At 49.7% G+C, this 121,079-nt stretch overlaps 4 protein-coding genes and 2 long non-coding RNA genes across 9 annotated transcripts; 2 read left to right on the top strand and 4 right to left on the bottom strand.

The window, feature by feature from the left end:
• Positions 1-3,075: 3,075 nt before the first annotated feature.
• NPC1L1 (NPC1 like intracellular cholesterol transporter 1) lies at positions 3,076-47,576 on the bottom strand. 2 transcript variants are annotated; one of them, XM_054997765.1, is made up of 19 exons: positions 47,442-47,576; positions 42,664-44,198; positions 41,085-41,185; positions 38,817-38,989; positions 38,182-38,310; positions 36,943-37,125; positions 36,529-36,643; positions 34,781-34,908; positions 34,483-34,620; positions 34,245-34,334; positions 31,376-31,566; positions 25,039-25,166; positions 24,767-24,896; positions 23,908-23,963; positions 23,486-23,636; positions 22,641-22,872; positions 21,040-21,153; positions 4,861-5,023; positions 3,076-4,126 (listed from the first exon to the last, which is right to left on the bottom strand). In XM_054997765.1, the coding sequence occupies exons 1-19, from the start codon at positions 47,493-47,495 to the stop codon at positions 3,813-3,815; spliced, it is 4,125 nt and encodes a 1,374-aa protein (XP_054853740.1). In that variant the 5' UTR covers positions 47,496-47,576; the 3' UTR covers positions 3,076-3,812. The 2 variants fall into 2 exon arrangements, with proteins under 2 accessions (XP_054853740.1, XP_054853741.1); XM_054997766.1 differs by lacking the exon at positions 21,040-21,153.
• A 6,019-nt stretch (positions 47,577-53,595) lies between these two features.
• On the bottom strand, positions 53,596-62,879 carry DDX56 (DEAD-box helicase 56). The gene is made up of 14 exons (XM_054998618.1): positions 62,816-62,879; positions 62,544-62,705; positions 62,112-62,272; positions 61,804-61,974; positions 59,906-59,996; positions 59,423-59,667; positions 58,989-59,114; positions 58,562-58,675; positions 57,581-57,675; positions 57,340-57,413; positions 56,576-56,665; positions 56,293-56,398; positions 55,215-55,291; positions 53,596-53,957 (listed from the first exon to the last, which is right to left on the bottom strand). The coding sequence occupies exons 1-14, from the start codon at positions 62,870-62,872 to the stop codon at positions 53,880-53,882; spliced, it is 1,647 nt and encodes a 548-aa protein (XP_054854593.1). The 5' UTR covers positions 62,873-62,879; the 3' UTR covers positions 53,596-53,879.
• Positions 62,880-73,621: 10,742 nt separating this feature from the next.
• Positions 73,622-76,827, bottom strand: TMED4 (transmembrane p24 trafficking protein 4). The gene is made up of 5 exons (XM_054998617.1): positions 76,644-76,827; positions 76,454-76,554; positions 75,732-75,857; positions 75,229-75,375; positions 73,622-74,737 (listed from the first exon to the last, which is right to left on the bottom strand). The coding sequence occupies exons 1-5, from the start codon at positions 76,807-76,809 to the stop codon at positions 74,588-74,590; spliced, it is 690 nt and encodes a 229-aa protein (XP_054854592.1). The 5' UTR covers positions 76,810-76,827; the 3' UTR covers positions 73,622-74,587.
• A 472-nt stretch (positions 76,828-77,299) lies between these two features.
• LOC129342229 (interleukin-1 receptor antagonist protein-like) lies at positions 77,300-94,754 on the top strand. Of its 2 annotated transcripts, none has more exons than XM_054997888.1 (5): positions 77,300-77,369; positions 86,542-86,596; positions 87,472-87,560; positions 88,492-88,616; positions 90,130-94,754. In XM_054997888.1, exons 2-5 carry the CDS (start codon positions 86,580-86,582, stop codon positions 90,340-90,342), a joined length of 444 nt encoding a protein of 147 aa, XP_054853863.1. In that variant the 5' UTR covers positions 77,300-77,369; positions 86,542-86,579; the 3' UTR covers positions 90,343-94,754. The 2 variants fall into 2 exon arrangements, with proteins under 2 accessions (XP_054853863.1, XP_054853862.1); XM_054997887.1 differs by lacking the exon at positions 77,300-77,369 and adding an exon at positions 85,837-85,882.
• Positions 94,755-99,950: 5,196 nt separating this feature from the next.
• On the top strand, positions 99,951-100,937 carry LOC129342712 (uncharacterized). 2 transcript variants are annotated; one of them, XR_008598235.1, is made up of 3 exons: positions 99,951-99,987; positions 100,310-100,361; positions 100,721-100,937. It is a non-coding gene; the product is annotated as an uncharacterized LOC129342712 (long non-coding RNA). The 2 variants fall into 2 exon arrangements; XR_008598234.1 differs by lacking the exon at positions 99,951-99,987 and having other exon boundaries at positions 100,125-100,361.
• Positions 100,938-114,241: 13,304 nt separating this feature from the next.
• On the bottom strand, positions 114,242-115,428 carry LOC129341827 (uncharacterized). Its single transcript, XR_008598174.1, has 3 exons — positions 115,168-115,428; positions 114,796-114,847; positions 114,242-114,438 (listed from the first exon to the last, which is right to left on the bottom strand). It is a non-coding gene; the product is annotated as an uncharacterized LOC129341827 (long non-coding RNA).
• Positions 115,429-121,079: the final 5,651 nt, after the last annotated feature.

Genomic DNA, 121,079 nt, shown 5'->3' with positions numbered 1-121,079 from the left:
TTCCACACATCAGATCTCTGTGGAGCATCATTCTCCCCTTCCAGGCTTTTTGGTGGGTGCCAAACTGCACCCTTCATTACCCTCCAGGACCCCTTCTAGGTGGCAAGTTTGGCCCCTCCAAGAGGCCTGCTGAAGCATGAACAGTAGTGTTACCAGTCTCCAGGTGGGGTCTGGAAATCTCTCGGAATTACAACTGATCAAATGATAGACATCAGTTCCCCTGGAGAAAATGGCTGCTTTGCAGTAGTGAACAACACTGTTGGTGGTATACTCTGCTGAGGTCCATCCTGTCCCCAACCATACCCACTCCAGGCTCCACACTGAATCTCCAGTAATTTCCCATCCTAGAATTGGCAACCCTACTTGAGCAATGATTGGATCAGAGCTACTTTGTGGGGTTGATGCCACAACAGGTGAATCCTGAGGCAAGATCCATGCTGCCTGGGTAGAGTTGCCAACTTCAGTTCTGGAACTACAGCTGATGTCCAGTCTACAAAGATCTGTTTCCGTAGAGGAAATGGAAGCTTCAAAGGCTGGTATCACATCTGCACAGAGCTTCTTCTCCTTTCCAGATTCTGTCCTCAGGCACCACCTCCAAAATTTTTTTAAAAATTCCCAAACTGAAGTTAACAACCGTATGTCCATGTCACTAATGATGGTGATACACCCCTCCCCAACGAAGACCTTATTATGGGGTGGGGGTGGAATTGTCTACATTCAGGGCTCTCCTCCCCATTTTTAGGCATTCCATGAACACGATCATTACTCAGCAATGCTTGAGACCCATGAATATCCAGTTTTGAAGCAGCATGAAGGCTAACTGCAGACAGACCTTTAATTCACCAAATATAAAATTATGATGACATGCTATTGAGGAAAACAATCCTTGGGGTCAGAGTGGGCTTACAATCCGAAGATCTCCTGATGAACATCTTGCTTCCTCAGCTTCCCCCAAGGGTGGGGGTTTGTTCCTTTCTTCACAAACCCAGTGCAGAAGGGGATGCTGCTGCTCTTGTGTTTCAGCTTTCTGCTCTTTTATAGGCAACTGAAACTTGTCTAGGCTACAACCGCTTTTAGAATTTTGAGAAAAGGTAGGGTGCCATAATTCTCCCCTATATAATATAAAAATTCTCCCCTATATAATAATTTGAATTGATCAGGGGAAATTGTATGCTCTGTTTTTTGTAGGGGGCCAAGCAAACTTTCAGGTAACAATGCGACAGCTTAGTCTCATTAATATTTTTCCACCTGAAATATCTTAAGGGGCGTGGTCTTACCATTTATAAGTCTTTTTGGGATCAGGAACTCTAGGCTACTAGATTCTTCACTAGATTCTCCTATCAGTAAAGAGCTGGAAAGCCTGCATATAATGGATTTTGTTTGATGGGAATGTGTAAAAGTATTCCGGATGGGGCAAATGCCCTCTCCTGTCCTTCCTTTCTTTTGTGGTTCAGATGGCAAGCAAATACATGTCCTCAAGAAAGCCAAACTGCGAGTTCAGAGGGTGTTTGTCCTTTAAATTGCAGCTGTTTGCTGGAGGGAGCTGGAACTTGGTTCCACATACATAACCCAATATTGTTGCCAGTGCAACCTCTCCCTCCTTCCACTGCACAACTCAGAGCTAGTCTTAGAAGTGGCATGAGGTAGTGATCAAGGACACAGAGATTCAGAAGAGAAGGAAAAGCATGAAAATGTAAAGGAAGGTGACAAAAAAAAGAATATTGAAAAGGGATAAAGGAAACAGTACCGCAAAGTTCAATGCAGTGCAGGGATCAGTGGAAATACAATAGGAAAAGCTTTGGGCTAAGTCCACGAGAATCAGATGAATGGTGAGCAAGAGTATTGTCATGGGACTGGCATATGACCCTGCTACATTATGTGTTATGTTGAAATCCAAGCCCAGGAGAATTTAATGCAAAAGAACTTGCTTAAGACTGGGATTCTTCCTAGAAAAACGTTCCAGCTCAGCAAAGGTGGCAGTAGCAAAGTACAGCTCAGGTTTTGCTTCATAATAGGACCACATCTCCTGTACTCTCCAGTGGTTTTGTATTACAATACTTGTGGTTGTAATTTATTATAGTACTCACTGTTTGTACCCTGTTGTAACGAGAATATGGATTAAATCACATTACACCCTAGTTGTACACGTGTATTCTAGCAAACGGTGTATGAACTTTAATGCAGTTTATAAACAGGTATAACCACTCAGATGTTCTTCTTTGACAACCAATTAAAAATAGTAGACAAATGGTTCTTTCAGTGCTAGAATGGTCTAATCATGATCTGCTCACATAACTTTTCCTGTCACCTGCTAATGATTTATGCAGTTTATCTTGCTCCTAGACATGGCATCGTTTTTTGGCTAAGTAGAATATCACACGATTGAAAAATTAATAATCAGCTAAATCTAAAACCAATCATATTTTTATATTTCTCAGTAAATAGCACATGCAAATTAGTATAAATGATGCCACTTAGATAAGGAGTTACATTTTTGCCGAAAGAAATCTCATGAAGATCTAGGTGAAAAAAATATTTGTATGTGTCCTTATTGAAAATTCAATGCATTTCATTAGTAAATCTGATTTTAAAGCAATGTTAGATTTATTTGAGAGATGTTAGGAGAGGTAATACTTTTTGCATGTACTTGTTCAATATTCAAAGGATTTATTTTAATAATCTTTTATATTTTGTTAATTTGCCTTATTTAAAAAGTTAGTTTATTTCAATAATGAATAAACACTAAACTTGGGAATGAAGTCTCTGTGTGCCTTGATGGGAAGAGTTAAAACCAGGAGAACCCATATAAATTATTTGCACTAAGTAAAGAGATCCCTGTTTTTAGGTTTCATTATTTAAGGTCTTAGAGCTGTTCAGAGTTGAGATATAAATCTTAGCACTGTACAGTTTTGAAACTTTAATGAGGCACTGATAAGCAATTTGTTGCATTGTGAGTCTCCCAGACCTGGTCCGTGGACAGGCAATATATACGTTTTCTAAATAAATATGAGAACTGAAAACACGCTAAACTATACCAAGCATGTTAGCCCACAAGAGAGAAGGACACAGCATACGTTTTATATGGAATAAGTGATTTAATTAAGGTGATAGCCTCCACTAGGTATCAAATTGTCTGCTAGAGATTTAAAACCTGCAGAAAGTTTGGTACCTTGGAGTAAATTAAAATATATGCAATAGTTATTTTCTTATCGAACTTAAACTTATTTTACTGCCTTAATAGCAAATTGTGCATATTAAGAAATATAAATGTTTCTACTCTGAATGTTAATTATGTAGACAGCATCTTGGGAAGGAAGAGAAATGCAAATACCCCTAAAGTGCACGATTCATGGATGATGGAACTGATGTGCCACAGGCAGGCGGGAGCAGCTCCTTCCAATATATTTATCTGGTGGTCCATGCAATTCCAGCTCTTCTACAAAATTTCAGCATTCTAGAAACTTTAGCACCTGTGGTTGAGATGAATTCACCACTGAAAGTATACATGTGTGTGGCATTTACACATTTCCTAAGTGTGACAGAAGTGTTTCTTTTGAAATTAAAGTTTCTAGAGTTCTGGAGTGGGCTGAGAAACCATCTGAACCCATATTTGCTGCTTGTTCTGTTTTTCCACCAGGAGGAGCTGCTCTTCTGTCTGGTAGAAATAAAGCCCTCATATACCGCTTGAAAAACATTGGATAGGTACTGTCAGGGAGATCTCCACTCACTATCAGGGGGATGGGCTAGCAGCAAGAGTTCTGTTGTGCATACTGGCCACATACATACATCGCAAGTAGCATTTGTGTCCTCCTCTAGGCCGGCCCCGTCCTGCTGATGTGGCTGTCTTCCAGTGTGGAGGACTGACGTATATCCTTCCCAGTGTCTACTGATAAGGCTGTTCTGGGAGCTGACTCCTCCTGTGTGGGGGCTGTCCAAACCCGTCTGTTTTTGATGTTTGGGCCCTTTCCCTCTTCATGGATTTCCTTGGGATCTGAGCCTGTTTCCAAGGGCTGGCAGTGGCTTTCGTTAGCCTGGTTCTCTTTTCCTTCAAACGTGGGGTTGCTCAAGGCCAGATTGCCCTCTGTCTGTTGTTGTGCTGGTACCCAAGCCTGGCTGGCGTTGGGCCCTGGTGATGGAGGAGGGAGAAGATTAAGGCAGGCCAGAGAGAGAGGTGACATCATGTACCCTGGCCTTAATGAAAGCATCAGTGCAATGTGATGTCTCTCTATGGGACAGCTACTGTCCAGCATTGAGTGTCCCCCTACAGTTAGTAGTGAATCTGTTGTGGAAATGCACTCACCTCTCCAAGACTGAGCCCAGGGGAAACTGATTCTATGTAGTTGAGGCAGAAGCTGGCTGTACATGATGCCAGTTGGCTGGGAACTCCTTACCCCATACCACCCACAGACTAATTTTATCTCTAAAAAATTGTTTTTAAATAGACAAAAAAATCAATTAGGAAGAACTTGCAAGTGATGCTTTTTAAAAAGTTTTAAAGGCCTGAAGTATGGGCAGAACAAATGACTTAGGCAGCACAGGACTTGCTGATAAGTGCATCTGTAAAAAAAAAATTGCAAAGGCAGTGGGAAGCCAGGTAATGGTATAGGAATGATGAGAGAGAGGAGCCTTCTGTGGCAGTGGGGAAAGCGAGGACACCCCCACCTCAAGCTCTGTAAGAGACGGGCACCAGAAGTGATGCCTCCTCCCTGCTTTGCCACAGGCTCTCATGCTCTGCTTCTCTCAAAATATTATTTTCCCCAGAATTTCAGTCTTCCTTGCCCAGAGAGCTCATTGCCCACTGCCTTATGGAGCATGGCCCAGGATGGGAACAAGGCTGTCTAGGAGAGCTTGTGGGCTTACCAAAATAGCTGAGGATGACAGGCAGGAAAACAAGGCCGTGCAGCATACCCAACAGGGTGATGATGAGGTTGAGGCGGAAGAAGAAGATTTGGATCAACTGGGCCTTGGCAAAGGCCAGGACCACGATGCCTGGCAAGTTGGTCATTGCCACGCCAGCAAAAACCTGAAGGAAGGAAGGGGACAGGTCACATCAAAAGAAAGGGCAGCTCTGGACTACAGGGGATCTAAGGCATAGATGGGGCTCCATTGTGCCCAGGGCAAGCCTTAGTTACGTAGTTCACAAGCATGGCAAACAACATCATATAGATATGAGCCATTCCAAGGAGGGAAAGTGTTGCCAAGTAGGCCCCCTCCCCTGCTTTGAAGCCTGCTATGAACGGTGTTAAAGTTTCCTGCATTACTGTTTCACTGCTGCACCAAAGACTGCTCTGCACGTGTGTGCTCTGATACACGTGTCAGTTTCCTGCCTGCGTGTCAATTACCTTGCTGCCGCTATAGACTGTGTAGTTCACTGACTCCATGTTTGGTTAACTGCACAAAAGGACTCTCTTTCTGGGCAGCCCTGCCCTGACCTGTGTCTGGACTTCCCAGTGTGCGTTTGGACTGTGTTCCCCGTGCCTGCTTTGCCATCCGCCACGGACCATGCCTGTTCCCTGCTTTGGACTGTGTTTTAAAGTGTTGTTCCCGCTGCCTCCATAGAAGCCTGCCTCATATGGGCCCAAGCCGCTGCTAGCAGCCGGGCGCCAGCCGGGGAAACCTCCAGCGAGCCTGGCTAGGCGCTCCCTAGTCAGTCCCCGCCTGGAGCCTCCCGCGGGCCGGTCGCCGAGCTTGCCCTCGCTACCGGGCAGCCTGCTATCCAGCCCCAGCTATGCCCAGCCGGCATCCATGTTCTCAGGCAGCCAGAAGACCCTGGGAAGAAGACTGCTTTGAGAAGCCATTTCGGCGAAGCGGGCACACCACGTCCGCAGCGAGAGCCCCTCGCCCCGCTCTGCATATCTTAGGAGCCGCCCCGGAGAAGAACTAAGTGCCGACCATCCCAAGCACTTAGAGAATGCATCTCAAAGAAACCTCCGCATTCCAAAGCTGATGACATCAGGACAAGCCCTGTCCGCTGGAACATCCTTTCAGCCCACTTGGATTTCCCCCTCCCTCTTTTGTCCCCTCTTCCTGAGGTGTCACTTATCACAATCTGATCACCAAAGTGGCCCATCCAAGCCATTCAGTAGCCCATTAGACCCTTTGTTTTAATCTGTGAGAACCACCAAGTACAGCACCAGCCCCAGGGTACGTTTTGGGGTATTTAAGCTGGTCTCTCAGACCACTCGGTGCCTAGGCCATCCCTATCCAGACTTCCTTGCTGTCCGTCTGTGGTCCCAGTGCCGGCATTGGGCCACCTCGCTGTTGTGTCTCTGCTTCGCTTCAGGATAAGTGAGTATTCCCCCGATCATCGTTGGGAACCAGCTAATGCGAATGTCTCTGTATTTCCTACGCTATATTTCTTAGACCTTGTATGTTCTTTGTATGATTGTGCAAGTTAGGCTTACGCTACACTCAATACACGTGTTTGGACCTTACTCCTTGTCTGCCTCTTTTTTTCACTAGAGTGTCTGGGATCGGGACCTCCGTAAACATAGGTTATGATCCTCGCTTAATATTAATAGTTACAGACTGCTGCAGCTAATTCCCCATTATAATAAAAGAGCAGTTCTGGTAACAGTTTACTGGTGGAGAATGCGGGCATAACCCAGTTCGTGTGAATACACGTGAGTCGACACGCGTGTCTTCAGCGAACTGACTTAGAGGAAAATTTTCCAGACCTCAGTGTAAAGAGCGCAATTTAGCTTAGGGAATTAAAAGTGTGAGTGTGCGTGGCTCTAGCGAGCATTTCTATCTTGTGGGTTGGCTTTTCCCCCATTTCCTCCTTCAGCCAGCTTTGGACTACTTGCCTTTTGTGGTGCACCGCGAGGCCCTCCAGCCGTTATAACCGGTGTACTGTGGGTGAGGACCTCTGAACTGGTGAAGTTCCTGGCCACTTTCCGGGCCGCCTAAACGCGTCTATGTGGGTGGGATCCCAGAAGTAGGCTCTATAGATATATATATCCTGAAGCAGCACATATAAAACTCTTTTCCGCCCTCCCCCGTCTCTCCTAAGTCCGTCCAAACCCCGTTCCTGCCAGCACTTAGGCTTCAATCCCCGCTCCGGAGGAAACGTGAAGGGATCGTTAGTCCGTTTGGTTGTTCAGTCAGTTTAGCTTTGGGAATCTGAAGCCAGGTTCCTGAAGCCCCGCGGCAGCCGGCCGCACCGTGCTTAAGAGTTTTAAGTTAGACTCTTGGGCGCCTTTCCGCTTGCGAGTTTTAAGTCAGACTCGTGGGCACACCTTGCTTGGGAGTCAGTGGGACTCTTGGGCACACTTTTGCTTGGGAATTGTTAGAACTCTTGAGCGCTTTTCCGCTTGGGAGTACCGTGGTTTTACTCCTGGGCACTTTTGCTTGGGGACTTGCAGAGGCAGTCCTTGAGCACATTTAGTCTTTTGGTCGAGGCTTGGAGACAGTTTAATCGTTTGTCTCTGAGCACGAGGCCTGGGGACACTTTGAGTTTTGGTTCTTGGGCAGAGAGCTTGAGAGCATTTGTGGCTTCTGAGCAGAGGCTTAGGAGACCCCTTAGTTGTAGCTTCCGAGCAGGAGCTTGGAAGCACCTTTCTGGTTGCCTGAGCAGAGGCTTAGGAGACCCCTTAATTGCAGTTTCTGAGCAGAGGCTTGGGGACACTTTTTGGTTTTCCGAGTAGAGGCTTGGGAGACCCCTGAGCTTTGGCTTCTGAGCAGAGGCTTGGAAGCACTGAGAAGTTTTTGTTCTTGGGCTTAGAGAGCTTGAGAGCACCCTCTGAGCCAGTAAACTTTTCCTGGTCCCGTGGCTTGTAGGCAAGCTTGAAACGGGAATAGGAATTTTCCTTCTCCCCCGGTGGAGGAGAACCGAGTGTAGAACCCTTAAAAATCCCCTTGTGAACCTAAAAGTAGAACCTTAAAACCCCCTGGTAAAAACCCTTGAGGACCTGAGGGAAGGATAAACCTCCCAAAAGGGACATAGAGAGGAAGAAGTTGTTAAAACCCTTGAGCAGCTTTAATCGCCCCACCCCTGGTGTCGCTGATCTACTCTTTAACCTCCCCCGGGATCAGCCTTAAACTAAAAGGAAAAATGTACCGGGCAGCCCCCACCGTGCCCCGCCTGGAGAAGTGGCTAGTTAAGAAGGGAGATTGCCCCTGGGAAGCCGGTTCCTTCAAGGGACCCGACCCGCTCCAGATAGTCAGAAGCGCCTTCCAAGATTTTTGCGAAAAGGAGAAACCTAGGTCTAGCAAGAAAGATAGGTATGGAGCCTGGGCACTTTTCACCGCCCTACAGGACAGCGTGTCCCTAATTAATAAACTACAGATAGCTCAGGAAGAACAGGAACAGGAGATAGAAAAGCTAAGGAGAGAAAAAAAGGAACATGAGGAAAGAGCAGCCGAGTGGCGTTCAGAACGCGTTAACTTCATGCTGGAGAAGCAGGGACTAGCCGCTGCCCTCCAGGACGCCCAGCACAAGGCTGAAGTAGCCACCGCTCGTGCCGATATGGCTGAGCATGCAGTAATTGAAGGTCAGGAGAAAATTGCCAAATTAACCCATGCTGCCCAGTTCATGGCAGAGCAGAAGGTCGCAAAGATAGCCGCAGCAGACCACTCCGCTTGTAAGAGGGAGCTAGAGGCCCTAAAACAGCACCTGGGAATGCAGCAGGCCGTAATTTCCGCCGTGCATCCCGCAGCCCTCTTGGCCCTCCCCGAAGGTAGTACCGACAGTTGGTCACCTCCTTCGCCCCAGCCCGAGGAAGCCCCACAGCCCCTCCACCCAATAGCCACCAAGGAAATTGTATCCATGGACGAGGATGGCAGGAAAACAGACCGGGTCGTTAAGGAAACTCGCAATTGGAGGCCCGATGAGCTCCAAGCCATAGCAGACCGTATGGGACCCCTAAACCGAGACACAGCCATCCAGTGGTTCACCCATGTGACCACCTCTCAGCCTTCCGCTAGTGGTTCCGATGTAGCCCAACTGGCTCGCCAATGCGCTGCCCCTGAAATAGTCTCGGCCCTGAATGCCTATATCTCTAACCGAAGGTTAGCCACCCGCAGTCAGTACGGAGCAATTAAAGAAATTTGTGCATTCCTGTGGCCCACCAAGAGTTTGAAAGCCCTGTATATTGCGGAGTCCCAGAAACCTGGGGAGGACCCAGAGGCATATTTAGCTAGGAAACAGCTTCTTGCAGAGCTAGCAGACGAAGTGGACCTGGATGCCAGCGATGTACCCGACTTTGACGAATTAGAATTCAGGAGAGCAGTCTTAGATGGACTCAATAGTACCACCCGCCTAGCACTAGCAGGAGTGGAGCCCGGGAGCATCTCATGGGGAGACCTGGAGGCTCGCATCAGAAGCATTGCTGGCCTGTTGCGAGAAACCGGCGCCATCCGCCATGTGAAGCCCCCGGCCTCTCGTAGGAAGGAGAGCGAGCCGATAAGTGCAGTCACCTATGCCAATCATGGCCCCCACTCTCAATACCGACCACAGGGACGCAGCCCGTATCCGGAGGCAAGGGGAGGAATCCTGAGGGGACGGAGCAATAGCTTTAACCGGGGAAGAGGACCAAGGGACTACCGCCCGGGAGTCTCCTTTGCACCCGCCCCGAGTTACAGTTCCTCCTCCCAGCAAGGACCCCACGAGCCCCGACTGCAGGATGTACCCATAGCCCCTTCTCACTCGCGAGCATCGCACCCGTACCACCATCAGGTCTACCCGCCTCCAGATCAGTCTAATGCTTGGGGAGCACCGCAGGGCGACCACGAGGGCTACCGGGACCGAGGCAGCACGCCCCAGTCCAGGGACTCCCTCCGTTGGGAACTTTGGATGCGCCTCAAAAACATTGGAGCGAACATGGAGCTCTTCGACGGAAAGCCCACGTCCGTTCTAATGAAGGCGATCATGGAGTGGGAAGACCAGCAGCAGCCCCCAGTACCCCCGTCAGCGCCCCCTTTACCGCCAGACCCTCCCTTCTCGAGTCCCCCGATAGCTGCAGTCCGGGAGCGCCCGAGCCCCAACAACCCCTTTAGAGGAAGCGCCGCTTCCACCGACCAGAGTGCAGGATCAGCATAGGGTTGCCCCGAGTCCCAGTCTCCTTCCGTGGGCATAGTTGCCAAACTAAAGCCGGACACATGGGGGAGACCGACAGTGAAGGCAGGGATCGGGACTCCCGGGGAAAAGAAGAAGCCTGCCACTCTCCTCATAGATACCGGAGCTTCACTTAATATACTCCGGCCCACCTTTGTCACAAAGGGAACTCAGACCCCCACAACCATGCAGCTCGCCGGTTTTGGAGGCGGCACGCAGGAATTCCCGGTCTGGCAGGATATCCCCCTCTCCGTTGGGAGCCTGGCCACCCGGATTTCGGCATGCGCAAACCGGGGAGAAGATGATGGACTTTTGGGCATGCCATTTTTCCGTGCCGAGGGACTGACCATTGACTTAGCGAACGGGCTCCTGTGGCGCATCCCGGGAGTCCCAGACTTTGTTAATGCAGTCCATCGATGCGCAGCCCTCAAGGCCCCCCTTCCTCTCGCCCCCATCACAGGAGACCCCTGGGTTCAGGACTTTCCCGAAGTGTGGGTGACAGATAAAGCCGAGTGTGGGATAGTGAAGGGCGCCTGCGTCCTGATTGAAGGAAAGGACCCCCCTCCCCAAAGACAGTACAAGTACCCAGCGGAAGCTGAGGCAGGGATAGCCAAGACTATAGAAGGACTCCTTGAGTGGGACGTCATACTCCCGATGCAGTCCATCTGCAACGCCCCACTGTGGCCAGTTCTGAAAGCAGATGGAGTGACCTGGAGAATGACGGTCGACTTCCGTGCCCTGAATGCCACCACCCCTCCAGTTGCCCCGGTTGTGGCCAAGTACAATGAGATCCTGACGGCCATTGCCGCTGGGTCCCGGTTCTACTCGGTCATAGACCTGGCCAACGCTTTCCATTCTATCCGGTTGCATGAGTCTTGCTGGTACAAGTTCGCGTTCACTTTCCGCGGCCAGCAATACGCATTCAAGCGGACACCCCAGGGATTCCACTCCAGCCCCAGCATTTGTCATGCCCATGTAGTTCAGATGTGGGAACGCCTCCAACCCTCCTCGAGGCCCCACGTACTGAGCTACGTGGATGACATTTTAGTCCACGCCCCCACGGAAGAATTAGCCCGCCAAATCACCAGGGAAGTCCTGGAACTCCTCCGCGAGACTGGGTTCAAGGCAAGCAGGGAAAAGGCCCAATTGGTTCAGACCAGCGTCAAGTACCTGGGTCTGACCCTGGGACCCGAGGGTCGCACCCCGGACGCCCAGCGAATGGAGGTCATTTCCAAGCTGCCTGCACCCACCGATGTCCCCTCCCTCAGAGCTCTTTTAGGAACTTTTAACTTTTCCCGAGACTTCATTGAGTCCTTTGCAGACAAAGCTCGCCCCCTTTATGCTCTCCTCAAGAAGAACACCCCCTGGGAGTGGGGACCGGAGCAACAGACAGCCTTAGCCGAGCTAAAGCGCAGCCTGGCCGCAGCCCCGGCCCTAGCCCATCCAGATGTAACTCAGCCATTCTTTATCCAGTTAGCAGTATCAGACAAGAGCATAGGAGCCACGCTCACCCAGCAGCAAGCGGGAACCGCTAGAGTAGTAGCCTATGCCTCTCGCAACCTAACCGCAGTAGAAGCTAAGTTTAGCCCATGCGAGAAGACATGCCTTGCTCTAGTTTGGAGTCTGACCCATTGGGAATTTATCATAGGAGGTTCACGTACAATAGTTCAAACCACTCACACGCCCCTCAAATATATCCTGTCGGGAAAAATACAAGATGGACAAGTTTCAAACGCCCGCATAGCACAGTGGACCCTGGCCCTGGTCAACCGCGGAGTAGAATTCAAAAAGGAAACCACTGAGCCACCAGCCCCCTATGGCCTATTGGTAACCGGGACCGAGCACGAGTGCCCCCTGGACCCGCCACCACAGGTTGTCTGGCCAGTTACTTGGGGAGTCCCGCTAGAGGAAGCCCGACAGGACGGCTTCACATGCTGGTTCTGTGACGGCTCCTCCTTTCACGTTGGGGGCTCCCCTCGGACAGGCTACGGCGCCGTGCGAGTGAGCGACGCCCATACTCTCAAAGGTCCAGCCCGCCCCCATTCCAGCCAAGCGGCTGAGGTGCAAGCGCTTCTGGCAGTGCTTGAGTTTGAGCCCCCAGAAAGCCCACTTGCCATTTACACAGACTCGGATTGGACGGCCAAAGCCGCCACGGTCTGGCTCCCGGTGTGGCAGAATCAGGGGTGGAGAGCCAGCGATGGGAAACCCGTAGCCCACCTACAGCTATGGCAGCAGGTAGCAGCACTCCTCCAGTCCCGCTCAGGCCCAACGCAGGTGACCCATGTCAAGGGACACCAGAAGACGAACTCAGAGACCGCTTACTGGAATGACCAGGCAGACCTTGCAGCCAAGGCAGCCGCCACTGAAAATGCTCCCCTACCGGAATCGGCCACCGATTGTCCCCTCCGCCCTGTCACCACTCGAGCACAAGCCCGCAGCCAAGCTCAGGGAACCGCAGGAACACTAGACCTAGCACAACTGCAACTATCTGACCCAGAAATAACTGACCTCCTAGCCGCAGGAAGGGATCAGACAGGGAAACTCATGATCAGAGAAGAGGAAGGCATAGTCTGGGCAGTAGATGCAGCCGGCGAACGCCATTGGGTAGTGCCATTGGAAGTTAGGGCTGACTTAATTCAGTTTGTCCACGAGCAGGGACACCGAGGCAAGGATCTGACTCTGGAAAGGGTAAAAGAGGTTGGTTGGTGGCCTGGCATGCGCACCGAAGTAGCGCAATGGGTGGACAACTGTCTGTCCTGCGCGATGGTCAATGCAGACCCCACCGGACCTAGAGCTCCCCTCCAGCATCAGAGAATTGATGGACCCTGGGCTCGCATACAGATTGACTTTATTGGCCCCCTTCCCCCCACTGCTCGCGGCAATCGCTACTGCCTCACTGTCATAGACCCCTTTAGCAAATGGATCGAAGCGTTTCCGTGCAAGCGCAACAATGCAGCCACCACAGCCAAACTACTGTTTAATAATGTTTTTTCAAGATGGGGCATTGTGAGAGTCATGGACTCTGATTTAGGCTCACACTTCATCGGAGAAGTAACACAGGAGCTTTGTAAAGCACTGGGCATCCAGCAACGCTTCCACATAGCAGGCCACCCTCAAGCTTCAGGCGCAATAGAAAGAACCAACCGGACCCTCAAGGAGGCTCTCCGCAAGATGGTTCGCTCCTCCGGGAGAGACTGGGATGAAAAACTCCCCATAATCCTAATGGCCATTAGAGGCACTACCGCAGTTCACGGGCTAACACCCCATATGGTTATGACAGGGCGAAGAATGCAGCTCCCGGAAGCCTTCTGGCTAGATACGCAGCTCCCTTCCGATATGCAGCCCGTAGTGATTAATGACGCTTGGGTCCAGGATCTGTTCTCATCCATACACGCCGTCCACATGCAAGTGGCCCAGAGGTTGGGCACAGCTCAGAAAGATATGGACCGCAAACTAGGATGGGTCAGGAATCCCAGGCAGTGGGAAGAAGGACAGCTCGTTCTGTACAGGAAGTTTTCGCAAAAGGCGCATTCGCTAGCAGCCAAATGGCAAGGCCCAGTCCCTATCACAAAAAGAGTCTCCCCAGCCGTCTATCAGGTAGCCATCCAGAGAAAAACAGGAGGAACCTGGCTAAAATACTTTCACGCCTCTCAATTAAAAGAATGGAAAGGGAAGCCGCTCCAAACCGCCCCTCCTGTGTACGACCCTGGGGGAGCCACCACCAGCCCAGCCCCCCTCTGCCCAGTGATTCGCCAGATATCCCTCCACCCTGGGCCAGAGATACCGTGTGTCCCCTTAGACCAGACCTTTGTAGCTTTAGTATAAAAGAAACAGTAGAATATGTAGATGTAAGTGTGAGGGTCAAGAGTTTTTCCAGTTCTATTCTTTAACTTCATTAGGCGGGCCCCACAGTTGGGACCCTTAGGAGAAGACACGGCAATCAAAGCCAAATAGGACCACCACAGAAAGTGATTCTTGATTGGATTGTAAGCCGCATGTTCGGAAAAAATTGCACAGGCAAAAGAGATTTGCTGTGTGTGAAGGTGGTTGGAGAGGCTTTAGCCCAGAGGTGCATACATTCTTTTGAACATAGTGGAACCACCAAATAAGGTGATCCCTGTATTCGAAAATATATCACCCGCCGTGCTGATGAAGATCCCGCATCTACGTAGATTCGGGGTCTCACCTGCCAGACCCACGCTTTCGCATGATGGTCGGCTTTGGCTTTGAGGGCCGTGCCTCCCCTGGAAAAGGATCCCCAGATAGCCCAATATCCCTCTTTTACTAATGTTCATATTCGTCATGGTGAGTTGCTGTACGGCGCCACCAGCCAGTACGCTTTAGTGCAAAAGTAAAAGACCCGCCAGTATTTTGTAAATATGTTACCTCTGGAATGTGTTATTGGGGTGCGTTCGCCACGCACAAGGGGCAGCGTACCTCATTTACATAGCCAGGATCCCCTGCGCCAAGATGACCCCCGATTCACCCAGACTCAGTGGCGCCGGCAGATCTCGGCCGCCTCCGCCGCTTCTCGATAAACGCCGCCGAGCGCCCTCGGCCCCATTTCGGCCCTTTCCGCCAGCAGCCGCCCGCCCCACGTAATCTTTTCCCTTGCCCGTACCGTACAAGGGAAAAGAAGGGGGGGAGACATGTTGAAGTTATAATGAAGCCATGCCAGGCCTTCCAAGTGAGAGCAACCCGAAAGTACCCCACACCCGTATGCCTCTAGCTCCGTGTATTTTTTCTTTTTGCTCAGTGCATTTTTCTTTTGCTCAGTGTATTTTTCCTTTTTGCCCGATGTATCTTTTTTTCTTTTAACTAGAAGATGGGGCCTCCCGAGGGAGTCCCCTCCAAAAATTGCTAGTCCTGCAAACATATGACGAAGGCCTATTTTTGAAAAATTAAACCGAGGGCCCCCGTCTGCAGCAACCCTTATAGTTGCTGGAAGCCGCTCTTTAGTTTTTTTCCATTTTAAAACGGCAAGGCCAGGCCGAGCCGGACCGATAGCTCTCAGCCCGCAAAATAAAAATAGCCCGCCACCGAGCAAGGGGCACATGAAGGCCACATAGTCCAGGCACCCAGGGACCCCTGGGGCGAGTTTGCATAATCCCGCCTAACGCACAGCCGACCCTTGCTCGACGTAAAGACGTTTCCCCTCTGAAATATACACGCCTTAGAAAGAAACCTTCGCACAGGAGTTCCCCAGAGCAACAAGCTGGAAGGCTCGCTTAGTGCTCTGGGACTTCTCGTTCGAGCCCCACCTAATAGACAGTGCTGGCAGAAATACACCCTCCCTTTTCCCCCATTCCGCTTTATTCATTTTTTTGCTGCAATAAACTCAGGGAACCTGTACTTATATCCGCAGGTCTCCCCAGGATATTTTCACTACAGAAAGGAAAGGAAGGCCAGGAGATGAGGCACCTGGCTACTCTGTGTTTGCTCGTGTTGGCGGGCACCCTAATAGAGGGACGCCCGTCCGAATTAATGCCCTACCCCCACTGGAGATGTATTAATACCCTGGCAGGAAATGAAATGATGGTCTGCAAAGTTGTGCAGCAGAGCAATATGACCACCCCCACGGCTCGCACAAACTTCCGCGGTTGCGAAGAGCAGTGGATCCGACCCCCAGAGCTTGTTATTTTATGTGTAGGAGTAAAAACTCTGTCCCAAGAGCTAGTGTGTTACTCGCCTACTGACACAGTGTCACCACTTGCTCCGATTCCTTGTATGTTTCTTCCCCGTATCAGGCCAGCCCCCACCGCAGTCCCGGTGGTAGACAAATATACCACCCCTGCCAACTTCGAAACCTCGCCATTTGTCACTGAGGCTTTCGGACCATACTGTGAAGTTGTTTTAGTGTCGGCCGCAGTATGGAAGGCAGGAGACCCCTTTAGAATGACCATCCTACTAGGCACCACTACCATTGAACCTGCATCAGTCACTATCACGCCCCCTTCAGGCACAGCTCTCTCCTTTGCTATAGAACGCTGGGAGAACCTGACCTGGATTGTAAAAGAGGAAGACCTAGCCAAACATGGCCCACCCGATTGGATTCTGGTTCAACAGACGCCCGAATGCCAAACCAAGCCCCTAGTAGAGAAATTTCACCGGCTTGGGCTGCTCTTTGTAAATTTGACTCACGAACCAGGCAATTATTCCTTGCTGATCCGGACCCAGGAGACCCACACCATCCAAATTGACCCTTTGATTGTTAGCAATAAGCAGTTAAGCCAAGGCGGCACGCATATAGTGGGCTCCCATGTTTTGAAAACTGACATTCGAGAGAGAGTTCTAGTCCGCCCGCAAATGTCTTTAAAAGAGATCCGCATAGACTTAGCTGAGCTAAATGCAACCCAGAGGCTGCCGCAGTGCGCTCCCTATCTGGAGGCCGGTAGCAAGGGTTGGAATGCATGGCTACAACTGTGGATCGATCCCTCCCCCTCTCTCTCGCGTGCCAGACGAAGCATTGCCGACTGGACTGCTCCTGCAGCCGGAGGCTTAGCAATCATGGATTCGGTCAACATTGAGACTCTTGCTAATAAGTTTGCCCATGTCACGACTAGCATCTCCGACTTAGGTAAACCGGTGGTGCAGTCCCTAAATTCCATTTCGAATGGGCAACACGAGATCAGCTCCATTTTAGTTAACTGGGAGAGTCAAATTGAAAGAGATTTTTCTCTGCTGCTCAAAGGGACACAGTCTTTGGAACGCAACATGTCAATAGCCATGGCATGTATGCAAGCCCAACAATTAAATCAGGCTGTGGCCATGGGGCTAATTCGGCAAGCCACGGACGGGCATTTGCCCCTGGAAATTAAAAGATTGATTATGCCCAAATTGTCACCCATAGAACTGGAGCTTGAATCCTGGTGGTCTCTCGTAAATTCCTCATTCTCACCGACCACCCAGGAGCTTAAATTATTTTTATTAACGGCCAGTGCGCACGAGTCATTCCACGTGTATCCAGTCGTGCCTCTGGGACTCCAAGTCAGCAACACCGAAGTCCTCTACGCCCGCCACCCCGACCATTGGGCCCGCTTCACCCCGACCGGATGGCAGCTCGTCAGCCTACAAGGGTGCCAGCATCGAGACCAGACCGGCTTCATTTGCCAGGACCAAGCCTTTGCACCTCATCACCCCTGTGTAGCCCCGCAAGTCGACGCCCTCAACGAATGCCCTTTCGAGGTCGTCCGGGAGAACAGCTCCGCTGTGGTCTATCTTGGGAAAGGATGTGCCTGCGTGCGAACGGCCTGCGATTTTGTGATCCTGAACTCGTTCCAGCTGAAGCCCGTGATCCCGGGAGTCAACCGCTGCTTCTGTAACCTGTCTTCGGTAGCAGCCTGCGACTTCACTTACACGGTACCGGTCTGGACCCAAGAAGAGATCCTGGTGGCACCCTCCATCTATCGTTATGTGAAGCCTGTCGCCCTTGGCATCGGTCTGGAATTAATCCACGAGCTCCTGGCCCACCCGCAGCTCCACCGCACCCTCCAGAGCATCCAGAGGGACGGGGACACTACTGCTTTGGTTGTGTCCCACAACGGAAAGGAGATTTTGGATCTGGCCCAGCGGATTAAGACCACCGGTGAGCACTCGTGGTGGGAAACCCTCTTTGGCTGGAGCCCCACTGCCACTGGGATTTACAATTTGGCTTTGCACCCAATCATCGTTATTTTGGCCTTTCAAGTTTTGTTATGTGCCTCACTGCTTTATCTGGGCTGTTGGAGCCGCCGACAGCTCCAGCAACTCCAGCTGTCCTACCGTCTGGATCATTACAATCCAGACCCACTCTTGCCCTAATGGTGATTCTTGGCGCCCTCCTTTAACCCTTGTTTGTTTTATTGCTTGTGCCGGTATGAACTATGATTATGTTTATTATGTGTATGAATCCTGCACCGGCCCCATGGACGCTTTGCTGCTGGACACCGCTCCGAGGCCCTCTTGTGGACTAGGGGGGGACCTATTACTCTGCCTCCCAGCCCGCGGCCCGTCTCCAAACGACCGCCAGCGGCACTACCTCCATGAGGACTAGAACTGTGTGCCTGAAGCCCTTCTCGCCGCCTGCCGACCCTGCTCTGCGGATTGACACAGACAGCAAGGGGGGGTGGAAGTGTGTTTTGGGACACATGGACTAAGTTTGCTTGTTCCTGTATATATGCAACCCAGTCCAGCAGCTGTACTGTGGACTGAGCCGCCTGTGATCTTTGTTACTCTATGGTTTTATGAATTTCCTTCCATTGCTTTTATGAATTTTAACTCCCATGAATTTAGCCCCGAACTAGTCCCTCTCTCTATCTATGGCAAGTGCGCCCATGAGCTTTATCCCTAGGAATTTGATTTTAACTTTATGGATTGCCTTTTTAACCTGACTCCCTCCGCCGAGGTAATTCTAGCCTATCTTATCATCTTATGAATTGGGTTTTATCCGGGACTTCTCCTGAGCAGTCTCTTTTAAAGGTTATTTTATTTCGGATTTTTAAGCTCTATGAATTTGGTTTTAATCTGGCCGCATGAGTTGGTCTTTTAATTGCAGAGTTTATTTTTCTGTCCCCCATGAGCCCTTCCGTCGCTCCCCCCCCCTCATGAATTATTTCTCCGCACTTGCTTTTACTATTGCTGCTATCATCTATGAAATCGGTTTTAACTTCCTGAATTATCATTTTAAACCCTATGTATCTATGTATCTATGATTTTAACCATTTATGAATTAGCCTACCCCCAATGAATTATGCCTTGCTTGCACATTTCACTTTACCTTGTATGAATTGCTTTTAATCCTACATTCATGAATTGTATCCATGAATTGCCTTTGCTTTTAATCTGATGTCTATGAATTAATCCATGTATATGAATTGCTCCTGGTTTTTAGTGCTTTTAACCCATCATGAATTCCGTATGAATTACCTCCATCCATGAATTAATCAATGTACACAATTATGAATTATTGCTATTTATATGCATGAATTGGTCATTGCTGCCTATTACTATGAACTATTACTATTTATTCTGACGGTTGCACTTAGCACACCCCCTGGTGTGAACCCAGAGACCTGCAGCCCATTGGCTGATCTAAATTGCACTTATTCGGTTAGGTGGTTCTCCAAACTAAATTTTTGAGTGACGCCTCCCCCTCCTTCCCTTCCCACTCCTTCTTCGCTCGAAGCTCGACCACCGGACATTGCCGACCACCTCGCCTTTGAAGTCAAGTTCGGAGACCCGCGCGCCTGACGTCCCGGGGTCTCCGAGGGGGGGAATTGTTGCCAAGTAGGCCCCCTCCCCTGCTTTGAAGCCTGCTATGAACGGTGTTAAAGTTTCCTGCATTACTGTTTCACTGCTGCACCAAAGACTGCTCTGCACGTGTGTGCTCTGATACACGTGTCAGTTTCCTGCCTGCGTGTCAATTACCTTGCTGCCGCTATAGACTGTGTAGTTCACTGACTCCATGTTTGGTTAACTGCACAAAAGGACTCTCTTTCTGGGCAGCCCTGCCCTGACCTGTGTCTGGACTTCCCAGTGTGCGTTTGGACTGTGTTCCCCGTGCCTGCTTTGCCATCCGCCACGGACCATGCCTGTTCCCTGCTTTGGACTGTGTTTTAAAGTGTTGTTCCCGCTGCCTCCATAGAAGCCTGCCTCATATGGGCCCAAGCCGCTGCTAGCAGCCGGGCGCCAGCCGGGGAAACCTCCAGCGAGCCTGGCTAGGCGCTCCCTAGTCAGTCCCCGCCTGGAGCCTCCCGCGGGCCGGTCGCCGAGCTTGCCCTCGCTACCGGGCAGCCTGCTATCCAGCCCCAGCTATGCCCAGCCGGCATCCATGTTCTCAGGCAGCCAGAAGACCCTGGGAAGAAGACTGCTTTGAGAAGCCATTTCGGCGAAGCGGGCACACCACGTCCGCAGCGAGAGCCCCTCGCCCCGCTCTGCATATCTTAGGAGCCGCCCCGGAGAAGAACTAAGTGCCGACCATCCCAAGCACTTAGAGAATGCATCTCAAAGAAACCTCCGCATTCCAAAGCTGATGACATCAGGACAAGCCCTGTCCGCTGGAACATCCTTTCAGCCCACTTGGATTTCCCCCTCCCTCTTTTGTCCCCTCTTCCTGAGGTGTCACTTATCACAATCTGATCACCAAAGTGGCCCATCCAAGCCATTCAGTAGCCCATTAGACCCTTTGTTTTAATCTGTGAGAACCACCAAGTACAGCACCAGCCCCAGGGTACGTTTTGGGGTATTTAAGCTGGTCTCTCAGACCACTCGGTGCCTAGGCCATCCCTATCCAGACTTCCTTGCTGTCCGTCTGTGGTCCCAGTGCCGGCATTGGGCCACCTCGCTGTTGTGTCTCTGCTTCGCTTCAGGATAAGTGAGTATTCCCCCGATCATCGTTGGGAACCAGCTAATGCGAATGTCTCTGTATTTCCTACGCTATATTTCTTAGACCTTGTATGTTCTTTGTATGATTGTGCAAGTTAGGCTTACGCTACACTCAATACACGTGTTTGGACCTTACTCCTTGTCTGCCTCTTTTTTTCACTAGAGTGTCTGGGATCGGGACCTCCGTAAACATAGGTTATGATCCTCGCTTAATATTAATAGTTACAGACTGCTGCAGCTAATTCCCCATTATAATAAAAGAGCAGTTCTGGTAACAAAAGCTAAATAGCTTTCCCATCAGATGACCCATCTACTAGAAAAGGAAAGGAGCTCTATTAGACAGGGCCCTTGGAGGGCTTTCCCAGCCATAAGTTAAGAGAAAATGTGGCCAGATCAGGGCCAGGACTTTAGCTCCACTGCGGTGGAGAAGGGTGGCAGTGAGTGTGCTGAGAGGCCATGACAACTGATCAGATGAAGAAACTACCACGGTCAGCAGTTATGAGGGTTTGGTCTCTCTCCCTTCCTACACATATCCTCTAGTAGCACCCCAATACCCAGTATACTCTAGGAATGACAGTACTGCCCAACTGACCTCCCACATTGGCTTCCTCTACTGTACTCACCGCACTGCCCATATTAATGGTAGCCTCTCTGGCCCTTTCTAGCTTGGTGTGCCCAGTGCTGATGGCAAAGGAGCGGGTGATGTGGGATACAAACTCCACTGAAATGCCCACAGCCTGGGAAGAAAATGGAACGGTTAGCAAGAAGTCTCTACTGAGTTGTTTTATTTAAAATGTGTGTGATTCAGCATGCCAAGAGACTGTAACAAGTTCTGCACAATATCTGCAGCAAACCCACTTTGACAGGGCTTGACGGTCATTGCCCGCTGATGTACCTGCTCCTTCCTTTTGCCCTGAACAGATGGGGAGTCCTGCCATGAGCTACATTTCAACAATATATTTATAAAGGAAATAGTCACGACTGGACAAAACTGAAGAAAAGGGAGGAAGAGAGCCTGCCTGCCCGTTGCCTGCTGCTGGCAGCTCTGGCACAGCAGCAGAAACCTTCAGGCTGCTATGCCAATGAAAGCAGCTCAGTTGCCCAAGTACCAGCGTTGACAGTGAAGAAGAGCCCCAGGCTGGATGCCTAGAAATCTTGCAACAACAATGACTACTTTTTAGCAATTTCTCTAGAATTCTAAAAAATAAACTTACATCCTGGTTGTTTCTAGTTCATTTTTTTAAAAAAAATGCCCTGTCAGACAGGTGGGCTATAATAATGCAATAAAATAAAATAATCAAACATGAAAGTTTCTCATTACAGGAAACTCGCTTTTGAATGCACGGCAGTTGAGCAGACTTCTTTGCTTTGCTGAAATTTCTGCTGCTTTCCATGCTTCAGTAGCCCTTCTGGTCCCCACCGACATACCTGTAGCATTATAGTATCTCCCACTTCCAGAATTCTAAATAAGAAAGAACAATCCCAAGAAACAAAAGCATTCCAAAGTTTGGAAGGCAGATATGTCTGAATGATTTGTGAATTGGTAATGTATGCAAATAAGAGCATTTGTGAGATTTATATCCTCCATTTCATCCAAAGAACTCTGGGCAGGGGTGCCTGTCCCCACCCCAAATTAATTCTCAGAACAACCCTGTGAGTTGCTTAGGCTGAAAAATACCAACTAGCCCAAAGTCAGTATAGTGAAGCGAAAATTTGAAACAGTCTTCCTGACCCTCATCCTTCACTGTAACCTCTATGTCACATTGGCTCTTTGATATGCCTCACTTCAGACTGAACTGTTGCTTGTGGAAGAGAATGTGTGTGTAGAATTCTAAACACAAAGGGACCAGCAAGCCACAGGTTTGAATCCTATTTCAACACCAGACATTTCGGAGCTCCACAAGTATCCCGGTAGTATGCAGCTGGAAGGCATCCAGCAGTGCTACCCTCCTGAGCCTAGGCTTACCAAACCCTCCTGGAATTACAACTGATCTTCAGACTACAGGGCTCAGTTCCTCTGGAAGAAATTTCAGCTTTGGAGGGTGGAATTTATGGCATCACACGTCCCTGCTGTGTTCCCTCTCCAAACTCTACCCTCCCACAGCACATCCTCAAATCTCCAGGAATTTCCCAAACTGGAGTTGGCAACCGCATCTAAACCAAAACTCTGCTGCCGTGCCCCCCCCCCCCCGAGCAACACCTCATAGATCCAAGCACGGCTTACCGTCACCAGGTTGATGAGAGAGATGGCATTGTACGAGATCCCCCACAACGTCATGGCTCCCACAGTGTCCACCACAATCATGATGATGGTGAGCAAGTTGATAAAGCCTGACCGTAAGTCCATGCCCAACAGGACATAGCACACAATGAAGGTGGGCACCAGACAGAGGACCATGTTGGTGATGCCTGCCACGGCAATGGTCATGTACTGCTCAAAAAAGACATAGGTGATCCTGCAGAAAGAGAGGCTCAAAGAAGTCCTGGAGCACAGAAACCAACTTTGCTGCTGCCTCACAAGGGAAGAAACCTGTTTGCCCCCGCCCCTCACCATTGCTGGCTTTGTTGTGCTTTAAAAGGGGATTAGACAAGAAATTCATGGGAATAAGCCCATCAGCAGCTATTAGTCACAATGACTCAATGGAGCCTCAGTGGCCAGAGGCAGTAACCCTTTGTTGCAGAATGACAACAGGGAGGGCCATGCATGGAAATTTCAGTGGCATCTAGTTGGCCACTGTGTAAAACAGGATGCTGAAGCAGAAGGACAGCTGGCCTGATTCAGCGCTGTTGCTGTTATGTTCTTATGACCCATTCATTACAGATGTTGGGATTATGCCTTCCTTGAACTGTATAGAACACTTTTTGCCCTTTCGCTCACTGGCTGTGGCACACTTATTTAATAAGTAGAACCTAACCTTCCAGCTACGGTGTTCTGGAGTTCCCTTCCAGCCATGGGATGCAACAGCCCATGTTTTACAGACCTCTCAATTCCTTATCAAGTGCTCGAGCACACACATGCACATATGCACACACACACTCCTCTTCCCACAGTGTCTCATGTTGTCTTACGTGTATGGGAAGACTCGAAAAGTGGGATCCGTGCCTGGTACTTTCCGCATGCTGGCTGTGATGTTGTCTGACAACTCCCGTGCAGCCTTCAGTGCCGCCGTGTAGTCTTGTGAGCTTTTGAGGGGTATGTGATAGGCCATGAACCGGGAAGCTGTGGGAAACCAGAAACTCTTGTTGAACTGACAATGCTCCCAAATGGAAATCTCTACAAGGGTCAATGCTGAGTGTCCAAGATCGTTCTACATGAAAAAGCAGTTGAAATGACATTGCCACCCCCAAATTTATGCTAACAAAATGAAATTGCATCCCATCTGTGCACCTCTCTATAAGATGAGAAAATCAGGGCCCTCCTAGGGGCAACTGTTCATTCCCACATGACATGTTTTGCTCTAAGTAACCTCAGAAAAAGAGGTGCTACTTACCTTGGATTTCTCCATCTGACCCAAAACGTACTGATGTATCATAGGCACCACGGCCCCTACAAAGATAAGACAGGAATGGGGTGAGTAAAGGAGGAACAGAAATATGGAACTGTTCTGTCATTGAACAGTGCAGAAAAAGAGCATGCCGAGAATGCCATCTCCTCTAGAGGAGAATACACATGACAATTATCAGCTGTTTACACCAATGGTCCAATTCTCTAGACTGAATCTCAGTTACAAAAAAAAAAACGGGACAAAAAGCTCCGTCCCTCCCCAGAAAGCAACACACAAGCAGCCCAGCCCGTCCAAGCCCAAACCCAAGTTCAGCTAGCATGGAGCCAAGCTGTGGCCTTTCCACAGCTGAAGGAGGCAGTTATAATGAGTGGCTGTTCCCTGAGCACATAATCAAACAAGAGAAATACCAATGCCCACCATAGAGGGTTACTGATGACTTCCGTCCATAGCAAAGCTATGGAGGCATTTTGTATGGCAGAAGTTGCTTTGCACTGCCTTTCATGAAACTAACTGGCAAGCTTGGAAAAGCCATATGGTCCCAACTCTGAACAGGGCTTGAAATGACCCTTATTGCCACTGTCCAGTAAAATAGCATCATTTGGGGATATAGTTGCAAGGTTCACCTTCATACCTTCTAAATGTGGAAATATGCTTTCTGGGTCATGATAGTATTTCAGAAAATGTTTAGCCAGGCACAACATCAGAGCTCATGGAAGCGGATTTTCTCAATATCATACTGCACTATCTTCTCTCAGATGTTCCAACTGTACATGGGAGTGGATTTAGTTGTGGGAACAGCAGACCATGCCCTGTTGGCCCAATCCATTAGGCAGCTTTCACTCACCCTTTGGGACATTTGAGGTTAGGGATGTCATTGAGAAACCAGGGCAGGAATTTGTTGAATTGTTCCACATCAGGCCGGAGGATGTCGCTTGTGTGTTTCATGCACATGTTCAGCAAGCAGGACTGGTCCGCTGCCAAAGGAAGAGGGGAGGTAACTCACAACAAGGCCTGGACCTACATCTCCTTCAGGAGAACCAAGAGCCTTCTTCCTCTCCCCCACTCTTTTGCTTTCTAGGTTGCATGTTTTCCCTGCACCACTCCAGAACAACTTACTTTCTGTAGAGGAACAGAACTGGCCCTCCTTTTCTCCAGATCTATGTATGCGGCAACAGCTGGTCATAGGATTCAGCCAGTCTATGAAGTCATCCACCCAGGAAGAGGCAGGAATGGCCAGGAAGGACCTGAAAACATAGGAAAGGGTCATCGTTTGGGCCAAACCAGAGAAGAGGCAAGGAGTTTGGGATCAGAGCAGCCTGTGTTTTCAATCAGCAGGCACATGCATGCCCATTTTGGACTGGGACCACAGTGTGAGGGGAGGCAGGACTTAAGACTTTCTGCATAGCGTTTTGAAATGGCCCCATTCCTAACTCTAATGCAAGTACCTCTGTGTTTATCCCAAGACAGCCAATCAATAGTGGTCTTCTCTAGTGCCATTTCAGGCTGGGGAAAGGGTGTGTGTGTTGCATTTAACACCCTCGCCTTGCTTGCTCCATGAAACTCCATGATCATACCTAACAATAGAATTTAAAAAAAGAACTGGGAGCTCCATTCACAGAACTTCTAGCATCTCCTCCAGTTTGGCTTCTAGCCTCTCTGGGCCACTGTTAGGCTAACTGAGCTATCACCTACTAGAAGAGAGCCAGACTTGATGGGAAACCTTGCCTGGAGTAGCCTGTTGCTAACTTTGACAATTTGATAGTTTGCCAGTTCCTGGAAGTCAAGAACATTTTTCACAGTTATCCGTGCCTTGGTAACCCTTTAGGAGTATGCCATGCTTGGAGTTAGGGGTTGCTATTTTAAAAAATTGATTGGCTAACTTGACCAAGATCCACTTCACCTTGAAGCCAAAATGTCCTCTCTCTTTCACCGCCCCCCCACCTTGTGTGTCAGTAACCTGCTCCTTAGGGATGTGGAAGCTGGGCAAATCCAAATGCCTTCCTTGTGAAAATAGTTTGCTGACTGTGTGATACATGGGGGGGGAGTGCACAGGGAGCCAAGTAGGTGCTATATTGGCATGTATCTGAGATATGCTGGTGTAAATGGCCCAGTGCCACTATGCCGGTCCAGTCACCAGCACAGCCTTGTTGTGGCACCAGTGTAGGCTCATGTGCCAGCATTAAAAGGGATAGAGCCAGGGGGGTTACTGGAATTAGTTGGGTCCCTAAACTGCTTCAGTCCAGGAAGGCCCCCCAACTCCAGGCCCCCCAAATACAGGCCGAATCCACATTACCTCCGCGCGGCGCTAAATGTCCGCGAAACACCCGGAAGTATAGCGTCTTTCTTTTTTTTTTTTTATAAATTTTTTTATTTTTCATAACTACAAAACACTACACCAGACTATCACAAGGAAAGGGAAGAGGGAAGGGACAAAGGGGAGTGGAAAAAGAAAAAGGGGGGGGAATGAACTACAAACACTAAACACTACACTTCAATGTTTCCCTTCATACTGTCATAATACAAAAATAGCTCCATAGAATAATGATGGAGTGGTTAATCATACAGAGAATAAACATTTCAAATTCTGATTAAACTTTCCTCCCCCTTCTGGGTCCCGGACGCAATTCTCTCTGTGCAACTGCTGTTGCAATGCTCTCCTCTTCCCCCCCCCCCTCCGGCTCCTCCTTTTCTTCGTTCTTGGTGCAGCAGAATTCTGGGTTTTTATTCTCAAAATCCTTTAGTTGATCTTCTGATAATATCTTATAGGCCTGATCTTTATATCTGAACCATATTCCTTCCGGGAATAACCATTTGTACTTTATTCCATGGTCCCTCAGAAGAGCTGCAAACTTTTTATATTTAAAACGCCGTTTCCGGACTAGAAATGGAACGTCCTTCAAAATCTTGACTTTCAAACCCATAAAGTCCAAATCCGCATTGTATGAGTTATATAGGATGGTGTCCCGAATCTTTTTAGTTGAAAAGTCAATAATGATCTCACGAGGCAACTGTCGCTTTGTTGCATATTTTGAAGAAGCCCGACGGACCTCCAAAATGGCGCTTTTAACCTCTTCTTTAGTCGTCCTCGCGGGTGTCGCCAGTAGTTCCGAGACCAAATCCCACAGATCCTCATTTTCCTCCTCTTTCACGTTTTGGAGACGCAAAATTGTCTGCGTTCGTTCCACTTGTAGCCCGATCAGTTGGTTCTCCACCAACTTCAACTCCTTTTTTGTAGCCTTCACAAGTGACGCACTTTCCAGAGCAGACTTTTCTGCCCCCCCCGCTGCTGCCTTAATGGTTTTCACCTCGCTTTCAATTAAGCCCACCCTTTGATCAGTTTCGTTCAGCTTGTCAACAAAGGGTTTTATAGCTTCCACCACCGCCCTGCGCACCAATTCTTCGAGCGACTCCCCTTTCTGCAAGGTGGCCGAGATTGACTTACCGAGAGCGGGACTTTGCTTCTTTGCTGCCATTTTGGGGGGGGGGGCGCCAACAAAATTCTGGAACTCCACGAAGGGGAAGAGCGAGTCTTCTTCAGATCAACCTCTCCTTCACAAACGCTTGTAGAACAGAAGGGATTCGCTTGTTTACAGGCTTCCGCCTGTTTCTTTTACTTGCCGTTTCTCGTTGCCCGGCGGCACTCGAGGCGCCGCGCACATCTGCCGGCCTCCATAGGGACAAACGGGCAATTCCCTCCCCGCATTGATTTCGGGGAGTTCTTCCCGCCGCGTCCCGGACCCTGGCTCCCTCCCTGGGAGTCCTGGGGGCTAATCCTTGCAGATCAGCCGCCCGGTCAGGGTGCCCGGTCGTTTCCTCCCGGACCAGCCGAGAGGAGCGTCCGGCATGGCTGAGAAAACGAAACCGACTCCCGGAAGTATAGCGTCTTTCAAGCGCGATTTCTGAAATCGCGCTTGAAAGACTCTATACTTCCGGGTGTTTCGCGGACATTTAGCGCAACACCGGGACGCGCGAAGGTAATGTGGATTCGGCCACAATGTAGCCCATAGGCACCCATGCAATGGAAAAGGCCAAGTGCCACCCCACAGGTGTGCCCCCCGCCCCAGAAGAGCACAGGATGCTGACTACAGCCAGAACCCCAGCAGTGGCCAAACCCCCTTCTCCTGCACCCAATCACAGCCCTGCCCCCCAACACTATATGAACCCCAGCCAGGATGCCCCATAGCTTACTAGATAGGGCATGGGGACTTTGCCATGTACACTTACAGTGCACAGCGTTGCACTTTAGTGGCAGGAGAGGCACAGAGTGGACACTTAGTGCTACTGGAGAGCACTTAGCACTAAAACTCAATTTGGGAGATCAAACTCCGTGCTTGCGTGGCTGACATCTCATTTCAAAACCCTAAGAGGTAGCCCGTCTCTGAATGCTCATCCTGAAGGACGATCACACCTGACAGGCAAGCAGGCGTAAGAATCTATCCGCCCTGGCCCAGCCATGCCAGCCCCCACAACTGAGGCCAGCAGTGTATGCGTATGGAGGTGGCCTGAGCCAGCCCATCCCAGCACCTTGCCCAGTGTCAAGCAATGGGGCATACTCCCAAAAAAGTGTCCCAGGGAGAGCTGAGCTGCCCGAGGGCGGGCAGGAATGCTTGCAGCCCCACACTGGGCTGTTAGCACACTCCTTTCCCAAGGAGCTGCCCGCCAGGTGGGGGGACAGGGCACAACTTTGGTTTGGGGTGCCTGGAAGCTGCCCCACTGTGCTGTGTGTACCAGCTGGCCAAGCAACCTTGGGACCATTGCCTTGCAAGACTGGACCCCTGTGCCACAGCAGCAGCATATCGACTAGTTGTAGTAGCAGAGCATTTGCTGGAGAGTTTGCTAAGGGTAATTTGGCTGGGAACAGCATATGCCTCAGGGGGCTCCTGGCAAACGGGGGTGGGACTGAGGACCCTGCCAGGGTGCCACAGGCATGGCTGTGGCCAGCACAGCATCCGTGCTGTTTGCCATTCTGTTTTACTTCTGTGCAGGTAGTGATTCAGCAGTGAGGCTGGGGGATGTGACCATTGCCTTTCCTGCCACTGGGCCTAGTTACCAGTTTCAGCCCTGCCTCAGATGATGCTGAGCTAAAGATGCCTTAGCATGTCTCTTCAGGGGCTTTGGGAGCAGCTCAAAAGGTACAGGTGCCATACTGGACAGGGGGAGTTGGCAACTCAGTTCATCGGACCATGATTTGTAGTGATTGGCTGTGCATGGGTGTGCCACAGGGACATCATCGGCTGTCCTTGCTTGAACAGTGGATGCTGCCAGGGTTGCTGTGGACTCGGGTGCACTCACTCTACCATCGATGCTGCTTCTGCATTGGCAGCCAGGCACCTCAGCAGCCAGCAGGATTGTGCTGCCCATAAACATGCTAGAAAATGCCACTCCTTCCTACCAGTCCACTCCAGAAGTGTAAAGAGATCTATCAAAGACTACATGGCTTTCACAGCTGTTTAGTCCACATTTCCCTTTGAAGTTTTTATTTGATTACTCATTATGTTTTAACATTTTTCTCTTGTTAACAAAGGACTAGCCTTCCCAGCCCCCTCCCCCCTCCCCACTGTCACATTTTCATAAAGGAAAGAGAGGGCTTTCTCTGAGCTCCTTGGAATTCTAAGAATGTGTGTTAGTTTCGCCAAGAGGCTCGGATTTCCTGATTCTTGGCTCTGCTTTGTGCTAGGGAAGAATGTGCATGAAGCTATCTAAAGAAAGGAATGCAGTTCAGAGAAAGGTTTTCTGTCTTGTCCTGTTTGAATGTCAGGTGCTCCCCCAATAATATTGGGGTGCTTTGACTTTTAATAAGAAGATTAAAAAATGTCTTTGTGAATTAGAACACCCCAAAAGGTGGTGGCAGCTAATGAGGTTTTTCCAGGTTTGGGACCCTTGGTTGGTCAGAAGCACCTGCTTTGCATGCAGAAGGTCTCATGTTCAATCTCCATCTAAAAGCATCAGGTAGCTAATGTGAAGACCTCTCCCTAAGATCCTGGAGAGCTGCTGCCAAGCATAGTAGACACAATTGACCATAGCAGGCCAATGGTCTGACTCAGTATATTGCAGCTTCATGTGAGGCCCTGCTCTAAATTTCTCTCCCTCATAATGCACTAGGAACCAACGTTCTGGAGACTTCCCCCCTCAACAGGCATGGTCCCATCATTAAGAACAGAAGAAGAGCCCTGCAGTGTTGGATCAGACTAGTCCAACATCCTTTTTCACACAGTGGCTAATCAATTGCCCTGGAGAGTAGAGCAACTACAACCATCACTGCCCCCCACCTCATTAAAGATTCCTCCCATATATGAAATGGGACTCCTTGCTCTTTGTGGAGAAATGCTTTTATTTGTAGGTATGGACTGTGTCAAAAACTCTGCTCTCAGTTTAAGAAGTGTCTCTTAGCTGAGAACAGGTAGGAAGAGGAGGGAAAGCCAGATACTTTTTATGCTGCACCCAGCACTGGGCTTTAGTCAGAAGACTTTGTGCTTCCAGGTGTGTGGGGAGGAGGACTAAAATCCTGGAAAGATTTTTTTCCTGTAACTTCCAGGAAAAGTTTCTCTAACCTGCACCTTCGATCTGCCCAGGGGGTGGGCAAAGAGAGAGAATAAAACCTCCTGGCACAGAAAGGAAGGCCTCTTTGGCTGACTTCATTTGGAAGCTGAAGGAGCTGAGGGCTGGCCCCTTGCAGGTGGTGGCCACTTACCATGTGGAGGCTGCAGGCCTGACCCATGAAAGGTATAAGGACATCTCTATATGCTGGAACTTTTTAAGACAGAGAGCCTAACTAAACAGAAGATCTAAGTTAGGCATGTACAGATGGAAGGATAGAGGAACTGCATTTTTACCCCTTTCTTGTTGAGTTCCCTTGCTTGCTTTGGAGCTGTGCTTAAAAGTGTATGAGCATTTTAAAAATTTTCTTTAATAAATGCTTTTTAAATTCTGAAATGCTGGCAGCTGTTCTCTGTACCACACAGACACCCTCCCCCACCCCCACTGCTCAAACATGCTGCCTAAAACAGATGTCAAGGGAAGAGGTGGTCTTTTGGTAACTAGCTGATCCCCCAGTGGTGCATAAGTGCAGTAAACAGTCCCTGCATTAGCCAGCTGCTGAGAAGCAAGAAACCAGGCACAAAACAGGGCTCAGAGGGACAGCCTTGCACAGGGGAGTGGGGAGCTTTGACCCTCCCCATGAACAATTCCCATTAAGGCCAAGGGGTGGCAGCGGGCACAGGAGAGAAGAGCAAAAGCCCCTCGTGAGGGTTAGGGGCTCACCACGTCGGTGGCATGTGCCAGGCAGAGACTTGGACTGCCAGTGGTTACCCCTAGGCACCTCAGAGGGCAAGAAGAGGCAGTGCTCATGGGTTAGTGGGGTTGTTCCGCCTCACTCTTTAAAGATAAGAGTTTTGCATGAATATATACAGCAGGGGACATTCTGGCAAAAGAGGGAGTGCTCAAGGTAACTTACTCCTTGGGGAACTGTGTGGCATGCTGGATCTTCTGGGTCATGGAGTTATTGTCACATCCTGTGCTGGAACAGACACCATTCATTCCATCAATTGAGGAGAAGTTGTAGCCCCCAGTAGTGACAAAATATGTTGGGGCACCGACCATAAAATACTGGTTCAGATATTGAAAGTACTTCAACATGTAGGAGTCCTGCAGACAAAAAAGAACCACAGAACATGGTGGGTCATGCTCCAGTCTCCTTTAGCAGTTCTCCCTTTTGCCACTCCTTGGCAAAGCAGCTGCTTCTCCCTTGCCAGAGCCAAGTGGCAACAGGCAACTCAGGGGAGGGGCTCGGTTCAGTGACAGAGCATCTGCTTGGCATGGAGAAGGTCCCAGGTTCAATCCCCAGCATCTCCAGATAAATGTATCAGGTAGTAAGTGTTATGAAAGACCTCTGCTTGGGACCCTGGAGTGCCCCTGCTAGTCAGAGTAGACAGAATGGAACTTAAGAGACCAATTGTCTGTCTCAGGGTAAGGCAGCTTCATGTGCTCATGTAACATGCCTTCCATGGCAGTGCTTCCTAACATTTCCCACCCCAGCTCCTGCCCATGTGATGCTTTTTTTGGGATGTCTACCCTGTCCCTAAGTGTTTCTTCCTTTTGCAGTTACAAGAAAGTTGGGATAATGGAGAGGAACATGGTTACTTTTTTTCCCTAAATCAAATGTGTAACCAGTCAGATGTAAACCCACAGATACCACCACATCTACTGGGCAAACCAAACTGAAGCAGCTATGTTTGTTTCAAAATAGCCAGGGAAGAAACCTTGGCTTCAACTGTCTACACAGTTTGGAGGTGGTAGAAGAGAAGAAACAAGGTCTCCAGGACAGGTAAACAGGCCACCCTGTGCAAATGAGACATATCAGCTTAAAAATAATGGGACTGGGGAAGGGAGAGGAAACAATCCTTAATGACTGGGTCAGTGGCTGAGAGGAAATAAAGGCATCATTGATATGGCTAGGAATACAGAGGAACAGCTCCTGAACTCAACCAAAAAGATCATGGAAGTGGTTTCTGCTCACCAGAGATGGTGGGGCCTCTGAGTTAAACATGCCAAAACGGAGTTTAAAGACCTAAAATAGAATAGCCTTGGACTGGGGCACAAAACAAAGAAGTGACACAATTATACGACCTTGTGTAGATTAGAAGCCATCTAACCCTTTATGTGTTGAGGCTCAGGTGCAGAAGCATCTGAGAATGGCAAGAATGTCCAACTTCATGTGAGTGAAGATATAGTTCAAAGATGGGGTGCATTGGTTGAGGGCCAAAAGATAATTCACAAGTATGAGAAACTCGTAATTACTATTTTAAAACAGATAAAAAAGTAGCAAGAATTAACTAAAAGTTTTTAATATGCTTTAAGAAGGCATTTCAAGTATAGATAATAGAGGTGGGCACAAACTGAAAAAATGGTGGTTCATTCAGTTCGTAGTTCATTGCAGTTAATGAACCATGAATCACAAACTTCACGAACTTGCCACGGTTCGCAAACTGGTTCATTCGGTTCATGAAAACGTTACTTTCAGGTCAACAGAAGGTCTGCAAAGAGCCCATTCTCCACCCCGGTTGCCTAGGAAATTGATTGATCATCGCCAAGCTGTCTGCAGTGACGAACCGAAATACAAACCAAAATAACGGCTAAAATTCATCACAGTTCATGAGAAATGAGCGAACAATGAACTGGACCAGTTTGTGATGAACTTTGGTTCGTAATTAGGTTCGTGGCCACCTCTAATAGATAACTTTGTATGTTGTTTGAAGTTATACCTTCAGGCCTGCCTCTCTCATTATGACTCCCGCACACACCTGCTTTGTTCATCTTCACAGGGCTTGTTGGTGGTTTCCGGTCCCAAGGTGGCACAACTTTCTTCCACCAGGAAGAGGGCCTTTATGATTGTGGCACCCTCCCTTTGGAATGCATTGTCAGGACCTGTTGATGTTTGGAAACTCTGCAATGCAGAACTATTCCGGCATGCTTTTGGTATCTAGTATTCTACTGTGAGGCAGAGCAAATTGCTGTGCATTTTATCTACCTGCTATTTTATGTTATTTGCAGAGTTTTTTACACTGGGGTGGGGACAAGAGTGGTTTTTAATTTGTATTAGGCTGTTATTTTATTGTGATTTTATTGAATACATTATATTTTTGTATTGGTTTTGTAATTGTTGTGAACACTTCGAGATCTTAAGGGAAGAGAGGCAGTATAAAAATCAATAAATAAAAATTAATAATAAATAAGTTAGCCAAGAATGTGCGGGCTTTATTAAGTGGGACAGCTAGCTATTGTTAGATGATTTTAAAAGCCTATAAATATGAGAGTCTGAACTGATTGGGAGCTTCTTATCAGAAGAGACTCCTTGCTTGTGACCTACTTATCTTTGGGATAAGATACTTTTGTGGATTCATGTAATTTTTCTCACTTAAATTATATGAGGAACAATAATGGATGGTATAATGTTGATTTCATCAGTGTTAAAAACATAAGAGTTATATTTTAATAAAATATTAAAATAGAAGAAGAGATTCTTTAATTGCATCACTTGAGCTTTAGACCCACAGCAAACCTAAAATGTTGTTGAGGTGTATCCCTTGCCAGGAATGAAATGATCTGATATCGGAAAGTTAATTAGACACCTAGCACTTCTTAAGTGCACACCTGTCTCTGAATTAAGCCTGACCAGAGTCATCCTGAACAAGGGTTTTGGAAGAATAATGGTAAACATTTAAGTACCTGAGGATACAGAGAGAGAGGCTCCATTTTGCCCTCATGATAGGTTGTGGAAAAATCCTGTTTTTTCCTACCCATGCAGCAAGCAGATAGCCTCTTACCTTTGGCACAGACAGCTCCTGGTCCAGCCCCACCTGGACGTTGAACATCAGGAAGATCCCCGCACAGAACATGAAGATGAAGAACACCACCTGGAGGAGACCCCAGCTGCAGTGAAAAAACTTCCCTTCCTGAACCAGAACCATTTCTCCAACCCACCACTGTGATTCCCAGACCTACATGGTCGTGGGTCACCTGCTCCCAGGCCAAAAACACCCCCATTCTTCCAGCTCTACTCACCACCAGAATCCGGACGATGCTGTTGAGCAAGACAGGCACGTAGAACCTCCTTGTGAAAGAGCGAAGGAGGCTCTCATGCTTCTTTACCTGCCCCCGTTTCTCCAGGCGGACACAGCAACAGAGGTCAAAGCGTGAGGCCTGGGATGGTGAAGGTGGTGTTAAAAGGGAGAGTGCAGGAAACAGAGGGATGCTATTATGTTTGCACTTGACAAAATGCCCCTCATTTTGTCAAGTGCAAACATAATAGCATCCCTCCCAAACTGACTGATAATACAACTCTCCAAGGAGAGCTCCCCACCTTATGTCTGCGGGCATCCAGAGACACCAGGGCCACAAACATGGTTATCTGAAGCAGGAAGTCAAAGAGGACAGCCAGAGCAGCATTGAGGGCAAAAGTATGAACTGCTGGCATCTCTGACAAAGCACCTACAAATAGATGAAACAGCCGGTCAGGCAAGAATTGATACTTCAGCCATTTAAGTTATTACACCCACCAGAGTGGGCCTTTTCACATTCTGGGAAAACATCAGCTTTTATCAGTTTTGGTTTGGGCTTTTCAGCCCACAAGGTTGATCCTCACGGGGGCTTCTGCAGCAGCTCTTCAGCAGACCCACAGAAGCCCTAGCTCTGTCCTGTTTATGGGCAATCACCCAAGAGACTTTCAAGCAGTTCAGCCTCTTTCTCTGTGGCTCCTATTGCCATCACAGCCTGAGTCATTGTCCTGGTTCCCCTCTAGACAGCTAAGCCAAGATCCATACACTTTAAGAGCTGGTCAGAGGTCCCCAAAACCAAAAGTGCTTCAAGACAAGTCATGAATTCTAAAACAAACATTTGGAAAATTGGAGGTGGGTGGTCTCAAAGTCAACCCTGATGCACCAAAATATGCATATTCTTTTCTTTTCAAGCCTGAAAAAAATCACCTTAAGACAGGAAGAACCTTAAAGAAGGGTTGTTGCTCAGTGCCAGAACTATTAGTTTCATGTCAAAGGACCCAGGTATAATTATTGGCAGCAACTGTAGCTAAAGGATCTCAGATGGCAGGTGCAGGGGAAGATCTCTGTCTTAGCCCTTGGAGAGCTACTTACTGTCAGTCAGAGTACACCAGTGGTCTTTAACCTTTCCAGACCCTGTTCCCACCTTAAACCTCCCAGCAGCAACCCAGGGGCCACTGAGCTGCAAGTACCTGAGAGGAAGTCATGTGACATCACAGTAGGAGGTTATGGGGAGACATGGGGGAGCCGTGCTGTTCAGGTGCAACCGAGAAGTGACAATGGGTAGCTCTAGGAATCACCAGAATAGTTTCCAGCAATTCCTAGAGCTGCCTATTGTCAGTTTGGGCCGGTTGTACCCAGACGTGAAATACTAGCACAGAAGCAGGCAACATTTTTTTCTCCTGCATTGCTGGGACCAATGGTGGATAACACCAATGATTGGCAGAAGGCCTCCTGCCAAAGCATAAGTCTGGCAATCCAATATCACAGTTAGGGTTGCCAGTTCCAGGCTGGGAAATTTCTGGAGATTTTGGAAGTGGAGCCTGGAAAGAGAGATCTCTAGCCTCTACCTGGAAGTTGGCAACCCTAGTCACAGTGCTTTGACAGAAGGGAGCCAAAGTGATGTCATTGGCATCAAGAGCAGGGTCATGGGCAGAAAAGCAAAACAGCTGGGACAAGAACACAAGCCAAGAACCAGGAGAGGCACCTGTCAAATGTTGGAGCTATGGAGATATCCTCTCTACCACTGAGTGACCTCACCTCACAGTCCTGTTGCAGATGCAAAAGACATGGTGCCCTTGCTCTCTAGGCATGTGCACTAAGAGCAGGTTCTTCTAAAAAGGAGCAGAAAAATGGTGGCTCTATAGAGGCTTAAAACCCAGCAGATGAGGTTCTGGTGGTTCCGACCCATAGATTGAAGACCACTGTAGAAGACAAGACTGAGCTAGATCAACCAGTGCTGTGATGTGGTATAATAGGCAGCTTTGCATATTGTTCACCTGAACATTTCTCATTCAGTCTGGCAAGATGGAGGAGAAAGAAGGGACCCACTCACCCAACAAGAAGCAGATGGCTTCAGAGACACTGCAGAGGAGCATGCTGGGAGCCACGTCCCCCAACACTCGTCCAATGTGTTGCTCCCTGCTCTCCCCCGGCTGCTGCTCAGATTGCTGCAAAGACAGGCAGAGAACTTCAAAGGAGGATCCACACTATGGACCACACCCAACATGGCTTCCCCCTCTATTCCCAAATGGGGGTGGTCTCAGCTAGTCCCTTTAAAGTGCAGAAGTACCCCCAAACTGGTATCAACTGAGTTTGAAACCAAGACGGCTCCAGGAGAACGGTAGGGCAAGAAGATTTTCTCTGCTCATAGTTATCCCTCCATTTCCCACACCTATAAGGAGGAGCTGCTCAATTTGGGGGTGGGGGGGAGTGTCTGCATCTCTGATCTCATGACTGTATTTCGTACCTGGTACTCCAGCACAAAGATGAAGATGTTATCAGCGCCAACGGCGAGGACCAGAAAGGGGACAACTTCGATAATGATGAGGGAGGAGGGCAAACCCACATAGCTGTAAAATCCCACAGAGGACATCACACCTCCTAGCACCACCAAGATCCCGCCAAGGCCTAGAGTCATCTTGGAGTCTACCTGAAAAAGGACGAATGTGATAAGGACAGCAGCTACTGTGGGGGAAAGCAATGCAAAGGAGAGGAGAGATGGGTGGCTAGCTTCTGAGCAATGTTAGGGTGATTGTAGACAGCAGAAGGAGGGTGGGGTCTCTCTAGTGGCATGATGAGTTGTCCCATGAGGACTAGGCTTGACTCCTGTACTTCTGTGATTTGGAAAGGTACAAAGGCTAAAAGTCTCTGATTGTAAACTGTGGAATATGGGATTTATTTTTAAGCACATGTTTCTAGTCCACAAGATTATGGAAACAGACACCACCCAAAAAGTATTTGGGCAGTGACTATTAATGGCTAAGGAAACAGCAAGTCTACTAAGAACCACCGCAGACCCTCCAGTCATCACCCAGACCCAATCAACCATCATATGAAAGCCAATTGTATGACTTTCCCAATATCGTGGGCCCTTGAGGTGACAAAGCCCCTCCAATTTTGTCTCCCTAGTTTCCCCCTTCTTGGCAGCTCTGACAAAGAAAGGGGGTATGAGAAGCACAGACCCAGACGCATTAATGTCCTGTAGTTCCCAAATATGCTGTCCCACAATTTTTGACAAAATAAGAGTGAAAAGCTGCAGTTATGATTCAAACACATTTCTGAGGATGTGCCTGTTGTGCATATTAAATTGCATTCATGGAACAGAGTACAGGAGATGGTGGAGGCTACCCCAGCAATCTGAATTTGTGAACACCAAAAGTCTTGATACTCTTATTAGGGACAATTAAGGATGCATTTTGCTGTCCATCCCTTCCTATAGAAAGCTCAAGCATTCCACATGTGACTCTTGCACTGTGCCTTTTGCTGGCTTGTGCCACTTTACTTTCTCTGCTTCTTTCTGTTTGAGAAGCTATTCATTTTTGACTGATGACTGGTGATTTTTCATACTATCTGCACAATCTGCTCTGTTGCAAAAACATTCCCACCGAATGGCAAGCTAAAGGCAAGCTAAAATCACACCCACGTGGACAAGCCTCCCCACCATGGGCTGCCTGATTCCTTGCCAGGCAGAAGCAGCTTTTCATACCAGGAGATGCCTGCAGCTGTGGTACTCTCCCAAGGCCAGCGCGATGTACACAAAGATCAACAGGTAACTGACAGCAAAGATAGGGAGGTCCTCCAAGGTGGTGCGGTTAATTTCATCTTCCAGGGAGCGCTGAAGTGTGGAGGGAAGATGGCAGCTGGTTAGAATGCACCAATCAGATTAAAGGGCAAGAAAGCAATGTCAGCTCAGCTGGATTTTTCCCTTGCAAGAAAATCCAATCTCAGCTCCTCAGTAAAGCAAGGAGTGAAATGGGTTCTATTAAAAAGAAGAGGATGCTTGGGAGCAGTTATGTCAACCATCTAAGTGATTTCCTAATTCCATACATCACTTAAGGCTTTGCCTGGGGTGCCACCCATGGCTGTCAGAAATTCCCTGACAGCCAGCTGTACTCCGTTTGGATCAATTAGACTCCAAGGATGGACCAACCTAATTGGCCTTCTGATCCTGTGAAAGTTACAAGTTCCATTCAATCTAAATCCCACCAAACTAATGGTCTAGGAAGGTCGTTTGTGCTCCAGGCTAACCATGGTGAGAGAAAGGACTGGTCTACTCCTCAGCATACAATTGTGATCAAATGATCCTTGACTGCCAGAGGAGAGATTTAGCCCACGTCATACCTCAGTCATATAGGCGATGGAATAGTTGTCAGCGTGTTCCTGCTGGAATTCTTGTACAATCTCGAGGAATCGCTTCTCCCACAACATCACCTTGTCAAAATTGGGGTCATTGCGGGGGTAGTTGTTCAAGGAAAAGGTAAGGATGAGTGCCTGAGCCTCTGAATATTCCTCTCCTATGAGGCAGACAGAAAAGGCATCAAGAAGCAGGACACAAGAACCACCAGCAAGCCAGAGGGTCCCAATCCCTCTTACACAAACTCTTTCCCCCACCAAGATCAAACCACAGTTCCCAACTTTCAGCCTGGATTTGTTTGGGGGAAAACACCAGAGGTCCTTGGTCCTGTACCTCACTTATCTGAAGTAAGCTCTGATTCATGAAAGTTTATTCCCTTGAAAATTGTGCTTGTTTTTAAGGTGCTAGTAGACTTGAATGTTGTTCTACCATTACAAATGAACTCATCTGAAACTAGACCTATGTATGTGGAACTTCCTTCTCCCTGGAGGTGTTACAGAAAGAGTTGCTATCTCCAAGCAACGAACAGTGTCATATGCTCACCAGAGTAGGATAGTGTTTCAGAGCCTTAGGCCTGTGATATATTTTTACCTGTTTCTTCCTGGCTCACCTGAGCTCACCTGCCTAGAAATCATCTCAAGCCATTAGCCCTGATGATAAAACGCCAGGCAACTGGCCAAGAAGATTCCTTTGCCATCCATAGTGTTCATCACAATACAGAGAATTTACTGCACTCAGTTCCACAAAACTAGGAATGATCAAAGTCCCCTTGAATGATACTTAAAATGGGTCAGGAATTCCCTCTTTGGAGCTGAATGCAAATGGGAGGGATTGAAACTGTCTTCGACAGAGTCTCAATGGCTACTACCTCAGGGAAGACTGAATTTTTTTCCGTTGTTGGGCCAGACTACTAGTATCTAAGAATGCTCAGCTTTGTTCCCCTCTGATCAAGCTAGTCACTCGTACCTCTCCAAGATTTCCTCTGCCAGGAAAACGTAGACTGTGGAGACTTTCCTAGCCTTCTCTGTGTATTTTTTTTTTTTTGCTGTAGTTTCATTTATGCTGTCTTGAGTGTCCAAATGCCTTGAGGCAAAGGTTGGCTTTGTGTACATGAAGGACTTTGCACGCTTCACAGGGGTGAATTGTCCTTTCAGCTCCCTGAGAAAGTTCCCAGTGGGCTGCTGTCATTGAGGGCCCTTGGCTTAGCAAACTATCTCTGAGAAGCTGACAGTAACACCACAGGGACCAACTAGCTTGAACCTGGCCAGCAGCAAAAGGCAAGCCTAAGCCAATTGTCATCACTATGGGCTGGTCCAAATTGAGAGGCCCTGGTGGTGGAGTCACCATTGCGGAAGCCATTCAGCAAGATTTGCTTCTGCGTTGTTTTTATTTCCATTCTTCCCCTAGCAATACAGCAGTGAGATGGATTCTTCATAAGCTGTGAGGTTACATGGGTGCCAAGCATGAGTTACATACTCAGCAGTTCCCTTAGAGCGCTGCAGGAACCACATTGCTTGCTTAGATGATACTGAATCTTAATTCCAAGGCACAGCTGAGAACTTCGGAAATGGAAAATAGAAAAGAGTCCAGTAGCACCTTTAAGACTAACCAACTTTACTGTAGGATAAACTTTCGAGAATCACAGTTCTCTTCATCAGATGCATCTGACGAAGAGAACTGTGATTCTCGAAAGCTTATGCTACAGTAAAGTTGGTTAGTCTTAAAGGTGCTACTGGACTCTTTTCTATTTTGCTACTGAGGGCTTTTTTTCTGGGAAAAGAGGAGGTGGAACTCAGTGGTGGAACTCAAGACAGCACAATGACACCGCTTTGGGTCAGCTGGAACAAGGGGGGAGTTTTTTAAAGTTTAAATCACCCTCAGCAAAAATGGTCACATGGCTGGTGGCCCCGCCCCCTTATCTCCAGATAGAGGGGCATTTAGATAGCCCTCCGCGCCACTTGGCGGTGCAGAGGGCAATCTAAACTCCCCTCTGTCTGGAGATCAGGGGGTGTGGCCACTGGCCATGTGACCATTTTTAAGAGGTGCCGGAACTCCGTTCCACCGTGTTCTCACTGGAAAAAAGCCCTGTTGCTACTACAGACTAACACGGCTAACTCCTCTGGATCTATGACCATGGAAAGCACCGCATTCAGCCGAATGGGAAATGGAAGAGTCTCTAACAAGATGGATCACTTTGCTCCCATGGACATCAGTTTGCAACCCATGATCTCTTTGTGCGAGGTCGTATCTCCTACCTGGGTAACCCCCTACTGCCAAGAAGGGAAACACGGGAGCTCCGTAGTCTGCCATACAACTCAGTTTCAGTTCCGTAATGTCTTGGAAGGAGAGTGGTGAGCTAAGAGAACGAGACAGTGCAATAAATAGCAAAGCAGAGGGGGGAAAGCCTCTTCCCCGTTATTGCATTGAGTGAGGGCGATTCCTGCAGTGTTTCAGATCTCCACTGGAACAAATGCAACCTTCTAAGTGGGCCTTAAACTATTCAATGGTGACTGGGATGGAAATGAAGCAGCAGAATATAGGAATAGGAGCCCTCAACGATGCTACAGAGGCTACCCTCTGGACCTTTCACTTTCTCCAGGGGAACTGATCTCTCTAGACTGGAGATCAATTGTAATTCCTGGAAGATGGCACAAATACCAAAAATTCACAACCAGGAAAGCACAGATAAAAGACCAGTTTTCTCACTCTGAGGAGTTCTTAGATCTTTCCCTTTCTAAAAGCCATCCCTCAAACATCCAATTACAGGAACAATGGCCTTTCTTCAGGAAACAGGCAACATTTCCCTTTCTCTTTTCCCTTTCTCTCTCCCTTCCTTGATATTTCAGCCAATCACTAACATTCACTGTCAATTTGTAGAGTTTCATTATAACTCTCCTTCCCTGACTCATCCACCCCAACTCATTCCTCCCTTTAGCACGCCTCTTTTCCAGTGACATGCATGTGTGCATTCATATGTACTCTGTCTGTCTCTCTCGCAATTCCTCCTCCACCAACCACAAGTTTCCATAAATGCAGCTTCTTATCTCCTCAAGTCCCAGAAAGGCATGCTTTCCCCCCCTTTTTTCTCCCAGTTCTCTTTCATTTCTTTTCCTTAGGAGTACTATATGCAAACATATACAGGCAAGTTCCACTGAAACTGATTGTGTGTAGAATAAGTGCACTTAGAAAATGTATAGCTGCTGAAGAGATGTTAAAATGGCTTAAATGCATGCAAACTGCATAAGAACAAGCACAAGAGAATCACTATGATTTTCATGTCTTTCTCTCTCTTCATCTTTGCCCCTTTGGGGAGTTAGTTAAAAAGTCGACCTATTACTTAGAGGGTCTCTCTCTTATTTCATAAAAATAACACATTAATCGCACATACTTGGGTATAGACAGACTTTAAATGCTCCCTAAAACAGGGTTAGGAAAGGCTAGGTGCTAGATACCTGCACTGGTCACCTCTGTTCTCTGGCCTTAATAGCTCAAGGGTTCAGACCGGCATGTGTGTGTTGATGTAGCACACCAGCTGGGTGGGCCAAACAACACTGTGGTTGTTTGATTGCAGCTTGTCATGAGAAAAGAGGGTGTAAAGTGGCCTGTGTTATGTGAAACCAGGCTGTGTTACAGAAAAAGAACCATCTACCTTGCATTGCATGCCAAACTGACACGTGGGTGGCAATTGGTTTCACATTCTTCACATGGGAATCAGCCAGAACCGAACCCAAAGAACTCCATCTAGCCTCCCCACTAGGGCATATGTAGCCACCTCTCCTACATCCAGCCCCCTCCCTGCCTGCAGTGTACACTGAGCCATTAACTGTCACTCACTTGGTGCAATAGAGGAAGTGATCTCTCCAGTCCACTTTGCCCGTCTCTCCTCTCACTGTCTGGTTAGCCTCCATCTCAAGATGAGTGCGGTTGTTCTGGAAATACTGCAACAGGCTGTTGACACAGCAGTCAGACAGGCTGGCATTTTGGGGGTTCAGGGGTGCATAGCAGACATCTTGGAGAGAAATATTCTTGCCATGCTTTTCAGACCAAACCTCAATGTTTTGCAACTTTGTCTGCAGTGTCAACAGCTGCAGCAACACATCCATAGACAAAATCCCATTGAAATTCTTCTTGCCCAGGATGAGAGAATCATATGTATAGTTGGAACGGTCCTTGACTGTCAGGATTACCTGGTTGGTCCTAAAGAAAGGCCCAAAGTTCTGGTCATAGAAGTCCTTCTCCTGCCGGGCCTGGCTGTTAGGGGAGGACCACAATTCCACGGGATCTGTGGTAAGACGGATAAAGATTATTCCACAGGAGAGTGAAATCACCAGCCCTGCCGAAATGGCAATAACTGTGATAGGGTAAGAGGCCACCAGCACGCCCAAGCTACGGAAAGTTCTGGTCAGGAAATTGTGGATTGCCCAGCTGAACTTCTCAGAACAGGTCAACCTCTTCCTCGCCATCTTCAGGGCCGGATCTTTTGGCTTCTTAGTTGAGGAGCAACTTCGCCACATCAGGCAGGACACAAACAGCAGTGTGAGGAGGCCAAAGAGAAGCATGCAGACAAATAAGACCCCATCTATCCTACCCACTCGAAAGGGTTCAGGTGCAGGGGTAGGAGATGGGATATGAGGGCAAGAGTCAGGGCAATCTGGGCAGGAGCATTTGTCTCCACTCCCTCTCACAGGTTCACTGCACTTCCAGGCAGTCCCATTGAATGGCACAATGTCATCCCCAACAATGGAGCCGTCTGGCATCAACTGGAACAAGATCTCTAAAGGAGCCAGCCCATTGCTTGAATCCCCCTGGAAATCCAGCCACCGCTGAGCGTTGCACAAAGTGGCTCCGTATTTGCCACACATGGCACCAATAGCATAGCCACCAGTGGATGGCAGACGGACACTCTTGCAAGAATTGAAGGACCGGTCAGCAAAACGCTGATTGTAGTAGCACTGGTACTCCAAGACACCTTCCCTTTGTGTGCCATTGATCGTGGTGCTGAAGACACGAGTGACATTGGTGAAGAGGCTTTGATCTGGGCTGCAGACGTTCTGGCAGTGGATGTTGGCTAAGTTCTCAGCACATGACGGACATCGAGACAGAATCCCTTGGGACGCATCAAGGCTAAGCTTTACCGCTTGCAGCTGCTCTATAGAGCAGCAAGCAAAGGTGGCACTGTCCCCTTTGTGTAGCATTGGGCAGACAGTTTTAAGTAGTTCGAGATGTTTACCAGAGAGCTGTGGGGCTTTCATGTTGGAGACACAAGGCACGGTGGCGGGGAGAATGCTGCTACTAATCTCGGGGTTTAATCCACATGTGTCATAGAAGGCACAGTATCCGGCACGATGGATATTTGTAGGAGCAGCAGTCTTGGTCCCAAAAAAAAGAGGTAATACAGCAGGTCAGCAGGAAGTGGGGTGAGGGATAGGGTTGGGGTGTGGACAAAATTCAGGATGAAGCCAAGAAGCCCAGACTCTGCACTCTGAATACATTATGCTAATTCAGCTAAATCGCAAACACACTTTTAAATTGCATAATTTATTAAATATATTCTCTCCCCCAACTGGAAGGGTTTAAACACTCTTCCAATGGGTAGCAGTGGAAAAGACCAAGAGTTCAATAGCACCTATAAGACTAATAAAATGTGTAGTAGGATATGAGCTTTCGTGAGCCACAGCTCACTTCTTCAGATACTGTGGCTCACGAAAGCTCATACTCTACCACAAATATTGTTAGTTTTATAGGTGCTACTGGACTCTTACTATAGGTAAGTTCAATTGAATTAAATAGGACTTACTTTTGTGTACAGATACTTAGGAAAGCACTGCAAGGAGCTATGCAGTTGTCTCAATAAATTGCCATCTCATTTCTCTTATCAATTAGAACCCTTCTGGCTTCTGAAATGTCACCGGGCTGCACAGATCTCCAAATGTATCTGTTACGCAGCCATGAGGGCTGAAAATGAAATGATGCAAAGGGACTGGTTCACACCAGGCTCAAGTGACTTCTTCTGAGCTGGCAGCCATACCCAGGCCACCATGTTCACTGCAGTACCAATAGTCGACTGCATTTCAGTAGAGGACGGGAGGCAGGGTTGGGGAAGATGTTTTTGTCCCAAACTGTTGTTACATGTACTTCAAAAGCAGCCCTATGCTGATTTTGCTAAGGAGCTGTTCATACTCAGACCTGGCATGTTATTGGGCTTGTCTGCTTCTTGCCAAAGAATGAACAGTCCTGTAGCACTCAAAATGCACTAGCATGACTCCCTTTCTGCTTTGTGAAGTCTTAAGCCCAAGCTGCAAAAGTAAGCTTAAAAAGCTGAAACTTGAACGAGTCCTTACAGTTTTATGTTCAGCCCCATACAACCACATGGTGCCAATGCAGTTTAGTGACATACACCAGTTGTAGCTGGTTGTATGTACAGATTTGTTAATGCTTCTTCTTGACCATAGTTCTGTTATAGTGTCAAAGGGAGCAGGAGACTAAAGGTGTAATTAATTGCCCTTTGGTTGTAGGCATCAACTTCTCCATTAAACAGAGTATAGAAATTCAAGTCCCCTGCCTTTGTGAATCAGGTGGCAGCAAGGAAATTGTAATCTGCCTTGGAATTTAAACCAGAAGGGGAGGTTACATATCTGCTTAAGCTGAGTAAACATACTGCCTGCTACTGTATGGCTGAGGAAAGCAGAACGAGAGAAGGGCCTGCAGGGGGGAATCTTCCAAGGGCCAATTCACACATTACTAAGTCTTTGTGTCCCCACATGATTAGCACGGGCCCCATCTTTAAGACATTTTCTGGGAGATCCATCCTCTGCACTTAATTCCCAGCCATATGTGGGCCAGATTGAGATTGGAACCACAGCATGCAGGGAGAGGGGTCTTAAGTTTCCCTCCATGCTGTTTTCTTGAACAGAAATGGCCCTGTCAGGCTGCTGTTCAACCATTTGGGAAACGTACATGTATCGCTTACCCAGGTTTCCCCATTGGAGCTGTTTTAGCTTGGAAAAAATGGCATGGGGAGAAAGTAGGCATGCCAACCTCCAGGTGGCAGCTGGAGATCTCCCAGAATTACAACAGATCTCCAGGTCATAGAGATCAGTTCTCCTGGAAAAAATAGCTGCTTTGGAGGGTACACTCTATGGCATTATACCCCCGCTGAGCTGTCTCCTCCCCAAACCCCACCCTCTTCAGGCTCCACCCCCCAAAATCTCCAGGAATTTCCCAACCCAGAGCTGGCAACCCTAACTGATCTCTAGACATTAGAAATCAGTTCCCTTGGAGAAAATGGTTCCTTTGGAGGTGGGCTCTATATAGGGTTGCCAGCTCCAAGTTGGAAAATTCCTGGAGATCTGGAGGATGAAACCTGTAGAAAGTGGGGTTTGGGGAGGGAAAAGACCTCGGCATGGCATAATTCCATAGAGTGCACACCCCAAAGTAGCCATTTTCTCCAGGTGAACTGATCTCTGTGGCCTGGAGACCAGTTGTAATTCCAGGAGATCTCCAGCCACTACCTGGAGGCTGCAACCCTAGCTCTATGGCATTATACTCTGATGAGGTCTCTCTTCTCCTTAAACCCCACCCTCTCCAGGCTTCACCCCCCCACCCAAATCTTCAGGAATTTCCCAACCCAGAGTGGGCAACTGTAGGAGAAAGACAAGGCCTCACTCTTTCCATTACATTGCTTTGATCCAAATTGGACTTGCATACATCTGGAAATTAAGTTCCACACACAAAACTTCCAGACAACATGTCGACTCAGCAAGGGAAGGCACCTGGGCTTTATAATATGGGGATTGGTGAGGTGACTTGTTCTGATGGGAAGAGCCAAAGCGAGCCAAGAGAGATGGTGGAGAAACAGGAAAGGAGGGACTGTGGAAAGAAGACTTCTAAGCTTCCAGCATATTCGTGATTTAAAGCAGAGTGTCCAATGAGGATCTCAAGACCCAGCTTCAAATCCCCACTCAAGTCATGGAAACTTGCTGTGTCACCTTGGGCCACTCATGCTCTCTCAGCCTAACCTACCTCACAGTGTTGTTGTGAGGATAAAATGGAGGACGGGCAGATAATGATGTAAATTACTTTGGGTCTCCATTGGGGAGAAAAGTGAACTAAATAAAACTGCTACACATGGTTTTTCATGCTCCTTGGCCTTTCACCATCTCACTGACAGCACAGTTGGGATTTCCTGGCAGAAATTCCCTCTCTGCCATACCAAAATTAATTTGTATTCTTCATTTCCTCAAGTAAACTTCCCTCAACTGCCCTTATGATACTTCCACTTCTGTCTACTGCACTTATGTTGCTTACACCGCCCTCTCCACATACCAGCAAGAAGCCACATGCACTAACTGAAATGTTACCATTAAGGGCTGAGGGACTACTTGAGAGAAAGCAACTTGTAGACGGTACACCAGCCATACAAGGCAGAGACTGCATCTTCTAAAGGCTCAGGAGCACAGCTTTGATCAATGCCTACCAATAGCGAGTCTTGCTCGAAATAACTCCCTCTCCCTTAAAAAAATCAAGTTTGTCAAGGTTGGCCAAGCATCCTACCCCACCTGAAGCCCCCGTTAATCCACCCAACCCACTGCTGGCTCCCTGGCCTCACTCACCAGGCCTGGCATCACCCTGCTTAGCAGTAGAGCAACTAAGAAGGTGCCCAGCATCTTGGAAGCTGTTTCTGGAGCGCAGGCAGCAGATTCCTTGAGAAGGGTGAGCCCAGCACAGCCCCGGGGGGGAAAGGAGCGTGTCCTCCTTCGCCCTGGCTTCCAGTTATTAGCAGCCCTGGTCTGACAGCTGGGAAACCAATCAGGCTGGGCCAGGTCTGTAAAATCCCGATTATCATTAACCCAGGGAGGGAGTCAGGGAGGGTTCCCACTGCCGCCTTGGAGTAGCTTGCGAGGCTCTGGAGGGGGCTCCGCCTTTCCATCCCTGATAAAGCAGTTAGCGTCCCTGTCTCTCCCGGTCACTAGCGGGAGTTCCTGGCAGGAGGGACAGTGAGGTTCCAGCAGAGGTGCATGTTTGCCAGCTGCTGTGTTTACCTTGCCGTGCCCTTCCACTGTGCATCACTGGCTGCTCACAACCCACAATTAAACAAAGACAACAAATGTGTCCCTTTGACCAATGAAAAGTCTTTAAATTTGGAAGCCATCAGAGGCCTGTAGCAGAGCAAGTTTTTCTTTGATGTTAACACATCAAAGAAGGATTTTGTAAAACTTTCCCATTTATTTTACTTCATTTATTGTCCACCTTTCTCATTGCCCACCTGTCCCCTGAATATAGGGCCCACCAGTTCTAAACCACCACCACCCAAGGGCCAGAGAATATTAAATATCATCATCACAGTCCAACCTGTGTTAGGAAATAATACGGATGGGGACAGACAGGAGCAGGCACTCTTCCGTTTTTCCAGGACTCTTCATGATATAGCCACCCTTTCACTGAGGCTTGTTCCGTCCTCCCCATTGTCAAAATGCTCCTCCTCAGGAGATCTTTCAGACAAGGCAGAACACCCTGGAGGCCTCAGCCTGCTCAGTCTTCTAGACCTTGCTGACTTTGCTACAGTTAGAGAGTCAGGCCGGGTTTTCAGGGGCTTGGAAACCCACAAGGGCAGAAGCCACCTCTATACTGGCACGTGACAAAAATCCCAGCTCTTCATTATGTCAGGGTGAAACTGAGGGTCCCAAAATGCTTCAGGGATTGGTGTACTATCAAGAAGCAGCAATGCTCAGAGGATACAGTAGTAGAGAAGCAGGAAAGCGCCACTTCTAAAGGCACGTGTGTAAAAAAGGAGAATTGTATTGCAGCAGTTGATACATTTCATACTAATAGTTTAGAAAGGAAAACGAAAGAATGTTTTATGAAACTTCTTCCTCAAGCTGCCTGTGAGCAGTATAAATGGCAGATGAAGGGGGGAGGGCTTGCTTTGCTTTGCCCATCAACAGAAGATCTGGGGCCAGACAGATCAAAACTGATTCTGAAGGCAGTTTCAGTTTATTCTTGCGTTTTCCCGTTAGACTTGATTTTGGACATATCCCTTTCATACTTAAGGCTTGAACTCATGAGACTCTGAGAACTCTTGGGAGAAAGGAAAGGCCGAGAGAGAGAACACACATTAACACCCTCGCAGGCTACCTAAGGCCTAGCTCTGTGCTTTGTGACCAGGAGGGAAAAACTGACTGCTAAATGACTTTTGGTGGGCATTTTCATTAGATAATCCATGAGTGAGGTGATAGGACGTACTGTGTACATTCTTTATCTTTTTGCTGTAGTGCTTAATAAAACAATTAATTTGCAAATCATAAGCATAGTATTGCATAGGCTTGCCTCTCAACTACAATTTTAGCTGGTGTATATTCTAGCTAACTGTTAGGAGGAGGTGATATTGTAAACATGGGGGCAAACAGTACACATGTCAGGGCTGTTTTCCTCCACCATCCTCAATAGATCCTCAACACGACCCCATCTGTGGATACTTAAATCCCAAGACTGGATGGATAAGACAGATCTTTCGACAAACACGCCCCCCCCCCCCCGCCCCGGCCGCAAATTTACAGAAAAATCTGAAAATCCTGAAAAAGATTTTTTTAAAAACCCAAAAGAATAGCAGCAGTGCATGTAGTTTTAAGAAACAACCTCTCAGTGGTTGTTGTAGGGGTTGCAAAGCACAGTATTGCCAGACTTCAAAGCTTGGTTTCTGTCAGTAAAAGGCAGGGGGGAGGGTCCTTTGGGGCTATTTTGGCCTTTGAGGGAGGACTCGGTGGGGCAAGACCCTTCAGTAACCACTGGGGTACTTGCTGGCTACCTCCCAACTTGCATGATTCACCCAAGCCCAGCTGCTCTCTACTGTTCAACAGTAGCCACCCCCACCTCAACAAAAGCCACTGTGGTGTAGTGTTTAGTTTTAGACTAGGTAACAGTAAAGGTAGTCCCCCCGTGCAAGCACCAAGTCATTACTGACCCATGGGGGGACATCGCATCACGATGTTTTCTTGGCAGATTTTTTACGGGGTGGTTTGCCATTGCCTTCCCCAGTCATCTACACGTTACCCCCAGGAAACTGGGTACTCATTTTACCAGCCTCGGAAGGATGGAAGGCTGAGTCAACCCTGAGCTGGCTATTTGAACCCAGCTTCCGCCAGGATCGAACTCGGGTCGTGAGCAGAGCTTGGGCTGCAGTACTGCAGCTTACCATTCTGCTCCACAGGACTCTTGTAGTTTTAGACTATGATCTACAAGACCCAAGTTTGAATCCCCCATCTGCCATAGAAGCTTGCTGGGTGACCTTGGGCCAGTCACACACTCCCAGCCTAGCTTAGCTCACAGGGCTGTTGTGAGGATAAAACAGAGGAGGAGGAAGGTGTTCCCCACCTTGCAGTTGGACAAGACTTTCCCCATGGAGAGGCTGCAAGGGGAGGGAAAGAGAGAGAGAAAGGCAGGTTGGGCTGGTAGATGGGAAAGAGAAAAGGAAGCAGGGAAAGGGAAGAGCTATGGGGGCTTTCAGAGAAGAAAAAGAGGAAACAGCGCGGGAGGGGAAATGAGACTCCCTCCCCCAAGTTCTCACAGGTCCCCTGTCTTCTATTATTTCTAAAAGCACCTATAAGATTCTAGCTGCGGAGCAGAAATAATTCCAAACTGACCCCCTGCTTGGAAACTCACCATTTTAAGAAGGTGTGGTGTTTTTAGTAGGGCCCTGGCTCACTTATTTATATTTTTTGTAGTCCACTTGTCTCACTGAGGCACAAGGCAGATTACACACTGTAAACTGATGCAGTCAATAAGAAGGGAGAAAAGCAACGTAATAGGATTAGGATTTCAGAAATTAAAACCAAGTAAAATGGGGAACGAAGTTGAAACAAAGTGGTAAGTATTAACATAGCACATTAAACAAAGCAGAAATAGCATGGCAGGATAATACATACAGCAAGAGATAATAGTATATATATACTATATATCCAATAGTGTACTATTGGATGCTCTTACAAACACCAACAGTCCACAGTTGCTGAAAACTACTAGTCTTGCTAGGCCATAATGTATGACTTGGGGAGAACTGGTGCATACAGGAAAGTTCATTACAGATCCTTAAGTACAGGAAACCATGTACTTTCCAAACCGATGTCACCTACCCCTAGAATGGTTTGCACAGGATGCTTTTTGAGCAACAGGATCTGTGCATTAAGCAAGAGGAAGAAACACTGCTGTTTCTTTCTGCTGAACAGGAGACTCTTGTATCTTCTCCCTTCTCTTCAGTTTCGAGGGAGCCGCTTCTATCCAGCTTTCGAGGCAGCAAAGGTCAAAGAGCATCAGAAATTAGATGCTTCCTTGTTCTAGTCACCTCATCAATGAAGACAAGGTGGATATTCTTCCCAGCAATTGCTCACAGGTCCTACCGCACAAGCAAACTCTCTCCATCAATTCTTCTTTGCCACCACTGCATCCACACAGTGGAGGGGCCCCAATTGTTTTTCTTTCCTTGCCCATAAAATCCCACTTTGTTTTTGTTTCGGGATTGTTTTATGGTTAAGGCTATCTTGTTGATAATTGGTTTATTGACTTTTAGTCATACCTATGGCAGATTCATTTGATAAGCAATTCGGAAACTTCCCAGGTTGAGGATATACGTTTTAAAACAAACATACAGGGCAGCTTTTGCTTGCAACCACACAGCCAATTCGCGAAGGGCAGGGAGTGGGATGAACAGCAAAAGGCAAAGAAAGTAATGAGTGCACCGAACTGCACGTTTCCTATCCACAATCAATAGGCCACTCCCAGGAGCAAGTGCCGAGCCGTCCCTCCACCTGATCTTTGTCCTGCAGCGTCATATAAGACCACTGCCTCCACCCTGAGCCTGTTATCCTGTTTTGTCAAGGTTTACAATCGAGTCTTGGCCTTGAAGCCTGCCTCCGTTTCCCTGATAAGGCAACGAGCCAGGGCAATAGTCCACCAATTGCCTTGCCATTACTGCCAACCAGCTGGCCTGTGCCACACGTTAAGAATGGGTTTACAGCTTCCCTACACATCCTAGCAGTCGAGGAAGTCCTAAAACTTTCGTGAGAACAGAACCCTATCAGAACAACCATCAGAGCACATCCCTGCTGGCTAGGAGAAAGCTCCGATTCCTACAGATAACCTAGAAGACTCTCTGGCTGCCTTGGATCCAAAAACAAAGGACGCAAGTAGGATCTGCCACCCATTTTTACCACACACCCCCTTTCCTCCAAGGAACTCGGAGAAACTGATGTGGTTCCAGTGCCTTCAAAATACTCTCACAGCCACTTTGTGAGGCAAGTCAATGACTTACATAAGGTCTACCTTCATGGCTGAGTGGGGAAAGTGGTTCCCCGAGGCCCTGTTCTAATATTCAAACCACTGCACCACTCTCGTTTACAGTACACTGGTGCATGGCTCACATGCTGAGAGGCTTCTTTGAGCTACATACCCTTCCCCTAGTTAATGTGCTCCAGAGCATATTGGGACGTCTGAGTGGATTATTTCAAGGAGCAGCTGAAACTGGCATCAACAGGTAGAACCTTACAGAATAAGAGACAACAGATAGCGGAACAATTTGCATGAAGACACTAATGACAAGTGAACAAGACTTGTCTTCTCAGAACCCTTAGCTACTCCACCTTAGGGCCACCACCACCACCCACGGGCAAACATCCAGCAGCAATCTCCCCTTTTCTACTGCAAGTGGGCTTCTGAGGACAAAAAATGTGTAAGGGGGGAGATGGCTTAAAGCAGGACCTTGGCACTGCCATCCATCCCACCTATTAGTTTCTGGCACCAGTGCCAAATTCATATCCTCTATGTACCCCCTAGAGCCCAGCATTAGAGGGAAATAAATTGGCATCAGCTAGGGACATGAGATTCGGTATATCTTGTTTTAAAATATACTTGAAAAATACCTATCTGGTATTCATTTGGGTATTTCCAGATATATTGGTCTTATTTGGATATATTCAGATAAACTGGTATTTGCATTCCCGAATTATTTGGATATATTTGGGAATATGCAGGAATTGGTCCTTTTAAGGTTGTAACACCTTGTTTTTCACACTTTGCAGGTTTCCCAGGCTACAGGAGAAAGGGAGGCAGTGTTAATGTGTGTCTGTGCAGCTTTCTTGCCATATGCCACTGCCAGGTCTAGCTGGCTGACTTGAAACTATTGGCTTGCCAGTTTGGGTGCTGAGATTCTCTGGTTTGATGTTGGTTCTGTTGAGCTTGTAACAGTGCCCTTGCTTTGTTTAGGTTCTGCTGCGATTTTCTGGTTTGGCATTAGTTCTGCTGGACTTTGTTGGTTTTGTTTGCATTGGAAGTCTTGGCCAGTGTGGATGCTTTTTTCTGTTTGGCTAAGGCTCTTTTTTAGACTTCTGTCTTTAACCTGGAGAAAGCATTGGATAATGTCTCCTCTGCATAGGAAATAATGGAGAGTGACTGGGGGCACCATTTCAGGGGCCCACAAAATTGGACCCCTTGACCCAATCGACTTGACACTTGGGAAAGCTTTAGTGGACAAGCAGGACTAGGTTCCCTGCAATTTTGGTATAGTTTGCTTGAAAAATGGCCCCTCCAGCCCCCACCTCCCAAAGATTCCCCCATATGGAATAATGGAACCAAATACGTTCAGAATTCCAAATAAAACCTTAATACTATACCACAGTATTTTTGGACCCAAATATTGGGAATACCAAATATATATATAGCATTCCAGATTCCTGAATCCAAAAAATACAATTTTTTAAAAAGTGCACAGCCCTACAGTTAGCCATTCCAGTGCAAACCAAAAACTCATAAGAGATTTATAGTAAAATAATTTGTTAACTTAAGCCTTTTGTCTTAAGAGGTTTCACTTTAATCCACCTCTGAGGAAAGGGCAGGACAAAGTCTTTTGAAATCGGTATATTAACAGGGCCAAATACACTCCTAGTATTTTCACACAGTCCTATCCTGGCAGAAAAGTACAATCCCAGTGTGAAGAAGGGTCCGTAGACAGATTTCTCTCTAATCCATCCATAACACTCTCCACTGTCCTAAAGGCCAGGAACTCAGGAGGTTTTCTTCTTGGCTGGATTTTGTGATTTCTGCTTTGTGTATCTGAAACTGCGCAGTGGGTTTTGCTGCCCCTGCAAGGAGGAAACAGAAGAGTGAGAGACTGCTGGTACCAAGCTCAGCTTATTGCCCTGTTTCTCCTAAGCAACTTGGAGTCGGAGGGGAGGGGAGATCACTTAACACTAGAATCCTTTTCAAAGTTGACTTCAGCTCGCTTCCACACACTCGCATCCCCTTCCATGCATACAATCTTACAGCAAGAATTCAGAATGACTCTCTCAGTCCCAAATTCTTTGACAATTAAGGTCATCTTCTGAGTCTTTCTTATCATCTTCTGCCTAGGCAGGTAGCCACCGGAGAAAGAGCATTTTCTATAGCAGCACAAGCCCGGTGCACTCTTTACTTCTAGTATCAGGCGCAGACAGGTACTTTTCAGGACTTATAAGGCAATCCTGTGCAGTCTCTCCAATCTATGCCCACTGATTTTAGTTGCCTTAGATTGGAGTAACTCTACACAGAATTGTACTGCTAGTGTCTGTTTTCTTTGAGCTGCTTATTTGCTCCCTTGCACTGATCTGCAGAAATTGCTGTTTTACTCATTTTGCTATAGCTTTTGACCCAAGTTTTTTTTTTTTTTTAGTTTAGAATTTTAAAAGTACTTTTCTTCCCATAAACCACTTTGGATATATTTTGTAGAAAAGATGTATGAAAATTGTTGAAACGAAAAGTAAGTTCAGGATGGTGAACACTACAGCCATACCAGGGGCATCAAATGAAAGGACTGGAGGATAAATTATTTGACAGCCACCAAAACCATGCTGATTATTTCTCATTGAGAAATAACACCTACTAAACTTACCATCAAGCCACCAATGGCCGGTAACAGAGGGCTCCATCTAAAGGCCTAGATAAGGAACTCATCCTTGCAAAATGCAGCAAAAGGATTGATCTCATTCTGTTATGGTATCTAATGGAGTCTCATCTCTCATCTGCAATCAAAAGCTAGCAAGCGAGGAAGGGATTTATTATTCTTAATAAAGGGGTGGAATCTTAGCATGTGTTCTTGGGAAAAGAGATGCCTCCCAAAAGGACAGGACACTAGAACACGGGAGATACCTCAGACAGCCTCCAAACCAGGCGTAGGCCACCTCTGTAGTCCCCGTGTCCCGCCCCGCTTCAATATTAATAGCAACACTACTGACTGTGCCTATGTACAGACTAAACTTGGCAGCACTGCACAGAGAAAGGAGGTGGGGGTGGATGGGAGAGCTGGAATTATAGTCAGCCTCCTTGCAGATACCACAAAAGCAGTGAGATGCAAGAACACAAACCTTAGAACGAGGTGGCATTGACTTCCGCCGCTTGTGTTTGATGAGGGGTCGTACAACAGCTCGTAGAGTAGGGGGCACTATGAAGAGAAACAAAAGAAGCTACTGGCTGCTACTCAAACAAACAGAAGAGCATACCCAGTGTTCTTTCTCTCTGATCCTCTCCACCAAGCTTCTACTGCAGCTGACTTCATTCATCATCATCATCATAAGATTCCTATCACATCTGTCTATTGGGCCAGTCCTAATGCATGCTCAAAACCAACTTTCCTTCTCGACAGATACCTATTCTGCAGTCACTCCACTAGTTACTAATCAGTTACCAGGTTCAGTTCAAGGTACTGGTCATCCAGCTACAAAACTCTTTACGGCTTTTGATCCACATATCTGCAGGACTGTCTCTCCATGTTCCACTGCAACAGCTTCACTCATCTGAGCAAAGCATTAAGATGCCACTCTGCAAACGGGTAAGATCAACAGCTGCTTGTACAAACACAATCTCTCTTGCACCCCCATCTTACAGAATGGGCTTTTTTATTTTGCAGAACGTGTAAAACAATTGTTCAGGATAGAATTTTTTAAAGGGGAACAGGACTGAAGCCTCTTGCATTGTGTTCTTACATCTTGCTCTTACTGCATGGTCTTCGGTCTTCTACTTTTATAATCCGTTTTCTGCATTGTTTCTTGTATGGTATGTCTTATTGGCTTTGTTTGCATTGTTTTATAATTTTATAATTCTAATCTATTGCATTGTCTTTTGGATATCTTATGTTTAATTGCTTTTTAAAAAATACTGAGTAACCCATCATGAGTCTCAGCAGGAAAGATGGGCAATAAAGTAGATAATACTTCTCTGCTACATCATGAACAGCAACACATGAAACTTAAAGAGTATTTTCTATACTCATGGGAATTTTTAAGTAGGAGTATAAAGACATCTATAAAGATAGATGTGAGCCCTGTGGTATGCTGTTACTGTGCAACACTGCACCAACCCCTCAAAGCAGCAAATACATGCTCTCAATAAGCACATTTGCTACTTCTTTCCAGCAGTGTGCACACACTCTTATCTGCTCCTTACCCAGGTATTCTGGCATGTTGCGAAGGTGCGGCTTGATGATGGCTGGGTGAAGGGGCCGGTCGTGGCGCAGGAGATTCAGATCCCGGGGGTTGTCTTCAAAATATGTCTGGAAGAGAAAAAAGTTGCAAGAGGTAATCAGCCAGACCAAAAGCTGTTGGTCCAGCCCCCACCCTGACACACATGCTACGCACATCTCCACAAAGACTCTTGGAAGATGGGGAAGGGAGAGGGGGGACCCCTATGACAAGTGTAACTTCTTACACAGTAACCCACAGAATTATACCTTCAGTTTCTCAGAGTTGAGCAGCTCCTCCTTGATCTCCCGGAGCCGAGCCTCTTTGATTGCCTGCTTGGTAACTGAACGCATGGCATCCTGGAAGCAAGAAAGGGACAGAGGTCAAGCAATGCTGCAGCCATGTGGTACATGATCTGCCTGCACGGTTGTAAGAACCCACCGGCAAACCAAGGTAAAGGTGTGGCATGGGGTAGGAGAATATAGATGCACCCATTTAGCAATCCCCACCTTTGTCTGCATCATAAAATTTTCAGACCATGCTTCAACTTTGTTAACTGTGTTTACTCAAGTCACTTATGGGACTTCCCCCACCAGGTGGAAGCTACTTCTTCCAATCTGCCACTACTTGGAATTTAAGGGGAGCAGGATGTCTGTCTCCTGGGCCCCACGGAGAGCGCTGCTTTACATGACAAGCAGAGGCAACTCCTAACCCATTCTAAATATCTACAAGAACCTAAGAAGCCAGGATGCTTCCAACAGAACATGAGCAGTATCAGTACCCAAGTGCCAGTTCTGAGGATTCTTTGGGAACTCTGTCTACCTTGTCTTTCATTTTCTGAAAAATAAACATGGCCAGACAGATCTTGTATCCTAGTACGTGCTAGAGTCCTGAACAGGACCTCACAGCCACACCCACAAGCAGCCTTACAAGAATGAAATGACATCCAAGAAAGAACATGCCATCTGTATCCCCTAGAACATCCCATCCTCCTCCTCCACATATTTTGATGCTACCCAGGTGAAATACTAACCCGACAGCGATATCGGAGCCCCTCAATTTCTTCCATCTGGAACTGGTATGGTTGTAAGGTAATAGCATCGCTGTCTGGGGAGAACAAACAGGAACCGTTTTGGTTATGGAAGAGCAACCACTGCTGTGCATAGCCATAAGGAGACTAGCAGGAGAGGAAGGACAGCTTTGTGCCCAGTGCCCTTTCTGGCTGACCTCAGCAATCTGTCGGCCTGTGACAAACTGAAAGCTAGTACACTCACCTCCCACAAGTGCTGCCTCAATCTTGGCCAGCTGGGCACTCTCTGAGAAAGACACAAAAGTTAGGACTGTTCCAGGGTTGTTGGCACGTGCTGTTCTGAAAGAGAAGAAAGGGAGGGCACAGCTGAGACCAATGCTTTGGATACTGACAGCCATGAACCTCTAAGCAGTAAGGGCAGACCCAGAAACTACAGACCAGTATTACATAACTAAACACAGACTGAGTGCTGGAGCTCAAATGGAGCTTGCAGGCAGCTGAATGTCACTAACAGAAACTCTGCCTTAGCCTGGCGTCTATGTCCACAGCCTGTTCAACGTCTCCAACATTATGGAACATGGGTTCTTTATCTACAAACAAACTACCGTTGTGCCAGGTTTCATCTACAACAATCCTACTATCCTCATTTCTCTTGCTGATACAGCAGCTAAGCACGCCAGAGCTTACACAGAAGGCACCACCACACACAAGTCACTACGCTTTCACTTTAAAACCAAATAAAAACCAATCTCCACAAAGCAGCACTGGAATTTTCCTTTTCTGTACTTCACTGAGATCCCAAGGCATCAAAATTCTGTCCTAGGTGCCAAACAACTAGTGTGGTGTATTGTTTAGAGTGAGACTAGGATCTGGAAAGCTCAGATTCGAATCCTCACTCTGTCATGGAGGCTCGCTGGGTGATCAGGGGCCAGTCACACTTTCTAAGCTACTTCTCAGGGTTATTAGGAAACTAAAGCAGAGGAGAATGAAGGAAGCAACTTCAGCTCTCCACTGGGGAGAAAAGGCATATTTTTATTTACTTTTATAAATAAAAATATCCATGCAAAAGCAATTCCAAATTCCCAATGACACGTGGTCACTTAATAGTCTGGTCAAGTCACAATGCTGAGATTTCTTGAAAACCCAAACTGATTCTTGTATTACAGATATATCAAGCTTTTTCAGTTAAGTGACAGATACCCCCACCCTCTCCTAGGATGCTGACCTGCCTGCTCGGTGGATGTAGGACTCAACTGAAGGAGGGAAGTCAAAGTTGATGACAGCAGACACATTCTGGAAATCAATACCACGTGCAACACCATACTCTTGGCCTTTCTTTCTGGAAGGAGAGCAGAAGGACACTCAGACAGCTGCACCCAAGATACTGCCCAGCCAGTCTAGGAGAAAGGCCCTTCTGAAGTGCCAAAGATCCCTGAACCTCTTCAGTGAATCCTGTAGGACAAATAACAGAGCCTTAGGAAAGGCTGGCTGGGCCAACAGGCACTGGCAACATCAGAGGAAAAGTGCTGATGCTGTGAACGCTCAGCGGAAACCTTCATCCAGTTAGCAACTTCAGCCTCCTTTTATTTAATGCTTAAATATTTGGAACTGTTATCTACTAAGCAAACACACACTTGCCAGGGCAAACTTACTTCTCTGCTTTCTTGCCCTTTTTCTTTTTTTCTTCTCGTGGTCCCTCTGGCTCTGCCAGGTGCTGCTCATCTGTTGCGACAATGTAATCATAGAAGCCCTTATTAAACTGAGTGATGATATGGCATCTGGAAGTGAAACAAAAGTATGAATGAGCCGCTGGTCAACAGGCCCTCTTGCAATCCCAGAGGACTATGATGGAGTCAGCCTCATAATTTATGGAAAACATGCTCTGCCAGGAACTCTGCTTGGACATTAACTGTTTGATCCCTGTACACCTGGCCCAATGAAGCCTACCCAAATAGATTGCGATCCCCACAATTCATTCTTTTGACCTAGTGCTTCAGGAGCAGAGGGTACCCCTTAAAGAAAAGGACTTCAACTGTATACCTCTTCCCTTCCCCCGCAACTCCACGCCAATCCTGCTGAGGCTCACCTAGACTGAACAGGCAACTCTGAGTTTAGCACACAGGCAGGGATGCTGAATTGTTCCAGGAAGAGCTTGATGCGGTAGCAGCGGTCAATGGTGCTCACAAAGAGAATCACTTTTCCTCGCACCAGCGAAAGCTTCAGCAGTGCATAGAGCAAAAGAAACTTATCATCCTCTGTCTCACACCGAATCTGGTACTGGCTGAGCTGGGAGGCGTCTGGCAGTTGTGACTCCTGCAGCTTGAGAGTCACCTGTTCAGGAGATACAAGCAAACAGACCCTCTTCCAAGTGAACTTGAGGAAAGTGGTCAGATACTTTACTCTTCTCACTGTGCCACAGAACCCCAGGTAGTAGGGCAAACAATGGAAACAGTAGAAACAGAGTCAACCAATCAGGAGCAATTGCTGTTCTGCAAGGCTCAATGGCACAAGGAACACCCAGCCTCCAATCCACCTCAAACAGGCCCTGGAACTTTGCCCCCTTTCTTACAGGATTATGTAGCACCAGCTCTTTCAGTGCTTGCACATCCTCATTGAAGGTGGCTGACATGAGGAAGGTCTGGTAGATCTTGGGCAAATGGCTGGAAAGGAACCATACGAAACAAGAATTAGCTTACAGGTTAGCCTTGTAGACCCCATAGTCCAACACTTGATCTGCACATACCACCAAGAAAATAATTCACACAGCCACCTTTGCACGAAGCAGCAGATTTTATTCCTAAGACATTATATCTACCATTAAGGATATAGTCTCCAAATGTATTCTCTTTTGTCCCTTCCTTCTTTCAAGCCCCTTGTCGAAAAACATGATGCACAAATTCATTTCTCTATACTAAAAACTTCCCTTCATCCATTGAAGACTCTTAATGCAGCAAAACTATTTTCCCCTATTGCATATATATAGTATTCACTATGACTTGTGACTGGCAAGTTGAGCCATTTGCTTTTACTTGCAAGAGCCAGCTTTCTCTGACAAGGCTAAACTCAGTCCAGGATTCCGCTTGCATTATTTTCAAATAAAGCATATCACGTAGTCACACAAAGCTGACCACCACAGAACATCAATACTCTGTCTAGCTGCTTGAACTGCCAAGAAAATAATGACAGCAGAGATGTAAAGGCTCGGGGGCGGGAGGGGAGTGTCATTTTCTTTTGGGAACAAGTGAAATTCTTTTCAAAATGAGTCTTTGTTTACACATTGAAAAAGTCTGAAGACTTTGTTTTCAATTTCTGCAATGGAAAAACTGGGAAGCACTAAGACGATTTCGATGAAACATTTCTACTCTCTTTAGAATGAATGTATTAAGATAGTATAGAGTACTGCTACTTACAGCTCTTCTCTTAAATATTAGGTGTATTTGCAATTTTGACAGTAGAAAATTGAAGCATCTACAGTGGGGGTGTCAAGCTATAAAATCTACTGGCATCCCAGCTACACATAATGCAGATTACTGCAATGCACCGTATTTGGAGCTGCCCCGGAAAAGTGATCAAAGACTTAAATTGGTGGAGAATGCCTCAGCCAGAATGCTGAATGCAGTGGGTCATAAAGACTGTATCAGTCTGGTCTTGGCCCATCTACGCTGGCTTCCAATCTGTTTCCAGGCACAATTCAAGGTTTAAAGCCCTATGCAGCTCAGGACCAGCATACCTGAAGGACCGCCTACTCCCTTACAAACCTACCCAACCACTGCAGTCATCTTCTGATGACTTTTTCAGACCCCCCCCCCTTTTTTTGAGATTAGGTCAGTGAAAACCAGGGGAGGGCCTTCTCAATCTCAACACCAGACCTCTATAACTCTCTCACTCCAGGGAGTCTCACCTGTCCCTTTCGGTTGCCGTCTTACACAGGAAGGTGAAGACTTGTTTCATCTAGCATTCCCTTAGTGATCCCTCCTTCTTGCTGTTTTAATCGTTGTTTTTATGTTTTTGTATATGTATTCTAGCTTTAATTTTAACTGCATTAATTATGTGTTTCTGTTTTGTTTTAAGTATTTTAACACAGGTTTTTATGATGTTTTTACCTGTTAGCTGCTTTTGTAGCATATATATAAAAATGAATATAATCTGTTCTCTGTAAATGGCACTCACATGACCCCTTTCAGCCCTACATGGCTGCTCCCACAGCAGAACTGTCATGCTGTTTCACTGAGGGGAGTAACCCCTCTCAGAGATCTATTACATTCTGCAGAAACCATCAAACACATTAAATTCTTAAGATCTTTTTGCCTACTACCAATAACTTGTGCAATTATGCCCCTCCCATTCCTGAACTACCAGAAACAGTGTATTAAGGAGGTAAGTTCTGGAAGGAAAACATCACCTGGCAGGCTCTGCTCCTACCCATGACTGTCTTTCTAGACAGGGCAGACCCACTTCCCACCTCACCAGAGCAACCTCTTCAGGTCTTCTTCAAAACCAAAGGAAAAAAGCAAGTCCGCCTCATCCAGCACCAGCAACTCTAGTGAATCCTGCAGGCTCAGGTTGTGCACTTGCAGGTGGGCCAGGACCCGGGAGGGTGTGCCCACCACCACGTCTGGCTTCTCCATCAAAATGGGCCTGGAAAACAAAAGCCAAAAAGAGTGATTTGGAGTAACAGTCCCCAAGGACGCAAACTGCAGAAAGGACCAAATACTTTCTCCCCGCACCCCATTACACACGAGCATTGCCTAACCACCTGCAACCTCACACCTCACCTCTGTGCAGACAGGTCATCTGATCCCGAGATGTCAGCAAAACGCACATGGAGAGCACAGTGTGCAGCCAACTGCCGGAGCATGTGCACTATCTGCCGGCCCAGCTCACGGGTGGGCACTAGGACCAACACGCGCACCGCCTGCGCGGATACTGATGACGCCTGTGTGAGAGACAAGAGAGGGTAAAGGGATATGCAGGTTAGAGAAGTCATTTCCCCCTCCTCTTACAGCTGCCAACCTCCAGGTGGGCCTGAAGAGCTCCAGAATTTCAACTGATCTCAAGACAACAGAGATCATTTCCTCTGGAGAAAACGGCTGCTTTTGAGGATGGTCTCTATGGCGTTATACCGTCTGAGTCTCCTGCCCTCCCCAAGCTCCACGGCCAATCTCCAGAAATGTCCTAACCAGGAGTTGGCAGCCCTACCTCCTCACCATTTTGGCGTCTAACAAGCGCTGCAGCAGGGGCAGGGCGTAGGCCCCCGTCTTGCCGGAGCCGGTCTTCGCACGGCACAACAAGTCCTTGCCTTCCAGGGCCAGCGGGATGGCGGCCTCCTGCACCGCCGTGGGTTTGGCCCAACCCAGCTCTCCGACGGCCTAGCGAAGAAAACAGGGATGGGGAGGGCGGGAAACAATCACACGCATGCTCCGGAGGAGCACCTCTATCTCAGGACGGGAGACGGGACCCCCCGGCCCTGCCCGGGTACCTGTAAGAGCCGCGCATCCAACCCCATGTGGGCGAAACTGAGCTCGTCTTCCGCCATGATTAGGCCGACGAGTTCGACAGGCGGCTGGCGCTTGCGCACAGCCGTTTACCACTGGCGGAGAACCACTGAGTTCGATGGGCAGAGCGTCCCCAGAGGACCATATCCGGTCTGTCGTCTTACAGAGGCCCAGCCTCGCCTCGCCTCGCGAGTGGGCGTGGCCTTAGACTCGTCGATGTCTAAGCGGCTGTCGAAAGCAAGCTTCCGGGGTTTGGCTCTCGCAGGCAAGAGCTAGAGTTGCCAACCTCCAGGTGAGGCCTGGGGCTCTCCCGAAATTGCAACTGATATCTAGACAACGGGGATCTGTTTCCCTGGAGAAAATGGCTGCTTTGGAGGACGGACTCCATAGCATTATCCACTGCTGAGCTCCAACCCCTTCCCAAACCTCGGCCTTTCCAGGCTCCACTCCCCAAATCTTCAGGTATTTCTAACCCAGAGCTGATAACCCTAGTCTGCTTTCGTGGACTGTAGTTCCTCAGCCCCATTCCTAAGGTCCTGGGTTTCTATTAGCAAGAAGAGGGACCAGTCCTGTCACACTCAACACTTTTTTATTCAACACTTTCACAGCCGTCCGTGCAAGGCGGCTAAGATCCCTCTTAGGGTTACAATAATACAACCTGACTCACTCCAGCATAAAACCCCTCAAATAAGAGCTACAAAATGTAACCATAAAACCATAAAAAACTTCCACCAGTAGACCAAGATCTTTTTTAGCTGTTAAGATACGTGATCCCAGTGATACTGAGCAACTCAGGGGCCACCAGTTACTCGTCTGAATACCATTCCCCACAGCGGCACCTGCCCAGCTTCCAGAAAGTGGACAGGGTAGGTTGGGCTTGTTTGGCAGGTGGTTCACACCTCGAAGCAGCCACCATGTGAGCTTCCCTGAGCTGTGGGCCTCATGCCGGGGATGGAACGACTCATCGTCTCTACCAGCCCCCTACTCTTCTCCACAGCCTCTGCAGTCACCCTGGCTGCCAGGAGAACAGCAAGCTGGCTGCATGGAAGAGAGTAAAAGCTATCACCATTTACCATGGCAGCCACCCAAGGAAAAAGCAAGCAGCAAGCTGACCACAGGGAGTTTTACTCCCCTTTCTCCACAATCAGCTTGGTCTCTTCCAGGTGCCTTGACAGCCTCTCTCTCTAGCCTGAGGGAAGCTCTTCTCATTCCAGCTATAAAAGGGCTAACTAATTTTCAACAGTAGTTTAGAGACCACATGAACAGAGATATTGTTGTAATTTAAGAGATTATAATTATATATTTTATATTAAAATTATATTGCACCTGCATGCTTGAACTGTTACATGCAGAGAATTAGGCCGTCCCTGTAATAACTGTTACATGGGCATACAGTGATCTGTGGTCTTTTTTGATCGTTGTGTATGCGGCTCAGTCCCCTAGAACATCAGCTCTACTACAGTCCACCCTCACTTCACCGTACGTGGATGCCATTTCACTTTGTTCTGCTGCATTCACTGAATAGCAGCTTCCAGATGTTGATTCAGTACAAACACAGCTGCATCTAGGCATTTATTTTTAGAACTGGTTGCCATCAGCACATTGGTGATACACAATCCAAAACTTTGGCTAGCCTTGGTTAGGCATAGCTTTAACTAACTCCAGGGTTACTAAACAGTACATTAAATTGCTGCAGTAATTCTGCTCACATTTTATGGCTGGCAAAAACCATCTGCAAAATATAATAGGTTATGTGTTGGAGCTCTGGTAGCTACACACATGGGCAACTGATGCTTTTGCCTCTTGGAAAACATGAAGGGCAAAGCTTATGCCCAAATGCCAGCTGGGCATTAGGAATCAGGTACTGGAGGGCATATGTATGGTTGCGTCTGAGTTATTAGATTACTGTTCTAGGTAGAGCTGAGCTCTACTTGAAGACTTCAGCAAGACTGGCCTGGAGTAAACAAGTCCACCAGTCTTGAAAGACTGGCACTGCCTTCCCCCACCCCCACCCCCCAGGCATAAGTCCTAGAACTCACCATAAACCCTAGTCTAGGACCAGGTATTTAACAGACTGCCAGCTCCTATTTGACCTGCTTGTAAACTGAAATCAGTATCAAAAGCACTGTTGTCTGCCCCCGCCCCAGCAGCCTTTCAGATAGGGATTTTCTGTAGTGACACTTCACTTGGGAAATTGCCTCCCCAAGCTACTTGGCCTGGCACAGACTTTAAAAAGACAACAGGTAAAGCTTTTACATACTCATGCATTGTGGTGTTCTCTGTTTGTGCCCCTTGTTTTTTTACCTACTATTAGTAACGTATAAATTTGTGATTATTTAGACGTCATCTTTTATGAGCTAGACTACCCCTTGTGTGTCTGCCTTCAGAACTGAGGGATGTAGTGTTTGGAAATGGCAGTGGCACCTTGCCAGTTGAATAACCTCTTGAAGCTTGCCTAGCATCAACCCCAAACATTTCTTTTTACTCAGGCTTTTAAGCAGCTAAACCTTTAAAATAGAATTTCCAGTCAGCTTTTAGCTTAAGAACTATAATATTCGGCTTTTAAAAAGTTATTTTATGATCTTGGCTGGGTTTGTTTTTTGGGCAGCCCAATCCTAAGAAGGGCACGGAAAGTGAACAGGAACCGAACTAAGGCTTGCGAGGGCGCATCTAGCCCGTACGCCCGCGTAAGTGGCCTTCCGCTCGCGCTGGGACGCGGCGCTGGCCCGCCGGCGGGCCAGCACCGGTGCAAGCCACAGGCGCCCGGGCGGCGGCGCAGAAGTGGCGTAGAGCCCTACGCCGACGCAGGGGGGGGCGGGGAGCAAGGCGGGGTCGGAGTTAGTCCGCTCCCTAAGCTCCTCCAGAAGCGGGAACGCCCACAGCAGCGCAAAAAAGCTACGCCACGGAAAAAGAAGGCGTAGCCCATAGGCGTCCATGGAACGGCGAAAAATCAGCCCCCTCTCTGAGCGCCTCGCCCCGCCCCTATGGCCCGAAGGAGCATAGGATGAGAACTATCCCGGGGACCAATCAGCGTGCGCGCCCGGCATGGACGAGCCCCCCTCTCTGCACCCAATCACCTGCGACCGCGCCCTACAAAACATCCGGCCAGCGCCGCCCAAACCCCCAGGTAAGTGAGCACTCGGCCGGAGGCTCTGCCCGTCTGCTGAGTGGCATTGCCCCTTTGAAAACCGAAACGGGCTGAGGGCATTCACATTGGCAGGCGCAGAATGCACTCAGGGGACTTTGCGAAAAACTGGGGGAACTTCGCATAAAGGGGAAGAGGTGCCTAACTGCCTAACTCTCTTTCTACCGTGATAGAAAGAATGACTCCACAGCTAACTGATGCATGCTAGTTGCTTCTAACTAAGCACAAACAAACTAACCCTTCCGTGGCAGAAGGGAATGACACTTTGCAAATTAACCGCATGCTCTCCCGTTTCCTTGCAGGTGCCCTGACTCTTGCGCTCCCACCTGGTGATGACCGACAGAGCGCTGACAGGTAAGGAGGAGGTGGGGGGGCATTCCGCAGATTAGTGCAAACCGCCCATTCACCTGAACCCACCCGCTCACTTGCCGCTTTGGGTGAGGCCCAGCAGGGGTGGGGGGCAACCATGCCCGCCCCTGGCTGCCTCAGAGGCAGGCGCCTCGAAAACCACATGTGGCCAGGTGTTTGTTGTGACCAGCTCATTCTCTCCCTTAAAGGTAAAGGCTTGCCAAGGCCGAGTGCATCCTCACCAGACCGTCATGCATCAGCTGCTGCCCTCGACCATGTGCAACCCCCCCCCGGATGGCGGAGTGTGGGGCTTGCCTTGCCAGTGGAACGAGGCAAAGCCCACACGTGTCTTTTTCCCCCACAGGCACGTCCAGGGCATGGCTGCTCCCCCGCGCCCCACCCTCCCCAAACATCTCTGACGGACGGTTGGCTGCAGCCCAGGAAGCACCGTCGCGCCGCGGCCTGCATCCCAGCCCCGCCCCTCCGAGCGGGAAGGAGGGCTGTGTGGAATGCTCCGGCTCCCTCGCCAGCCTAAACGCAAGCCCGCTCTTTCCAGTGCAATAAAACGAGATGTACAACAACTGTTTTCTGTGTCTGCGAGTCTGACTTCGTCCTCCGCCCCTCCCCCAACACTCCCGTCACATCTCCCCACCTGCACATTGCCACAAATGTATCCGACACACCCCGTCTTGCCTCCCCGCCCCCTCCCTCCCTCCTCCTCCCCCCCCTCCTCCTCTGTATTTGACCAGTGTCTGTACCACCCATCTGCCGAAGAGAACTTGATTCTCAGAAGCCTATGCCACAATAAAATTGGATAGTTTTAAAGGTGCTACGGGACCCTTTTTGAATTCGCTACCACAGGCTAACACGGCTAACCCCCCTGCATCTATGGCCAGGTAGAGGGTTGGGGCGGGGCATGTGAGCGGGGAGGGGGATCAATCCCCGGTGGGGAGAATAGCTGGCACCCGATAAGCAAGGGAGAGGGTGGTGCGAGCTGCCGCTGCAAGGGAGCGGGAGATGGCAGGGGAAACGGTCCGCTCGCTGGAATCCTAGCCCCCACCAATGGAGAATCCAGGGTGGTGGCAGGCGGATGCCATATCCCGGGCAGGAGGTCTCGCGCGCCTGGGGAGGGTCGCCCCCATCGCAGCCGCAGCCCCAGCAACACAGTCCCATGAGCGGCCGCCTCCCAGAGTGGGTCCAGCCCCTCGGGCGTCTGCAGCAGCCCCATTGGTCATTCCACCCCAGGGCGTCCTGCCTCGCATCCAATCCCGTGGAGCAGTTGCCAGCCTCCCACGCCAACAGGCCATGGTTGTTGGGAGGGGTGGGGTGTGTCCGAGGCTGCGCGTGGCTCCGCCCTGGCTCGGCGCCGTCTCCTGCGTTCAGCAATTGTGGCCACTCGCGTTGCCCTGCCGGGGGGGGGGGGAACCACTCCGAGGCTGCCAGCCCCGCCAATCCTGCAGGGAAGGCCGCTGGCCCCGCCCACAGGGGCAGTGGAAGAGCGCATCAGCTGCGCAAAGTGGCTAAAATGCGGGAGCCCGAGGCCTCCCGGCTGGCTGCCACAGCGTGCCCCTTCCCCGGCCGGGCCATGCAGGCTGGGTGGCCACCCCAGGCCCGGGAGGGCCCCCCGATGGCAGGTTGCGTGACTGCCCCAGCTCAGGGCGGCATGCCAGGCAGGGCAGGTGCGTTAGGGCAATATGGAAGACATGCCAGAGCGGCCCCTGGCCAGTCCTTGTGCATCCTAAGCCCCCCCCCTTGGAAGGGATGCGCTGTCACCGCGGGCCTGGTCATGCGCTCATGGTGCCAGGGCAGGATATGGCTGGCAGTTCACCAAAGTATCGCAGGCAGACACGGGTCCATGTGTAGATGAGCTTTATTCCCAGTCCCACGGCGCAACGTACAGCCAGGCCCAAGGGTTCACGTCCCGCAAGGATGCACTTGAGCAGCACAGCATCCCCGCAAGGGAAGAGGGCCCTGGGGCCATAGGAAGCCAACCACCACGGCCCCCTCCCCTCCAACCCACAGGTCTGAGACGGGGGGGGGCCTGTGCTGAACCTATCCATGAACTATGCAGCTGCCAGACAGAAGATAGGGAATTGTTACATCTCAGACCCTCCAAGGTCATGCCGGCGGGCGGTGTAGTTCGGTGGGCAGCACAGAAACACTATACCCACAGCGGTCCCGGCTGCATGGAGGGCGACGGGTGGCGGGAGCAGTGGGCGGCCAGGCTCGGGGCCCAGCTCATTGCCAAGGCTGCCGGGAATGACCTCCTGGCAGATGAGGGTGCGATGACTGCGCGGCCAGTTTACCTGGAGGAGCTCTTCCCTGGCCGTGCGGAGGAGGCCCACCTCATACGAGCGTGGCTAGACACGGCGCTGTGCGAGGTGGACCATGACCTCCTGGAAGAGGAGGTGGCTGCGGGCCCTGCGCGCAGTAAGTCAGGGTCCTCGGCGCCATCCAGGGAGCCTCCTCTGCTGCCACAGAGGGCAGGCCATAAGGGCCCGGAGGCGTCCCAGCCACTTCCGTCGAGGCGCAGGTTGCAGGTGCTTGCAGCAGATGCCGGGCTGCCACCAACGGGTGCCCCCCCTCCCTCTCTCCCCCCTCTGCAGGGACCATCAATGACAGGTGGATGGCTGCCATGGACCGGGTTCACGGGGCATTCCAGCAAGCGCGGGCAGCGGCACAATGTGAGTCTCGCCAACAGGAGGGGCACGGGCATGTGGGGTGGGGCGGCCTGCGGCAGGGGTTGAGGGAGCGGGGACTCGGAGGGGCCGCCTGGGACACCATAGGGGCGTAAAGGGCGAGTGTTTGGCCGGCCGAGGCCCCCATGGCCAGGCATGGCCCTCAGCGCGCAGCATGCCACAGGTGCTCCGCGACCCTGTCTCGCACAGCTCGGTCATGCTCCTGGGGCTCTGCAGGGGCGTCAGGAGAAAGGCGACCGGCGGGCGGCAGCCAGGGGTCCTCGCCTGGGCCCTCTGTGGCTGGCAAGGGGAGCTGCTGGCGCACGGCAATATTGTGCAGCATGACACAGGCAGCCACGAGCTTGGCGACGGTGAACGGCTGCATGGCCAGGCGGCCGCCCGTGTGATGGAGGCATCTGAAGCGCATTTTTAGCTGACCGAAAGCACGTTCGATCACCATCCTCGTGCGCCGGTGGGCCTGGTTGTAGTTGGTTCTGTCGGCGGGCTCATCCGCAGGGTATGGCGTCAGGAGGTAAGGCAGCAATGGATAGCCACGGTCACCTGCAAGGGGAGGCGGAGTTAGGATCTCCCTTCCCATCCCCGTCCCCTCACAGCTCCCCCACCAACTCCTGACCTAGGAGCCAGCCTCTCCCCTCAGGCCATGATGACAGGAGCCTGTTCAGGCCGGAGGTGGTGAAGATCTGTGCGTCGTGGACGCTTCCCGGGAACTTGGCAACGAGGTCCGTGAAGATCCCCTGGTGGTCACAGGCTGCCTGGACGTTGATACTGTAGAACCGGTGCCGATTCCTGTAGACCTGCGGCTCCTCTCTGGGAGCGCATATGGCCACATGCGTGCAGTCGACTGCTCCAATCACATTGGGGAAGCCTGCAAAGGAGGAGAAGCCAGCCCGGATGGGTGCCAACTCTGCCTCCGAGGTGGGAAAGTGGATGTGCTCGCGGATCCGACCAACTAGGGCGTCCAGGAAGGCATGCAGGCAGCGGCTGGCGGATGACTGGGAGACCTCCAAGGCCTCAGCCATGACTCCCTGGAAGGAGCCGGTCGCAAGGTAGCGGAGGGACAGCAGGACCCTCTGGAGGACGGGGATGCCCCGGGGAGCCGCAGCTTGCCCCTGAAGGGCGGGCGCGAGCTCCTCGCACAGAGCCTGTATGGCTGCCCTGTCCAGACGGAAGCGGTCCAGGCAAGTCATGTCGCCCAGGAGCAGGGATGGCACCCTGGCCTGGAACCGGCGGCGGCGTCTGAGGCGGCGCCGCCTGAGGGCCGCTCGGACAAACACGGCTGGCAGGAGGTGGCTGGTCCGGATGGCTGGGAGCCGCGGCGGCAGTGGCGGGCACCAGGCGGGGATGATCAAGGTCCTGCCTAGAAGGAACGCAGGTTGAGTTTCAGCACCCTGAACCCCCCCCCCCCACGCACAGCAGCAGGCCTACCGGTCTCAGCGGCCCGTTGCAAGTGGTGCTCAGGAGCAGGTCCTCTGTCCGCTGCATGGGCCGTCCCAGCCACCCTTCCCGGTCTTGCACCCCCTGTGCCCTCCTCCATCTTGCCGAGGGGATGGGTGAGCACATGACTAGGTGGCTGGTTCCCACCACTTATCTCGGGGACCGGACATTCCAGCGGGCACTACCCCCATGTCTGCTGAGAGCACTAGTGGCGGCGGAAGCCAGCGCCAGGCAAACTGGACAGAGGCCGAGAGAGTGCTGCTTTTTGGGCTCGTGGTGGAGAATGCGGAGGTCGCCCTGAGCACGCACAGGGGCGCCTCGTCCCGGTCTCGACGACGGGCATTCTGGCAGATGGCAGCTGACAGGGTCTCGGCTGTGGGCAACGCGCCCCGCACTGCTCACTCGGCAATGAAGCGCTGGAATGATTCTTTCGGGCCCGCACGCAAACGAGTGCGCCTCCTCATGTCTCAGGGGGTTCCTTATGAGCGGGCCCTTGACGAGGGGCTCCCAGGCCCAGAGGCGGTCATGCGAGCGGTCATCCCGGAGGCGGTGGTGGGCGGCCTGGGCGTTGAGGTCCTGCCCGGTTAGTATTTGTGGATTCAGGGAGGCGAGGGGGGGGACGTATGGATCGTGGCACATGTGTGACAGGGCCTTTCCCGTGAGTAGGCACGGCCCCTGAGGGTCCAGACCCAAGCCAGGCGGAGGCAGAGGCAGCGGAGTCTGTGCCCCCCCTGGCAGAGAGCGGGGCCCAGGAACAGGCAGCCCTTCCACCGCCACAGCAAGCCCCTGCTGCCAGCGACGAGGAGCCTCAACCGGGCCCGTCGGGGGGCATGGATCCGGAGCACGGTATGTATCTGTGGCCCTGCTGCTGGTGGGGCCAGGGACCGGCTCGGCCGCCGGCCTCGGCCACACATCCAAGGCCACTCATGGCGCCGACCGGTCTCAAGACGAGGGGCTGCGGCCGCAGTTGGAATGGGTGTGCTTGGCCCGGCTCGGTGGCCTGTGGCAGCCCATGTTGGGCCGCTGCTCTTCCCTCCCTGGGGCCTCTTCCCACCCATGTCTCGCTCCAGCAGGGACCATGCGCCTGGAGATAGGCGGGGAGGTGATTGCCCAGCTGCGCGAGTTGCCACCCTCCCGGAGGACCTCTGCTGCCGGAGCGGCTCTCCTGCAGTCGCTCGGCTTCCCTGTGTCGGTGGAGGGTGAAGGTGGCCCTGGGACTCCGCCGGTTCAGGACACCTCATCGACAGAGCCGCTCGAGGAGCTGTCCCAGCCTGCAGCACCATCCCCTCCAGCCCCCCCGCCCCCGGGTGCCATGGGCCGTGTGCGGGAAGGACCTGGCTCCGCCTCTGAGGGGGAGGGGCCCATGGAGGGGATCCTTCCAGGCGCACGGGCTCGCGGCCCCCGCCCTGCCCAGCGGCTTCCCCCGACACTAGCCGCAATGTGGGCGGCGATCGAGAGGGAGCGGCTAGAGGTGCACGCTGCATGGGAGGAGGCGAACAACCGCGGCCGGGAGTTCATGGCTGCGGTACTGGAAGTGGGGGAAGGGGTCCGTGCCTCTCAAGTCCGTGCCGAAGCCCTGCTCGGGCGGCTCGTCGCCATCCTCGACCCTCCGGCCCCACCCGCTGCAGCAGCTCCACCCGCCCCAGAGGCACCCCTCCCTCGGGCCCAGTTGCGTGCGAGAGGCCGGGCCCGTGGACGGCCAAGGGGGTCCGGCCGCCGGCCTCGCCGGTGACCGCCGCTGCCGCCTTGGGGGTGGGGTGGGGTGTTTTGCTGCACAGACGGCTCTCCTACACGCCTCCCCTTCCTCACGTCTGCTGGGGGAGGTGGGATGATATAATAATAAAGGCTGATTTCTGTGCAATGGGTGTCTGTGTTCTTTGCCTTGGGATGGGGACGAGGGGGCAGGCCCGCTGTGTCTGCCTCTTGGTGGCGGCCTCAGGCCAGCCCTCCCCTTCGGCGCCACTGGGGGGCTGTCCCCTGCTGCCAGAGACTGGCTGCTGCCCTGGATTCCTCATGGCAGGGCGCCTGCCAGTCCCATGCCAACCTCTCTGGACGCGGCCGCCAGGGACTTGGTGCTACATTGGGCAAACGGGGGAAACGCTTCTCAGACTACGCCCACCCCTCTCCTTCCCGACTGCGAGCCCCGCCCGACACACGAGCCGAGGCAGTCTGCCAGCATGGGCGCGGTTTGCCTGCTGCTCTGGGGCCTGGCCGGGATCGCGTGCTGCCCATAGGCTGCGCCTTTCCTGGCCCCTCCCCCTGACGCTTGTCAGGAACAGCGCCCTTTGGCTGCGCCTGGCGGCGGCCGTGAATCAGACCCGCCCACAACACTTTCTGGTTCTCCAAAATTGCATCTCTGCGCCGCTGCGGGCGCCGCTGCGGCCACACTTTGCTGGCACAGGATCCGGCCCGGCGGCGCCGCCACACCACCAGTGCAGCCGCGTCGGCGTTGGGGCCGGCCATAGGATTGCGCTGTTAATAACATATTTGTACATTTATTATGTTTTACTTTGTAAGCTACCACGAGCAGGTTCTCTAGAGAAGTGGCATAAAAATCATCTAAATTAATACATTTGATTAAAAGAGCTGTTGAAGAGAAGTCTGATGGGAGCTGCGTCAACACTGCTTGGCCTTTCTCCATCAAGAAGATAGGAAAATAGAGGAGTGGCTTCCTGCCCCAATGACATCCCAAAACACTGTAAGAGACTCAGCCTTTAAGCATACAGGAGGCTTCCTACTTAACCTCTTCTGACCTTTGTGACCAGATAAGCTGAAGGCTGGACTTACTGTACTGTCTTCATTCATTGCTAATAATTGGTAAGCTGCCACATGTGGTAAATTTGGCAGATGGGCACAATAGCCATCTTTTTAAAGAATTCCCATAAATAATTACTACCTGCAGTAAGCCAGCCCCAGTGAAGGGCCTTGGGTGACTAGACTACTATTTAAGATTCACCAATCACACTGAGAAGGAACTTAGGATTTTTCTCCGGAGTTAATGTTTCCACTCCCATGGTGCCAAAGCATGTTCTTATTCTCTTCCCTACATAAAACCAGCAGCACAATAAATGATATTTCACCCAGAAGTCATAAAGGTCAGTGTGATTACAATGCCTTAAAGTACAAAGAAAGTTCAAGAAACATGATTTTTTTTCCAAACCAAGGGAAGCCGCGAATTCCTTTATTGAAGGTAGGTAGAGGAAAGACCAATTCAACTGCACATTTTCTGTATTTTAAAGTCCTCATGCTTTGTTTTCATCATGAACAGCAGATACATACAGCCATCTCGTCCCAAAAAACTCTAGTAAGGTTGAAAGGAAACTCCAGGTGGAGTAACTGCTGCTCCACTTACCGCTATGGTTGCTGCCGCCTTACATTTGTGGAATTCCTCACACTTTGAGGGGGGGAAATGAGGACGTTAAATCTGCTGTCCCACCACGGGCATTTAGTGCCCACCCAAGGCAACAATCATCCAGAACTTGTTGAGGAAACTGAGGCACACAAAAACAGTGCATTCCAAGTTGTTGAGAGTAACTGGGCTAATGGCATTGCATTGAAAGGGGATGTAATCCAAGAAACATTTGCTCCTATTGCTGAAGAAACAGAATCGAAAGACTAACTTTGACAAATGCCATTTCCCACTTGCCCCCACATATATTATCAAAACAGAGGTATAAATTTAATTTCTACCTTTCTTGCCTATCCCAATACCTATTTGCTAAAAGGAATTGCTGAAAGGCAGTAAAGTGAAGAATCATGATAGGGAACCACCAAAGCACTGCAGAGACAGAGCCTGCCAACCCCACAATCAGGACAAAAAACCCGAAGCAAACAAAAAAAGGGGGGGGGGGCTCTTAAATATCTCTGTCACAAACCTCTCAGAAAGTTACAGCCTCTCCCTGAAATTTGCAATGGCTTGGTAATCAAGCACTGAAATTCCGTACCTACCCCCAATGCAACCCTCAATACCAACCAAAGAGCAAGCTGGAGGCTTGCAGAGGGAGCACTAGTCGTGGTATGTTCTACCTTATGTTTCTGATTCAGTTCACAATTCTCATAAACCCAGAAGGGCAGAGATGAGTTCAGTGGATGTTGGAGAAGATTTTAATGAAAGTGCTTGCGATAAGTGCTTATACCAGTTTTTTGGCCTCAAAGAAGCTTTTGAGGTGTCTCATCTGCCAAACACCCGTGATGATGAGGATGATAGTTTGGGCAATGGACCACCACAGGACCCGCTGGTTGGTGCTTTCACTGGTCATACGGAATCTCTCCTCTCGGTACTGCAAAACAAACACTACTAAGAATGAGAAAAGGGATTGACCTGGCTTTCCCCCTACCCCTTCACCCAGGGGCACAGTTCAGTTTCCTTGTCTACACATCTGAGGCCTCAACAATTCCCCACCCCCCAAGACATGGGCCTTCTCTCAAAGCAGCTCTCCGACCCCCGCAGGTATCAAGAAATCCCTTGCCAAAGCCAGTTCTGCCATTCCTCCCACCCCGGTTCCTTGCAGCCACTCCAGATGGAAATCCATTGCTGCCTCTGACCATTTTACCGCAAATATAATGCCAGACTAGCTGTAGCTGAAACACCCATACCCTGAAGGGGAGAGCCTGAGGCCCGCCCTCTCTGCTGTTGCTTTAGAACTGAAGCACCTCTTGGCTGAACGTCCTCAGGCATGTCATAAATTATTTGGTAACAAGTTATTTGTTGTCATTGAGAAAGTTTAAAGCTTTTTCTTTTAATTAGAATGATTCTCAGAGAACTCCTTACCCTTTGGTAGTTTTGTTCCTTCTGGATCTGTTCCACTTGGTCCAGAAGCTGCCTGGCTCTTAACTGCAGCTCTGTCAGCTTGTCCTTTGCTGCAATCTCAGGGTAGTTATTTGTGTGCTCCCCAACTTGAATATCCAAGTGCACTCTCTGGACACAAAAGATGGGAAATGACAGGGTGGACCCCAAACACACAGCAGCACCCTCTAGAAGTAAAACAAGTCCCATGCCCAGCTTTCAGCCTTGCCTGAGCTCTTTTCATCTCATTTCCTAATAACAAATAATGTTCCAGGAGCCTCAAGGAGACAGAAAGCAGGCCGAGGAGACTGAAGAGAAGGCCTGGTGTTAGGCACCAGCTCCTCTTCCTCACATCTGACAAGCACTTCTCTTGCTGTCAGCATGGGTTAAGTGAAGAGGCCAGCCACTCCAGGCTACAGAGTGTCAGAGAGCCCTATAATGTGAGAGCAGGAGAGATGATGGTGCCGAAAGGCAAAAAGCTGGCTTACCAATTTGCCCCCTGAAAAAAGCGCCATGCGAGTGGAGTTGGAGTGGAGGCAGATCTGATGCTCACCATGGGTGTGCGACGTAAAAGTGAAGCGTCCCTCAGAGCCATACTGCCTGGAAAGAACCACCTGGAATAGCAATTGTCAGAAAGAATCAAGGTTGTAGTCTATTAGGTTCAAGAAGATTCTCTTCCACAGACACACTCCTGCGCTTGGCTCCATCCAGGATCCAGGCACCTACTACAACCCAGGAAAAGAAGCGAGGCGAGTGAGAAAGAAATTCCCTAGGAAGAGTCTTCACTGCTTCAGCATTGCTGACCAGGCCCCTTCATTGCATCTCATGTGAAGGGAAAAATGATTCAGAACAAGAAGGTGGGGGTGAGGGCAAAAGAAGCCAAGGGGTCGCTCGGCTGACCACTTTTGTTCTGCATGTCAGTGAGAGCCAGTAGTTAAGAGTGTCAAACTAGCATCTGGGAGGCCCCACTCAGCCAGTAAAGCTCACTGGGAGACCTCGGGCCAGTCCCACTCTCTTAGCCTAGCCTACCTGACATGGTTGTCATGAAGATAAAGTAGAGGAGAAGGACGTGAGCAGCTTTGGTTCCCCCCAGGGGAGGAAGGTGGAGTATAAAATAAACAAACAAACAAATGCGCCTGGACATCCTCCCTGCAAGCAGAACCTCCACCAACATGGGAGAAAACCTCCGGCCGGCTGGGGAGCTCCTTACCTTCTTGTCGGGGTCCTTGACCTCTACGAACATGCCCAGCCCCGGTGTGGACGGCAGGAAGGCCTCGGCCTGCTTGTCCCACAGCTGCGTCCGGTAATTGCCTGGAGGAGAGGAAGGCAGAGGGTCAGTGTCTCCGTCTGAGCCGCGGCCTGTCCGTTCATGCATCCTTTCCCTCCCCGGCTCAGCTCACCGATGACCATCGTCTCATCCGGGATCTCTTCGATGAAGCAGCGCTTCTCAGTCTCCCCGATGTGGAAATACAGCGCATGCGCCCCGCGGCCCACCAACTGCGCGACCAAGCACAGGGCAGCTACAGCCGCCGCCACCGGCAACCCCCAGCGCCCACCGCCCGCCATAGCCTCCCGCCGCCTGTGACTGCGCAGGCGCGAGACACGCAAGCGCGTTCACTCAGAGAGTCGTGTGACAGCTAGAAAGGCTGTTTCCGTTGGACAAGGGCGCATGCGCTTTCAGACGCAGGCGAGACTTGTGTGGCATTTTTTCCCGCTTGCCAAGGAAAGGGGCACAGCGAATAATAATAATAGAAGATGTGCGTTCTGTAGAAGTGGAACTTTGGCAATTGGAGGAATTCGTAATTGCTTACTAGGCTGTGCAGGGAGCTTGTAAGGGTCCTGCGCAGAAATGCCCCGGGAGACAGAACGCAGCGAGCTTGGTGCCCAGGGCGATACTGGGTCCTTTCATCATTCTCTGGCTCTGTTAGACCCCGAGCAGGCTAGCTGGAATTTTTGATATTCTTCATTTTGCTTGTAGCTTTCATGTGGCTGAAAGCTCCTTATGGAAGTTTTTGGGGGACTGATGCGAAGCTGCAAAAAACGAGAAAAGGGGGAGAGAAACTTCAGCGCAGAAGAACTAGGTAACCAAAGAGGTTGAAAAAAGAAAAGAAAGACCTTGTGTGCAGGTAATCAAGGTCAATAACCAAACACTAAAATTGTATTAAAACACAGACTCTTTAATCAATTATAAATAATAAAAAGGTGCATTAAAAATGTATCATCTTTCGTTTCATCCCTTAGTATGAAGTTTTTTGAATAACTGCAGTTATTCACAAGGACGTCACATATTCAGAGGCATCTTCCGATAGAATATATGTAAACCAAAACAACGCACTTCAGACAGGAGACCTTCCTCAGTGGTTTGAATTTGCACAATACAAACCATATAATGAATTTGTAGTTATTTATAAAATTGTACTGGGGAAGGTACTTATATATTAAACCAAAGCAGATATATTTCTAATGCAACATTTTAATTATTTATAGTTGAGTAAAGATCCTGTGATTTAATACAGTTTTACTGGATGTGCACAGGCTGGGACGACAGACAGGTGAGTAGGCAGCTCCATTGGTTGGCTTCTGGGTGACAAAGGCCACAGGGATTAGCAACGCACTTCCCATTTTTGCCTTTGCCTGCAGGATACAGAAGCTGAATGCCTGCATAAAACCGTATTAAAAGCCTCCAGATGGTAGTAGAAGAACAATGCATTAGTAGGGCTAAAAGTCATCTCCTGTGGAAAGGTTCCTGAATCTAGGATGGTATATTTCGCCTATAAAGTTCAAACCAGTGACAGTTCTTAAGCCCTTTGTTAGAGAGCAATTATAAGCTGCTGTTTATTAACCTCAGGACAATGTTGTGTAGATGTTCTAGAAATACACCTCTGTTGGTGAAGTAAAACAGTTGTGTGTGGAAACAGCCTTGCTCGACTCTCCTTGTTCCATGACTCTGCCCCAACTGGTTCTCTGTTTTCCTGTCATCACTTTTGCAATGTTTCCACAGACAGATATACGTGTTTTACTTTCCCTGTCTCCTTTTGAGCCCCCAGAGGTCTGTCCTTGGCCTTGTTCTATTTTCTCTCAACATACTGTCCCTGGAGAATCTCATCAAATCATATTGCTTTCAAGACCACCTGTCTGCCAATAGCAGCTAGGTGTGCCTCTTAATCTCTATCCTCATCTAATTCTGTAGCTCCAGTTGCCTATCTGATATTTCCACTTGGATTTCTCATGACTGACTGAAACATTGTATTGTTGAAGGCTTTCACGGCCGGAGAACGATGGTTGTTGTGGGTTTTCCGGGCTGTATTGCCGTGGTCTTGGCATTGTAGTTCCTGACGTTTCGCTAGCAGCTGTGGCTGGCATCTTCAGAGGTGTAGCACCAAAAGACAGAGATCTCTCAGTGTCACAGTGTGGAAAAGATGTAGGTCATTTGTATCTACTCAGGAGGGGTGGGGTTGAGCTGAGTCATCCTGTAAGAGTTTCCCAGGGTGTGGAATGCTAATGGCGGGAGGCTTCACTGTATCCTGAGGAGGTTCTTTTGCATATGGATTGGGGCTTGATGTGCTAATCTTCTCTGCAGGGCTATTGTTGAGTATAGAGTGTTTTGTTAGCCTGGTGTTTTTCAGAACTGGAAACCATGCTCTGTTCATTCTTAAGGTTTCTTCTTTCCTGTTGAAGTTTTGCTTATGCTTGTGAATTTCAATGGCTTCCCTGTGCAGTCTGACAAAGTAGTTGGAAGTGTTGTCCAGTATTTTGGTGTCCTGGAATAAGATACTGTGCCCTGTTGGCGTCTGAAGATGCCAGCCACAGCTGCTAGCGAAACGTCAGGAACTACAATGCCAAGACCACGGCAATACAGCCCGGAAAACCCACAACAACCATGACTGAAACATTATTTTCCACAAACGACTTTTTCATTCCTTCCAAGCTGCCTGTACATTAACAATGTAATCCTAGTGGGGGGAGGGAGTGCACGGGGAGCCAACTAGGTGCTAAGCCGGCATATCTCAAGAGAGATGCCGGTAGAGTGCTCTAGCCAGGTTCCGGTGGGGCAACACCACAAAGCAATGCTGGCACAAACTGCTGCCCTGGCAGAGAAAGGAACAGACCCAGGAGTGTGGCAGGTTTTAGTCAGCTCCCTAAGCCAACCTGGTCTAGGAATGTGCCCTCCCAAAAAACTGGCAGAAAATTATGCCATTGGAAACCATAATGTAGCCCATAGACACCCATATAACAGAAAAAGCCAACTGCCACTCCCCCCACCAGGCATGACCCCACCTCAAAGCCCCAGTGGAGCACAGGATGCTGAGTACAGCAGCAAGCAACCACGCCCTCCCCAGCAGCAGCCAACCCCCCTCTCATGTACTCATTCACAGCCCAGCCAGGATGTCCATGGTTCAGAAGGTAGGGTACATGGCATGGCACACTTAGAGTTCATGCACTTAGGTGGCAAGAGAAGCGCATAATCAACCCTTAGCCCCGGTGAGAGAGCACTTTGTACTAATACTGGGATCCAGCTGCCCTGGCCTAGGCGTTTGCATTTGTCTCCTCTGTACCCTTCACATGAGCCCAGGCACTGCCCCAACAATGCTGGCTCCCAATATCAAGGCCTGTGGTGTGTGCATATGGGGGTGACCTGAGCCAGACCCACCAGGCACCACGCCCCTTGTCGTGCAACTCAGCATGATCCCAGGGACAGTATGTGGGAGTGCTGCCTGTGACCCGGGGGGGGGGCAGAGCTGTTGGCAGCCCACTATTGGGCTTTTAGCACATTCCTTTGCCAGCTTACCCCTCCCCCCACGTGGAGAACAAGGCACAACTTTGTTTTGTGATGCCTGGAAGGTGCCCCACTGAGTTGTGTGCGTCAGCTGGCCAAGCAACCCTGAAACCCATTGCCTTCTAGGGCTGGACCCCTATGCCACAGCAGCACTGAATCGATCAGTTGCAGTGGCAGAGTGCTTCCTCAAGGGTTTGGCAAATGTCATTTGGATGGCAACAGCAAGCACCTGGTGGGGAGTTCCCTGACAAATGGAGCCTGCACATGGGGGTGGAACTGTAGACCCTGCAGGCACGGCAGTGGCCAGCACGGCATCTGTGCTGTTTGCCATCACTGCTTATGTTTTTGTTTAGCATCTATGCAGGTGGAGATTCAGCTGGGAGACTTAGGAGCACGGCCAGTGGAGTCCCTGCCCCTCTGCTCAGTGGTCTGTTCTAACCCAGCTCCAGCAGCATCCTGCCTTGGGCAGTAGAGGGAGTTGGCGACCCAATTCATCAGATCTCTTCATGATTTGCTGTTCAGTAAAGTCTGAGTTGTTCAATCCTTGTCTGTTTGTTTGTGACTGGATGAATCTAGCTCCATACTCCCCCCCCCCCTTCTGTGACTTCCCCTTAGGGCTACCCCTTCATAGGGTGGGTTCTGACATCAGGATTCCAATGCTATGATTGCTGTCAATGGTCTTTCTGGTGCCGTTGTTTGGTTCAGCTGCAAATCACAGCTGCAAAACAGTGAAGGCTGACCCCACATATTGGTCCTCAGCCCCTTCCCACACTCACTCACTCTCTACTGGTTTCTGTGTGCATCTTACATGGGGAACAGGCTGGTGGTTGGTCTAGCATGGAGGGATGGTCTTTGGGTCCCTCCCACAGCACTACTGGCATCTGAGAAGCCATGCAGCTTGGTGGTGTAGGCGCAGGAGACTCAGGGTTGGTGCAAGGGAGCTGCTGCCATGGGTGCAGCATAGAGGAGTTATGGAATAGTGTCCTGGCCAAAATGATGGAACCCGCCCCCCCCCCCAATGACTGGGCCAACCCATCCCTCCTTTTGCACTTTGCAAGGGCACAATGTCAGCTCCTGGGCTTTTGCCTGCCTCTTGCCTCTCCTTGTGGGGATCAAACTAGGAATCCTGGCCGTGCTATCTCAGTGCCTTTCCACTGATCCTTGTCTGGTCCCATGGGCTGCTGGTGATGTCAAGGCTGCAATGGAATACTTAATGCCTGCTGCTTTGCCTCCTTTGAACTTATCCTCTCAGCCCAGTGGTTAGGAAGCTGGTGTTAGATGTGAGAGCTGTGGCTTCACACATGGTCTCTGTTGTTTTACTTTTTGAAGAGATTCTTTCTGCCCCTCAGAAAAATTGGTTCATAAATTTCTCACCTTGACTACTGCAGTTTCCTCCCCTGGTTTTCTGTTGTTGCATCCAGTTCTCTGCTGCTAAAATTATCCATTTCATTGTTCTGACCATGTTAAATCTTAAAATCTCTATGCTCTCATTCTGTCCACTCCTGATACCTTATTCTTCCATTCAAAGCCTTCTATGGCTTTGTTCCCCTCCCCTCTCATCTCTCCACTCTTGTATCCCAGTACATCGCTGACCAAGAAGGGTTACCTCCAGTGCCACCATCTGAAGCTCTTCTCCCTTAGGTGAATCACCCTTGCTGCCCCCTTTGCCTGGAAATACCTCTCAGGAGAGCTGTGTGACACAAATCTTTCATTTCATTCTGGTCTACTTAACTGAGCTGCTGTCAGAACTGGAAGATAATTCTGTGAAATCATTTAAAACACAGAAATACAGAAATGCTCATTCTTGTTCCAATAGCACCTAGCTTTTTCCACTGGTTTGTGCTTTTGGCACAAGTTTTAATCTCCTTCCTTTAGTGAAGCTGAGCCTAGGAACATGCAAATGAGCAAACCGCATGTTTTCCTCCTGTATGATTCTGTCTTCTGAGCAACTGCCAGCTTGACCATTCTGTCAAGATCACAATGCCAAAAATAACCAGGAAATCTGGTCTGCAGATGAAAGGAACTCTCATTCAAGCACTTCTGTCTTTTATGGACTAAGGGTTTGATGAGTCCTGCTGCCTTTGATGGGAAATGTCTCTTTTAAAAAACCCCTAAGCCTTCATGTAAAACAAGCACACAAAGCGGGGACACGTTTAGGAAGAAAAACTGCATTGCTTAGCAGCAGCAATACATAGGATACTTTTCACATTCATAGTCCCTACATTATTCGCAAGGACCGTGAAAAAAATTAGCAAAGCCCTAGAGATACAAATTCAACTATATAAAGAAATTGGGGGGAGCTTTGAAGAAGATACATGTATTTCTGGTGGTGTCCGTTGTCTTTGTCTGATCTTAGGAAGTTGTGTGAGGTTCTGGAATAAATGGGTCTCCTTGATGAGATTTCAGCACTGTCTGGCCAGGTTATGTGGGACAGCTTGAAAGCATGATAGCACCAATCTCTTGGTTTTTACCATTGTGTATTTTTTTCCATGCAAGATGCATTAACTAAGGCAAATTACAGGAACTGTCCTTTATGGTATCTTGTTGGTATCTCATGCGCTCCTGCTGTGAGCTGAGGGTGACATTTCCAAAGATGAACTTGCGTCATGTAGCCTTCTTTTTCAGTTTGTGTGCAGAGGATGTTTAGATGCCTGAAAACAAACAAGCCTTCTGCCAGGAAATGGATGCATCCCCCCACCTTGTGTTTCAATCCCTGCATTGCGCAGGTCCATAAGAACGTCTCAGATTAGACATCCTATACGCTGACAGAATGAGGCAATTTCAAGTTTCTCTGCTTTCAACATTGCAGCTTCCTTTTTGGCTGAACAGGGTAAATACACTTTTATTTGATGGCCTGGGAAGTCCTGATATTCAGAAAAGAGGAGGGTGGGGCATTTTGCAGGAGAGTTTGGCTTTCATTTCACACTGTACCTACATCTCCACCTATGATTCAGCAGTTTGCCATTCGTTGTAAGCCTGCCCAGCTTTGACATCAATCACAGCCTGTAGAAACCTACAGTTAAATGGGTCAAAGAGCTGAGAAACTCACAGCAGCCACTTCTTCCCATAGGTTGTGCCACCACACTTTGTACATCTTTTAATGCTATGGAGAGGCAGTGAAAATACTTGGAGACTGTTTTGGCAAACAACTAACAGGCATGTCCCCTGTTGCTGCAGGAAGCCTTCAAGTGTTTTCCCACCACATATGTCTGTCCGAACATCGTCAAAGCACAGCAGCAAGTTGGCTGAGGATGACCTTGAAAAGCGAAATGAGCTTTTCTCCTAAACAAATGTTTTTATGTTGATTTACTCACATTTGGTGGATCGCTATGCAAATTGGGTGAAAAACCCTGAAAAAAATACGTTTGATGACACTAAAATAAAATAAAAGCCCAAGGACTCTCCTTGCTCTTGACTTTGATCCATGAAGGTCTGGTTTACAAGATGTCTGAAAGTGCTCAGTTTTAGAGCAGGGGATTTTAGAGCAGGGGATTTCCCATAATGGGAAGGGCTTTTCAGAGGGCCATCTTCATCAAAGCTCGGAAGAAAGGTTCTGTTATTAAGATGATGCTCTTTCTCTGAGATCTTGAAATATGGGAGAAATCGGCTTGTGTGCTATGTTGATCCCAACACTTAAGGTATAATCAACGCCAAGAATGTGCTTGTTTGGGGCCTTGGGTCTGATTCTCTGAGGAGTATAGGCAGAGCTATGAGTTCTCTGTGATAAAAATGGAATTCAAGTTTGGTGCCAAGGAATTCAGTAAATATTATATTATGAGGGGGAATGTACAAATGTGCTTGTTTGTAAAATGTATTCTATGTACATTGCAATCCTAAGAAAAGGCATACATTTCTGTGTCTGTTGAAATCAAGAGGATTAGAAGGGTGTATATCTCCTTAGGATTGTGCTGCTCTGCTGCTTCTGCTGGCCAAAAGGAGCAGCAAGCAGTTGTGCATGATACTGAAATCCTGACCTTTCAGGCATTGCCCTCACTTGACTGCAGCCAGCAAGATTACACATCTGCATCTTTCAAACAGTCACACCGAGTTTGGCACTCGAGATCACATCTTAAGTCTTAAGTTGCCTTCCGCCAAGTCACACCATTGGTTCACTGGTCTACCATCTAATCTACAAGGTTCCATCTTGTCCCCCGTGTTTTTAATTTGTACATGAAGCCAGTGGGAGAAGTTATCCAGGGGTCGGGGCGGAATTGCCACCAATATGCAGATGACCCTCAGCTCTATTTTGCACTTCCAGCAGATCCCAAGGAGGCTGTGGAAACTCTGAAGGGGTGCTTGGAGACAATTTTGGGATGGATGGATGGGGGCTAACAAGCAGAAACTTAGTTCTGACCTTGCAAAGGTGCTACTTTGGGTTGCCACATTCTCCAGGGGTGAAACTGGAAGGGGGTGGGAGGAGGGGCAGGGGGCAGCAGATATTTACATCCCATGCCAACCCATCACAGTGGCATGACATGGAAGCTACGAGTTGCATCAGAGGGAGATTCGCTAAAAATTGCCCCCCAGCGTGACTTGTAGCTTACACTTCATGCACATGCCTCCCCTCCAGGTGTCCCCCTGGCTAGGTGAGCAGAGGTGGGGTCAGGGGCTAGGGGCTAGGGACTGGCAGCCCTAATGCTACTGGTGGAGAGAAGATCTGACTCGGAAACTGGGGTGTCTCCTGTTCTGGATGGGGTTGCACTCCCCCAAAAGAGCAGGTTCCTATCTTGTGGGTGTTGCTGGACCCACACTATCTGTTGGATGGCAGCAGTGGCCAGGGGTGCCTTTCTCCGGTTTTGGCTGGTGAGCCAGCTGCAACCCTTCCTGGGTGGGAAAGATCTTGCCACTGTGGTGCATGCTCTGATAACATCTAGATTAGATTACTGCAACACACTCTATGAGGAGCTGCCCTTGAAGATTGTCCAGAAGTTACAGTTGGTACAGAATGCTGTGGCCAGAATATTGACTCAAGTGGATCATAGGGACTGTATCACTCCAGTCTAGTTCCATGTACAATTTGGTGGTGGAAAATGCCTTCAAGTCCTAGCTGACTTATGGCAACACCTGCTGAGGTTTTCGAAGCAAGAGACTAACACAGAGATCGTTTGCCATTGTCTGCCTCTGCAACCTGGTCTTCATTGGAGATCCCTCATCTAATTACTAACAAAAGCCAACCCTGCTTAGCTTATGAGATCTGATGAGATATGGCTTGCCTAGGCTGTCCGTGGCTGGGGCGTGTTCAATTTGCTTCCATCCAATTTGCTTCCAGGCCCAATTAAAGGTGCTGGTATTGACCTTTAAAGCTTATATGGCCTGTGGCCAGCATACCTTAAGGATCTCCTACTCTCATATGAACCTACCCAACCCCTCTGGTCATCTTTGGAGGTCCTGCTTCAGGTGCTGCATTATGTGAGACTAGATGTTGGCAATCCAAGAAAGGGTCTTCTCAGCCATGGTGCTGAGCCAGGTGCCTTTCCATGCCAAGTGCACACTCTGTTTCTGAGCTTGAGCTCTTTCTGTTTTGTGAAATCACCACATACCCAGCTGTGGGGCTGAACATTTGGCCTTTTGGGGGTGCTTTGGCATTGCTAAAGAGACCTCGACAGGCCTTCCCATTGACCTCACTTCTGGGTGGTAGGGAAGAACTTTTGGAAGAATGTTGGGGAACTCTCTCCCCAAAACATTCTTTGCCTCTTTTGTAATGATGCGTTCTATTGACAAACCCTCCTAGGTTTGGCAGCTCCTCCCTTAACTGTTCAGGTTGCGCCATAAATAGCCGGGTGAGGCTCACAGACCATCTAGTCCGAGTTGAAGAATCGGAACAATATGTGACTTGCAGACAGGAGCTGCCAGCTAGTATGGGTAGGATGTTGCTGTTGGGAAACCACAGCTCAGTTCTTTTAACTTTGCTTATCTAAATCCTTTTTGTTGTGAATCTGCTCACTCCATCGTGTAAATGGTAGTGCCACAACCAGATGGTTTGGAAACTCTTCCTGGTAGCTGAGGTAGAAGGTTGAAGCTTCCAGTGGGAAAACAGATCAGCGGTTACACTGAAGGTCATTGTTTTACACTGCTAGAAAGAGTTTCAGGCTACGGCACCTGTCCAGTGATTGGGTCTCTACTTACCTTTTACAAGGGAAGCGTCTAGTCTTTAGAAATTCTATCCTCCCTGGCTAGAATTGATATTTTGTTGTTAACTATGCTTGCCTTTTGAGGTTCCCTTGTCTGCATGCAGCCACAGGAACGTAAGCTGTCCTTTTGGGGAAGTTTCAACATCTAAAGTTGCGACACAGATTGCAACACGTAAAGGAGCAATTGGAAATTTTGGAGCTTGTATCACAGCCACGGAATTAATAACTGTGCTTGGTAATGATGTACATTCCAATCATGTGGCTGATCTATAAAAAGACAGGGCCATGCTGAGAAAGGAGAGCTGCCTGATCCACCCTTATTCATCATGAAGTCTCACAAATCCCCACTGAGTAACGTCGTCCTCTTCCTCATTTCTGTTTTCTGTTTAGATGGAGATAAGGTCTGTGCAGTGCCAGGCGCCCAAGCAATGGTCTTCAGGTCCCGGTAAGTATTGCTGGTTACCTTGCAAACTGTTTGTGTAGCATAGCATCACAGGGGGAGATAAAACTGAGAAGCTGATGATTCTTCCGAGACAAAAACATGCTCTTTTGCAGGTGATAATTGGGTTGGGCGAAAATCATTCTGCCCACATGATCTTCTCTGTCCTGGGGATTTAGCCTCCAGGAAATGAATACCAAAATGACAAACACTGAAGTTCAAACCTTGAGTATTTGACAGATGAGCCAAACCTTCATTGATGAGCCGTGTTTTGCAGTATGATGTCATCATCCACTCTGAGTTCTTCAGACCAGTCAAGCTTCCGGTCTTAATAAATAAATATTATCAGAGCCAGTGAGGATACATCAAAAGGGGGCCCTTCAGAAAGGTGGATGGACAACAGCCAAGTGCTTCAAAGAGTATTTTATATCCATTAAGAATAATCATGTTCTTGTTCACAGCAGTTTGGCTTTTTGCTCTGGTGAATGTGATGTTGTTAGATTGTAAAGATGCCAGTAAAATTGGGGGAAGACAAAGGGGTATTTTCCAATAGATGCTACCAAGGATTCTTTTGAAAAAAGTAGAGATGCAAGAGATTGAAGCAAGAATCTTCTACATGCAAAGTTGTACTTGACCCCTGAGCTGCCTTGTTAGACTTGGTGTAGATTTGGTACTCACAATGTTGAAATTGTAAGTGGCAGATGGCGCCTGTAAAATCTGCATATTGATTGATCAAGTACAAGACACAGGCACGTCCTCCTTGTATGCTTGTGTGAGGGAAAGGAGTGTTTATATCTGAATAATGCTGGCAAATTTAAAGCTGATGACAGCTCAGGAGATTCCCCCCCCCCCCATTTTTAACTCAAGCTTTGATGTTTCAGAATTTGGGATGTCAATCAAAAATCCCTTTACCTACAGAATGATGAGCTGGTAGCTGGATACTTACAAGGTCCCAATTCTGCCCTGGAAGGTGAGTCTGTGCTCTGTACAGCATCTTACTTTCTTGTTGATAAACAGAAGGGACAAGAAATCTCTGTGGGATGGATCTCATTCAGACTGTGGAGGTTGTGGTTGCCTTCCTCCTACACAGCAGTGTAGGAAAAGCTTCCTCCTGTGCCTTCCTCCTACACAGCAGTAATAGCAGCCAGGAGTTGGGTCCGATGCTGAGCATGGAAGACATCTTAAGAGGACTGTACATCTTTGTACAATTGTTCGCATGGCCATTTTTTTTCCTTCTTCATTGATGCTGCCCTGTTGATTCTTGTGCCTACCACAGAACACGCATGGGGGCTGCAGGTCCTCCTCTGGCAGCAATTATTTTTGTCGTAAACCTTTTTTCAGACAAGCCAGTGGTAGCTGGATCCTGCAATGAGCCATGGCCGAAGGAAAAGGGTCTGCCACCATGGAAACTAGTTCGTGCATGGAGGGGTGATCTTTCTCTCTCTCTCAAAAGTTCGTTGTATCTCCATGCCAATGGGCAGGAAGTACCCCCCCTCAGTAATTCAGCTCCCACCTCCTTGCTGCTTTCTGCCTCTTTGCCCTGCTTCCAGTCCTGTCCTGGGCCCACTGGCATTCCATGGTTGGTTTTCGTCGGTTAGCATAAAGTAACTGAGGAAAAATTGGGAACATTTGCCAGCTCACCTAAGCTTCTCTCCTTTTCTCAAATTGCCTCCTGAGTTGGAAGCGGCAAGTTACCTACGGGATGTAAGACTGGGAGCCCTCACAGAAGCCGCTCTCCAGCCCCAGGAGGAGGCAACCCGAGACCAAACCCTGCTTCTCTTTTTTTCTACTCACACATCAGCTTGGCCTCTGTGAATGCTTTCATGCCTCTGTCTTTACATCTGGCATATCCTCAGGATGCTGACTGACTCTCTTTTCCTTCTCTCCCCTCCCCATCCCAGAGAAGATTTACTGGATTCCTAACCGTAACTTTAACCGTGAGAGGTTCCCCATCATCCTGAGCATTCAGGACGGGAGTCAGTGCCTGGCCAGCTCCTTCAGTACCCAGCCTGTGCTCCAGCTTGAGGTAAGGAGGCTCAGTTCATCACCACCATCTTGTACTATATTTTTCTGGCAGGACTGAAGTCACTCTGTGAACCGCACATGGCTCAGTCTTGGACGGTGGAGCCAGAGACAGGGAAACTGTGTGTGATGCTTGTAGCCCAATCATATGTCTGTGCACCTGGTCCCATGGAGTTCAAACATTGCACTCTGTCCAGGAGGGAAAAGGAAGAAAAGCTGCCCGTGTCTCTGCCCCCTTCTCCAGTCATCCAGCCTTCCAGACTTGCAGCTCTCATTGCAGAGAGGCCACTTGCTGTTTGCTGAGCTCGCAGTGACACAAATGACAAAGGGTTTCTTTGCAACAAAAAAAGGGGAGAGGGACAGCAGTGCTTTGCTCTTCCATCCTGGACAGAACGAAATACCACTAAAGGTAAACAAGGACACGTGGAAGAGTGGCAGAGAGGACATGGGCGAGAAAGCAAGAAAGAGAGAAAAGCAAGTGACTGAGTAGGCATCATGAGGGTGGGTGGCCAGAGATGCAGGACAGAGTCTCATTCAGATCATTGTTTGGAGGGGGGGGTTGACATGTGGGTAAGTGGGGGGGGGCTGTATGTTTGAATGTACCTGTCCAAACATTGGTTGCAAGCCTCTAGTAAGAATCAATGAAGATGTGCGTAATGTGGTGATAATCCCTCATAGGTTACCTCCAGCTCTTAGGAAGCCTCCTTCATCCCATGCCAGTCTCAGCCTTTGCAGGCAGGACTACTGAACTCAGCTGCCCAGGACCCCACACAATGTCTTTTCCAGCTCCTACGGCCCTACCTCTATTCATGGCTCTCCTAGTTTTTCGTCTAGGTTGGCCCTGAGAATTGCAGTGGAAGTTTTGGGCACATTGGCACAAAGGAAGTGGGCCTCTCCTTCTCAAACTGTCAGTGCATGCCCACTAAATTTACTTGTTTTATTTTAACCCATCCCAGCCCCTCCAGTGATTTATTTCTTCTCCTCAGTCTCCTCCACTAGTGGGAGAATGTTGTGAGAAACTACTTGGGTTGTCAGCCTGGTGGAGTCTGGAGATCTCCAGGAAATACAACTGACCTCCAGGCTACAGAGATCAGTTTCCCTGGAGAAAATGGCAGCTTTTGATAGTGGACTTTATGGGCAGAGCCCACTGAGGTCTCTGTCCTCCCCAAAACCCACCTTCCCCAGGGTCCAACTCTGGGAAACCACCCAATGGAAGAATCCCCTGAGATCATCTCTCCCCACGCCCCATGCCATGTAGCTCCGCCTCAGATGAAAAGGGAGTCAGACCTGCAAGGACTCGAGGAAGGCTCCTAGTATCCTGTGTCAGGGGAATCTGACACTGCTGGCCCAGGTTCTTTGCCTGGCTTCTTTGGGAATTCTGTCTCTCTCTAGGGCCAAAGTGAAGTCAGGCCAGGCATCTTCTTGCCCCCCAGGAAGCCAGCAGAGGGCTGTTCTTTTCCATACTGGATTATCTTCCTCCTCCCTCCTTGCCTAAGCTGCCTTTCCCTTCTTTTCAGAGCGTCAGCATCTCAGACCTATACAAAGACAACAAGGAGGATTCTACCCGCTTTACTTTCTTCCGGACTTACAAGAACGGGATGTGGCGCTTTGAGTCTGCTGCTTACCCAGGCTGGTTCCTTTGCACTTCCTCCAGATCCAATGAGCCTGTTGGCCTTGTTCAGAACCCAGGATCATCTCATATCATTGACTTTTACTTTCAGTCATGCTGAGTCTGAGAGCTCTCCGATAAAGATCTCGAATGTATGGGCATCCCTGCACCCAGGGCTCCCCACCAGCAGCCAGTATCTCTGCCATCCCCACCTTCTCCCTGGAAGTTTCAGTTCTTGGCTGGGTCAGCTCTAGGGGTGGCTGAGAATGGAGGAACATCAGAAATCCCTCCCAGCCAAACAGGTGTATTTTCCATGCAGATTGCAAGAGCCTTGCTGGATCCAACATTTGGTTTCTAAGGATGGCCAGTCAGAAGCTCCAGGAAGCTCACAACCAAGCCGTGTGGTGGCAGCCCTCCCCTATTACTGGTCCTCAGCTCCTGGCCTTTGAAGTAGAATGCCTTGGAACAAGGAGGCCGCTAGCCGTTGGTAGCCTTTAAACATTGATGGATTTACAGATTTGTATTTGATTATATTGTTCTTTTTATTTCGAAAATATCAACAAAAATATCTGAAATAACTTTTTCTACAAATCTGGGGGTTATGGGTACAATTGTTGCAAAATCATTCTCATTTGTTGATTGTTTTGGTTTTAACCACCGCAGCATGAGCCAACAGTGGGCCCACGAAAAAAAGGTACCTACCTGATCCCAAACCCCATTATTTAAAGCCAAAATCTGTTGCTCCTCTTCCTTGCATGTCTGAAGTGAAGTGGGACCCAAGCCAGAAAACAACCAAGCAGGAGCCATTTGGACCATGATACAAACTCCTGGTGCCCATTCCTCCTCAAAGCTGGTGTTCTTTTCTCTTGGTTCACCCATCAGCTGTAATGTGCCCTCTAAGAACTGTCAGGAGTCTAAGACTGAGTCACTGAAGGAAAAGATGGTGCAACCAAAGCTTCTCTGGAGTTGACCCAGAGCTAAAATTCAGGTTACTTTTTAAAAAAATCAAATTTGCTTGAAAAAGGCTAAATTTTTCATGGCCACATAATGTAATGTTTACAGTATCAGACTAGAATGTGCAGGACCTCGGTTCAAATCCCCAAACTGCCATGAAGCACATTGGGTGACCTTGGAACAGTTACACTTTGTTCTCTTAACCTACCTCACAGGGTTGTTGTGTGGCTAAAATCGGGGAGGGAGAGCCATTTATATCATCCTGAGCTTGATGGGAGGGTAAGATAAAAAGGCATTGATACTTCCACAGTCTTAACTCTGAGAGGAGAGATGTAGGGCAGACTATTTTTAGGGTCTCTGTTGGCTTAAGTCACAAGGAATTTACTTCAGTGCTAGATTTCAGGAAAGCGTTTCAGATAAATGCTATGCTGACCAGGGGGCAAAGAAAATATGTGATCAGTGGTTGCTTCTTCCCATGGGAAACAGAAGTTTAAAATCCTTCTGTATAAAAGGCTAAGCGTATTCAAGACAACTCACTTCCTATTCTGGTGTGCCTCCAGAGGGCACTGCTGTGGAGGGAAGCCCAGCTGAGGCAGCCAGACCTCCAGAGAGCGTGCTGTGGTGGGAAGCCCAGGCCGAGATTAGGCATGGAGCAGGTGGCAATGCCCGCCCCCTGCCTTCACCCAGCTGAGAACAGGAGCGGTGCAGGTGGCAATGCCCCCCTGCATTCACCCAGCTGGGATCAGGAGCGGAGCAGGTAGCAATGCCCCCCCCTCATTCACCCAGCTGGGATCAAGAGTGGAGCAGGTAGCAATGTCCCCCCATTCACCCAGGTGGGATCAGGAGGGGAGCAGGTGGCAATGCTCACCCCCCGCCTTCACCCAGCTGGGATCAGCATCAGGCACAGAGCAAGTGGCAATGCCCGCACCCCCTTCACTCGGCTGGGATCAGGTGCAGAGGTGGTGGCCATGCCCGCCCCCACTGCCTTCATCTGGCCAGGATCAGTGATGGAGGAGGGGGGAATGTTCGCCTGCCCACCCTCCCCTTTCTAGAGCTCGTTGTATTTTTTCTCACAATGGACTGTATTACTAGTCAGAATTCCCATATAGTTCACCCATAAGTCCATTTTATCCTGCACAAATAATTTTAATTCAAGGGCGCAACAAGCTGTTTCTAATGGATTTCCACTAATGGGGGTGGGAGGTCTGGAAGAAGGACTTAGATTTCCCAGGAATGCCACTTTCCCCTCAGAATTCACAAACAAGAAGGCAGCAATATTGCCAGTGTTATGAACGTGCCTTTCCCTGATTAAGAAAAAAGCAGAAGTTTCTTGACAGCCCTATTCTTTGGAGTGTAATACTCCCTAGACTGAGGGACAGACAAAAAGGAATGTTTGCAGTTTGATTTTGGAGTCTGATAGCACTGGACAAGTGTGTGTGTGTTTTTTTTAAAGCTAGACTCAACAAAAAGTGGATGCATCCTTGGGGCACTGTTACTATTTTTGACAACCTGATGCAGGATGAGCTGTTGTGCTGTGTACTGCATTTGCTTTTTCCCAGTTCCTTATTGGCAGTTCCTAGTTCCTTATTCGCAAAACCAAAGAAAAATATTGTGGGGAAATTGAAAAGCTCTGAACCCTAAAATGAAGTTTGCAGGGGCACATATTATACATCTCCAGATTCAGCAGACTCAGCCCTCTAAGTGGACCTATACGGAGTCATCCTGCAAAACCCAGATGTTGAGTTAACAGCTTCAAAATAGGGTGCACTCAGAACAATTCAGTAAGAAGAAAGGGGCAACAGCTGCAGCAGAAAAAAACTTTGGATCACCCCAAATCACACAGCCCTGAACTCCAGAGACTGTCCCCTAAAAGAGGACATGTGCTGGTACTGATCCAGTCTCTATTTCCGGAGCTGAGGACCCCTATTTCATCTTTCTCGCAGAACCTTGTATTAGACATTGCTGTGAATAAGGAGATGGGAAATCCAAGAGGCCTCTGCACCACCAAATAATTTTTGGATCACCCGAAATCACACAGCCCTGAACTTAAGTGACTGTCCCCTACAAGAGGATGTGTGCTGGTTCTGGGATTCGGTTTCGTTTTCTCAGCCATGTCGGACGCTCCTCTTCGCTGGCTCGAGAGGAAGCGGCCGAGCACGATTAGCCCCCAAAACTCCCAGTGAGGGAGGCTGGGTCCAGGACGCTGCGGGAAGAGCCCCCCGGAATCAATGCGGGGGGTTAATTGCCCGTTTGTCCCTACGGAGGCCGGTGGACGTGCGCGGCGCCTCGAGTGCTGCCGGGCCATGAGAAACGGCAAAGAGCAGAACTAGGCGAGAGCCTACAAGTAAGCGAATTCCTTCTGTTATTACAAGCGTACGTGAAGGAGAGGTGAGATCTGAAGCTAAGAAGGCTCACTCTTCCCCTTTGCTGAGTTTCAAAATTTGGTTGGCGCCCCCCCCCCCCAAATTGCAACAAAAAAACAAAGTCCTGCCCTTGGCAAGTCAGTTTCGGCTGCCTTAAAGGGAGAATCGCTGGAGGAAATAGTACGGAGGGCGGTTGGTGAAGCTATAAAACCCTTTGTTGACAAGCTGAATGAAACAGATCAAAGGGTGGGCTTAATTGAGAGCGAAGTGAAAACCATCAAAGAAGCAGCGGGGGGGCAGAGAAGTCTGCTCGGGAAAGTGCGTCACTCGTGAAGGCTACGAATAAAGAGCTTAAACTGGTGGAGAATCAGTTGATCGGGCTACAAGTGGAACGAACACAGACAATTTTGCGCCTCCAGAATGTGAAAGAGGAGGAAAACGAGGATTTACGGGGTCTTGTCTCGGAACTATTGGCAACACCCGTGAGGGCAACTAAAGAAGAAGTAAAAAGCGCCATTTTGGAAGCCCGTCGGGCTACTTCAAAATATGCAATGAAGCGTCAGTTGCCGCGCGAGATCATCATCGATTTTTCATCTAAGAGGATCCGGGACACTATCCTATACAATTCATACAATGTGGATTTGGACTTCTTGGGCAACAAAATTAAGATATTGAAAGACGTCCCATTTCTAGTTCGGAAAAGACGTTTTAAGTATAAAAAGTTCGCAGCTCTTCTGAGAGAACGTGGAATAAAGTACAAATGGTTATTCCCGGAAGGAATCTGGTTCAGCCATAAAGATCAAGCCTTTAAGATATTATCAGAAGATCAACTAAGGGATTTTGAGGACAGGAACCCAGAATTCCAGTGCACCAAGCAAGACGAAAAGGAGAAGTCTGAGGGGGAGGGGGAGGAAATGAGCACTGCGGCTGCAGCTGCTCAGAGAGAATTGCGTCCGGGACCCAGGAGGGGAAGAAAAATTTAACTTGAAATTAAATTGTAATTTGCATTTAGTAAGGTCAACCACTCCATCAATATAATATAAAGCTTTAACTTTTGAATAATGACAGTATGAAGGGAAAACAGAAATGTAGTGTTTAGTGTTTGTAGGGCACCTTCCCCTTCTTTCCACCCTTCCCTCCCTCTCTCTTTTTTCTCTCTTTTTTCCCATCCCTTGTGTTATTGTAGTCTTTTGTAGTTACTGTTTTGTAGGGTATGTATGTATGTAGTAATTGTATGTTAGATATTGAAAAATAAAAAATATTACAAAAAAAAAAAAGGATGTGTGCTGGTTCTGATCCAGTCTCTACTTCTGGAGCTGAGGCCTACTGTTTCACCTTTCTCCCAGAACCTTGCGTTAGACATTGCTGTGAATAAGGAACTGGGAACCATAAGAGCCCTCTGCACCCCCGAATAATCTTTGGATCACCCCAAATCACACAGCCCTGAACTCCAGAGACTGCCCCCTACAAGAGGACATGTGTTGGTTCAGATCCAGTATCTACTTCTGGAGCTGTGGCCTACTATTTCACCTTTCTCCCAGAACCTTGCATTAGACATTGCTGTGAATAAGGAACTGGGAAACATAAGAGGCCTTTGCACCCCCGAAGAATCTTGGATCACCCCAAATCGCACAGCCCTGAACTCCAGAGACAATCCCCTACAAGAGGAGATGTGCTAGTTCTGATCCAGTCTCTGGTCGTTTCCGCATGGCTTACCTCAACCCGGAATGCTGTGCAACATGCCGAAAAAAACACGGAAGATTGCGTTTTCTCGCATGAGTTTTGCATGATATTGCACAACATCATGTAAAACTCGCGCGAGAAAACGCGATCTTCCGCATTTTTTTCAGCATGTTGCACAGCGTTCCGGGTTGAGGTAAGCCGTGTGGAAACGGCCACTACTTCTGGAACTGAGGCTACTATTTCACCTTTCTCCCAGAATCTTGTATTAGACTTTGCTGTGAATAAGGAACTGGGAACCATAAGAGGCCTCTGCACCCCCAAATAATCTTTGGATCACTCCAACTTGCACAGTCCTGAACTCCAGAGACTGTCCCCTACAAGAGGACATGTGCTGGTTCTGATCCAGTCTCTACTTCTGGAGCTGAGGCCTCCTCTTTCACCTTTCTCCAAGAACCTTGCATTAGACATTGCTGTGAATAAGGAACTGGGAAATATAAGAGACCTCTGCACCCCGAAATAATCTTTGGATCTCCCCAAATCACACAGACCTGAGTTCCAGAGATTGTCCCCCACAACAGGACATGTGCTGGAGGTGATCCAGTCTCTGGTTCCAGAACTGAGGCCTCCTATTTGGTCTGCCTCCTAGAACCTTCTATCAGACATTGCTGTGAATAAGGAACAGGGGAAATTAAAAGCCCTCTACGTATGAAGCTGAAGTTGGTTCCTAGTTCCCAGTTCCTTATTCGCAGTTCCTTATTCCTTATTCGTTATTCGCAAAGCCAAAGAAAAATATTGTGGGAAAACTGAAAAGCTATAACTCCAAAATGAAGTTTGCAAGGGCACATATTATACACCTCGATATTCAGAAGACTCAGCACTCTAAGTGGACCTATACTGGGTCATCCTACAAAACCCAGATCTTGAGTAAACAGCTTCAAAATAGGATGCCCCCAGAACATTTCAATAAGAAGAAAGGGGCGGCAGCTGCAGCAGAAAAATACTTTGGATCACCCCAAATCACATACCCCTGAACTCCAGAGATTGTCCCCTACAAGAGGACATGTGCTGGTGCTGATCCAGTCTCTGGTTCTGGACCTAAAGCCTCGAATGTGGCTTGTCTCCAAGCACCCTGTATTACACATGGCTTTGAATAAGGAAGTGGTGAAAATATAAGCCCCTGTGTTACACAAAAGTGTTTTCCCCTTGCTCCTCCAATCCGCTGAGCAAAGAGGAAAATGAGACAGATAAGGGCTGTTGTGAAAAGTATATTTGAAAATATAGGTACAAGCTACAAGATGAGCTCAGAATGTACCCCAGAACAAAGGAGCACATGTTACTTTTAAGGGCTTGTGACATCATTTTGGAGAAACGAAAGTCACATTCAGAATAAAGCACCTGATCACTTGTATACCTTTAGATTGGACTATTGTCCACCTTTCAGTCTTGCGACAACATCATGTACCATCCTTTCTTGGTCTCCATAGCAGCATCTTCCTTCATTCCACAACTGGTTACTTTTCTACACAAACTCTCTTCTCCAAAAAGGGGGAAGGGGTGGAACTTATAATTCTCCCTTTGTTTCTAGCTTTGCCCTGTTCGTATACTGGCAGGAATGTCCAGTTATCTATCTTCAAGGATAGACATTCTCTCTTTCCATGTACAGCTAGGGAGAAGAAGGGGGGGGTTGGCTAAAGGCAGAGACCAGTTACTTTAAAACATAATCCATCTTATGCTTCTTGCTAGCTCACTATTATTGCTATGATTAATCCATAGTCTTTACTAATATAAATCTGCTAATCCCACAAATCCCCCCTGTGTTTCTCTTGAATATTTCAACAAGGGAAACATTTAACATTACTAAGGCATTTAACATATGTGTATATAAAAGAATCATGGATATATAAAGAATACAGGCATGAAGTAACTATTTCTTTTCAGCATCAGTATAGTAGCGAGCAAGCTCTATAGTTGAAGTAGCTGTGGTTGCTCTAGAAGGCATACAAGCAGTACTGAGTCGGCATACTTTGGGAATACAGTAAATACAGAAACAACAACTACAGCATATACCTAGAATTAATGCCACAACGAGCAACACTTGGTAGACCCAGGTCCCTATGGATGGGAGCCATGAGGTCAACCAGCTCCAAGGGTCTGAATTCCCTTCATAGTTATGTGACATCATGTCTTGTAGCTGATGTAGATGATCTTCTATGGTTTTATTAAGATCATGATATGTTACCTTGCATCCTCCCTTGATTGTCTGGCAAAATCCTCCATTCTTAGCCAGTAGGTAATCTAAAGCTAGCCTGTGTTGCAGGGTTATCTGGTGTAGGTCCTCTATTTCAGCTTGCAACTCTCTAGCAATCTGTGCAGTTGCATTGACACTTTTCTCTAACCTACATGTTAACCCCAAAATACTCTTACGGTTTTCTTGTGCGATTACTCCAGGATATGCACCTAGAGTCAAGAGGCCAGTTATGGAACCACCTCCATTTCTGGCTGCATCAGAATAAGACAACTCCTTTCCAATTATTACATTATCAGAACAGGCGGGTCCCATAAAACCAACTAGCTGCCCCAAATCTCCTTTTTGTGGTTCTCTCTTGACTCTATGATGAGAGGTAGTTGAGGAGATTTTGCTAGCTTGGGTCACTTGGACAGGTAGGGTAAGATATCCCACCCCTACACATTGAAACTTCCCTGGGTGATAATTAGTCGCCCATTTATCAAAGAAGAACCATAAATTGGGATCTTTAAGAGTCCAACCTGAACGTATGGAACCAGTACCTTTCCAGGTACTATTTAACAATGGGAAGGAAGGATAAAAATCTGAAAGAGTGCTATTCTGAGCATTAGAGAACCAGTTGTTCTCTGTATAATTTCTGACTGAACCTGCTGACCATAGCCAGAATTTATCATTGCATCCAGTATAATTTCCTAACTTGGAGAACCGGTTAGCATTCTTAGTATACCCTGGAAAGTGAGTATTCCAACTCCCACTGTGTGAACAGCAAAAACATAAACCTGAAGTAAAGCAGGTATATTTAAACCAACGGGTCTTAATGGTACCATTTGCTTGACTCGGGTTAGTAAAAAGTGTTGTTTGTTTGTTGATATCTTGCAGAGCCCCAACGATTAATTCAGGAACATTAATTAAGGAGGGTAGAAAAGAGAATGATGCTACTGATATCGGAGATTCATAGTAAAGGGTAGCTTCATTCCCATGTACTTGGAACATGTGTAAAGCATGTGCTACCCACGCATTTGGGTGAGGAAGGTAAGTCACAGATCTTGCTCCTGCAGAGCAGCTTATAGGATAACATACCAACTTAATCAAAAAACACAACCTTTAAGATGGGGGAGGTAATATCTTTGTAAGGCGCCATAGAGGAAGTAATGGGCCTGTCAATTATTGCTTATGAAATTACTACCTTTGAACTAGTTGATAACTCCCCCCTGTTGAAACTAATGGTGTTGGCCTGTTGAGGTGCTAATCAGTTATGAAGTTTCAGATGCAGATGTATGAGATTCACCAGGTCTTGTTATAATGCAAGTGATCTGAAACTGTATGAGGTTATCACTTTCTGCTTCTGAGTTGCTCTCCTCTGAATTCTCTTCAAACAGGGACAGAGCTAAAGGTGGATGCAAAATACTAGGACACCCTGGAATGTTTCCTTCCCAGGAAAAAAATTCCTTAGCTCTTTCTCTCCACTCTGGCAGAGGCAGGAGTGAACCTACAGTACCAATAACTGTCTCACTGTGGGCTCTCAGAGCATAAACTGCTCGTTTCTGGTGTCCCTGTCCTGGCCAGCAGCGAATACACCAAAATCCTCGCTTTTCCCACCACAAGGGATTTTCAGCTAGAGTGGGGAACGGTTGCCTGTTAAGGCGCTCTTCAACTGGAATGACTCCTTGTACTGGCCTGGCTTGGCACACGTTGTCTAAGGTATGAGAGCTTGGGGAACTAGTGTAACACAATTTATATTCACCCTTTAATTTTTCCCAGCCTGGTTTCTTAAAGAAAGCAGGACGCACATAAGATACTCATGTTAGTGGCTGGAAAGGAGTATCATTAATCCACTCCCAGCCTCCAAGGACACCCCACCTATTTATAATTGAATACAGCCTTACACACGTATGTTCACACACCCACTGCTGCTGCAGTATGTGTTTGTCGTTAGGATGATGCCTAAGAGGCTGAAAGAAAAGATAGTTAATCAAATCTGCTATCTCTTCACGACGGGCAGCCCAATCCTAATAAGGGCACGGAAAGTGAACAGGAACCGAACTAAGGCTTGCGAGGGCGCATCTAGCCCGTACGCCCGCGTAAGTGGCCTTCCGCCCGCGCTGGGACGTGGCGCTGGCCCGCCGGCGGGCCAGCACCGGTGCAAGCCACAGGCGCCCGGGCGGCGGCGCAGAAGTGGCGTAGAGCCCTACGCCGACGCAGGGGGGGGCGGGGAGCAAGGCGGGGTCAGAGTTAGTCCGCTCCCTAAGCTCCTCCAGAAGCGGGAACGCCCACAGCGGCGCAAAAAAGCTACGCCACGGAAAAAGAAGGCGTAGCCCATAGGCGTCCATGGAACGGCGAAAAATCAGCCCCCTCTCTGAGCGCCTCGCCCCGCCCCTATGGCCCGAAGGAGCATAGGATGAGAACTATCCCGGGGACCAATCAGCATGCGCGCCCGGCGTGGACGAGCCCCCCTCTCTGCACCCAATCACCTGCAACCGCGCCCTACAAAACATCCGGCCAGCGCCACCCAAACCCCCAGGTAAGTGAGCACTCGGCCGGAGGCTCTGCCCGTCTGCTGAGTGGCATTGCCCCTTTGAAAACCGAAACGGGCTGAGGGCATTCACATTGGCAGGCGCAGAATGCACTCCGGGGACTTTGCGAAAAACTGGGGGAACTTCGCATAAAGGGGAAGAGGTGCAAATGTCTGCCTAACTCTCTTTCTACCGTGATAGAAAGAATGACTCCACAGCTAACTGATGCATGCTAGTTGCTTCTAACTAAGCACAAACAAACTAACCCTTCCGTGGCAGAAGGGAATGACACTTTGCAAATTAACCGCATGCTCTCCCGTTTCCTTGCAGGTGCCCTGACTCTGGCGCTCCCACCTGGTGATGACCGACGGAGCGCTGACAGGTAAGGAGGAGGTGGGGGGGCATTCCGCAGATTAGCGCAAACCGCCCATTCACCTGAACCCACCCGCTCACTTGCCGCTTTGGGTGAGGCCCAGCAGGGGTGGGGGGCAACCATGGCCGCCCCTGGCTGCCTCAGAGGCAGGCGCCTCGAAAACCACATGTGGCCAGGTGTTTGTTGTGACCAGCTCATTCTCTCCCTTAAAGGTAAAGGCTTGCCAAGGCCGAGTGCATCCTCACCAGACCGTCATGCATCAGCTGCTGCCCTCGACCATGTGCAACCCCCCCCCCGGATGGCGGAGTGTGGGGCTTGCCTTGCCAGTGGAATGAGGCAAAGCCCACACGTGTCTTTTTCCCCCACAGGCACATCCAGGGCATGGCTGCTCCCCCGCGCCCCGCCCTCCCCAAACATCTCTGACGGACGGTTGGCTGCAGCCCAGGAAGCACCGTCGCGCCGCGGCCTGCATCCCAGCCCCGCCCCTCCGAGCGGGAAGGAGGGCTGTGTGGAATGCTCCAGCTCCCTCGCCAGCCTAAACGCAAGCCCGCTCTTTCCAGTGCAATAAAACGAGATGTACAACAACTGTTTTCTGTGTCTGCGAGTCTGACTTCGTCCTCCGCCCCTCCCCCAACACTCCCGTCACATCTCCCCACCTGCACATTGCCACAAATGTATCCGACACACCCCGTCTTGCCTCCCCGCCCCCTCCCTCCCTCCTCCCCCCCTCCTCCTCTGTATTTGACCAGTGTCTGTACCACCCATCTGCCGAAGAGAACTTGATTCTCAGAAGCCTGTGCCACAATAAAATTGGATAGTTGTAAAGGTGCTACGGGACCCTTTTTGAATTCGCTACCACAGGCTAACACGGCTAACCCCCCTGTATCTATGGCCAGGTAGAGGGTTGGGGCGGGGCATGTGAGCGGGGATCCCCGGTGGGGAGAGTAGCTGGCACACGATAAGCCAGGGAGAGGGTGGTGCGAGCTGCAGCTTCAAGGGGGCGGGAGATGGCAGGGCAAACGGTCCGCTCGCTGGAACCCTAGCCCCCACCAATGGAGAATCCAGGGTGGTGGCAGGTGGATGCCATATCCCGGGCAGGAGGTCTCGCGCGCCTGGGGAGGGTCGCCCCCATCGCAGCCGCAGCCCCAGCAACACAGTCCCATGAGCGGCCGCCTCCCAGAGTGGGTCCAGCCCCTCGGGCGTCTGCAGCAGCCCCATTGGTCATTCCAACACCTTCCACCCCAGGGCGTCCTGCCTCGCATCCAATCCCGTGGAGCAGTTGCCAGCCTCCCACGCCAACAGGCCATGGTTGTTGGGAGGGGTGGGGTGTGCCTCTCAAGTCCGTGCCGAAGCCCTGCTCGGGCGGCTCGTCGCCATCCTCGACCCTCCGGCCCCACCCGCTGCAGCAGCTCCACCCGCCCCAGAGGCACCCCTCCCTCGGGCCCAGTTGCGTGCGAGAGGCCGGGCCCGTGGACGGCCAAGGGGGTCCGGCCGCCGGCCTCGCCGGTGACCGCCGCTGCCGCCTTGGGGGTGGGGTGGGGTGTTTTGCTGCACAGACGGCTCTCCTACACGCCTCCCCTTCCTCACGTCTGCTGGGGGAGGTGGGATGATATAATAATAAAGGCTGATTTCTGTGCAATGGGTGTCTGTGTCCTTTGCCTTGGGATGGGGACGAGGGGGCAGGCCCGCTGTGTCTGCCTCTTGGTGGCGGCCTCAGGCCAGCCCTCCCCTTCGGCACCACTTGGGGGCTGTCCCCTGCTGCCAGAGACTGGCTGCTGCCCTGGATTCCTCATGGCAGGGCGCCTGCCAGTCCCATGCCAACCTCTCTGGACGTGGCCGCCAGGGACTTGGTGCTACATTGGGCAAACGGGGGAAAGGCTTCTCAGACTACGCCCACCCCTCTCCTTCCCGACTGCGAGCCCCGCCCGACACACGAGCCGAGGCAGTCTGCCAGCATGGGCGCGGTTTGCCTGCTGCTCTGGGGCCTGGCCGGGATCGCGTGCTGCCCATAGGCTGCGCCTTTCCTGGCTCCTCCCCCTGACGCTTGTCAGGAACAGCGCCCTTTGGCTGCGCCTGGTGGCGGCCGTGGATCAAACCCGCCCACAACACTTTCTGGTTCTCCAAAATTGCATCTCTGCGCCGCTGCGGGCGCCGCTGCGGCCACACTTTGCTGGCACAGGATCCGGCCCGGCGGCGCCGCCACACCACCAGTGCAGCCGCGTCGGCGTTGGGGCCGGCCATAGGATTGCGCTGTAAGTGCGTTTTGATTAGTCAGCACCTGCAAATCCAAATAATCTTTGGATCACCCCAAATCACACAGCCCTGAACTCCAGAGACTGTCCCCTACAAGAGGACATGTGCTGGTTCTGATCCAGCCTCTGGTTCTGGACCTAAGGCCTCGAATGTGGCCTGCTTCCAAGCACCCTGAATTAGACAGGGCTTTGAATAAGGAAGTGGTGAAAATATAAGCGCCCTGAAACCCAAAACAATCTTTAGATCACCCCAAATCACACACCCCTGCACTCCAGAGACTCTCCCCTACAAGAGGACATGTGCTGGTGCTGATCCAGTCTCTGGTTCTGGACCTAAGGCCTCGAATGTGGCCTGCTTCCAAGCACCCTGTATTAGACATGGCTTTGAATAAGGAAGTGGTGTAAATATAAGCCCTCTGAAACCCAAAACAATCTTTGGATCACCCCAAATCACACACCCCTGAACTCCAGAGACTGTCCCCTACAAGAGGACATGTGCTGGTGCTGATCCAGTCTCTGGTTCTGGACCTAAGGCCTCGAATGTGGCCTCTCTCCAAGCACCCAGTATTAGACATGGCTTTGAATAAGGAAGTGGTGAAAATATAAGCCCCCTGCAACCCCAAATAATCTTTGGATCACCCCAAATCACACACCCCTGACTCTAGACTGTGCCCTACAAGAGGACATGTGCTGGTGCTGACCCAGTCTCTGGTTCTGGACCTAAGGCCTCGAATGTGGCCTGCTTCCAAGCACCCTGAATTAGACATGGCTTTGAATAAGGAAGTGGTGAAAATATAAGCCCTCTGAAACCCAAAACAATCTTTGGATCACCCCAAATCACACACCCCTGAACTCCAGAGACTGTCCCCTACAAGAGGACATGTGCTGGTGCTGATCCAGTCTCTGGTTCTGGAACAAAGGTCTCGAATGTGGCCTGCTTCCAAGCACCCTGTATTAGACATGGCTTTGAATAAGGAAGTGGTGGAAATATAAGCCATCTGAAACCCAAAACAATCTTTGGATCACCCCAAATCATACACCCCTGAACTCCAGAGACTGTCCCCTACAAGAGGACATGTGCTGGTGCTGATCCAGTCTCTGGTTCTGGAACAAAGGTCTCGAATGTGGCCTGCTTCCAAGCACCCTGTATTAGACATGGCTTTGAATAAGGAAGTGGTGAAAATATAAGCCCTCTGAAACCCAAAACAATCTTTGGATCACCCCAAATCACACACCCCTGAACTCCAGAGACTGTCCCCTACAAGAGGACATGTGCTGGTGCTGATCCAGTCTCTGGTTCTGGACCTAAGGCCTCGAATGTGGCCTGCTTCCAAGCACCCTGAATTAGACATGGCTTTGAATAAGGAAGTGGTGGAAATATAAGCCCCCTGTGTGGGATTAGCAAATTTATATTAATCATATAGCTGTGATATTAAGCTAGCAAGAAGCTTAGGATAGATTCTTTATGTTTTAAGTAACTGGTCTCTGCTTTTAGCCACCACCCCCCTTTCTCCCTGGTTGCACATGAGAAGAGAAAATCTGGCCTTGGACAGATAACTGAACATTCTTGGGATGCAGAGGCAGAGACAAAGGGAGAATTATAAGTTTCCCCTCCCTCCTTTTTGGAGGGAGAGAGTGTGTGTGAAAGTAACGAGTAACTACCATGGAGACAAGGAGGGTAATAAAGCTGTCGCGAGAGTGAGAAATGGAGAATAGCTTATCCATAGGTGTAAAGAGATCAGGTGCCTTATTTTGAATGTGACTTTCGTTTCTCCAAGATGATGTCATAAGCCCTTAAAAGAAGCATGTGCTCCTTAGTTCTCTGGTACATTCTGAGCTCATTTTGTAGCTGGTACCCTATATTTGCAAATATACTCTGTTACAACAGCCCTTGTCTGTCTCATCTCTCTTTTGCTCAGAAGATTGGAAAGGGGCAAAGGGAAAGAGCACTTTTTTTGTGCAACAGAACTCTGGCGACCACGAAGGGACTCTCCAGCGCATTCTAGCTTTGGTTGCAGAGTATGGACTCAGCTGAAGACCTGGGATTAAGCGCGCACTTTTCCATTTTTGGGAATTTCTCTGGCTTTTTCAGCTGGCCCATAAAGCAACAGGCTGGGGCGCTGTGAGAGCCCTCTAGAGACAGTCAACAACTAAGCACCACTCTCAGAGCGAAGGTGAGTGCCCTGGGGCTGGAGGAAAAAAAAGCGCTTGAGAAAAATGCCTCCTCTGTAAATCCGATAGTTAGCCTCCTGAAGGAGCTGCGTGTGGGAGGTTTGAGCAATGGGAACTAGTGAAAGTAAGATTTCTAGGGGGAAAGCCCCTAGACTGTGTGGCTACAAACTGGGAAATGGTTGCAGGAGAACCTGAAGAGTCCAGTAGAAGAGCCACAGGAGTAGTTGTTCTTTTGGTTTACCTGACAGTGGCCAGTGTATGATTTGTATCATGGGATACATTGGCCAGCAAGTTGGCTTAGTCAGGTAATAAATCTGTCTGGGACAGAATTCTGTTGAGTAAGTGGGGGATGTAAAATGGTTAGCTTCCTAGAGTGAAGCTGTGGTATTCCCCCTTGGGTCTTTGTAAAAGACTCCAGATTTTCAGGGGGACGCCCCTGATAGGTGTGGTTAGAAGTAAATAAATAAATAAATAAATAAAAAGAGAGAGAGAGAGAAATCTGAAGCTGTTTGAGCTTGGAAAACACTGTTTTCATCTGTTAACGGTTTTGGCAGCTTTAGAGACATTAATGAGTTGGTCTCAAGAATTGTGGGTTAGTTGGTTTTCTTGGTAATTGTTACATGTTAAGTGTTGAATGTTTATTGTTACTTGTTTTGTGAATGAGTGAGAAGCGAGTGTGTTTGTCTCTGTCCACTGATAATGTTGAGAAAGAGAAAGCTAATTTGAAAAAGTGTCAGGAAAAAAAAGGGCTTTTGCAGCCTAAAGAACTGTCTTTAATGTGCCAAAGTTTTCTGATAATTGCATAAAGTTAGCTGTTTGGCAAATGGTTGGGTGTCTACGGAGAGATTTTTCTCCATGGCACCTGCGTGCTGTGAAGGCACTTTTACCTTTTATCTTTGGTTTTGTAATATTAAATTTAAGTGCATTTGGGTTGGTTTGTATTATTTGCATTTGAATTGAATTGTTTGAAAAACAAAAATGAGAAAGAAAAAAATTGGAAAAGGAATTGAGAGGAACCAGATTCCTTTAGAATGCATAGTAGAAAATTGGGAATCAGTAAAGGAAAAAAAAAAGTTCAGTGCCCCCCCCCCCGACTGTTGAAAATCTGATAGCCTATTGAAAGGGAAGGCAGTCAGAATATAACCTCTTAGGAGGATCTAAATGGCTAGCATGTGGTACTTTTGACTAGGAAAGATCAGGGAACCATCAGATTATTGTTTTTTAAAAAATCTAATATTATGGTTAAAATTCGATTATGGGGAGTTATGGTTAAAGATTGCACGAGAGATTTGAAAAGAATTTGGCTGACTTTTCTGGTATTTTTCAAGAAGGAAACAAGTGAAGAAAAGTCCCTTTAGAACGTGCTTACTTAAGGGGTGTTGTCAAAAGGAGGTCGGGAACTCCTTGGTCTGTCTCCTCCGACTCTGGGCTGCTAGCCCCCTTAACACCACCTCCCCTGTCACTATAGGGTCAATAAACAATCCTGCCTTTGAATCAGAATTGGTAAAGTGATGAGAAGCTAAAGCTTGCCTTTAACCTCAACTAATCTTTTGTTTGGGGTTGGCATCTTCTGCTTAAAGTTCTGGTCTATTTGTTTTAGTTCTGTCTCTGTTGGCTTTTCTTTGTGATCAATCTTTGACTGATTGGACACATGCTGTTTTGCACTCCAGCTTGGCAGAAGAGAAGGAAAGAGGAGAACATCTCTCCTCCTCCATGAAAATCATTTTATAGCCTAGTCCAATTTTCTACATTTAGTTTCTCGTGCTTGAAGAGAGTGCCCTCTGTTTATTTGTCAAATCTGTTTAGACCTGTCTATGACACTTGGTTTTAGCATCTAAGCTCAGTTCGATATTTCTTTGTTACACCCAGAACAGGACTCCTGGACAGGAGTTGGGAACCTGTTTCTTGGGCTTTGTTTAGGCAAACTGGATTATTTTGCCAGCTGTTTCTTTCCTCTCCTTACAAATGCTGATTTTTTTTCTCTTTGGAAAGCTGCCAGTTGCTCTCCTTGCTTTTTGGAGCTTCCTCCATGGCAGAGGGAGGAGGAGGGAAGAGGGGTGCTAGATAACTTTGTCATAGATCCAGAGGAGTTAGCCCTGTTAGTCTGTAGTAAAAGGTGCTACTGGACTCTTTTGATTTAGATAACTTTGTGTGTGTCTATGCTTAACAAGTGTGAATTAAATTTCAGTGCAAAAAAAAAAAAGGAAAAAAAATTATTGTTAACTCCTTTGCACATCCAAGCACTCTGTAGTTTTATTTTACTTGCTGAGTGGGACAGGCTGTTTCTTTCTGCCTGAAACCACCTGCAATTGAACAAGGTTGCAAGCAGAAAATAATCAGAATGGTAGAATCAGTATAAAATAAAAAAGGGGGGGTTAAGTTAGTGATTATAGATTATCAGGCTGAAACATTGGAAGAATAAATTTTAGCAGCAGTAACTCAATATTGGAGAGATACTACGATTAAGAGAGCCAAGCATGTACAACTCTCCTTTAGAAAAAAAAAAGCAAGGGCAGCAAAATGCAGAATGCTCCTGTGCCCTATCACAATCCTATGAAGAAGGAGGGTAGATTTTTTTCCTTTGTCTTTTGGGCCATGGAATCCGGTTTTGTGCTAGTTTCTGTATTGTGGTTCTCAAAATAGGGGTTTATATCTTATGGTTTCTTTGGTCCTATGTGATGGCTAGATGCCTCTTTCTCTGTTTAGCGATACTCAGAGAATTTTAGTACATGTTTCTTAAGTAAAGATCCATGTGATTTTTTTAATCCAATTATCTTAAGAGAGTTGAAATAGGAACACTGAAGGAGAAATGGTATGTTAAATTTTGTATAAGATAAAGGGAGGAAGAGAGAAGAACAGATTCATATATGAGTTAGAGTCAAAGAATTATAGCGCAATCCTATGGCCGGCCCCAACGCCGACACGGCTGCACTGGTGGTGTGGCGGCGCCGCCGGGCCGGATCCTGTGCCAGCAAAGTGTGGCCGCAGCGGCGCCCGCAGCGGCGCAGAGATGCAATTTTGGAGAACCAGAAAGTGTTGTGGGCGGGTCTGATCCACGGCCGCCGCCAGGCGCAGCCAAAGGGCGCTGTTCCTGACAAGCGTCAGGGGGAGGGGCCAGGAAAGGCGCAGCCTATGGGCAGCACGCGATCCCGGCCAGGCCCCAGAGCAGCAGGCAAACCGCGCCCATGCTGGCAGACTGCCTCGGCTCGTGTGTCGGGCGGGGCTCGCAGTCGGGAAGGAGAGGGGTGGGCGTAGTCTGAGAAGCCTTTCCCCCGTTTGCCCAATGTAGCACCAAGTCCCTGGCGGCCGCGTCCAGAGAGGTTGGCATGGGACTGGCAGGCGCCCTGCCATGAGGAATCCAGGGCAGCAGCCAGTCTCTGGCAGCAGGGGACAGCCCCCCAGTGGCGCCGAAGGGGAGGGCTGGCCTGAGGCCGCCACCAAGAGGCAGACACAGCGGGCCTGCCCCCTCGTCCCCATCCCAAGGCAAAGGACACAGACACCCATTGCACAGAAATCAGCCTTTATTATTATATCATCCCACCTCCCCCAGCAGACGTGAGGAAGGGGAGGCGTGTAGGAGAGCCGTCTGTGCAGCAAAACACCCCACCCCACCCCCAAGGCGGCAGCGGCGGTCACCGGCGAGGCCGGCGGCCGGACCCCCTTGGCCGTCCACGGGCCCGGCCTCTCGCACGCAACTGGGCCCGAGGGAGGGGTGCCTCTGGGGCGGGTGGAGCTGCTGCAGCGGGTGGGGCCGGAGGATCGAGGATGGCGACGAGCCGCCCGAGCAGGGCTTCGGCACGGACTTGAGAGGCACGGACCCCTTCCCCCACTTCCAGTACCGCAGCCATGAACTCCCGGCCGCGGTTGTTCGCCTCCTCCCATGCAGCGTGCACCTCTAGCCGCTCCCTCTCGATCGCCGCCCACATTGCGGCTAGTGTCGGGGGAAGCCGCTGGGCAGGGCGGGGGCCGCGAGCCCGTGCGCCTGGAAGGATCCCCTCCATGGGCCCCTCCCCCTCAGAGGCGGAGCCAGGTCCTTCCCGCACACGGCCCATGGCACCCGGGGGCGGGGGGGCTGGAGGGGATGGTGCTGCAGGCTGGGACAGCTCCTCGAGCGGCTCTGTCGATGAGGTGTCCTGAACCGGCGGAGTCCCAGGGCCACCTTCACCCTCCACCGACACAGGGAAGCCGAGCGACTGCAGGAGAGCCGCTCCGGCAGCAGAGGTCCTCCGGGAGGGTGGCAGCTCGCGCAGCTGGGCAATCACCTCCCCGCCTATCTCCAGGCGCATGGTCCCTGCTGGAGCGAGACATGGGTGGGAAGAGGCCCCAGGGAGGGAAGAGCAGCGGCCCAACATGGGCTGCCACAGGCCACTGAGCCGGGCCAAGCACACCCATTCCAACTGCGGCCGCAGCCCCTCGTCTTGAGACCGGTCGGCGCCATGAGTGGCCTTGGATGTGTGGCCGAGGCCGGCGGCCGAGCCGGTCCCTGGCCCCACCAGCAGCAGGGCCACAGATACATACCGTGCTCCGGATCCATGCCCCCCGACGGGCCCGGTTGAGGCTCCTCGTCGCTGGCAGCAGGGGCTTGCTGTGGCGGTGGAAGGGCTGCCTGTTCCTGGGCCCCGCTCTCTGCCAGGGGGGGCACAGACTCCGCTGCCTCTGCCTCCGCCTGGCTTGGGTCTGGACCCTCAGGGGCCGTGCCTACTCACGGGAGAGGCCCTGTCACACATGTGCCACGATCCATACGTCCCCCCCCTCGCCTCCCTGAATCCACAAATACTAACCGGGCAGGACCTCAACGCCCAGGCCGCCCACCACCGCCTCCGGGATGACCGCTCGCATGACCGCCTCTGGGCCTGGGAGCCCCTCGTCAAGGGCCCGCTCATAAGGAACCCCCTGAGACATGAGGAGGCGCACTCGTTTGCGCGCGGGCCCGAAAGAATCATTCCAGCGCTTCATTGCCGAGTGAGCAGTGCGGGGCGCGTTGCCCACAGCCGAGACCCTGTCAGCTGCCATCTGCCAGAATGCCCGTCGTCGAGACCGGGACGAGGCGCCCCTGTGCGTGCTCAGGGCGACCTCCGCATTCTCCACCACGAGCCCAAAAAGCAGCACTCTCTCGGCCTCTGTCCAGTTTGCCTGGCGCTGGCTTCCGCCGCCACTAGTGCTCTCAGCAGACATGGGGGTAGTGCCCGCTGGAATGTCCGGTCCCCGAGATAAGTGGTGGGAACCAGCCACCTAGTCATGTGCTCACCCATCCCCTCGGCAAGATGGAGGAGGGCACAGGGGGTGCAGGACCGGGAAGGGTGGCTGGGACGGCCCATGCAGCGGACAGAGGACCTGCTCCTGAGCACCACTTGCAACGGGCCGCTGAGACCGGTAGGCCTGCTGCTGTGCGTGGGGGGGGGGTTCAGGGTGCTGAAACTCAACCTGCGTTCCTTCCAGGCAGGACCTTGATCATCCCCGCCTGGTGCCCGCCACTGCCGCCGCGGCTCCCAGCCATCCGGACCAGCCACCTCCTGCCAGCCGTGTTTGTCCGAGCGGCCCTCAGGCGGCGCCGCCTCAGACGCCGCCGCCGGTTCCAGGCCAGGGTGCCATCCCTGCTCCTGGGCGACATGACTTGCCTGGACCGCTTCCGCCTGGACAGGGCAGCCATACAGGCTCTGTGCGAGGAGCTCGCGCCCGCCCTTCAGGGGCAAGCTGCGGCTCCCCGGGGCATCCCCGTCCTCCAGAGGGTCCTGCTGTCCCTCCGCTACCTTGCGACCGGCTCCTTCCAGGGAGTCATGGCTGAGGCCTTGGAGGTCTCCCAGTCATCCGCCAGCCGCTGCCTGCATGCCTTCCTGGACGCCCTAGTTGGTCGGATCCGCGAGCACATCCACTTTCCCACCTCGGAGGCAGAGTTGGCACCCATCCGGGCTGGCTTCTCCTCCTTTGCAGGCTTCCCCAATGTGATTGGAGCAGTCGACTGCACGCATGTGGCCATATGCGCTCCCAGAGAGGAGCCGCAGGTCTACAGGAATCGGCACCGGTTCTACAGTATCAACGTCCAGGCAGCCTGTGACCACCAGGGGATCTTCACGGACCTCGTTGCCAAGTTCCCGGGAAGCGTCCACGACGCACAGATCTTCACCACCTCCGGCCTGAACAGGCTCCTGTCATCATGGCCTGAGGGGAGAGGCTGGCTCCTAGGTCAGGAGTTGGTGGGGGAGCTGTGAGGGGACGGGGATGGGAAGGGAGATCCTAACTCCGCCTCCCCTTGCAGGTGACCGTGGCTATCCATTGCTGCCTTACCTCCTGACGCCATACCCTGCGGATGAGCCCGCCGACAGAGCCAACTACAACCAGGCCCACCGGCGCACGAGGATGGTGATCGAACGTGCTTTCGGTCAGCTGAAAATGCGCTTCAGATGCCTCCATCACACGGGCGGCCGCCTGGCCATGCAGCCGTTCACCGTCGCCAAGCTCGTGGCTGCCTGTGTCATGCTGCACAATATTGCCGTGCGCCAGCAGCTCCCCTTGCCAGCCACAGAGGGCCCAGGCGAGGACCCCTGGCTGCCGCCCGCCGGTCGCCTTTCTCCTGACGCCCCGGCAGAGCCCCAGGAGCATGACCGAGCTGTGCGAGACAGGGTCGCGGAGCACCTGTGGCATGCTGCGCGCTGAGGGCCATGCCTGGCCATGGGGGGCTCGGCCGTCCAAACACTCGCCCTTTACGCCCCTATGGTGTCCCAGGCGGCCCCTCCGAGTCCCCGCTCCCTCAACCCCTGCATGTAGAGAGCATGGGAAAGCCGCCCCGGCCAGCAGCCACCGCCCCCCATGGACGGGCTGCACGGGAAAAGCGGTTAATGAACTTGGCTTTATTCCCAATCGATTCCAGGGCCACATCAGGCGCCCAGAGAGCAGCTTGCCAACCCAGAACCCCGGCCTCAGCAGCCAGGAGGGTGAGGGCTAGGTAGCGCGTCAGAGCAGGGGGAGGCCAGCGACCCCGCCACGGCATCCCCGTTACAGAGCAGGGGCCCGGCTGGGGTCCAAGATGCCTGTGCCTGGGATGGCATATCGGCAGCTGCCCGGCCGTCTGCGGGGACGGGCTCCAGCTTCGGCCGCTTCCTGCCAGGCCCCTCCACTGGGTCACCCTCTGGGTCTTCAGCGGGTGGCGGGTAGCGGGGTGGAGACCAGGCGGTGAAGCCCCTCCCAAGTTCCTCCTCATCTGGCGAGGGGCTCCGGGCGGGCGCCGCTGTGGGGGCAAGAGGTGGGGGATGGGAGCGTCAGGGCCCCTGTGGGCTCTGGGGTTGTTGTCGCGGCCGCAGGCCGCCCCACCCCACATGCCCGTGCCCCTCCTGTTGGCGAGACTCACATGGTGCCGCTGCCCGTGCCTGCTGGAATGCCCCGTGAACCCGGTCCATGGCAGCCATCCACCTGTCATTGATGGTCCCTGCAGAGGGGGGAGAGAGGGAGGGGGGGCACCCGTTGGTGGCAGCCCGGCATCTGCTGCAAGCACCTGCAACCTGCGCCTCGACGGAAGTGGCTGGGACGCCTCCGGGCCCTTATGGCCTGCCCTCTGTGGCAGCGGAGGAGGCTCCCTGGATGGCGCCGAGGACCCTGACTTACTGCGCGCAGGGCCCGCAGCCACCTCCTCTTCCAGGAGGTCATGCTCCACCTCGCACAGCGCCGTGTCTAGCCACGCTCGTATGAGGTGGGCCTCCTCCGCACGGCCAGGGAAGAGCTCCTCCAGGTAAACTGGCCGCGCAGTCATCGCACCCTCATCTGCCAGGAGGTCATTCCCGGCAGCCTTGGCAATGAGCTGGGCCCCGAGCCTGGCCGCCCACTGCTCCCGCCACCCGTCGCCCTCCATGCAGCCGGGACCGCTGTGGGTATAGTGTTTCTGTGCTGCCCACCGAACTACACCGCCCGCCGGCATGACCTTGGAGGGTCTGAGATGTAACAATTCCCTATCTTCTGTCTGGCAGCTGCATAGTTCATGGATAGGTTCAGCACAGGCCCCCCCGTCTCAGACCTGTGGGTTGGAGGGGAGGGGGCCGTGGTGGTTGGCTTCCTATGGCCCCAGGGCCCTCTTCCCTTGCGGGGATGCTGTGCTGCTCAAGTGCATCCTTGCGGGACGTGAACCCTTGGGCCTGGCTGTACGTTGCGCCGTGGGACTGGGAATAAAGCTCATCTACACATGGACCCGTGTCTGCCTGCGATACTTTGGTGAACTGCCAGCCATATCCTGCCCTGGCACCATGAGCGCATGACCAGGCCCGCGGTGACAGCGCATCCCTTCCAAGGGGGGGGGGGCTTAGGATGCACAAGGACTGGCCAGGGGCCGCTCTGGCATGTCTTCCATATTGCCCTAACGCACCTGCCCTGCCTGGCATGCCGCCCTGAGCTGGGGCAGTCACGCAACCTGCCATCGGGGGGCCCTCCCGGGCCTGGGGTGGCCACCCAGCCTGCATGGCCCGGCCGGGGAAGGGGCACGCTGTGGCAGCCAGCCGGGAGGCCTCGGGCTCCCACATTTTAGCCACTTTGCGCAGCTGATGCGCTCTTCCACTGCCCCTGTGGGCGGGGCCAGCGGCCTTCCCTGCAGGATTGGCGGGGCTGGCAGCCTCGGAGTGGTTCCCCCCCCCGGCAGGGCAACGCGAGTGGCCACAATTGCTGAACGCAGGAGACGGCGCCGAGCCAGGGCGGAGCCACGCGCAGCCTCGGACACACCCCACCCCTCCCAACAACCATGGCCTGTTGGCGTGGGAGGCTGGCAACTGCTCCACGGGATTGGATGCGAGGCAGGACGCCCTGGGGTGGAATGACCAATGGGGCTGCTGCAGACGCCCGAGGGGCTGGACCCACTCTGGGAGGCGGCCGCTCATGGGACTGTGTTGCTGGGGCTGCGGCTGCGATGGGGGCGACCCTCCCCAGGCGCGCGAGACCTCCTGCCCGGGATATGGCATCCGCCTGCCACCACCCTGGATTCTCCATTGGTGGGGGCTAGGATTCCCGCGAGTGGACCGTTTCCCCTGCCATCTCCCGCTCCCTTGCAGCGGCAGCTCGCACCACCCTCTCCCTTGCTTATCGGGTGCCAGCTATTCTCCCCACCGGGGATTGATCCCCCTCCCCGCTCACATGCCCCGCCCCAACCCTCTACCTGGCCATAGATGCAGGGGAGTTAGCCGTGTTAGCCTGTGGTAGCGAATTCAAAAAGGGTCCCATAGCACCTTTAAAACTATCCAATTTTTATTGTGGCATAGGCTTCTGAGAATCAAGTTCTCTTCGGCAGATGGGTGGTACAGACACTGGTCAAATACAGAGGAGGAGGGGGGGAGGAGGAGGGAGGGAGGGGGCGGGGAGGCAAGACGGGGTGTGTCGGATACATTTGTGGCAATGTGCAGGTGGGGAGATGTGACGGGAGTGTTGGGGGAGGGGCGGAGGACGAAGTCAGACTCGCAGACACAGAAAACAGTTGTTGTACATCTCGTTTTATTGCACTGGAAAGAGCGGGCTTGCGTTTAGGCTGGCGAGGGAGCCGGAGCATTCCACACAGCCCTCCTTCCCGCTCGGAGGGGCGGGGCTGGGATGCAGGCCGCGGCGCGACGGTGCTTCCTGGGCTGCAGCCAACCGTCCGTCAGAGATGTTTGGGGAGGGCGGGGCGCGGGGGAGCAGCCATGCCCTGGACGTGCCTGTGGGGGAAAAAGACACGTGTGGGCTTTGCCTCGTTCCACTGGCAAGGCAAGCCCCACACTCCGCCATCCGGGGGGGGTTGCACATGGTCGAGGGCAGCAGCTGATGCATGACGGTCTGGTGAGGATGCACTCGGCCTTGGCAAGCCTTTACCTTTAAGGGAGAGAATGAGCTGGTCACAACAAACACCTGGCCACATGTGGTTTTGAAGGCGCCTGCCTCTGAGGCAGCCAGGGGCGGGCATGGTTGCCCCCCACCCCTGCTGGGCCTCACCCAAAGCGGCAAGTGAGCGGGTGGGTTCAGGTGAATGGGCGGTTTGCACTAATCTGCGGAATGCCCCCCCACCTCCTCCTTACCTGTCAGCGCTCTGTCGGTCATCACCAGGTGGGAGCGCAAGAGTCAGGGCACCTGCAAGGAAACGGGAGAGCATGCGGTTAATTTGCAAAGTGTCATTCCCTTCTGCCACGGAAGGGTTAGTTTGTTTGTGCTTAGTTAGAAGCAACTAGCATGCATCAGTTAGCTGTGGAGTCATTCTTTCTATCACGGTAGAAAGAGAGTTAGGCAGTTAGGCACCTCTTCCCCTTTATGCGAAGTTCCCCCAGTTTTTCGCAAAGTCCCCTGAGTGCATTCTGCGCCTGCCAATGTGAATGCCCTCAGCCCGTTTCGGTTTTCAAAGGGGCAATGCCACTCAGCAGACGGGCAGAGCCTCCGGCCGAGTGCTCACTTACCTGGGGGTTTGGGCGGTGCTGGCCGGATGTTTTGTAGGACGCGGTCGCAGGTGATTGGGTGCAGAGAGGGGGGCTCGTCCATGCCGGGCGCGCACGCTGATTGGTCCCCGGGATAGTTCTCATCCTATGCTCCTTCGGGCCATAGGGGCAGGGCGAGGCGCTCAGAGAGGGGGCTGATTTTTCGCCGTTCCATGGACGCCTATGGGCTACGCCTTCTTTTTCCGTGGCGTAGCTTTTTTGCGCCGCTGTGGGCGTTCCCGCTTCTGGAGGAGCTTAGGGAGCAGACTAACTCCGACCCCGCCTTGCTCCCCGCCCCCCCCTGCGTCGGCGTAGGGCTCTACGCCACTTCTGCGCCGCCGCCCGGGCGCCTGTGGCTTGCACCGGTGCTGGCCCGCCGGCGGGCCAGCGCCGCGTCCCAGCGCAGGCGGAAGGCCACTTACGCGGGCGTACGGGCTAGATGCGCCCTCGCAAGCCTTAGTTCGGTTCCTGTTCACTTTCCGTGCCCTTCTTAGGATTGGGCTGTTAGAGAAGGAAAAGTCAGAAAGTTAAGGTGTTGGAATATAGGTAAGGAATTTAGATAGAAAAAAAAGGGAAAAGGAAAAGCTAAAATATTTTAAGAAGGATTTTTGTATGTGTTCTAAGTGGTATGTATTAAATATTTAGGGAAAGTATGGAAAGGAATTTCTAAAAGGGTTTCTTAAAGTTGTGTGGGATAAGATTTTAAAGAGATTTTTTTGTAGTCTTTGTTCATTTGTCATTTCTTATCCAATGGTCTCGGTCCACTAGTTTTGGGCCATATGAGTGTCTAGGAAGAAAAAAAAACGGGAATTTATTTCTTCCTATGATGTGAGCTTATTTTCTTTTTCTTTCCTTGGGACTATCATTTTGAAATTAATAAGTGAATACAATTATTCCAGCTTTGTTTACTGACGCTTTGATATTCCCTTCTGCATTGTTTAAGAAGGGCTGATCTGTTCTTTTCTTGTAAAGTGCCCTCCAGTGTTGGACAAAATAGAGAGGGTGCAGAGGAGAGTGACAAGAATGATCAGGGGTCTGGAGACTGAGCCCTATGAGGAAAGGCTGAGGGCCTTGGGAATGTTTAGTTTGGAGAAGAGGAGGTTGAGAGGGGACATGATTGCTCTCTTTAAATATCTGAAAGGCTGTCATTTGGAGAAGGGCAAGGAGCTGTTCCAGTTGGCAGCAGAGGGTAGGACGTGAAGCAATGGGCTTAAACTACATGCACAAAGGTACCGGCTGGATATTAGGAGAAACTTTTTCATGGTTAAAGTAGTTCAAAAGTGGAATCAGCTGCCTAGGGAGGTGGTGAGCTCCCCTTCACTGGCAGTCTTCAAGAAGAGACTGAATGAATACTTGTCAGAGATCCTTTAGGCTGATCCTACACTGGGCAGGGGGTTGGACTAGATGGTCTGTATGGCCCCTTCCAACTCTATGATTCTATAAACTTAGGTTTTTTCCTGTCAGGCTCAGGTTCTATATTTCATTTATGGTTGTAACCAGAGAGACTCCATATTAATCTTTGTTTTAGTTGTGTTTAGTTATGTGCTTCTTGCAGGTGCCTGAATCAGTGCCAGGAGGAGAGAGACAAGAATGTTATCGCCTTCGCGCCTTCCTGTTCGTCCTTGGAAAACTTTTACTTCTCACACTCCAGCCTTTTGTTTTAGGAATGGAGGGAAGGCTGGGGCCCGGTGGAAGGGCTTGCCTTGTAACCATTTTTGTGTTAGTCATTTTTGATAATTCCACAGCTCAGCCAAGATCAAATGGTGCAATGTGGATTCCATCTGTATGTTTAACTATCATCATAAAAGCTCCTTTGAAATCAAAGGACTATTGTCTTCTTGCAGATCAGATAGACTGCAGCTTTCGGCACGCCACAGTCTAACATCTCCTTCCTAGCACCTAATGGTTAAAAGAGATTATGACTGAAATCTCAAATTGTCTCAACATATGTATGTAAGCTTAAAAGTTATGATGTTTTGCCTTTGTTAAGAAGCAACAACGTGCTGTCTTGTTGGGTTATGGTTTAGAATTATATGGGTCCAGATAAATGCAAACAAATTTGATAGGAGTAAATCTGCTCAAGAAAAAGCAAATTCAACCTAGTATAAGTATCCAAGAAAGCAAGGCTATAGAATTAAAGGTGTTATGTATTGTATTACCTTCTCTCTTCTGTAATCTGACCTGAAACTGAAATTTAAAGTATATTTTCAAAGATTCTTGGTATTGTTTTCCTAAACAATTAATCATGATTCTTGTGTTTGAAGATGTTTCTTTCAGGAGTGAAGAGACCACTAGTAAGCAGAAAAGGCATGTAGTCATCTGGCTACCAAATTTTTTATTTTGTTTTTGGATCTGATCTTTCAAAATCATTGGTTTTTTTATAGAAAGACAGCAAGTGACTCCATTCTTAAGCCATCCTCGGTACATAACTTCATCCATGTTCATAAACCAGGTCCTGAAACCAGCAACAGAATGTAATTAACGTGATGCACTAATGTGGGGGAATTGAAGTGGTAAGCTCACTCCTAACCAGAAAGACTGCATGGTAGTGATGTGATAAGACATGGGCCTCTCAATCCGATGTGTTTTCATGTCAATGCTCAGTAAAAAGAATAAAAGGAGAATGTGGCTTATTGCACTACAAACCCCCTCTTGGCTTTGGATGTTGACTTCTGGAAAAACAGGTCCTGAGAGAGAGAGAGAGAGAGAGAGAGAGAGAGACCCCCTTAGGGTGCTTGTATTCCAGTTCCCCCCTCCCAACTGTCCTGTTTATTTTTATTGGAGTCCTTGTAATCTCTAAAGGTTTTGTTTATCCTGACTAGCAGGAAGGGCCTAACAGGTAACTCACTTGTTTTTTCCTGCCAGCACATGCCCTCCTAGCCTCAAAAGGTATTCAGTTAGTTTTAATTTTAAGGATTATTATTGTTATTAATTATAGCTTGCACAGCGGTCTGCTCTCTCCTCATATCTTAAAAATGCCTTACTTGGAAATTGTATTTTCTGTGGTTTGTTCTATTCTTTCCTTCCTTATTCTCTCTCTCATGGAATAAGGGAATTTGATTTCCAGTCTCACAGCTATCTTGTTCATCCGCCAGTGACTCCATTCTATTTTCTGTGGTCCTCCAGTTACTTTCTTGTATTTATTTTACCTTAAATTGTTATTGTTGGAGTTAAGCTAACTTGATCCTGTGCTTAATCCAGTCCCAGCTGTATTTCCTCTGCTTTAAAGATAAAAACCTAAGCTACCCATTTTCCAGTGTTTAGTTTCATGGATGTCCTGGATGCTCTGATGTCAGATTCACAAGAGCCATATGCTAAGGCAATCTACTGGTATTTCCACTCCCCTTTCAGGCCAAAGAGTAAGTTGTGTGTGTGTTATTATCCATTTAGAAGATCTACATGAGGCCAGCACTCAGAAGAACTTTATTTAAGAAGTAACACTCCCTGTCCTCAGGCCAAATGGACTTGGAGCTGCATTGATAACTTTAGAGAAATGTTTTACTGTGTGATTGGTTTTACAGATACAGCTCATCAGATTGGGAAAAGAAAAAAAAAGTGTCCTGTCTCTTTTGCTGGATGGAATCCATGACTGGAAAGTCTATTGAAAGCTCTGAAGAGTTCAAATAGATGGCACTATGTATTATCCTGTCTTCCTGCCTACACTCCTTAGTATCTATGCTTAGGAATGCACAAGTTGAGATACGTCTTCATTTTATGTTGGAGCTTCTTTCCCTATAGCCAAAGAGTGGTATGATACTACAGGATATAAATGTTTTCCATGTTGGAAAGGATAATACCTGACTCCTGAAAGAACAGCAGTACCTGATCAAAATCCTAACCATAAGCGAAGTCATCCCGGATGAACCATTTGAACTATTAGCCCTCCAGATTATGTTGCTGCAGGGCCACCTTTGTGGCTAATTGGTAATGTCTATTTATGATGTTGCCTTTTATCTATATATATTGTCTTGTATGTCTATTAGGGATTGATATTGAATTTTTGGGCAATGCTTACATATTGTAATTATATTCTCTTGTATATAATTTATACTGTCTTGTAAAATATTGGTACCCGATACAGAATTTGTTCACCAGTATATAGAACACATGTGTCTATGTATAAGTGTCTTAATAATATAGAATGTTTCACTTGTGATAAGGAATCTCAAGAGAAACAAAGGGGGGATTTGTGGGATTAGCAAATTTATATTAATCATATAGCTGTGATATTAAGCTAGCAAGAAGCTTAGGATGGATTCTTTATGTTTTAAGTAACTGGTCTCTGTCTTTTAGCCACCCCCCCTCTTTCTCCCTGGTTGCACATGAGAAGAGAAAATCTGGCCTTGGACAGATAACTGAACATTCTTGGGATGCAGAGGCAGAGACAAAGGGAGAATTATAAGTTTCCCCTCCCTCCTTTTTGGAGGGAGACTGTGTGTGTGAAAGTAACGAGTAACTGCCATGGAGACAAGGAGGGTAATAAAGCTGTCGCGAGAGTGAGAAATGGAGAATAGCTTATCCACAGGTGTAAAGAGATCAGGTGCCTTATTTTGAATGTGACTTTCGTTTCTCCAAAATGATGTCATAAGCTCTTAAAAGAAGCATGTGCTTCTTTGTTCTCTGGCACATTCTGAGCTCATTTTGTAGCTGGTACCCTATATTTGCAAATATACTCTGTTACAACAGCCCTTGTCTGTCTCATCTCTCTTTTGCTCAGAAGATTGGAAAGGGGCAAAGGGAAAGAGCACTTTTTTTGTGCAACACCTGCAACCCAAAACAATCTTTGGATCACTCCAAATCACACGCCCCTGAACTCCAGAGACTGTCCCCTACAAGAGGACATGTGCTGGTTCTGATCCAGTCTCTGGTTCTGGACCTAAGGCCTCGAATGTGGCCTCTCTCCAAGCACCCAGTATTAGACATGGCTTTGAATAAGGAAGTGGTGAAAATATAAGCCCCCTGCAACCCCAAATAATCTTTGGATCACCCCACATCACACACCCTTGAACTCCAGAGACTGTCCCCTACAAGAGGACATGTGCTGGTGCTGATCCAGTCTCTGGTTCTGGACCTAAGGTCTCGAATGTGGCCTGCTTCCAAGCACCCTGTATTAGACATGGCTTTGAATAAGGAGGTGGTGAAAATATAAGCCCTCTGAAACCCAAAACAATCTTTGGATCACCCCAAATCACACACCCCTGAACTCCAGAGACTGTTCCCTACAAGAGCACATGTGCTGGTGCTGATCCAGTCTCTGGTTCTGGAACAAAGGCCTCGAATGTGGCCTGCTTCCAAGCACCCTGTATTAGACATGGCTTTCAATAAAGAAGTGGTGAAAATATAAGCGCCCTGCAACCCAAAACAAACTTTGGATCACCCCAAATCACACACCGCTGAACTCCAGAGGCTGTCCCCTACAAGAGGACATGTGCTGGTGCTGATCCAGTCTCTGGTTCTGGACCTAAGGTCTCGAATGTGGCCTGCTTCCAGGCACCCAGAACTAGACATGGCTTTGAATAAGGAAGTGGTGAAAATATAAGCCCTCTGAAACCCAAAACAATCTTTGGATCACCCCAAATCACACACCCCTGAACTCCAAAGACTGTCCCCTACAAGAGGACATGTGCTGGTGCTGATCCAGTCTCTTGTTCTGGACCTAAGGCCTCGAATGTGGCCTGCTTCCAAGCACCCTGTATTAGACATGGCTTTGAATAAGGAAGTGGTGAAGATATAAGCCCCCTGCAACCCAAAACAATCTTTGGATCACCCCAAATCACACACCCCTGAACTCCAGAGACTGTCCCCTACAAGAGGACATGTGCTGGTGCTGATCCAGTCTCTGGTTCTGGACCTAAGGCCTCGAATGTGGCCTGCTTCCAAGCACCCAGTATTAG

Source organism: Eublepharis macularius, chromosome 14, assembly GCF_028583425.1.
Source record: "Eublepharis macularius isolate TG4126 chromosome 14, MPM_Emac_v1.0, whole genome shotgun sequence".
NCBI classification, from domain to species: Eukaryota; Metazoa; Chordata; class Lepidosauria; order Squamata; family Eublepharidae; genus Eublepharis; species Eublepharis macularius.
Note: the sequence above shows the minus strand (reverse complement) of the source record. Positions and strands in the feature narration are given on the sequence as shown.

What these genes read in the sequence shown, in the direction of transcription:
- TMED4 (XM_054998617.1), bottom strand. Translation starts at nt 76,809, where the DNA reads ATGGCGGGCGGTGGGCGCTGGGGGTTGCCGGTGGCGGCGGCTGTAGCT. An exon ending in GGATGAGACGATGGTCATCG is followed by an intron (nt 76,555 to 76,643) that starts GTGAGCTGAGCC and finishes CCTCTCCTCCAG; the next exon opens with GCAATTACCGGACGCAGCTG. An exon ending in TCAAGGACCCCGACAAGAAG is followed by an intron (nt 75,858 to 76,453) that starts GTAAGGAGCTCC and finishes TTGCTATTCCAG; the next exon opens with GTGGTTCTTTCCAGGCAGTA.
- LOC129342229 (XM_054997887.1), top strand. An exon ending in GCAATGGTCTTCAGGTCCCG is followed by an intron (nt 86,597 to 87,471) that starts GTAAGTATTGCT and finishes TTGATGTTTCAG; the next exon opens with AATTTGGGATGTCAATCAAA. An exon ending in TCCCAATTCTGCCCTGGAAG is followed by an intron (nt 87,561 to 88,491) that starts GTGAGTCTGTGC and finishes TCCCCATCCCAG; the next exon opens with AGAAGATTTACTGGATTCCT.
- DDX56 (XM_054998618.1), bottom strand. Translation starts at nt 62,872, where the DNA reads ATGGCGGAAGACGAGCTCAGTTTCGCCCACATGGGGTTGGATGCGCGG. An exon ending in GAGTTGCCTGTTCAGTCTAG is followed by an intron (nt 59,115 to 59,422) that starts GTGAGCCTCAGC and finishes TTTCACTTCCAG; the next exon opens with ATGCCATATCATCACTCAGT. An exon ending in TACATCCACCGAGCAGGCAG is followed by an intron (nt 57,676 to 58,561) that starts GTCAGCATCCTA and finishes CTTCTCTTTCAG; the next exon opens with AACAGCACGTGCCAACAACC.
- NPC1L1 (XM_054997765.1), bottom strand. Translation starts at nt 47,495, where the DNA reads ATGCTGGGCACCTTCTTAGTTGCTCTACTGCTAAGCAGGGTGATGCCA. An exon ending in GCCACACAGTTCCCCAAGGA is followed by an intron (nt 25,167 to 31,375) that starts GTAAGTTACCTT and finishes CTATGTTTTCAG; the next exon opens with GTCCTTCCTGGCCATTCCTG. An exon ending in TTTCGAGTCTTCCCATACAC is followed by an intron (nt 22,873 to 23,485) that starts GTAAGACAACAT and finishes CTCTTTCTGCAG; the next exon opens with GATCACCTATGTCTTTTTTG.